This window comes from Tripterygium wilfordii, chromosome 2 (genome assembly GCF_013401445.1).
Source record: "Tripterygium wilfordii isolate XIE 37 chromosome 2, ASM1340144v1, whole genome shotgun sequence".
Taxonomy (NCBI): Eukaryota; Viridiplantae; Streptophyta; class Magnoliopsida; order Celastrales; family Celastraceae; genus Tripterygium; species Tripterygium wilfordii.
Window position 1 is genome coordinate 7,297,883 of NC_052233.1, and position 105,513 is coordinate 7,403,395.

At 36.6% G+C, this 105,513-nt stretch overlaps 13 protein-coding genes, 1 long non-coding RNA gene and 4 pseudogenes across 16 annotated transcripts; 10 read left to right on the forward strand and 8 right to left on the reverse strand.

Moving 5' to 3' along the window:
- Positions 1 to 6,123: 6,123 nt before the first annotated feature.
- On the reverse strand, positions 6,124 to 9,736 carry LOC120010708 (annotated as a pseudogene).
- A 1,712-nt stretch (positions 9,737 to 11,448) lies between these two features.
- LOC119981156 (metallothionein-like protein type 2) lies at positions 11,449 to 12,337 on the reverse strand. Its single transcript, XM_038824197.1, has 3 exons — positions 12,177 to 12,337; positions 11,933 to 12,013; positions 11,449 to 11,838 (listed from the first exon to the last, which is right to left on the reverse strand). Exons 1-3 carry the CDS (start codon positions 12,227 to 12,229, stop codon positions 11,748 to 11,750), a joined length of 225 nt encoding a protein of 74 aa, XP_038680125.1. The 5' UTR covers positions 12,230 to 12,337; the 3' UTR covers positions 11,449 to 11,747.
- Positions 12,338 to 13,301: 964 nt separating this feature from the next.
- On the reverse strand, positions 13,302 to 15,464 carry LOC120010715 (annotated as a pseudogene).
- Positions 15,465 to 21,166: 5,702 nt separating this feature from the next.
- Positions 21,167 to 22,748, forward strand: LOC120006205 (fasciclin-like arabinogalactan protein 4). Its single transcript, XM_038856154.1, has one exon. It carries the CDS (start codon positions 21,182 to 21,184, stop codon positions 22,577 to 22,579), a length of 1,398 nt encoding a protein of 465 aa, XP_038712082.1. The 5' UTR covers positions 21,167 to 21,181; the 3' UTR covers positions 22,580 to 22,748.
- A 7,222-nt stretch (positions 22,749 to 29,970) lies between these two features.
- On the forward strand, positions 29,971 to 33,483 carry LOC120014461 (probable protein phosphatase 2C 4). The gene is made up of 4 exons (XM_038866424.1): positions 29,971 to 31,786; positions 31,874 to 31,987; positions 32,733 to 32,997; positions 33,102 to 33,483. Exons 1-4 carry the CDS (start codon positions 30,164 to 30,166, stop codon positions 33,215 to 33,217), a joined length of 2,118 nt encoding a protein of 705 aa, XP_038722352.1. The 5' UTR covers positions 29,971 to 30,163; the 3' UTR covers positions 33,218 to 33,483.
- A 4,829-nt stretch (positions 33,484 to 38,312) lies between these two features.
- Positions 38,313 to 39,245, forward strand: LOC120004663 (glucose and ribitol dehydrogenase-like). Its single transcript, XM_038854012.1, has 2 exons — positions 38,313 to 38,615; positions 38,699 to 39,245. The coding sequence occupies exons 1-2, from the start codon at positions 38,493 to 38,495 to the stop codon at positions 38,873 to 38,875; spliced, it is 300 nt and encodes a 99-aa protein (XP_038709940.1). The 5' UTR covers positions 38,313 to 38,492; the 3' UTR covers positions 38,876 to 39,245.
- A 339-nt stretch (positions 39,246 to 39,584) lies between these two features.
- Positions 39,585 to 41,497, forward strand: LOC120015428 (clathrin interactor EPSIN 1). Its single transcript, XM_038867859.1, has 4 exons — positions 39,585 to 39,986; positions 40,100 to 40,222; positions 40,298 to 40,459; positions 40,536 to 41,497. The coding sequence occupies exons 1-4, from the start codon at positions 39,856 to 39,858 to the stop codon at positions 41,110 to 41,112; spliced, it is 993 nt and encodes a 330-aa protein (XP_038723787.1). The 5' UTR covers positions 39,585 to 39,855; the 3' UTR covers positions 41,113 to 41,497.
- A 99-nt stretch (positions 41,498 to 41,596) lies between these two features.
- On the reverse strand, positions 41,597 to 44,640 carry LOC120010723 (annotated as a pseudogene).
- A 1,864-nt stretch (positions 44,641 to 46,504) lies between these two features.
- LOC120010729 lies at positions 46,505 to 49,514 on the forward strand (annotated as a pseudogene).
- Positions 49,515 to 51,235: 1,721 nt separating this feature from the next.
- Positions 51,236 to 54,412, reverse strand: LOC119983308 (actin). Its single transcript, XM_038826976.1, has 5 exons — positions 54,258 to 54,412; positions 53,237 to 53,303; positions 52,702 to 53,095; positions 51,661 to 52,274; positions 51,236 to 51,444 (listed from the first exon to the last, which is right to left on the reverse strand). Exons 2-5 carry the CDS (start codon positions 53,294 to 53,296, stop codon positions 51,379 to 51,381), a joined length of 1,134 nt encoding a protein of 377 aa, XP_038682904.1. The 5' UTR covers positions 53,297 to 53,303; positions 54,258 to 54,412; the 3' UTR covers positions 51,236 to 51,378.
- A 286-nt stretch (positions 54,413 to 54,698) lies between these two features.
- On the forward strand, positions 54,699 to 55,269 carry LOC120008508. Its single transcript, XR_005470526.1, has 3 exons — positions 54,699 to 54,829; positions 54,937 to 55,048; positions 55,129 to 55,269. It is a non-coding gene; the product is annotated as an uncharacterized LOC120008508 (long non-coding RNA).
- A 4,232-nt stretch (positions 55,270 to 59,501) lies between these two features.
- On the forward strand, positions 59,502 to 60,469 carry LOC119981320 (cyclin-dependent protein kinase inhibitor SMR3-like). The gene is made up of 2 exons (XM_038824406.1): positions 59,502 to 59,713; positions 59,834 to 60,469. Exon 2 carries the CDS (start codon positions 59,836 to 59,838, stop codon positions 60,352 to 60,354), a length of 519 nt encoding a protein of 172 aa, XP_038680334.1. The 5' UTR covers positions 59,502 to 59,713; positions 59,834 to 59,835; the 3' UTR covers positions 60,355 to 60,469.
- Positions 60,470 to 64,242: 3,773 nt separating this feature from the next.
- Positions 64,243 to 66,605, reverse strand: LOC120010736 (probable terpene synthase 6). Its single transcript, XM_038861559.1, has 7 exons — positions 66,516 to 66,605; positions 66,143 to 66,422; positions 65,669 to 66,041; positions 65,371 to 65,589; positions 65,135 to 65,273; positions 64,793 to 65,041; positions 64,243 to 64,536 (listed from the first exon to the last, which is right to left on the reverse strand). Exons 1-7 carry the CDS (start codon positions 66,603 to 66,605, stop codon positions 64,243 to 64,245), a joined length of 1,644 nt encoding a protein of 547 aa, XP_038717487.1.
- Positions 66,606 to 73,036: 6,431 nt separating this feature from the next.
- On the forward strand, positions 73,037 to 75,369 carry LOC119980863 (uncharacterized protein At3g17950-like). Its single transcript, XM_038823681.1, has 3 exons — positions 73,037 to 73,497; positions 73,696 to 73,827; positions 74,617 to 75,369. The coding sequence occupies exons 1-3, from the start codon at positions 73,486 to 73,488 to the stop codon at positions 75,085 to 75,087; spliced, it is 615 nt and encodes a 204-aa protein (XP_038679609.1). The 5' UTR covers positions 73,037 to 73,485; the 3' UTR covers positions 75,088 to 75,369.
- A 1,836-nt stretch (positions 75,370 to 77,205) lies between these two features.
- On the reverse strand, positions 77,206 to 80,389 carry LOC119982615 (putative E3 ubiquitin-protein ligase XBAT31). Of its 2 annotated transcripts, XM_038826097.1 has the most exons (8): positions 79,968 to 80,388; positions 79,685 to 79,744; positions 79,506 to 79,577; positions 79,286 to 79,407; positions 79,025 to 79,165; positions 78,837 to 78,944; positions 78,118 to 78,376; positions 77,206 to 77,954 (listed from the first exon to the last, which is right to left on the reverse strand). In XM_038826097.1, the coding sequence occupies exons 1-8, from the start codon at positions 80,145 to 80,147 to the stop codon at positions 77,556 to 77,558; spliced, it is 1,341 nt and encodes a 446-aa protein (XP_038682025.1). In that variant the 5' UTR covers positions 80,148 to 80,388; the 3' UTR covers positions 77,206 to 77,555. The 2 variants fall into 2 exon arrangements, with proteins under 2 accessions (XP_038682025.1, XP_038682032.1); XM_038826104.1 differs by lacking the exon at positions 79,506 to 79,577 and having other exon boundaries at positions 79,968 to 80,389.
- A 1,685-nt stretch (positions 80,390 to 82,074) lies between these two features.
- LOC120015796 (17.4 kDa class I heat shock protein-like) lies at positions 82,075 to 82,851 on the forward strand. Its single transcript, XM_038868347.1, has one exon. The coding sequence runs from the start codon at positions 82,183 to 82,185 to the stop codon at positions 82,657 to 82,659; it is 477 nt and encodes a 158-aa protein (XP_038724275.1). The 5' UTR covers positions 82,075 to 82,182; the 3' UTR covers positions 82,660 to 82,851.
- Positions 82,852 to 90,341: 7,490 nt separating this feature from the next.
- On the forward strand, positions 90,342 to 96,047 carry LOC120013054 (U-box domain-containing protein 13-like). Its single transcript, XM_038864680.1, has 4 exons — positions 90,342 to 90,913; positions 93,132 to 93,248; positions 93,741 to 94,196; positions 94,643 to 96,047. Exons 1-4 carry the CDS (start codon positions 90,641 to 90,643, stop codon positions 95,789 to 95,791), a joined length of 1,995 nt encoding a protein of 664 aa, XP_038720608.1. The 5' UTR covers positions 90,342 to 90,640; the 3' UTR covers positions 95,792 to 96,047.
- Positions 96,048 to 98,703: 2,656 nt separating this feature from the next.
- LOC120011533 (dof zinc finger protein DOF3.6-like) lies at positions 98,704 to 100,753 on the reverse strand. Of its 2 annotated transcripts, none has more exons than XM_038862670.1 (3): positions 100,423 to 100,753; positions 99,591 to 100,218; positions 98,704 to 99,296 (listed from the first exon to the last, which is right to left on the reverse strand). In XM_038862670.1, exons 1-3 carry the CDS (start codon positions 100,471 to 100,473, stop codon positions 99,001 to 99,003), a joined length of 975 nt encoding a protein of 324 aa, XP_038718598.1. In that variant the 5' UTR covers positions 100,474 to 100,753; the 3' UTR covers positions 98,704 to 99,000. The 2 variants fall into 2 exon arrangements, with proteins under 2 accessions (XP_038718598.1, XP_038718606.1); XM_038862678.1 differs by having other exon boundaries at positions 98,704 to 99,293; positions 100,423 to 100,639.
- Positions 100,754 to 105,513: the final 4,760 nt, after the last annotated feature.

The window sequence follows — 105,513 nt, forward strand, 5'->3', positions numbered from 1 at the left end:
TCTATTACACAAAAAGTCAAGTCAAACACGTATTCTAATACAGCCACATCAGCAAAACACAAATTTCTATACACTTTTTCTTCCCACACACTTTCTCTTTCCACCCAACCCAACAACATTCCATTCCTCCATATTATCCACAACAAAACTACACCAAAACATTAAATATCAATACATCCACATCAGCAAAACACTTATCCCAATACAGCCACATAAGCAAAACACATTTTACAATACAGCCACATCAGCAAAAGACAACATCTTTGTTGGCCCAATACCATTTCACCATTACATTTGCCCTTAGCTTATGCAAAAACCAAACGGGGAAGAAATGTCCACAATCACAAGGAAACATACAAAAAAGTAAGAAGTACCACTAATTGAAGAGAGATGATGTGATGCAACATTTGACTTTTTCTGATGGAAATCATTGCTTGCCTTACTTTCTTTCCTTCACATCGTCAGCTTTTTTTTTTTTTTTTTTTAAAAATTACTGATTTGATTCATCAGAGATCAAATATTAGGGTTTTTGTTTTTGTTAGTCAACTTGCGCGTGAGGCTATATGATTAAGTCCATTAATCCAATACACAATTCTGTATAATTACCTAATGGACTATATATATGTTAGTGGTGCCACTTTATGATCAGAGCAGGTCAAGAGTCCGCTGTTTTGCTTACTTGCTTTTATGATTCAATAGGAAAGCAAGGGTCATTGGCGAGCACACTTTTGGTCTGGGAATTCAGTAATGAAATGATGTCTTCCTGCTGCTGCACTTTTTTTCTTTCGAAAAAGAGTGGTGTTCGAGCTCCAGTGTTGCTGCTTCACTCAGCAGTACAATCACTTTAATCAATGCTAGGTCTAGACTATCAGTTTGTGGATTACGAATCGTGGATGCTGTAGGCCGGTGTAGGGTCCTGAGACCGCATGCAAATTGCAAAGACTAGCTCCTTCATGTAGTGGGGCTACAATGGCCCTCGTCCCCTGATTGTGGAGTTTGCTTTGCGCATTATTCTCTCCAAATTTCAACTTTTGTTGACCTATAGATATGATATTTTATATGACATGTCTGTCAAGCTGATTACTTGTAATTACTATTAAAAAAAAAGAAAGATATAATTGTTAAACATGTATGAAGGATGGGCTAATCCCAAAATGATATTGCATTAGACCCCTTGAAAAACTTTTGATGTCCCCGGAAATTTTACTTAAAATGATATTATCAATGAACAACTCTCAAGTAAATATAATAATTTTAGTTATTAAATTAAATGTAACATCATGTCATAGATTTTCCGCTACAAATTATATATCCACTTGATCTGACCTACCAATTATTTCAGTTCATTTTATTAAGCAAAGGTTGCTTGATTAACTCCCTCCATGATGGTCACTCTCTAGCATGTACACTGCCATGCATGCATATGTAGTGCACACAATTCAAATGCGTCATATCCAGGTGCGAACGCCGGTTTTTATTTCAAGGTGGACAAAGACATGTGAGAGTTTGGCGCAACGCTCTCGAAATTTTTTTTGATTTATTTATTCATTTTTGTCTTCATAAGAAGCATATTTTGAACATCTTTGTTTTTTCTTTTCATATTTGATCTATTGTCATATCATTATCCTCTTATGTCACCAACATCAAAGTCAAGAATATTTAAAAGATCTTCGAGCACATTAAAAAACTATAGCCCTGATGTATGAGTATGATCTCCCTTTAAAAATTATATAAAAAATTCTTCTACTTTTATTGGTTTGACCAAAATTATATAGAGACATTTGTTCTTTATGACTTATCAGGAGTGCAATAAGGTATAACAAAAAAATATTTTTTTTCATTTTTATTATTCGTATAATTGTACTTTTAATCAAACTAAGATTATGATCAACTCATTTTGTATTTTTGGCCTGAGATAGGGGTAATGAGTTGATTTATTTGGAACTTGTTTGAACGTGTTCTTGCATGATTGGATTGAATTCTGCAAACATCTCAATAAAATTTAAAAAGTTTAGATTTCTCCCTTCATAAACTTCGCCCTATTACCATAGAATGCAATTTATTTCTTACAAGAGTTTTTACAAGGGTTATTATCCGCTCGAACACTTGTTTCTAATATTCTTTCTTTCTATCTATTTGTTCTTGCATGCTCTTATCAATTGTTTCAATTTTTTCCAACCTAATTTGCAATTCCATCCATTTTTTCATGCAAATTAGGTGTTCAATGCTCATTTCATAAGCTTTAAGTCGCTCACTAAGATGTTTCCAACCGTTATATCCATCCAATGTCAACCGGGAAGCATTTTGGTCTAGCTTGAAGAACTTACAACAAAAAAACAAAATACTTTATTCTTAGCAACATAATATACAAGTCATCTCCTATATCGTTTCTCTCCATTCAATAACACTTGTTCATAATGATTTTGGCCCCGTTTGGAGGAGTATTTTTTGTAGCATTTATACTACTTGCTAGTATAAATGCTACTGCCTTACCAAACGGGTTTTTTTGACACGTAATCCGAGACATTTTTACTCAGCATTTTATGTTACTTTTGACATGCTACTTGTATGAAGCATTTTAGTAGTATTTCACCGTCAAAAGTCAATGGGCCCGTTTGGATGAGCCTTTTTTGGAGCATTTATATGTCAACCAAACAACAATTTATGACACATATTTCGAGGCATTTTTTTGCAGCATTTCTACTACTTTGTGAAATGCTACATCAATGAACAATTTCACATTTTTTACCCAGCTTTTTCCAATCTTACCCCCAATATATTAGTGATTTACCAAATATACCCTTAGATGACCTAATAAAATTTAATTAACTTACCAAATAATGTATTAATTAAATTTAATTAACATGGTAATTTATTAATTATTTTATAATTTATTATTTTCTTCAATTAATTTAAATACATTTATTGATTTTATAAAATTTGTATGTTTGGATACAGGTATACAATTAAAATGTATAATACCCCTGCACGTAATTTATCCAATATGCTACACAACACAAATGTTAACAGTAAAAATTCAACCAAACACCTACCCAGCATTCAAGTAGCATATCTGCTACTAAAATTGTCCAACATTTCTGCTACCACAATTTCTGCTAGAATATCTGCTACTTTGCAAATGCTCTACCAAACTATCCCAATATTATCCCCATTAATTATTTTATTCCATTTATGCCCTCACTTCATGTGTTATTATAAATTAATTAATAAATAAATAAATTTATTGATATTATAAAATATTTATCATTTAATATATGCTACTCAACAAAAATGTTACCAGCAAAAGTTCAACCAAACACCGCACAACATTCGAGCAGCATTTCTGCTACTAAAATTCTCCAACATTTCTTCTACCACCATTTCTACTAGTATATCTGCTATTTTCAAAATGTCTTACCAAACTATGCCTAGATGAAAAATGTGTGCCAAGGTCATCAACACTAAAATCAATATCAAGAATTCTAATTGGGCCTTTTTTCTATTAGTAGGTCCCTGAAATTTTAATTAATTCTATCTCAATTTCCTATATCATAATTGTTTAATGGCCCAAATTCTTTATCACATATTGGTAAATTTTCTTCTTCCTTATCTTGATTACCCTCAATTATATGACTTATTGGTTGATTTGTTTCTTTATTTTTTTTCATTTTCAACTATATCACTCATCACCTGATGAATTTGTTTATTTTTCAATATTAGATGTTGAGTCCGGCCCCTCTTTGCTACTAAACAAAATCTATGAAGAGATCCTACCAAAGATCGAACAAATTCTTTTTTTTTCTTGTTCAAAGCCTGACTTATACTTTCTAGGACCATTGTGAAAAAAAATCTCAACGAAGAAACAAAAAAAAAAATACAACAAACATATGATACTATCACACATAGAGTAAATGTTATTTTTGTCCACTAACAGATAGCTCCTGGTACAACTCAGTTACTGACATTCCAAACATTTCACTTTGGCCACCCATTTTACAACAATGTTCCATGATCAGGTTTTTTATTAGTTCGATTAGTTGAAGTGCTGACATGACATTACAAATAAAATAAAAGTCATTTTTTAATTAACATTTACATATGTGGGAATTTTATTAAAATGTTTTTTTTTTTAAAAAAAATACACATAGCACATACACCCCCAATAACCTTGTGTGTCAAAGAATTTATTCTGTAAAACGCATCCATGCCGTTGCTGTTCAACAACAGAACCGCATGCGCAAATGGCTGCCCTCCCACACTCCTCAAATCCATGTACACCAGGTGAGATCCATATAGATCAGTATTCAGATTAATTGCAGAGATGTCCATCATGTACGGAGTGTATGCCTCATTTGGATACAATTTAATCCCGGCTGTGTTCTTGATGAAGTGGGCTTTTGTTTAGCAAGCCCATTTGGGAATGAAAATTGGCTGCAATTTGGTTTGGTTAGTACTCAAGGCCCAGGCCTAGGCCCATGAAGTTAGTAATCTCTTCCTTACAAGAATGGTAGTGGCTTACGGGAGAAGCAAATTTGGATATTTTGATTAAGGACAATGCTAGAGATCCCCAAAATATCACCTTAAAATTCCCTTAAATCTATGTGGCATTAAAAAAGTTATTGATTAAAAACACACTTGTAGGACTCACTTCACATCCAACACTCTACATTAAATAAGAGTTTTTGGGAGTCTCAAACATTATTCTTTGATTAAAGTTTAGGTTTTCTTATTCTCTTTCTTGTTTGGGTTCTTCAACCTTTTACACAGGTGTCAATCGAAGCTTGGGGTTTTGCCCCGTTGGTTTGTAATCCCCTTTACCTTGATTTTGGTATCTTCTTCTTTGTATATTTGAAGGTGTTAGTGGCCATGGATATATATATATTCGCTGGAGATTAGTTAGATTTTATATTGTGAACAAATATGTGGAAAGATCCTCTTAATGTTAGATTTTGTTATTGGCAAGTTATTGTCTTTCAAGTAATGGATATCAGTTTCTTTCATGAGTTGGTTGCCTCATTTGATTATCTTTGCTTCAGTTCGTGAAGAGCAGTACCAGTTCTCTCCCGGACCTTAAAGAGAAGCATCTTTTGGCAATTTGGTCGAAATCTCCAAGTACTGGTCCATACACACCAAATCATTAATATGGGTTAGATGGATGATAGCTTGAATCGAAGAGAACTTGCCCATCTAATTTTCTTTTCACTGCGAAGCTAAATGGGTCAGTATTATAGCTAAAGATGAAATCAGAGCGAGGGTACTCTGAAGCTGTAATTGGGTTCTTTGTGGATCTCGCTATCGTTTTCTTCAAAGCTGGAGGTGAGACATAGTGGTGCTATTGATTGACCTAAGTACCTAACTAACAAAAAAAATCTGGTCGTAGAACATTGTTGTAAAATGGTTGGTCAAAATGAAACATTTAAAACGTAGAACTGAGTTTTAATATGACATATATGTCAGTGGACGAAAGTAACATTTACCCCTCAAACACAACAACAAACAAAACACAATATATTATTGAGTTTAGTAATTGGAACTAAAGCAGCTGTACCTCACTGATCAAATCAAACAGAAGCAGGTGAACACAAGTAGGTAAGATTGGAGAGTCTCAGCCCGTGGACTCCTCCCCTGCATCTTGGGTCAAACTTAATTTTGACACGGTTTCTATGGCAAAATAGCAAATCGCTCGGCAATTGCAGCTATTGGTCGGGATTTGTGGTTGAAATCACATTCACAAAGTGTGTTCATGAACCCAGAAAAGAGAGTGACCGTGGTCTCTAGTCAATGGAAAGAGTGAGGTAACACGACAACAGCAAGGAGATTCATTAATCATATCGTCTGTTACAGTTCAAGCTTCCATGGACGTCCACAAAGCAGCGACGCATAATTTAAACAAGACACCCACTTTGATCATGAAGACAGCAACAAATCCTGGCTAAGGACTTGAAGAAAGCCATGACCTTCTTATTTACAGCAAACTTGACATAAAATACCAAACAAGAGGTGCATAAGTACTTTTTTGATCCCCTCATTTCCTTATAATTAATTATTCATAAGATCCATATCTGCTTTGTGGACACTCCGAGTCTTTCTTCATTTGCAGTTGCATGGGTCGCAGGTGCAGTCTGAGCCACATTTGCAACCATTCTCTGCACCAAGGCTCATCTCAGAGCTCTCAAAGTGTCTGCAACATAGACCAATCTCAATTAATTCCCACAAAACCATCAAAATTTTACAAATTTATTTCATTAAAAACATATATGTGATGTGATCCATACGTCTTCACTGGTGCAGCGCCAATGATTATGGCCTCAGTGCTGGCCTTCTCTGCGAAACCCAAGTCAGGGTACATGCCGCATCTGCAAAAATACCATCATCAAGGCCTTAGTCACAGATAATTGGGAAACATTACACGCTTGTCTGGGATTGGGACAATTTTGTATGATTACCAAACACAAGACGAAGAGGTCATACAGAAATTATATTTACAGAGTAAAGCGGAGCAATCTTCAAACTAATAAGAAAAGGGAAAAAAAAATATAGATACCCATTGCAGCCACCATCGCACTTGCAGTCAGAACCACAACCACAGGAAGACATGTTGTTTCAGAGAAGAAGACTAAGACTTGAAAAATCAAATTCTGCCTCTATCAGATACTCAAGGATGTTCTGTTTCTATTAAGAAGTGATGTGAGCACCTATTTATAATGTGATGGGGGTTTTGGTTTGATAGATATCCACCATACACATGTATGAATCCTAGGTAGATAACGTCTTCGATTGTGGTACAGGTGCTTTGTGCATTCCCCCAATAAGACCTGACAAATCATCATCTATAATTATATACCTCTCATTGTCCGCTAATTAAAGATATTAATTTGTCTACTTTCATGTCCCTAGCCATGAAATAATCGATGACAGGTAATATTAATAAATATGGATTTCACATCTCTATGTTAATTTGTTGGTAATCCCAATGATACGTTAGTTTTAATTTATGGTGTTATTTTCAGAAGTTAATATCAGGACAAACTCGTAAATATCAACTTTAACACTACCTGCTCAAACTATTGATGTTATCAAAGGGATATTAATATTCAGGAAGAAAAAAAAAATCAAAGGAATATTAATAGTCTTTTAGCTTATGCAAAAACTATATGGGGGAAAAAGTCCACAAGAAAACTTACAAAAAATGGCTTTAGGATCATCTTCTCCTTTCAAATAGGTTGTAACTTGTAAGCATCCCAGTAGCAAAATGGGCTTCTTGTGAGTGATTGCAGCAACACCATAGCTTCCAAGACCAAAGGTTCCCATGATCACACAAATGGCACAAATTATTGTCTTTTATATGCTTATGCCAAAATGCTAAGCACCAATTTGGTAATGCAGCTCCAACTACTCAAATCAGAAGTCAAAAGAGGTACTTCCCGTGGTCTGAATATATGGGTGATCGCTTCCAGCTCAAGTAGCCACAACTTTGGTTGCAGTCTGCTCAAACATATAAAACTTGTAACTTGTAGCCATGTTGCTCAAAATAACAATTCTAATGACTAGACAAGTCACTAGAAGATTTATCATCTTGCCCCCTATGGTTGACAATCCATCCTCTTAAGCAGGGTTTCTTGATTACATGATGTATCAGGTGGCAAACTAATAAAGGATAATGTTATCCAAATAGTCTTTGTGATTTCTCACCATTCACAAGCATCCTTAAACCAGTCTTTAGCTCAGGTACCCCCTCTTCTCACACCGCACACACCGTATAACTTGATACCTCTTGCACCCTCCTTTGTAATTCTTCACACACCTCTTCAGCCCCTGCCTCATCTATTTTATTTGCCATAACCAAAGAAGGCCGATCAGACAGGCCCTCTTGATGGTATTCGAGCTCTATGACTAGATCTCTCAGCTGTTCCCAAGGTGGAAGACATCTTTTACCATCTAATGCAGCAGCAAAGTCTACCATGTAAGTCAAAACCTTCATTCTTTCAATATGCCACAGGAAAGCATGCCATAGTCCACCATTCCCTTGGGCACCCTTTATAAGTCCAGGAATGTCAGCAACTGTGAGAGAGAAGTCCTCAAAATTCAATTTCGCTAAGTTTGGTCCAAGAGTTGTGAAGGCATAGTGGCCAACAGAAGGCTTAGCCCTAGATATAGTCCCCAGAAGAGTACGTTTACCAGCATTTGGCATCCCCACCAGGCCCACATCAGCAATGCTCTTGAGTTCTAAGACAAGAACAGCCTCAGATCCCAGTAAACTAATCTTACGAGAGGCTGGATCATCATTTAATATTTCATGAGCATTATCCATAGGGCCTCCAGACCTTGTAACCTTAGGTTTCTTTGAAGCATTTGGAGAACAAACATTACCAAAGCCACCATCCCCACCACAAGCTATGACTATACGTTGTGCTGTTCTGTTAATTCCATGACATTATATTGTATCCATTGCACATCTTTCAACTCAGACTGAGTGGACTGATTCATGCTCTGTGATTCCTCCAAAGTTCTTCCAGTACAATATGATGAGTCTCCATTAACATGCACTGGCTCAACTTCCTCTGCTGCACTTGGACAGCAAGAATTAGCTTGTAGATCAAGTTTAGATGGCTCAGAATCAAGAGTACCAGGAAGCTCCCAGGGATCCATTTCTGTTGAAGGGCGATTTTCAACCTCAGATGGAAGTTCACTGTTTACAATATGAATTACAGTCCCAAATGGTACTTGGACAATCTTGAAAAAATAGAAGAACGAGTGAGCAAGGAGAATTTCTCGATAAATCGCTGCCTTCTATAATGGCCGAACACAAAATTCGACATAAGTTCCAGGAAAGTTAGAGAGCCGTGACCTTATCTACCTCTCGAGTTCCTACTTCCTATCTGATTTTTTGAGGTTCCATTACTCCCTCTTGTGGCATTCTTCATGAAAACATTACATGATTGAATATATTTTTTATGTGGTACTTTCCAAACAATTGCAAAAAAAATGGGTACATACAATGTGATGATGCAAGCCACTGAAGTCCCAAACTGCATAGGAACCTTCAAGAATCACATCACCATCTCCTCCACCATTTCCACCTACATTAACCTACATTACATAGATAAGAGGAGTGTAAACTGCAAAATTTTCACAAAATTAGCAAATGTTGAATGACAAGAAATGTTAATGATTGAAAATGTTAAGCCATTTGAAATTTGATGGAGAGACATTTTTAAAGGATAAAAGAAATGTCGCGGAAAAGTCCATTGCTCTAGAAAGCCAAGATTGGTTAAATATATTAAAACACTGCCATGGATGCTCCGGATTGATCGACAAAAAACACCAAAGCATACATTAAAATGATGGCGACTTTATGCAGTCATAGAGCACCCACCATCAGGTCTACCGCAGCGATCATGACGGCTACGATGCATGCTGTAACAACCATTTCCACAATCACCTTTTCTAGCATATAGCGTAAATTTGTCTATCATTCTAGACTCCTGCAGAAAGTATCAGAAACCCAAAACTAAGAAACCAAAGAGGATTTGAAGAACACAGTGCATATATTTGTGATTTGTCTGACAGCAGGCACAAGGGAGAGCGGAAGCTTGGCCAACCTGTAAAGGATCAGCCTTTTCCTGTTGTCCACAGCATCCGAGTGAGAATTCAAAGACAATAAAATCCACGGAGACTAGGAGGATTTGCTCAAGGCTTCTAAGTGCCAAAGTGGCTTTGCATAGCTTAAACACATACTGCCCTATTCCTTTCTCTCTCAAGCACGCCTCAAATGGTTTTGATGCCAGTACTGGCAACAAATACATGGCAAGAATTTTCAGAAGTCATCTGCGAAGCAAAGCAAATGAATATCGCATACTAAATCCTTCCAGAATCACAGAGAGGGTTCTACAGGTCTTCAGAAGTAACACTCAAATTCCACATCAAAATCACAAAATAAAGGATTCCACAGTCCTCCAAAAGTAAGGAACTAATTGTTCATAATTTACTTATTCAGAATGGTTAATCAAGATGATAGTCAAAGTTGGCAACATTCATTCTTAGATTGGATATTTGGATGGTCTCACAAAGTAATCACTGTTATCAACATGTCCTAGAAAGAGACCTCAAGCACGCGTACAAGGAAATTAGCTTCTTTACTTCAAACGGTTGATGAACTGGAGCATGTTGCCCCTCTCAGCTTGTAATCCCTTGTCGTTCCTGCTCAGGGCCGCAGAGCCCACTTACCGTCTCAAGAGCCTCTATCATCAAAGAGAATCACTTGCGGCACTGTTTCTTCTAGCTTCTGTGAGTCCGAAATTTTCCCAAGAAATTTATTAGGTGTTGGATGGAAAGCTGATCGAATTTAGTGGACAGAAGTGTTCGACGTATTGCCTGAAAGAGACCAGGGTTGCCAGACCTTAGGCTGGTCACACATACTATTTAACCCCTTTCAGCCCATAATCAATTTAAGCCCTTGCCCAAATTCAAACTAAGCCCTTTATGTTTAATGGCCTAAATTCTTTATCAACTATCTGTCATATCAAATGTAAATACAATCATGTCTATGATCTTTTTTTTAAAAAAAAAACCTACTGATATTTTCTTCTTCCTTATCTTATCTCCCTCAATTATATGACTTATTGGTTGATTTGTTTCTTCTTTATCTTGTTCATTTTCATCTATATCACTCATTCCGATGGATTTGTTCTTCTTCAATATTAAATATTGAACCCTCTCTTTCTTTAAGAGGTAAAAATTTATCAAGAGATCCGGTAAGATCGAACTCGTTTTTTTTTTTTTTTTTCTTTCAAAACTTAACTTATACTTTCTAGGATCATTGTGACCAAAAATCCCAATTTACACGACAGACAAAAAATAAAATTCAACAATCAAATGATACTTTCGAACACAACACCAAAGAGACAGTATATGACTGGTTCATTAATCGGAACAAAATCATATGAAGAGCAGCAAAGAAATCCTAAACTGGAAGCATCCACAGATCAAACAAATTTTATTATGCAACGCAAACCATATAAACACGTCGCTGACGTTGAGGAAGGAGGATGAGAGAGAGATAGCGAGCCAAGAGAAGGGGAGAGAGTTTGTAGTGTCCGCTTGAGTATGAGATGAGAGAGAGGGAGGATTTCTTCTTCTGTTTTTTTCTTTGATTTTTAAGTTGAAATGAGCTGCGAGTTATTGGTCAATTTTATTTTTTTTAAATTGGGCTTAAATGAGTTTGAGCTACCATAGAACTGGAGTAGTATTTTTTTTAAACGTATGGAGGAGCCTTGATATTTGGGCGCCCTAGGTGGCAACTTAGGTCGCTCCCGTCTCCACCTACAATAAATATCCTCTAATGACTGGTCTAGTTTTGACCTCAAGCTCACAGATTGCCAAGAGTGCCAGTCAAGAATATGGTTTCCCTTTGGGGCTGGACATGTAGCGTTGGTCAAAGAGAAGGGGTCAAGAGAAGTAGTCTGTTACAGTTCAAGCTCCCATTAATCCAGAAAATACAAAGCAAACTCTTTTCACATCCACAAAGCAGCGACACATAATTTAAACAACACACCCATTTCGGTCGTGAACACATCAACAAATCCCGGCTAAGGACTCGAAGAAAGCCATGACCGTCTTATTTACAGCAAACTATACATAAAACACCAAACCAGAGGTCCATAAGTACTTTTTCAGATCCTCTCACTTCCTTATTATTAATTATTCATAAGATCCATATCTCCTTTGTGGACGCTCCGACTCTTTCTTCATTTGCAGTTGCATGGGTCGCAGGTGCAGTCTGAGCCACATTTGCAACCGTTCTCTGCACCAAAGCTCATCTCAGAGCTCTCAAAGTGTCTGCAGCAGAGACCAATTTCAATTAATTCCCACAAAACCATCAAAATTTTACAAATTTATTTCATTAAGAACATATATGTGATGTGATCCATACGTCTTCACTGGTGCAACCCCAATGATTATGGTCTCAGTGCTAGCCTTCTCTGCGAAACCCAAGTCAGGGTACATGCCGCATCTGCAAAAAGACCATCATCAAGGCCTTAGTCACAGATAATTGGGACAATTTTGTATGATTAGCAAAACATAAGACGAAGAGGTCATACAGAAATTATATATTTACAGAGTAAAGCAGAGCAATCTTCAAACTAACAAGGAAAAGAAAAAGAAAATATAGATACCCATTGCAGCCACCGTCGCACTTGCAGTCAGAACCACAACCACAGGAAGACATGTTGTTTCAGAGAAGAAGACTAAGTCTTGGAAAATCAAATTCAGCCTCGATCAGACACGCAAGAATGTTCTGTTTCTATTAAGAAGCAATATGAGCACCTATTTATAATGTGGTAGGGTTTTGGTTTGATAGGTATCCACCATACACGTGTATGAATCCTAGGTAGATTACGTATTCAATTGTGGTACAGGTGCTTTGTGAATTCCCCCAATAAGACCTGACAAATCATCATCTATCATCTATAATTATATACTTCTCATTGTCCGCTAATCTGATGAAAGTTAAAGTATTTCACATCTCTATGTTAATTTGTTGGTAATCCCAATGATACGTTAGTTTTAATTTATGGTGTTATTTTCAGACGTTACCCATGAATACAATCCTCTGCCGATTAAAGAAAAGAAAGGGAAAAAAAAAAACATTCCCATGCCGGCAGATTTTGATATAACAATTAATTATACAAAAAATAAGATAAATCTTTTCAAACTAATGTCACCATTACTCATAATTGTTTATCATCATTTCGCAAGTAAAGCAGCAGCTGATGTAAGACAAAACCATGAAACGAAGGAAACCATCCACTACTTTCAAATAAACTGTGCTTCGTATTTGATGTATCATTTAAAGTGTTCTCAATCTTTGAAGGGTCCGGAGGCAATGCCTCCTGAAATTTTTGTCAGTTTATTTGTCAATTATATCTTTAAAAATATAGAAAATAACATTACATATTAAAATATTATAGAATAGATATAAGTAATTTGATATATCCATATAAAATTAAAGTGGACACATATAGGATGGACTTTATTCATGGTATGCGGTTTGAACGTATATTACTGTTGATGATATAAATCTCTAAATTTGAACTCTTGCATTGGCTTTGCTGAAAAGGTAATGTCATTTGGGTCCCACAATTAGAAAAAGAATTTTTTGACTTAGTTCTTATCCTACATTGGAGAAAACAAAGAATAGGAAGAGAAGTTTTGCTATAAAGTTAATTGTTCAAGGCTGTAAACTGATATTAATGAGGCCTGTTACCTATGTAATGTGAAAATTCAGTACAATCTGTAAGAGAAAATCTTCTATATTTCCAGTGCTGATCTATAAGTAGAACTTCTTGCCACCCTACAAACAAACAAGTTCATCTAATAAAGTAAACAACTCACGTGAGCAAGAAGGATGTACGCAAAGTATACCCCACGTGTAACATGTGGGGTGGATGTTTCAGGGCCATTGTAACTCTTTCATTGAGCCACATGCTCGCCTGCACAAGTTCATCTAATAAATCATCAAGAATCATATCTTCTAGATCGAATGCTACACATTCTGCTCACACATTCTACTTCTGGTTGAAGGTTCATCCAACCAGCGTCCCTTGCCAGGTCTCCACCTACAATATCCTCCAATGACTGGTCCAGTTTTGACCTCAAGCTCACGTACCAGATAACTCTTGCCCAGACTGCCTCAAGAATATGGTGTCCCTTTGGGGCTGGACATGTACGGTTGGTGAAAGAGAATGGCCTAGAGAAGTAGGTAAACCTCACTGATCAAATCAAATAGAAGCAGGTGAACACAATTGCTGCCAACCTCCTCTGAAGAGCGTTCAGGATGCAAGCATGTCTCCAATTCCTTAAATTAGGAAAAGTCCAATGGTTGTTCTGGTAAGTTCCACCTTCCAAAGTGCTCATTTCTTATAAAACCCGAAAGCTCGAGGACGTCTTTAACATAATTTAACTCAGCCTCTGAAACTTTGTCAAATCCCAGGGGCAGTAAGTTGCCAACTCTAGGTTGTGCAATGTCGTTCTCGCGGATTATTGTTCCACTTGATAAAGATTCAGAGCTCAAACTGTCTTGAGCATTGACAGAACATTCTGGCTCGTCAAAAGAATCGCACTTAGTATTCAACTCTGAACCTGAGAGATAACACAAAACTGTTATAAGATAATATATATAAACAAATACCGCAAGGGTTTGTTAAAGTTATAAGATAATATATCATGTGGAAGTAATTTGGGGTTCTCGCTAAATAATATCAGTAATCAGTTGCCATATACTCATTAAGAAAGCTAATCATTTCCCAGCAAGGAAAAGGTAGTCACAGACAGCTTTGGAAAAGACATTGTCATGTTTATATATCTTACTTGTTAAACATATATAAACATAAGTAGTGTCACTTGCCATCAGATATTGGAAGCTCTACTCTGTTGGTTATGTTTTCCTGAAAAGAAGTTCCGACGACTGATACTGAACTTGGTTGAGCAGCATCTCCGCAAGGCTTCATTGTAAAACTGGTTTTCTGTTCTTCATGATGACTTCTTTGTTCTTCTCTGATTCAAAAATATCGTCACCTAGTTCGTCGTAATTTCTACTCCCTACAAACCCACCTTCATTTTCAAAGCTCATACTACTTTGACTTCCTGCAGGCTCAAATTTTTCTGTACCTATGGGAACATTTTTAGACTCCAAGACATCATGAGTAACATTATCACCTATTGAATCACAATCTAGAGTAGCCCTAGTTGGCATCCATGATAGAGGAGCACCAAGAGATACCTCATTTGCGAAAGATGGAAGTGAGCCAAGATCAAGATCCGACAGAGAGAGTCTCCTTCTGGAAGAATTTAGAGTATGATCACCTGATATATACTTATATTCAGCTGTCAAGCTTAAGCTCTTAGAATGTTTCAAATTAGTCTCTTGGCTGAAACTGTACTCAAACAATTTGGTGTATCTATCCATTGATCCGTGTATAGCGGATACTCTTTTGATGCCGCAGAGATAATTATTGGAACCACCAGTCACATCATTCTGTTGGTTGCCCATTTCATCTCAGCAAAGGACAGTCCCCTCCAATTTCTCCATTTTCCTTCTCGCTTCATTGATATAACTACCTCTAGAAGGGACTCTGTGACGCAGCGCATTCTTAACAGAATGCCACCTCTTCTTCTTCCTCTCCCAAAGGACATGCTTTATTTTCCACTTAACACCTTTGAAATGGTTCTTTAAAAACGGATGCCACCCATGATTATTTAACTCCCCTGATGGATCCATAGAAGGTCTTGTTGCAGTTCCCTCCATATCACCAGACTTCAATGGTAGATGGAGGCTTCCGTCCAACAGCAGAGTCTCTTTTGCTAAGGATAATGTTCAAATTCCCCCAATCCTTTCTTACTTCACCAAGATGGTTGTCTGAACATAATTTTGATGGTCCAGACATCTGCTTGTACATGAATTCTTTTACAAGTGGTTCCCTCGAACTTTTGTTCCCTGTATTAGATTCCGTTGTTCTTTGTTCAACCTGGCAATTTTAAAAATTAGGCTACGGTCAGCTTGATTTTGCCAAAAGTAAATGAAACAATCTTTGCATTTTGTGATTACAATGAGCCAGCTACTATAAATATTGCCGGTGTGCATAATTTAGCTTGTTAGTATGCAATTTAAATGGTTTCCAACTTCCAAGAACTATCATGTTCAACAAACACTTACAAAGAAGAGGACTGCTTCAGGATCCATGAACCCTTGCTTCTCAGCAGCGTCATGCGTCAAGGAAATGGTTCTTGGATTTTTACAGCCTTCAACAGACCAAAATGTAAAGAAGTTTATAAGAATTATAAGGTGAACCAGATCATATGTACGAGAAAAATAATCAGACTAAACAAAGATTATCTATATTATCTATCTTCGCCCAAGGAATGTTCATTTGAAAAAATGGAAGCAAATTAATGATGGGCACTAACCAACATGCTTAGGATTACCATGTCAGCTATTTTAACAAAAGGACCTAAATCATCTTAGGAAGTTTTTTTCTTCCTCATAGAGCACTTAAATTTTCTCATAGAAGTGATTTTCATCAAAGCTAATAATAGTAATGAGGAGAAGAAAATCAATGCCAATATCAAGAAAACAAGTGGATAGGCCAACTGAGGTTGCTTACATAAGACGTGCTTTCCTCTGTGATGCTTCCTGTGTGGAATCATCCTCCGTTTAACATTCTGCAGATGATGGGTGTCAAGAATATGAAATATGCCCCACATGCAGCCCGGATGATAGTCCTCAAACTCGATGTCAGAGTGTTCATGCCGGAAGTTGCTTCCCATTATTCTTCAACTTAATAGTCTCAATTCCAAATCCACTTGAGTCGGCAGTTGAATTAAACGAGAGAATCCTTCAGCTGGTGATCCTGATGACACATAAACCATCATATTAACCAATCCAGAAGGTGATTCTCAGACCAAAAGCATGAAGACAGTAACAAATTCCCATATTACATGAAACATATCCCTCAAAACGTTTTGGACTTTGTTGAGGATAAGATTAAATCCAAAGAGATCAGAGTTACACCAAGTATGTAGACCAGACGGATGACACATATCAATTACAATATTTCACAAAAATTTTGTCATGAAAGCCTTTTAAAACTCATCTCATTGAGACAAAACATCAAACACCATGTATACAATATAATAAACAGAGTCCCACCGTTAAGGTTTAACCTCCATTTAAGATGGGAATTTCTCTCAAGTTCATTGAATACCTTTAAAGGATAAAAGAAACAGTAGCAAAACAACAAATAAAGCTAACTGATAAAAAAAAAACCCACTAAAGTCAGCTTTAGAAGTTATTACAGCAGAACCCATAGCTCATCCAAAAAAAAAAAAAAGGAACCCATAACTTCTTTTACATTTACTATGGAAAATTCAGAGGAGGGAGCCCTTACAAACCTGGAACGAGAGCCAAAATCCACAAAGAATTTCACGCTGAAAGCACGAGAATTGGATGCTTGCAACGCAACAGAGGTGATCTCAAAACGATATGATTGATGGGTCTGAAGAAGAAGAAGCCTATTAACTATGACTACAAGCGTATCTTTAACGAACATCAGAGAAGAAGATGGTCATTGGTCTAATGGTCTTGTTCTTACAGAAAGAAAGACCAGAAAACGCCAACAGTTTCCAAGGGCGCGACGCAGTTTGCCCGCCAATTGCCGTTTTGTTACTTTTTATGTTTTTGTTATTTTTTATGTCGTTTAGTATGAAATGAATCAACGATGCCATGGCTGGACTTATTTAAAAAGGGGCAATGTTATGCTCCGTTTGTTTAGAGGAAAACTAATATCACATAGAAAATAGATAGAAAATAATTATCATGAAAAAACAATTAATTTTTAGTGTTTGGACAAATAAATTGCTAATATTTTTTATTGTTTGTTTGGTGAAAAACATAAATTTTAGGCCCAACATTATTATTTTCTATGATGTGTGTATACATATATTATCAATATGTCAATACATAGCAATTATAAGACGCAAATATTAAATTCTATTTTGAGACAATAATCCAACAAAATACAGAGTAATCCAACTTCTTTTATGCGTTTTATATACAAACATATCCAATATTACTTCATTTCACTGTATATGTGGATGTGTATATAACTATAAATGGTCGGTGTACACAAGTATATGCTCAATACATTCTCTAATAGAATATATTCACAATCATAGTAATATAACTTGTTAAAACTAACATTTTCTAATTGAGAATTTTCATATATATACATATAAGATGTATAATTTAATGTCTTATTATATATATGAGGTACAATTTTAATTGACCTAAAAGTTCCTCCGGGTCCCACATGACTTTGAGCAAAAAAAGTCTTAATTTAATGTCTATATTTATATATATACAGTATTATATATAAAAGATACATTTTTTTTAATTCATCTTAAAAAGCCTTCCATGTATATTTTTAACAAAAAAATTAGCTCAACAATCAGTTTATTGTTGTGGAGAAAACAACATCTCAATGATAATAAGGGAAGTTACTTTCCATCTTACAACTCTTTATTTTGAATTGACTTATTATAAATTTTGTTTGACTAATTAATTTGTTTTCTTATCTTCAAACACAACAAAGTTAACAAAACAATTTTAGGAGGTTGATTTTCCGTCAAACAAACAAAGTATTAGAGACCCTCAAAATTTGACCCCCAAAAGTCCCCCAAATCTATGTGACATTAAAATAATCATAGATTAAAAACACACATGTAGGGTTTACTTCACATCCAATACTCCATATTAAATGGGGATATTTTGGTGGTCAAATTTTGAAGGTCTCAAACATTATTCTTTAAAAAGTGGTAGTTATGATTCCACCCGAAATTTAAACCAAAATAACTTACCATTCACTGCTCCAATCCCAATATAATAGCTTTAAGGATTATTTTCCTATTTCTACTAAAACTTCTTGCAAACTAAATTTGTCGTTACACTGTAATTAAAGTAGTCATTTTACGGTTTCTCACCGATATACTCGTTCTTATAGTTGACATCAATTGTGGATGTAAAAATTTGGATGATCCACACGTCAACTGCTGAGAGGATGGGCCTCTGTGAAGTAAAACTCATGGAGTTCTAATAATGTTAAAGTGAATCAAAGAATGTGTTTTCCGTACATTGGCACAACCTCAACCTCAACCTCTTTCCTTTATATAGGAGTTGACATGGTGAGATGATAAAAACGTTTGATTTGGGGTATCATGGTAGGTAGATATTGAGTGTCATGGCAGATAGGATCACCTCCTGATCTATACCTGATCCCTGATCTTCTTCACGTCTGCATGGTAGCTTGAAATATTATTTCTAGAAGTGATAAAGATCATTTCCTAACCTCTTCCCTAGTACGATGTTTCTTGAAAACTGGACGTACATTTCTCTTTCTCCATATCACGTGTGATGCTGACCTAACATGACATGTGTCATTTTATTCATCCACGTCATTCAATCTCGATTAGTCCAAATCCTAATAAAACTACAAATTTGAGTGTAGATCTGCACGATTGAGCTAGGTAATATGAGCGATTAATTAGAGAAAAAGTTGTCAAAGAAATCGAGCATGACTTGTCCAATTGGGCTAATCGACCTTAGAACCGACTAGTACACTCTCTGGGCTTTTCATTATCGATGTAAACTAACCCCCTTTCGTTGACTTGGTAGGCCCAATTTGAAGGTGTCAAGGCTTAATTGCCTTGGTTTGACATGCACATTTCCCTATTTAATATTCTTGTTTAGTTTGTTAAATATTTGCCGGTTTGGAAAACGAATTGTTACGACTCAGTAGTCAGTACTCACGAGCTTTAAACTTCGAAGGATATGCATAACATGGGCCCAACGGCCCAGTCAATCCATCGATTATCTGCCGAGTCCACATCTAAGTTGGGCCTACAAGGGCCTGTCCGCTTGAAGCTAGGGGGCTGAATTGATTGGCCCATTTTATGCACAGGGAAGTACTTTTAGATGGATCGATCAATTTGGAGTCTTCCTTCACAAATTTAGTTAAGTGGGCCCATTATGAAGCTTCTAGGCAGAAAGACAATTTTTATTTTTGAAACTGGAAAGGGGGATTCGAATCCTAATTATCAAGGTGATATACACCATTATTATCACTCCAACTAATGACTCGAGTGTGACAAAAAGACAACTTAGACAGACATAATAGTCAACACTTCCTTCTATCCTCATGTAATAGGCCCGTTATTACGTCTAAGCTGGACATTATCCTCTTAAGATAACTTGATGGTCCGGACAAGCACAGCATTTTATACATATAAAATTCTTAAGATAAGGTACTGGTTTAGGGTTTCAATAGAAGTTTATTCTGTTCTTCTTATTCCACAGGAGGAATAATAATATTCCACCACAATATATTTGTGATGTTTCTAGAAGTAGCATGATGGCAAGATCTATAAAAGACCATACTGATCTGTAACATCTGTTCCCCTGTTTGTTTTCAAGCAGGTTACTGGATGCACGCTTTTGACGGTGTCTTTTGTCGTACCCACCGTCCATTCCCTAGACACCACCGCACTGGATGGGGCCCCCACCTCGCTGGCTAGCCAGTAGTGAGCCCTTCATTTACGGGTGATATATGTGTTCTTCTGATGATGTGGAACTTTGATATTAAACAAATCGCCCAATCCAACCTTAAATTTATCATAATTGTGTTGCATGCTAAATAAGTAAATGGCTAAATCAATTTTTATACCATTAAAGTTGCATGTTTTTGTTGTTTCTGTCCTTAAAATTTAAAATTTACTTCAAATATCCTTAAAATTTCAAAGAATTGATCATTTATGTTTCAAAAAAGTGTAAATTTGAGGTTACAAAAGTTGATTTAATCATAAATAAATAGTTGAAATTTGGTACGACAAAATTGAATAAACTAGTCCAGCTCCACCCATTAAGTTTCCCAATAAAAACCTCATTTACCATCGCCTCAATGAGTCTGTAAAAATTGCCAGACTCGTTAGTTAAAAGCCACTCAATAACAGTTACAATAACAGTAATAGGAGGATAATGTAGATCTACGAATACGTGTCTCATACATTTTAAAAAAGTCTGACCCATTAGTTGAAGGGGAAAGAATGTTGTATCATTTTGATAATTAGGGTTTGAATCTCGCTCTTCTATTTAAAAAAAAAAAAAACTAAGATTTTTAATTTGTCAAATCCAGATTAAATCAAATTTGGACATAAGTTATATGTCTAAAATCTAGATTCAAATAAAACAAAAATCTTTTGTCCAATTTAGTTATATGGTCCCTAACCCGAATTAGATTATGATTCAGTTTACTTATCCGGATTTAAATTAATCCGAGTTTGATCAATTAAGTACGTCTAAAATCCATTCCTAATTAAAATCTGAACATACAAATATTTCATAAATACGTAACGTTATCCCACCTGAAACCAAAAATTTTGTCACCCTTATACTTCTAACCAGCAACAAAGCTCTCGTCTACTTGCTGTTAGCGCGTGACGTCAGTCAAACCTCACACACGTGTGGGGAACAAAGTAAATAAATATCATGTCATAAAAAGATTTAAATGAAATATTATGTCAGTGCTTCACTAAATAAGTAAATACCGATCAGCAACAAAACTAATAATTAATGATTTATCATATCACCGAAATCCACATCATCGCTCATGCTGATGCCCTCACACTCTCACTAGGACGAGTGGACACCCCTTCTCCTTCTCCTCTCGTCTCTGCTACAAGCACCCACTCATCACCCTTGAAGAAGCAAGGATTAAAAATGGCCATATCTTCTCCCACTTCCCATTTTACGTTTACCCCTCTCGTTGTAGCTTTTTTACTTCTCTGCAACTCTACTCCCATTTTAGCAATCAACATCACAGCCCTGCTTTCCTCATTCCCCGAACTATCCTCCTTCGCCACCCTCATCTCCTCCGCACCCTCCGTCGCCTCCGATCTATCTCGCCGCACTTCTATCACCCTCCTCGCTGTCCCCAACTCTTACCTCGCCGCCTCTGCGGACCTCACGCGCCGCCTCTCTCCGTCATCTCTAGCTGACCTCCTCCGCTACCATGTTCTCCTTCAATTCCTCTCTTGGTCCGACCTCAGCCTGATCCCGCCGTCGGGAACTCTCGTCACAACTCTCTTCCAAACTACCGGCCGTGCCTCCTCCAATTTTGGTTCTGTCAACATTACCCGCAATCCCTCCACAAACGCCGTCACAGTCCGCTCCCCTGCACCCTACTCACCCTCAAATGCCACCGTTTTGTCCCTCGTCAAAACCCTTCCTTACAACATCACAATATTCTCCGTCAATTCCCTTCTCATCCCGTACGGCTTCGATCTAATGGCCTCCGAGACAAGACCCACTCCTGCCATCAACATCACCAAGGCCTTAATGGACGGTCATGACTTCAATGTTGCGGCGTCGATGCTGTTGGCCTCTGGCGTACTCTATGAATTTGAGGCGGACGAGGGTGGTGCCGGAATAACTATGTTCGTACCAACCGACGCTGCATTCGCAGATCTTCCAAGTTCAGTTAATTTACAGTCTCTGTCTGCTGAAAAGAAAGCAACTGTGTTGAGATTTCATGTATTGCATTCATATTATCCACTGGGTTCGCTTGAATCGATAGTGAACCCGCTCCAACCCACATTGGCTACAGAGGCCATGGGAGCTGGGAGTTACACGCTCAACATTTCAAGGGTAAATGGATCTGCGACAATCAATACAGGAATCGTTCAGGGATCAGTGACACAGACTGTTTTTGATCAAAAACCAGTTGCCATTTTTGGGGTCTCGCAAGTTCTGTTGCCTATAGAGATTTATAGGAAGGTGACGACGAAGCCGATTAATATCGCTCAGTCGCCGGAGATATCACCGTCTCCGGATAGTACCCCAGGACTGGATGGACCGTCATCCTCACCGCCTGGTGTTGGTGTAGAGATTCGATCTTGGGGAGCTCGGATTGACGGTATGCGGAACTTCATTCTTGCACAGTTTTGTATAGGATTGTATCTATTGGTATGAATTTCAATTATTTCGCTTCATTATATATTTGATTTTTTTTCTTCTTATTTTTACACGACGATGAATTGAATTTGGCTAAAAAGGGGCCATTTTTCCCCCCTTTCTTGTATAAATTGTTGATTCTGATCATGTTTCAATGATCTATAGAAGACACACCCATTATTGTTTCTGTCTCTGTTTCAATCTCTTTTGTTGTGAGGGAGTTGAAGAAGATTGTATTATACATTGTTCTACACAATCCTGAAGAAGAAAAAATTCACGGGTTTAACACAGAAAATACTGCAGATTTCTAGGGATTGAATTGAGAGATTGGAAATTGAGGGCCAAATTGATGTGCCTTTTGTGTCGTAAAGCCACAAAAATCTCCATTTTTTTTCCATAAATTCCCTGAATTGCCAGTGCTTTCCAGAATCACGCAATTGTTAATTACACTTTATTTGTTCCTCTTCCTTTTTATTTTCTTTGCTTGTCAAGTGGGACCCTGCAATTTTCTCTCGTTTTCTTTTCTTACCGGAAAAACTTTGGTAGCTTTTCATTTTCATGGTCTGCGTTTGACACCTAAGACCAGTAGTGAACCCTGAACAGGGGATTGTCGCAGTTAATTTGTGGAACTTGGGTGGGTGTTTTGGTAAAAGTGAGATAAGAAATGCAGAGAATCTATCCAGTTTGGATTGTTATGGCATTTTGGCCAGATTGTAAAATGACTTGGTGGGGGCAGTGGCTAAGTGGATGACAGCAAAGCCCAAGGGGGGTACGGACCTGATCACAGTGTCTGTCTGCATTCTTCGCATTTCTATGCCGTCTGATGTCGATGGGACTGGCAGTGTACGGCCAGATAAAGTTGTGCCCACTTGGTCATGGAAGTCTATGGTGGAGAGAGTGGTCAGTCATTGGATGGCCAGATGCCCTTGTGTTGCCATTTCTGAAACTGGGTCAGGGTTTGATTATTTCTTTCAGTGGGCCCCTTTTAAGAGAGCTTAAGGACACTCCCAGTTCTTGACACCTTGTGCAAAGGGAAAGATAAAGATCACTGCATTATTTCACTAAAAGCCTAATTATGGTGGTGAAGACCCATTGATATTAGGGAATGTGCCCATGTCTTTTATAGGCCCCACCCCGAGCAAGTATTTCATCTTCAAGTTCTTAATTTTGGACATATTGGATATGTTGTAAGGACCACCTGTATCTTACAAAAAGAAAAGGTTAAACCACATTATTACTCATCGCAGAAGATGCAGGGTTTAGGACAGAAGGGATAGGGATTCTCAAGAAATGGGATCACAATCATTCCAATCATTTCAGTGATTGACATGTCATCTTTTGATTCAATCATCAGGTTTTGTGGAACAAGATGAATTATTGAGATCTCTGTAAATTTTGCATATTTGGATTGTCACGCTCTTTTCAAATTCCTCAAGAAATACGAATGGTATATTTATTGATTTTATTCACCCAAATACGCTAGTCAGTCTTTTGACTCTTTTTCTAGTGAAGCTATCTTTGTTTGTGAGTGTCTTTGAGGAATGACGGCCTATCAATTTTCTCCCCAATTGACCATGATTTAGAGGGGAAAAAAAATGCAGATAACGTCCCAAGAAAAATGCAATAGTATTATAGTAGTTTCGGTTTATTTTATTCAGGCAATGAATTCATGTGTCGATTGGGCTATACTTGACCCTTTACGAAAATTGTCATGAAATGGGCTTTTGCAAGGCTTGAAAATTGTCATTTAAACTGGGGCCCATATCCAAGTTTTCTTTAAATGACACACGTCCGTACCTTTTCATTGGGCCGGAACTTTTTTTATTGGAGTAAGGCTTTTTGATATTTCAGCCCAAAACCTAAGTCCGGACAATCAAGCCTCTCCGTGATGAGGCCTTGAATTATTGTTTCCCTCTTGTCCCGAAAGGCGTTTTATTTTATTTTTTTTTATAATGAGAAATAATGGGTTTTTAACCCATGTAAATTATGGTTATTTGAATCGCCTCAGCCTCTTCAAGTATTTGATAAGTCGCAGAATGCTGATGCGCAGAGTTGAGTTGAACTTACATCTTCCAACTGAAATGATTCATCCCAACCAACTCGATCATAAACGCGTTTAGTTATAGTTGTGAAAGGGTCAAAAACCATGATTATAAAGCAACAAATGCCATAACACGGCAAATGAATCTCCTTTTGAAATCCGATTAGCACTCAGAACTAATCAAACTCTACATGATCATAGGTGGGTGTCTTCGAAGTCAAACTCAAATGTAGCCCGTGAAGAAAATTTTGCCAATCCAACTACTTATTCCAATTCCATATTCTTGCAGATCAAGTCTTGACTTGCGAAACATAAACATTCTCGTTTGCACTTTTCTTTCTTTCACTTTTTTTTTTCTTTTATGACAAGTAGTGTGTTCAATATTCTTTTAATACCAATTTGGAACCTAGATTTAGGTAAAAAGCCCAAAAGGGCCACACATTTTTATTCTTGTGTTGATAAACAAGAGTGTTTGGTATTGACACTAGTCCTGTCACTTTTTTTTTTTATATATATTTTTCACATATATGAATTGTTTAGAGGAAAAGGAGTAGTACGTTTATGAAGTGAATTATTAAGTGGGGTGAAATAGATATTGGCAGGCAACAAGGGAAGGTTTAAGCTGACGTAGACAGCATTACAAGCCAACAAACATACATATATATATATTTACATTCTCTAATGCGGGATCCATCTAACAGTATTCATTTTGATGTAAGTGTGGGTCCACATGTGATGGGATTCGAGCGTGAATGGTGTTAGATGGATCTCCCACTAGAACAGAGCTATATATGTATACACATACATATGTATGTATGTATGAATATGCATATGGTGCCAGCGAAGTCAATAAAAATGTCCATATTGGAATAACATCGCAAACGCCCACCAAACACCATGGAAGCATGAGAACCCACCCTTGGAACAGTATCTCATCAAGAAACACAATCAAATCAAATTGAGGATGTGAAGATCCAAACACATGATTTTCTTTCCATAATAAATTGGTGAGACATTGAATTAGGCCTCTTTATCTTCTAGACATGTTCAAAGTGAGGCCATAGGAGTTTTTTGGTCTTGTCGCCTGTGCATAGTATTTTAGTTTTTCTCAATTTATTTATTGTAGTATTAAATTATGATTATTGAAGATTGAGGAGGATCTATTTTTCGGTCAATGGACCATCCATTCTACCAAGACAAGCTTGAGGATAGTAAACTCTTGACATTCAATGAAACACATGCCATTCCTTATCAGATATGAGAGCTCATTCAAATCAATAAATATTATTCATTTTGGGGTTTATTATTTCACTATAGATACATCGTTACAACTCACTCAAATCAATAAATATTATTTATTTAATTTAGATTTATTAGTTCACTACGGATACATCGCACTTTATTATTCTAAATCTTTCTCATTTAAAGTTATTTGAACGCATAAAAAGACCTTTGTTGATTGAGAGAAGTTATCGTTTGTGGTCAATTGGAACCTCATTTCGAAATTGAATAAGGCAAATACTCTTTTTAAGTTGGAGTTCAACTTTATGTGATAAAACTATCTCGAGTATATACAGATAAAAAACAACATGCATGACGACATGATTGTATCAAAGTGAAAGACAAAAATGAGAGAGAGAGAGAGTGGGAGGGTCGATGATCAAATGGAGATGGTGGCTTGACAAGGTTTCTCCACTTGCAATATTGAATGATGATAGCTTTGAATTCTCCACTGTGATTTATTATTGTCAATGTGGTGGAGCATTGGTTTTTTTTTTCTTAAAAAAAATATTTTTAAATTTGTCACAATCTTAACTTACCTTTTGAACTTTCAAAATTAATTTGTTAAATGACATTCTACAACGGTTAAATCCACGTGGTAATTACCCTTTACTCCACGTGTCATGTCAAAGAAAAATATAACCAATAACATATCTTGGATTTAGGGGTTCCACAATTCCCTAGAATCTACAATTCACATCTAATGATAAGAAAAAAGTTAGATAAATTTAAAAAATGAAAAAAACAAAAATGTAGTGTGATGTGGCACCCCCAACCATTGGATTCAAATTGTACACTCTACAATTCTAAACGAATTGCGGAGTTCTCAAATCCGTATGTCTTGATGCTAGAAAACCTAATGACCGTGGATTAAACAAGACAAACGGGTGCCGGGGCTTTGCTGTAATAAAATTACAGCAGGCCCCGCTGTAATGACAATTTGAGATAAATTTTTTTTTATTTTATTTTGAAAAAATTATAGATGTGTAGTTTATGGTCTAACGAATCCAACGATATATTTTTTGTTCAAAACAAAAATCATATGCTACATGAAAAATGCTTAACAATTTTAGACTGTCGGATATAAACTCAAAACATTCGGTGTCTGGATCACGATGAATTTGATTTTTGTTTCGAACAAAAAATATACCGTTAGATTCGTTAGATCATAAACTACACATCTATAATTTTTTCAAAATAAAATAAAAAAAATTTGTGATTCAAATCACCTACAGCAGACCCCTGCCACCCAAGACAAACCTAATGACTATGAACAAAGTTATTATTTTTGTAAAAACTAAATGCCAATGTCAAATCTCGTAGTTATTATTATGATCCAATTCACTATTCTTAGGTCAATAAATTATTCCGCGTTAAAAGCAACTTCCTAAATGTAACTATAATTCCAAATCACTATTCATTCACTTTACCATTTGCATCAAACTTTTGACCTCTACTTCTATAAAAGTAAAATATTGGGCACGATGGTCAAATATGTGGTATATGATGGGATGGAAATGTGTATTAAATCCCAACTTCGCATAAAATACAAACTTAAGACACATAAAAATGGGTAAGGATGGTTGAAATATTTGTCCTTACTTCACATATTACAAACAAAGACCTAAAACTACTTGACATTTGACAATTAAGTGTTGTTTTTAGGTTTCATACGAAATTAAGAAAGTTAGAAAAATACAAAATTTCTCTGGTTGATTTTGCGTTGGGTGTTAATTATAGTTTATCTATTAAACCACCGAAAGATTATTAAGTAAAGCTATTTATAACACCAATTTACAATCATAACCCCACCATAAAGTTCCCAAAAGTGCTACGGACCTCAGCAACTGAGATCTCAATTATCCTAGTTAACAAGGTGTATGCGTATGATTTTATGTACATACACCTCAACAGTTGGGATAATGTAGATTTTAGTTGTCGACACCTTTATTGTTTTTGGTAAGGTTGCATTGTTTTTTGAATATTATTATATGAATCAACAAAAAATCAATTTTACCATAAAAGGTCAATAAATTCCAAGTCAACAAAAATACTTGCCTAAATAAAATCAATACAATAGCGTAAGCATAGTTGTAATATGCAACCACTCCACCAGACCAAACCTTAAATAGAGAAACCAATTTGCCAAGCAGCAATGAAAGCAAAAACAAATATTAGAAACAGAAAGTCAAGGGAAGCCGGCCCGGGAAACCTCCAGTTGACAAGAGTACAAAGAGTCAGGCAATCATGAACTGCCAAGTGTCAGTCAACTCTTGTTTTTATCAAAAGTTGAAAACCCCCGCTCCCCGTGATCCAACGGTGATTTATGGCACGCTTTTCCAGGCATGTGTAAGGGGTTCTCCCTCTTTGGGTCACTTTGACTTTGTTTTTTATTCTTCGACCCCCCAACCCTCTAGTGGAACACTTCCACCACGCGCTCCACATAGCATAATAAAACTCGTTTAATAATCGAGAAGTTAATTTGTCTTTTCAATATATGAATTATGATATATGCTTAAACTCGAACTCTCATGTCTATACGTATAAACATTTCTCACTTGATAACATGATAAGTTAGACCAAAACATAAGACTTTTTTGAGTCCATATGGTTTTGCATAATAAAACACACTTCAATGCCATAAATCTTTAATAGTACTAAAAAAATTCAATTGAAATCGATAGTAAATAAAATTTTCTTGTAAGAAAAAATAATTGTTTCTAATAAATTAAAAAACCAAGAGACGACATAGGCGTCCCTGGGGGGTGAGACCGGCTGTCACCTAGAGTCCCATATTTTTTTAAAAAATAATACACTATTAATATTATAGTAGTCATTATAAATACTAAATGAATTAGTTACATCATCTATTCAAAAGTGATTTGATTGAAAAAAATTATTACATCAATATAATTAATGATTTTGCATCTCAAATGTTAGAAAGTTTGTATTTTTCAGTAATATATACAACATTTAAATTTTTTTCCTCAAAAAACCCATCTTTTAAAATTCGTTCAGAATCTCCAAAACTTAGGGCCCGTTTGGGCAACAATTTTAACTAGCATTTGTACTACAACTAGCATTTATACTACTTTGTAGTATAAATGCTGGTTGTTTGCTAAACAACAATTTGTGGGCACATAATCCGAAAGTTTTTTCTGGAGCATTTTATACTACTTTGCCAATGCTACTCCTAACAAGCATTTGTGTACCGTTTGACTTTCATTCTCTTTTTTATCCTCATTAATGGCCTTTATTCCAATTTTACCCCTCATATTAAGGAATAGTATGATTAAAATATTTTTCATTTAATAAATAAATAAATTAATTTTTATTAAAAATAAAATTAATTAATTAATTTATAATTTATAATTTATTACTATCTTTAATTTATGTCAAATATACCCTTATTTGACCTAAGTTACAAACTCGACTCTCACCTCCAGTTACCGTCTTGCTCGTACTGAATAAATAAATTAAATTGGTATAGTTATCCTCTTGCTCGTCCTTCTCATTTAATAAATAAAAAATTAAATTAAATTAAATTAAATTGGTAATTGATTAATTATATTATTTAATTATTTGTACGTTTGGATACAACATATACAACTAAAATATATAATACTCCTGTACGTAATTTATCACAATATGTTACACAGCACAAATGTTAACTGTAAAAGTTCAACTAGACACTTATCCAACATTCAAGCAGCATATATGCTACTAAAATTATTCAGTATTTCTATTACTATCATTTCTACTGACATATCTATTATTTTACAAATGCTCTATCAAACTAGCCATTAGATCGGCGCACAGGAGAGGATTATCTCTGATGGTACGGTTGTGTGTGAGTCGGATTTCACGAGAGAAACTTTGATGTTAATGGAACTCTTGTTGGCGACTTGTAAAAAGAGACGGTGCATTACACGCGTTCTAGTGGACGCCGTTGAAACACTAATTTAATATGCAAAAATTTCGTCAACGAACCTCTACAGTCTCACACACAGCCTAATAAGCCTATAAACATTATTTTCACTATCGTTTTTAATATATATCTCATTAAAAAGAAGACAAAAAGTCATTTCCCTAATTTCAAAACCTGTCTCACTAAAAGTCAACTCCGTTCTCTCTCTCTCTCCCCACCTATTCTTCTTCCTCTTCTTCCCCTTCCCTTCCTTGTCTCTGTCTTTGTGTGTGGGATCATCTGCCATGAAAATTCGCTCATAGTGTTTCAATATCAAAACGCTGAAGGTCAATTATTTGTTAACTTTTCTCTGATGGGAAACGGAGTTGGTAAATTGACTGGGTGCTTCACCGGCTCACTGGAGTCTCGCCGGCGACAGGATGTATCGGTACTACTATCGGACCCACTTGACGAGGGGCTTGGTCACTCCTTCTGCTATGTCCGGCCTGACCCAAGTCGACTTTCGTCTTCAAAGGTGGACTTCGAGGAGGCTACTACGTTTCGTACAATATCCGGCGCATCCGTAAGCGCCAATACTTCGACTCCGCTATCTACATCTCTCGTTGATCCCTATGCGTGCAACACTTTTGATCGGGCGGCCACTTTTGAGAGCTCTAATTGCTTCGCTTCGATACCGTTACAGCCAATTCCCCGGAATCTGATCAATTCAGGTCCGATTTCTGCGAACTATGTGGGGATTCCGGGTTCGTGTCCGCTCGAGAGAGGGTTCATGTCGGGTCCAATTGAGAGGGGGTTCATGTCGGGCCCGTTGGATCGTGGATTTTCGGGTCCACTTGAGAAAAGCTTCTCTGGTCCGTTTCCGAGGAGCTTTTCTCATGGTGGTATGGCTTTCAGACCCAGATCAAGAAAACGGTCTCTGATTCGAGTTCTGCAGAGAGCGATTTCAAAGACGATTAATCGCGGGCATAACTCTATTGTGGCCCCTATAAAGGGCGGCGTAAAAGAGCCCAATTGGATCTTCAGTTCAGACAAACACAACGAGAACTTAACAATCAGCAGTAGCGAAGGTTGTTTGGAAGATGAAGATTCACTGGAGAGTCAAAATTTGCAATGGGCGCAAGGGAAAGCAGGGGAAGATCGCGTCCATGTCGTGGTTTCCGAGGAGCGCGGATGGGTTTTTGTTGGGATTTACGATGGCTTCAACGGCCCTGATGCGCCTGATTATCTACTATCGAATCTCTACTCTTCCGTCCGTAAAGAGCTAAAAGGATTGCTGTGGGACGATGATTCCTTTGAGGCCTCTGTAAGCTCAGCCTCTGCCCCACCTGAAAATACAACTAATTCAGCTTCAGCTATGGAAGGTGTTGATGAAGTCGATTCCGCTAGAAACTGTGAGTCTGATGCGTGTTCTCGGTGTCTAGAACAAGATAATCATCCGTGTGTGAGCGAAGATGCAAATTTTATTTCGAAATCGAGAAGGAAAGGAAGCAAGTATCAAGGGGCAGCAAAGAAATGGGAGGAGAATCAGAGGAGGTGGAAATGCGAATGGGATCGGGAGAGACTAGAGCTTGATAGGAGGTTAAAGGAACAGTTGAATAATCAATCTGGGTCCGATAAAAGAGCAATCAATCATGGTGATGTGTTAAAAGCGCTGTCTCAAGCATTGAAGAAAACAGAGGACTCTTATTTTGATATAGCTGATAGGATGGTAACTGAAAATCCAGAGCTTGCATTGATGGGTTCCTGCGTATTAGTGATGTTAATGAAAGGGGAAAATGTTTATGTCATGAATGTGGGTGATAGTCGAGCTGTTTTGGCACAAAAGGCGGTGCCCGATTATTGGAGCCAGGACTTGGGAAGAATCAACGAAGAAACCTTGCATGATCTTGATGTGTCTGTTTGCGAACAGTCTAATATAAACCCCAGTTTAACGACAATTCAGCTTAGTGTGGATCATAGCACCAGTATAGAAGAGGTAACCATTTGATCAATCTCATTTATTAAAGAGAAAAGAATGTTTTTGTGTTTGTACTAATGGGAGTTTTACATGGTTGAACTGCAGGAAGTTCAGAGAATAAAAAATGAGCACCGCGATGATGCTCTAGCTGTGTTGAACGACCGTGTAAAGGGATCATTGAAGGTCACTCGAGCTTTTGGTGCTGGTTTTCTCAAACTGGTATCTACTTATCAAGATGCCTAGCATCAATCCTCCGTATTGTTATTTTGGTTTCCCTTGGTTCTGTTGGCATATTAGGGTCATTACTTAGTGCTGGAGAAATATGCATTCAAGTTCTGGAGATGGTTCAGAAAAAACCCAAAATTGATTGCCTGTTAGGTTAATGCTTGGTAATTGCCAATGTAGCATTGATAATTTCTTCCTAGATTTTCAATCTTGGTGTGACGAGTATTGCAAACTGCAAGATTTGCACTTGAAGATTAGGACTTGGTTTGGTTGAAATGAGGAGATCAACTGTTGCATGAATACTTGGAAAACAATCATTGGCAAGAAGAAATATTGATCATGTATTAGAGAAATATTAAACTGCAACACGTTAAAGATACTGATTCTTTCTTTTAACCATTGAAACACTGAACTTAGGAAGCAGTTCCTTTAGGAATCTCAGAATATAGTTCTGCTAGTTGCCAAAACAATGAAAAGTCTCTACCCGTATATGCAAGTTTAAAAAACATGATTGAATCAAGTATCTATAGAATAATTTTGTAAGCCACAGTAACAGATTCTGCATTTTCCAATTAACCTGATTAAGATTTTCAGCACAGGATTATCGCTAGAGATGTAGTACTCGGTGGGTGCAAGATTTGCTTGTTATAGCTTAGCTTTTACTTTTCTGTGACTAGATTGTGAGATTTTATCTTCAGATCGAAATAGGGGTTTCTTACTCTCGATTTTACATCTGCAGCCTAAATGGAACAATGCACTTCTGGAGATGTTCAGAATAGACTACATTGGCAATTCTCCATACATCACCTGTATACCATCTCTCTACCACCATAGATTAGGCCCGAAAGACAGGTTTTTGATATTATCCTCTGACGGGCTTTATCAATACTTCACGAATGAAGAAGCTGTTTATGAAGTTGAACTATTCATTGCCTTGCAACCTGAAGGAGATCCGGCACAGCATCTTGTAGAGGAAGTCCTCTTCCGCGCAGCAAAGAAAGCTGGTATTTATCTACTATCTGAGACATAGTTTTTTGACACTTGTTTCCAGACATAAACATCTATGTTACAGCTACTGGAAACTAATTTGACTGTTTTTTGGTTGCAGGTATGGACTTCCATGAGTTGCTGGAAATACCACAAGGTGATCGGCGACGGTACCATGATGATGTTTCCATCATTGTTATTTCTTTAGAGGGACGGATATGGCGATCCTGTGTATAAATACAAAAAAAAAGAGGATAAAAATAAAAAAAATCATGCTCTATAAAGTCCCCGTCCACCCTTTTTTGATTGTTCTTTTCCTGGTCACCCTTTAAGCATAGCAATGAAGGCTCTCCAGTGAAGTGAGTGTCTGAGGAGCTTTAGTTCAATGTACAAGGTGATAAAAGGGTCTGTAAAGGTGGTTCAAATGTTGATTACAAACTCTGATAGAAAAGTCTAGTTTTCAATTAGTAAATGGAATTCCTTTTGAAAAGAGGCTTTGGCCATCACTTTCCACATTTATCTTTTTTCGCAACATGTGTTTGGCAAGACTAGTTATCTGAGCATCTGAATCTTTGCTCCCTTGTATAAAGAAAGTAACTTGCCTTTTCAGTTTGACAAAAAAATACCGGGGATTGTATAAAAATGCTAGACAGTTTGATAGTTCTGACAACTTTTGTTCATCAAGGTCTTTGGTTCTTTGTTGTTATTTCCCACGTATCAAAACTTGTGTGCTTTGTGTGACTCCTGGCTGAACCAAAATGGACATGAAAATAAAGAGTTTCTGTAATTTGTGATTGTTCTTTTGGTTTAAGCTTTAAAATGTGATAACAGAATGGAACAGAGGGTAGCAGAACTTTTTTTTGATTCAAAGGGAATTGGGAAGGGTAGGACTTGAACCCACACCCTAGTAGGTGGGTCGTCCCTTAAACCATTTGCCGTGCAACTACGGGCTGGTTTGCAGAGAGTGGCAGAACTTGGTCAAATTTTGTTTCATGATATCAAATGCATATTCATGAAAATTCACAGCAGGGTTATGAAAATCAACTGGACGTATTGTATGCGCCAAAGTAGTCAGTCAAGAATATTGGACAACCAGTTTCGTCACCTCTTGAAAATCAAAATGTCAAATTTAGTGCCAAAGTTTCTTGTTAACGGGTCTAAAATCTCCCACTGTGATTGTGAAGATACTGTCTCGGTGATTTATATATTCCCACGAAAATTGAAATCAAGCAGACATTATTACATCACAGTTGCAGAGTTGCTCCTTGACAATTTAAGACCCAGAAGAAAAACAAAGAAGAAAACCATTTATAGACGGGATAATAAGCATAGGTGTTATTTGGTTATGACACGCAGCGAAAGGAGAGCCATGGAAACTGTGATGCACAAACAATGACTCCGTCCTTGGCTGACCTGAACTGATCATAAATTTGCAACTGCTAACTACTTCTGAATTGATAGTTAATGCACTTTAGTGGGTCTGGAGAAGTGGGTATGAACCTCATCAGCAATTAAAAACCTGTCATTTTGTCATTAAATTTCCAGCCTATAGAAACCCAACCCTTTCCCTTCCCATATAGGTTATACGTTATCCAACTGAGATATTTCGCAGTCTCTGATCTGTTGACAATTCTAGAACTCGGATACTCCCAAGACAACCTTCGGGACTCTCTAACCACATACACCACCTGGCACTTACACGCTTGTGCTCTGATCTAGATCAATGATATTTAGACCAATGTTTTGAATATCGCTATCGAAATAGTATAATCGGTTTAAACAAGCGGAACGGCACAAAGATTTATATATATATATATATACACACATTGCGGAGGATAAAAGTAACAAAAAAATCATGGTGTTTTTGGTGGTTAAGAATTAAGCTCAGATTTCTCAAGCTCTGAGAGTGAGGAAGATTATGAGAACTTGCATGTATCTAGGGGTTCCTATTCTGTTTGAGAGGTCAAAACAGAGTTTATTTGAGTATCTCAAGAAAAGATTGTGGTAGAGAGTTCGCGGTTGGTCACTTAAAAATCTTTCTAGAGCCGGTAAAAGAGTGTTAATTAAGTCAGTCATCCTAGCGGCTCATATCCAATTGAATAATGCTTGAGTGTTGAGACCTCCAAATATAACCACCATTTACCCTCAATCAATGTGAAGTATTGAATATTAAGTGAGTCATATATATATATATAATCCATATAAATTTGGGGGTAAATTGATGCGGGAGAGTCATATTTTGGGGGTTTGTGATATTACTCTATCCAATTTTACTTGCACCAAGACTGAAACGACAAAGTTAGGCCCAGCTGCTAATATTACCTTCGCTGCCCCATGTCCAATTTTACTTGGACGGAGAGCAAAATTGACACAGTGTTAGGCCTAACAGCTAAGATTGAGTATGCTGGCTCAAATCCAATCTCACTTGGACCGACATCAAATCGACAGTGTTAGGCCCAGAACCTGGGCCGTCCATGGATTGATATTTTGGGCCCTTGCAGTGCCCTAAGTCCATGACAAGGGATACCAACTACCAAGCATAAATTTGCACCGGAACTATCACTAACACAGTAATAACACTATAGCCTAGTTTGGTAAGGCATTTACAAAGTAACAGATATGCCAGCATAAATGGTAGTAGAAGAAATGCTGAACAATTTTAGTAGCAGATATGCTGCTTGAATGCTGTGTAGTATTTGGTTGAACTTTTGTTGATAACATTTTATCTATGTAGCATATTGTGATAAATTATGTACAACGATATTATGCACAGGCCACACACACGCTAAGCCATGCCCGAGGGGCATGAAGGCCACCACAGTGGATGGAAAACTACCCAAATCCCAAACCCCCTGGTGAGCATAGAACCCTAGACCTCAAGGTCCTGGGCAGATAACCTGACCAACCAGACTATCTCCCATTCTCTATTATGCATTTTAGTTGTAATAAAGGCATATAAATGTATGTAAAAATAAAAACTAATTTATAAAATAATGATAATTAATTAAAATATTTATAAATAGTTACAAAAAATTGAATTAAATCAATATTAAATAAACACCCAATAGGAACAAAAGTTAATTCACCAAGTTGATAAACATTGACCAAATTAGTTGTCTCCAATCTCTATCCATAATCCCGATGACAACAAAGTGAGGTCGACCACAATTATAACAAATTCATTCACTGTGTAAGGCATGGATTCACGGTGCAAGTCAAAACAGAAAGTGCAAGGCAAGGCAGATCAATTCAATGTCTTGAGTCGTTGGTGGGGATGAGAAGCCGATGTCATGCCGAAGCTAGAGACACAAGGTATGTGGTGACACTAACGATGGGGAGATTGCCAGTGACGTTCTTACGGCTATGATTAAGAGGAAGAGGGGTGAAGAGAGAGAGAAGAAGAAGGAGGAGGATGAGATGTCGGGGATGAAGATGAAGAAGAAGAGAAGTGAGAGATAATGACTTTTTAGGAGTAAAATGGGGATGACATTGAAATATTGAGGACATAATAGGAATTACACAAAAATATTGGTAAAATGCTTTGATTTGGGAGTATTTGAAAAATGGGCAATAATGTTTTGAAAAGTGTCTCGGATTATGTGCACATAATGGTTATTTGGTTAGTAGTATAAATGCTTGTAAAAAAGCTATACCAAACGGGGCCTATGTTTGGTTTACCGATTCTGGTTGGAACGGAATGATGTATTCCCGTGGAGAAAGGAATTCATGTGTTTGGTTGTACAATATACAAGGGAATGGAATGATGTATTCCGATTAACTTGGGAATTTAGCTCCCCTGGACTTGGGAACCACCAATCCCAGGTAAATAGGAATTGTGTTTTAGTGGTGAAAAGGCAAAAAAGACCATTATATTTAATCATTTAAATATAAATGAGGGATTGTTTAGTCATTTAGTCATTATTCTTATTCTCATTCCATCTTAAATCATTACATTCCTTGGGGAATTCCTTGACTAACCAAACATAGAACTGCAAGGAATTTTTGTTCTCATTCTCGTTCCTGCTCTCATTCTCATTCCCATTCCCATTCCCATGTTGAACCAAACATAGTGTAATAAGGGTAAAATTGAGAAGATATGTCCAATAAAAATAATTCAAAAAATTTATTAACAAGGACACATCTCATTAAATTATTTATATATTCCGTTTCATTTAATAAAATTATGGAGTAGATCGGCACCTTTTCATTTTCTCCCATACATATTCTCCAACAAAAACGCATGATAATATGATATCATCAATTTTGATTTTTTTTCTCTTATTAAACGAAATTTCAAAATGATCTCTCTCAAAATATGTGACGAATTTTGAAGAAAAAAAAATTTACATCAACGTGGAAAACTCTTTCAAAAGAGATCTATTATCGATATATTCTGAGATAAAAAATCTCGCATATAAATTTATGTGCAGTGCAGATAAATTTCAATATATATTAACCATAACAAAACTAAAACAAATATGCACACTAACTAATGCAGATAAAATTTGGTGCAGATAAAATTCAATATATACTAATCATAACAAAATCACAACAAATAATACAGATAAATTTAGTATAGATAAATTGCTATATATACTATCCATAATAAAACTAGAGATGGTTGGATTATGTAAATTATAAATATGTATGCGCTGATAATGTAAATTATACGTAAATAATAATTAATAAATATAAATTATTTTGAATTAATGTTGCATTTTTGTTGAATAAAAAATATATTAATTACAGAAAATGCATAAATTTTTTTTGGAGTTGTTCTAAACCGTTGGATGAAGACGTGTAATATGTTGTTTTTTATTTTTTATTTTTAAGATTCAATAGTTAAATATATGATCTTACAGTCAAACAAATCTTACATATTTCCAATTTATTATTTTTGAAAATTCTTAAAAAATATTTTGTAGTTTCAAAAAAGAGGAAACATAGGAGGGGCTGGTATTTGTATACATTTACTATACATCTGCGTTTTTTTCCAAAATAGCATTCTGATATAAATTATTTCCCAATATAACACCCTCATGAAATTATTTTCCAATGTAACACTACACGCCACTTAATAACATTCTGATACAAATTATTTCCCAATATAACATTTTCATGAAAATATTTCCCAATGAAACACTACACGTCACTGAAATTGACGTGTCTTTTGTATTTTTTTTACGATCACATCATTTACAATAACGTGATCAATTTTTACATTAGTCACGCTATTCTTAATGGGGTGACTAATGTAAAAGATCAATCACTCCAACATTGTTGGTGTGATTGATCTTTTTGGGTCATTCACACCAACTATGTTGGGGTGAATGTTCTTTTGGCTCTCCATGCACCTTAACAGATACATGTTCTCCCACTTTTTATTGTTCACATCGATGCCAGAGCTTTATCAAGCAGACTCTGTTCTACGAATCCTCGCGAAACCTGCCGCCATCAAAACCTCCTTCCGGTGACAAGACAGAGACCCATTAAAACACCATTTGGAAGTTCAATGGCTTCACAAGGACAACAGTTCCCTCCTCAAAAACAGGCGGCACAGCCTGGGAAAGAACATCCCATAGAGCCCAGATCCCACTTCACCAAACCCGACTACAAGCCCTCCAATAAACTCCATGTCAGATCTTTAATTTTCATGATTGATTTTTGAAGTTTGGAAAGATTTCTAGATGATAATGATTTGAGTTTCAATTTTTGCAGGGCATGGTGGCTTTGACCACTGGTGGAGATTCTGGGATTGGGAGAGCCGTTTGTCACTCTTTTGCAATGGAGGGTGCGACCAAGACCAGTGATGCTAAGGATCCATTGGCCATACCCACGGATTCGGGGTTTGAAGAAAGTGGTGAATGTGTTCAGAATATATATATATTTTTTTAGGTCACGAAGCGGAAGCGGAAGCACTGAAGCACACACCTTTATGTCATGTATCCACACAAAAATGGTCCCTGCATATATTGTTTATATGTATGTGTGTGTGTGGAAATGTGAGGTTTTTAAGGTATAGTAATGATCAAATGCATGGCGGGGGATGGGGGTGCCTGCAATCTAGGTGCCCAGCAATCCCTAAAATATTAACATGTTCATACTATTCACGTCATTAAAAATGGTGTGATTGATGACGCCATTTTAAATGGCGTGATTGTACAAAAAATACAAAAGTCATGTCAATTTCAGTGACGTGTAGTGCTATATTGGGAAATATTTTAGTGTTATATTGGGAAATAATTTGTGTCAGACTGCTATTTTGGAAAAAAACTCCTATACATCTTGCATATTTCCTATTTATTTATTTTTTTGAGAATTTTTAAAAAATATTTTATAGCAGCCCACGCAATATATTTGAACATTTTAAAGTACTTCGAATCGTAAGATGGCACATTTTAGTTTTTTCGTCCTTTTGCCGTCATCCTCTAACTTTCGTAGCAGCAGAGCTCGAAAAACAACAAATGAATAAAATAGTTTTCAAGTTCAAACTAAAAAGAAAGAGTAGAAGACCCGCTGCAGCCTACTCTAGTTTCCTGTACAGATGTGGACTTCATGTCCAAACATTAATTAATTCCAAGGACCGCATATAGTAATGGGATCTCTTTGCCATAGACGACTTTTGTTCAATTTGAAAATTTCAAACTGCATCTCATCTGACCCACACCACACATTGATATCATCACCTATTCACCTTCTCCCTTATCTATCAATTGTTGACTAGCTTTCCATCTGATTACATATGCAAAGCTCCACACTGTTTGATAGATCTTTTGTGGTGTTTTGGTTGTATAAGTGGATTAGTTGAAACACTTTTGCTTCCCTCAGATTCTGACCTTTTCAGAACAACTGGATTTGGATTTAGTATCTGTGAGATGTCCCTCATTAGCAGAAGCAACATGGGTACACCTTCATTCCGTGAATTCAAGAAGCAAGCTTCTTTCTTTTTGAAGGAGAAGATTAAAACTGCTCGATTAGCTCTCACTGATGTTACACCTGCACAACTGTAAGTTGGGTCCTGTTTTATTGCAATCTGGTATTTCAATTTCTTCATACAACAAGGATGTATTAATCGTTGACTCTGTTACTTTCTTGGTGGATTGGATCAATGTTCTCAAGATTGACAGAAGAAGCTACAAATGGAAATCCACAGGTGCCAGATGCGCGTACCCTCAGATCTATTTCACGGGCTGCTTTTGAAGTCGATGACTTTTGGAGAATTGTGGAGATTCTGCACAACAGGTTTCTGGGTTTCTTTTATTTTTTCTACAAAACTTGGAACTGATTCCTAATTCAGGTGGATTGATTGTTTGTCAGATTGTCGAGTTTTGAAAAGAAGAACTGGAGGTTCTCCTACAATTCATTGATTGTGCTTGAGCACTTGCTGACTCATGGACCAGAAAGTGTAGCAGAAGAGTTTCAGTGTCACAAAGATGTCATCAGCGAGATCGAAAGCTTTCAATTCATAGATGAAAAAGGGTATGTGATTTTGTCTCTTACTATGCAGTCGTGTTATGGCTGTTCAGAGATGAAAAACTTGTATATTTATTTGCAGGTTCAATTGGGGGCTTGCTGTTAGGAAAAAATCTGAGAGGATACTGAAGCTGCTCGAGAAAGGACCTCTGCTCAAGGAAGAGAGAGATCGAGCTCGAAAGATAACAAGAGAGATTCAAGGGTTTGGGAGCTTCTCTCAGAGGTCTTCTTCAACACAAGGCATTCTGCAGGAATCGCGGCATGGAACATATGGAAGATCCCACTCTGATTTTAACAGAGATGAATGTAAGGAAAATCAGGTTATGCCCTCGAATGAAGACGACCCGATTGTAAAAAGCGAAAAATCACAGCAAGGACATGGAGTGGCAACCATGGAGTCGATCAAGGAAACAAAGGTCTTGAATCAGTCAGGTGGGTTAGATGATACCCAGATGCTTGGCAACCCCAGAACTCAAACAAGTTACAAAGAAAACATGGCTTGTGAAAGGGAAGTAATGCACAAGTGGGATTCAACAGACGAATCGAATTCAATTTTGGGAGACAAAAAAGATGAAGGCCAGGTTTCTATAGAAGAGGATCATCCCTTCAATGATACTGAGACTTACGCCACGGCTTCACTGCTTTCAGCAAGTGATTGAATGAATCTTGCAGGGAGTATAGAGATTTTGAAGATATCTAATGTGGTAGACAGTTTGTCTGCAAATCTGTTCCCTATAAATATAGCCAAACTGCCTACTTTTCGGTGTTCCTGTCATTGAGTGTATGCTATTATAGTATTCTGTCTTTCCAGGATTGATGGTTAAGACTTGTAGTCCCAATAGAAAATCCTACAGGAGTGAATGCTCTGTTGTACACAAGTATAAAAGAGCATATACACACTTATTTGGCTGTAACTAATTCCTGCCTTACATGGTCACAGTGCTAATCTCAGAGTAACTGCATCTTGTAGTCATTCTGGTAATAGCTATATGAATATATAATTTCCTAACCAGTCAAACTTATTGCTGGTCCAAGCTTTAACAACTCCACCGGGTTGTACTTATAACTACCTGTTATTTAGGTTTAGACCCCAGATGGGCGTTACTTCATCAAAGGGCCAGAAAATTGCAGGGTTATGCAAGACTATCCAATCAGAGTATCTCCATGAATAAAGTCTGAACTCCACCTTTTACTGTGCAACTTACCCCAATTAGGGTTGTATTCATTAACTTGCTGTAAATGTATGAACATTTTATTACAGGATATACAGTAGGGAAGTAGAGAAGGCCTAATATGATATCTCCACAAACATTTAGTACTGCATACATAAAAATTAATGGATTTTTGGAGCCAAGAGTACACGGTTACCTTGTTATTAAAAACAGGGTTTTCAAGATTTGCATAACCAATCTTGAACGGCCAGTCTAAGAGCATGGTTGGGCGTAAGATGCAAATGACATACTTTCACATTAGTCATTGGAGAGGTTTCACGGCCATTTTCCAACCATTCGCACAGGGCTTCACCTTCATATGTAAACCCATCTGCTGCCAGTTGAGGGTCATGCATTATTTCCTGAAACATGCATAAAGACAAATTCAGCCTTTGATGTTCCACAATGTCTTCATTACAAATTTACAAGTAACCCTTTGACCCAGATACTTGCACTAGGACAGGGAATTTATGCTCAATTAGAAACTAAAAATTTGAGAAACCTGAACAAATTTTATTGATTGAATCTCTCAGGCATGATTGGGGATAGAGTGTCCACTTTAACAAAAGGCAAATATTTTACAGAAGCAGTAAGTTCAAGATTCACAAGCATGTGGACTGTGGAGTTAGCTCAGGTCTGTCCCTACTGTTCAATTCACAGCACTTCAGCCCGCCACCAATCGCCTCGCCACAAATGAAGAGCATTCCCCAGCTGATGGATCCAACATTGATGATAGCCTTCCACATAACATTGCTCTAAGTACCTCACCTACCAAACTAACTGGAGTCTTTCCAGTACGTAGCCGAAGAATTGTAACCCCAAAAGAAATAAACATCAGAGTATGGTGTCAGGACCCCAATTCTGTGAAACTCAGGATCCATGTATGGAAAGGAACCCTTTGGCTCGGTACTCTGTCGGAAACTAGGGCAACAAAGTGTCTCCTTAGTTATCAGCCTACAAATCAGAAACTACATATCTTGCTACTGAGTTCTGATTTGAGAAGGATTTTTCAGGTTACAGATCACTGTGAACAATTCTTTAAGGCTTAGAAGAGTGCAAGAAGCAAAGGGCGCTTGAGATTTCAGCTAAAATCAGCGTGTCCGCATTTTCCATGATACTGGAACATTGTTACATTTTCGGAAAAGGTGATCTCGTGGGCTGCCATTGGGCAAGTACTCATATACAAGACACCAGGCTTCTGTGCATACGCCAGGCAAAGTCACCAGATGAGGATGCTGTAACCATGCTAAGAACTTGAACTTGCGTAAAGAGATAGGGTAGAGCTTTTCATATTGTCATGCATTGGGCAATTTAGGGGTCACATGTTCAATTCCTAGAAACAATCTCTCACATATTATATGGGGTAAGGTCAGCATACACACCACCTCTCCCCAACCCCGCCTACTATGGGAGCTGTATGCATGGGAGGGACGGATGTCGCAGTCCATGTAGCTTATGCCAACGCAGGCATATCTTCAACAAGCCCAATACCCCATTGTAGTTTGCAGCTCCACATTGCCCTTGACTTCTCCAACGTTCAAGCCAGCGCACAACTTCCATCTTTTGCCTTCTTATCCTTTGATTTTCCTGCAGCAGAGCAGCAATAGATGTCTGAATAAGTTTCAATTCTCCAGAAGCTTCATCGTGCCTGCAATTTGCTTCTTGAGCACGGCTATCTACAAGAACAATGTTTCTCATGGTCCTCTGTAGCTCTCTTGCAACTTCTTCTTTCTCTTCCAAGCGCTTTTCCTGTTTCTGTATCTTAGTTCTCAGTGCATCCTTTGCTTCTTTCCTAAAGAGTAACCACGCGAGCATGGGCAGATTCAAAGACTTACCTGAACAAAGTCAAACAACTGGAAGTGTTAAGAAAGAATATTATAATTATAAAATTAACCAACGACATGACAACTAATGCAGCATAGATTCCTATTATCAAATATTTTAAGAGAAACAAGGTAGATTCTGCAAATATTCTCATTCTCGAGACATATCCCAGGGGAAACACAAGGGCTAAACAAAAAAAATTTGCCGACAAGTAAAATTCATTCGGTTAATTCCTTCCTGATCTACAATGTCAATGTCACATATTGGAATGCCTACTCCGAGCTGTAACAAGGATTAACTTTGTGCAAAACTAAGCTCGAGGATAAGAAGCATGGGTATTAACCTCATAATTACCTTGCTGATGGATTGATGGAATCCAAATTTTTTATTGTTCACACAGGCCCATTTTATTTATTCTTGACAGTTCACACAGACATGAGACATCAGTACACCGTACACATCTGTGACAAACAACTAAGAATCTGCAAAAACATGCTCCGAGTATACAAACATGAGAAACTTCATCAGTACATCACATAGTTTTGAGTCACATGAGACTGAATAACTGTCAACTGAATAAGTAAGACCTTGAATCTACAAGTCTTACAAGTCAACAACAATGAAGCATAAAGAATAACTGAATAGGTAATTATACCCAAGAGTCTAACACTAACAGGGTAAAAGCAGTGACAAGCTTACAGCACATCTATAGTTACATAGGTGAATAAGAAACACAACCCAAAGATTTAAACTTAAAACCCACCATTCAATAATCTGAATTAAAATAGAAAGACCAAGAATGATACACTATCATTACTTTCAGACACGAAAATAGCAATTCCAAATTTGGAGTAATGAGTATAAAATAAAAGAAAAAAATTAAGTTACCCTAAAGAACTTGGACAAGTAGTAGTCACTGAAATAGAGATCGAAAAGGCCAGCCCCAGAACCCTGCAAGTGCAAATTGGCCACTATCATCACCTTCAGGTCATCTGAGCTTGCCTCCGCTTTGCCCCTAGAATATTCATCGGGACCCTTGCCGGGCAGGTTCTTTTAAGACGAAATGAAGCCCACACCTCGTAGAGTAACAGAGCCGATAAGCATGGGAGGGGCTATCGTGCATACCGAGGCGGCGAGGCCACTAGGCCAGGGTGTGGCACTGTGGGTGTGACTGACTTGAAGTGAAAATACTTATGCTTGGGCCAAGCCAGCCCACAGCCCGACTACAAACTTGAAATCCAAACAATGATCCGGCCTGAAGCCCGGTGCAGGATCAACTTGGGCATGAAGCACGAACAATGACCCAGGCCCGACCCGGACATGAAGCTCGAACAATGACCCATGCTCGATGTCCGGCCTAGGCGACCGGGATCGAAACACGGCATGAGACTTACTTGGGACAGAAACTCGGCCCATGCCTGACCCAGGACCGAAATCGTGCTCGGGATTGACCCGGGACCGAAAATCGGCCCAAGACCAACCCGAGATTGAATCTCAATTCAGGACTGAAAGCAAGCCCAAGATGGACTCGGGACTAATGCCTGGCCCGAGATTGACCAAGGATCGATGCTCAGCTTAGGACTAACCCAAGACCGATGCTTGTCCCGGGACTGACTCGGACCTTACTTGGGACTGAAACCCGGCCAAGACCGAAGCTAGTCTCATAAGCCCTATTTATGTTGGCCTAGGCCTGACTTGGGCGGCCATTTTTGTCCCAAGCCCGACCCAAACTCGGCTAGAAGCCCGAATGGTCAATCTGGATTTGGGCTCTAAATTTTTGGCTTGGCCCATTGTCAAGGCCTAAATATATGAGCCCTAGAATGAGAAAAGTGAGAGAAAATAGTCGGCATGCATGTCGTGCGAGAGAGGAAGAGGGTCGTCGTCTGTGGTGGTTTAGAAACTTTTGAAGACCTTTTTTTTTTTTCTATTTTTAAACATGTAAATTTTTATAAAAACCAAAATAAAAAAATACAAACAAACACTATTTTTTATTTTTATTTTCTATTTTTAAAAAACCAAAATATAAAACTAAAAACAATAGTGATGCCAAACACGACCTAAATTTCCTAACCAATCAACCTCTTCAATGTCGAATTTGCCAATGTGTGCAATTTAATCATATGTTACTCATGTTCTTATATACACAAATGAATATAAAAACAATGAATTCTTCTAGTTTTGTTTTCCTGATTTCACAAGAACTCACTTGTGATTATCTATGTTTTTGTTTCTAATGAATCATAGTTTTCTACCAGGGAATTTAATATACCAGACGGAGAGGCATTTTTTTAATTATTCACAGACTGTAATTTTTATTTACTCAACAAAACAAAATTACCAAAATTTAACCAAGCCAAAATATTTTGATTCATTTGAAATCGACATGTCTTACGTCTTCATTGACGTTATTTTTCGACTAGGAAGACCAAGAGCTAACTATCGAGACTTTGGGTCTTGTTGTTCAACTTAAATTTAGTTCATTTACATATTTTGTTTGCATGATATTAATCAGGCATTTTTATAATAATACATTCAAAATAACCATACATCTAATATAACACGTGATTGTTAATGAGTTTTAGATATTACATACATTATTAGCCGGTTCACAAAATTTTATTGAAAAATAAAGTGTTTGTTTGTTTACCGTCTTGGTGTGTGGAAATGATTTTGAAAAATATCATTGCTCTTGTACAATAATATTAATTGATAATTATACCCTTACAATTTTACTATTAGACCACATGGTCGCCTGTAAAAAATATTTAAAAAAAAAAAAAACTTTGGTGTACAAGGCATGGGACGGCCATACTTTGAGATTCGACCTTCATTGCTCATTTTAAACTTCGGTATTGCCAATTAACAAACACAACATCCTCTTGCTATGTACATCACAATGAAAAAACAATGAAGAAAAAACAAAGTATGGTTGGAGACAAATAAATTAGTACAAACACAAAATAATAAAAAATGAAATAAGCCTCCATTAAAAACTCAAAATTTCTTGCCAGCAACCATGAGTGGCAATATGTTGAGCATGATCCAATGTTCGGCCTGAAAATAAAAAAAAATAAAAAAAAAAAGAAGTGATTTTCGATTCAGTTTAGACATTTGAATGAAGTTTAATGTGTTTGTGAGCAAATGCTTTTAAGGCATTGTCATCATCAATGGGAGGAGCTCTACAAATACGAACACATTCTTCATATAGAGAAGCAATAATGACTTCAATTTTCATTTTCATTTTCATTTCTTTTTTTCTTTTCAATCCCTTTTTTACTTCATCATTCGTCTTTGCAAGATCACAAATTGTTGTTTCACCTAAACAAAAATCAAAAATGCTTGTAAGATCGCCTAACTTGTTTCTTAAAGATGATAGTTATCTCATTAACGATAGCTCATCTATCGTTGATACTCCACGACTTGTTGAGAAGAGATTCAAATTTCCTTTTCTTTCTGTTTCTGGGCCAAATGTTAAAGAGCTTGCTCATTATGCTGGTTACTATCAGCTTCCAAATACGATAGGGGCAAGGTATTTAGTGATTAATCTCATATCGTTGTTTCTCCAACATATGTCATATTCCTTCATGGTAATGTATAATTTTATTTGATAAAGAATGTATAATATTAATATAAAAATTAATTGTTCCTTACTTTTTTTGCAGGATGTTTTATTTTTTCTTTGAATCGCGAAATGACAAGAAAAATGACCCAATTGTGATATGGTTGAGTGGAGGACCCGGAGGCAGTGGTAGTGTTGCATTATTTTACAAAAATGGTCCATTTCATATCACATAAGATCTCTCTCAAATGGACTGATTATGGTTGGGACAAGGTATCATCTCTCCATATTCAATCATTATCTAATACTCCATAGAAGAACTAGACTATCATTTGTTCTTTGAACACTGATGTAGGTCAAAAGAAAGAATCAATTTAATGATTTTGATATTTTAAATTATGGTTCATTTGGAAGTTTAGGTCTTCAGATCTTCATTTTACTGTTATTTTTGTGGTTTTACTTTGCTTTAGGCAATTTTTACGGCGTTATCATTTTATTTCCTTTTGAGTCGTCTTCTAGCTGACTAGGGTTTTGTTTCATTCTTTCTAGTTAAGGTTGTAGTCCCTTGGAGGAAGGCAGTTTTTGAAGTTGAATAAAATTATAGAGGTGAGTCACCTTTTGTTACCAACGATTTTGGTATTCTTTTAGAATCAATAAAGTGTTGAAGCCTTGAATTTGACATTTGCGAATTGAATAAACAGGTTTGAGGAGCCTTTAAACTTGAATTCACAAGCCGAATCAACCAATTTACATAGAACGTTTCTTTCATCTCGTTGTTCTGCATCAGTTGGTATCGGAGCCTTACTTAATTTAAACAAATAAAGGAACAAGCCACTAACCAAAACCACCTTGAACTTCCAATTTCAATTATGGAGGAGACTAAATAACTCTCTACTTTGTTAAACCATATTGTTTCAACTTTCAATCCTTTTGTTTTTCTCTCTTAAATAAAACATATAATAATTTAATTTTTTTAAATGTAGGTATCAAATATTATATATATTGATCAGCCGACCGGAACAGGTTTTAGTTATACAACTGATGATAATGATATAAGAGACAATACAATCGATGCCAGCAATGATTTGTATAACTTTTTACAGGTCAATTTCTTCTCCATCCTATTTATTCCTTTTATTTGAACTAAATTTAGTGCTTGAAATCATCTATTGTTCTCTACAATTATAGGAATTTTTTCATAAACATCCCGAGTTCACTGAAAATAAATTTTTCATAACCGGACAATCTTATGCTGGCCATTATGCTCCTGCTCTAGCTTCTCGAATCCTTCAAGGAAATAAAGAAAACGATAAAATTTATATAAAAATCAAGGCACGTGGTTGCCTAACTCTCTTCACAATTTTCATTATTGTTTCTGTTGCATTATTGGATTTACTTAACTTCATGATTTTATAGGGTTTCGCTATTGGTAATGGACTTACGAATACCAGAATTCAATATCCAACAATCCCAAGATATACTTGGCACCATAAAGTAATTACAGAATTGAATTACTTATATATAAAAGAAAATCTTGTCCAAAATGTGAATCATCTATAGAGAATTACGGTTCGTACTATTTTTCACTTCCTAAACATGTATTCTTTTTTTAATCTTGCTTTGTTGAGTGTGTGTGAAATTTACTTGGTTAGTGGTTGACTCTGTTTAGTTTCTTATCAGAGAATACGGGCGAAACACTTGCTTGTATCCTTGCGCATTGTGATTGTGTTCAGATAAATATGGCGATTCGTAAATTTGCAGGAAATATAAATGTATGGAATCACACATACATACATACATACATATATAAACGCATATATATTTCTAAGAAAAATTATAAAAATCTAACTTTGACATCTTTGTAATATATATAGTTTTATGATATTAGAAAGCAACGCATAGGAGTGGACAAACCATTTGTTTACATGAATCAGACAATATTCAATGTAATGGCGGGAGACTGCATAAAGAATCTTGACTTGGGAATACCTGATCTACTTAAGAATGACATCAAAGTGCTTATCTATGTAGGAGATCAAGATCTGATATGCAATTGGGTTGGTAAGCCTCATAGTCTATCTATATTAATGAAGTAGCTTAATTATGCTTAGACTTTGTACATACATATTCTTAGGATGAATTTGTTTGTACAGGAAACCTGAAGTGGCTTTTGAAAATGGAATGGGATGGAAAGATGAAGTTTAAAGATGCTCCATTTGTCCCATTTAATGTTGATGGTGTAAAAGAAGGATGGATGTCAAGCTATGGACCTCTCACTTTCGTTAAGGTTTTTGGTCGTTAATTGTTGTATTTTATGTTTGAATATTTAGTCATAATATTGTTCGCCCACCTTGGTAACTCTTACCATATATGTTAGATTAATCAAGCTGGTCACATGGTTCCGATGGATCAATCAAAAGTTGCTTTTCACATGATACGAAACTGGATGAAAGGAGAACTCAAGTGATAGCACATATTTATTAAATTATACTTATAAGCATGTGACTACGTTCCTTCGCTTTTATGTTTCAATATGGCGTATTGTATTAGTTTTCACTTATTTTCAGTTTAAATATAAAAGAAATAAGTGTATTAGCCATGTTGATTGAAAAGGTCGGAATAAGTAGTGTGAGCATCCATAAATGACGTAGGCGGAAACAATGAACAAGATCATACCAACATTTAATAAAGAAGATAAACTCTGAAATCCACCATATTTGAGATTTTTTCAAAATCAAAAGTTATGACCCCTAGGACTGGCTATAACCCTAAAATAGAGGAAAACACAAAAACACAAAATTTCAAAAATATCCATAAAACATTAAGACCTATTTGAGGCCCTAAGGCCTACATAGGGGAATTTTCCAAAAATAGGGTGGGGTTAGTGGCATAGCGACTAGTCTTGATCATTACGTTGAAACGAGTCTCCCAATCAAATTTTACGTAATTCTAACAACATGACATTTCAATCCTAGGAGTCGATTTTCTAGGTAATTATGTACCACCAGTCCTACATCAGTCCTTTTCACTTCAAATAGAGCTCATCCACAAGTGAACATCATGACAAAACAACATCACTTAGATGGTACGCATATAGATCATACACCTTGAAAGTATTAGATATTCCCATGTGTGCGGGCAGGTCCACCACATAGGCATTGTCAATGATTTTCGTCAAATCTTGAAAGGTCCATACTTCTTAGGCTTTCAATTTGTTATAGATGCCAACTGGGAAGTGCTCATTGCATAAAAACACCATAATCATATCACTCTTCTCAAACAACTTCACCCGCTTGCGCTTGTCAACATCATCTTTATACTTACCATTAGTCCCCTCCAGCTTCTTCCTTGAATTATTCAACTTCTCTCTAAAAAATGCAATGGGTCTCCCAACTTGAGAGGACAACACCAATATCCGTACCACACTTATCACACTCCACCTCAAACGACTTCTCAAAGTTTGGCAAAGCTAGGATTGGTGCGGTTAACCTCTCTTTAATAAGTGCAAAGGCCTTCTCAGCTTTCACGTCCCCAATATATGTCATATTTCTTCATGGTAATGTATAATATTATGTAAACTTTAGTTGTTCATTATATTTTTGCAAGAAGTTTTACTTTTTCTTTGAATCACGGATTGACAAGAGAAATTATCCAACTGTGATATGGTTGAATAGAGAGCTTGGAGGTAGCGTTGCATTATTTTACAAAAATAGTCCATTTCATATCACAAAAGACCTCTCTCACATATGGACGGACTATGGTTGGGACAAGGTACCATGTCTCGATATTTGTTTCAGCCTTTTAATTTTTTAACCTAAAATAAAACATATAGTAAATGAAAAGAGGAGCGGCCCAAGCCCGCCACAAAAGTAAATGAAAAGAGGAGCTAAATTTATTACTTTTAAATGCTGCTCAGGCAACTAGCCGCCATGGATTGAACTAGCTCATGATTTATCCATTAACATAACAGGCAAAAAAAGGAAGAACAAAACTGTCGTATCAAACAAATCAAATACATATAGCAAGAATAACCCAACAAGTCCGTCCATTTTTAAGTATGATACAAACATAGCATTATATGATTAACGTCAGAGCTCAAGAAACAATGTCATGTTAACTACTTATTTCAAAGTGATCAAGAAAAGTCTATTACTAAAAACTGCATCAGACATTGAACAAACTGTTCAACAACTGCTGACTGAAAATCATGATAAATAACACAAAAAGGAGGGGTGAAAAAAGAAGAGAAATAAAGGTAGAGAGAAAAACTTACGAGCTGCAATTGCTTTGCCAACATAAAGTACTCTTCCGCCTCTTCCACACTAATAAAATTAGAAGCACTTCCTGTGCACAATGGATGGGCCAGATTCATCATACTCTGCCTTCGCAATCCACATCTGCATTTCAAAGATGGAAAAGGCACTCCCATCAATCAGTACACCTACAAAGTCCATCCAGTCTCTATACACATGCACTAGCAAGCATTTAAACTGATTAGTATTATGCAACCAAAGTGCCTCCCCAGATACACCAATAGCTACCATCACTAATTGTTTAATTTAATCCCATAACAAACTACATTCGCAAAATGTGTTATGAATGTTAAAAGTTACCTGCTGGAAAGTACTGAGAGATGCTAGGATGGAGCCTCCAATCCAGACACTATACTTTCTCTCAGGAGGAGCCACCACCTTAATTTTCATGCTACTTGGTGCCAGAGCAGTGATTTCTTTACTCATTCGGTCAGCAATGCCTGGAAACATGGTAGATCCACCACTGAGGACAATGTTTCCATACAAATCCTTCCTAATATCAACATCGCACTTCATGATGGAGTTGTATGTGGTTTCATGAATGCCTGCAGATTCCATCCCAATCATGGATGGCTGGAAAAGGACTTCCGGACAACGGAAACGCTCAGCACCAATGGTGATCACCTGTCCGTCAGGCAACTCATAGCTCTTCTCAACAGAAGAACTAGTCTTAGCAGTCTCTAGCTCTTGCTCATAATCAAGAGCAATATATGCTAACTTCTCCTTCATATCTCTCACAATTTCACGCTCTGCCGTGGTGGTGAAGGAGTAGCCACGTTCGGTCAGTATTTTCATGAGGGCATCAGTAAGGTCGCGACCTGCTAGGTCTAGACGGAGGATAGCATGTGGGAGTGCATACCCCTCATAAATTGGGACAGTGTGGCTTACACCATCTCCAGAGTCGAGAACAATACCTACACAGTAAAAGTTAGTATACAGCTACCTCTGATAGAAAAACTGGACATGCTTGATTGTAAAGCCATAACTAAAACAATTGTTGTTAGATCAAATGAGATTAAGAAGGAAGTCCATTTTCAACACAACTAACATAAACAGAAATTTATTTTAACACTGAAAAGTGCCCTTGCATCCTTTTGTACTAGTAACTGAATGTAGCTTTATCTATCAATTTCTTCAAGATTGTCAGTCCAATTAATTACAGGTATGACAATATTAAATTTTAATGCCAAATAAAAAAAATGGCATTGTCCGCTACAGAAGTCAGTCAAGTCAATCCACACACTCGATGTCGTTGCACATCAACATTTTGAATCCACACAAAGTAACTTTTTTAAATGCCTATCAAGCAATAGAGAGACTTGTAAAAAGTTTTATGCTTACCAGTTGTACGGCCACTAGCATAGAGGGAAAGAACTGCCTGAATGGCAACATACATAGCAGGGGCATTGAAGGTCTCAAACATGATTTGGGTCATTTTCTCACGATTAGCCTTTGGGTTGAGAGGTGCTTCTGTTAGCAGAACTGGGTGTTCTTCTGGGGCCACACGAAGTTCATTGTAGAAAGTGTGATGCCAGATCTTCTCCATGTCATCCCAGTTGCTCACAATACCATGCTCAATAGGGTACTTTAGAGTTAAAATACCACGTTTAGACTGAGCTTCATCACCAACATACGCATCCTTTTGGCCCATGCCAACCATCACACCTGTGTGACGTGGGCGACCAACAATGCTAGGAAACACAGCCCTTGGAGCATCATCTCCAGCAAATCCAGCCTAAAGTCAACAATCAATAAGAAGAATCAACATCATGTTAATCAAAATGCAAGCATTATCATGCCCATCAGCCTCAAGAAAATCAGAATTGGAAGAACACTTTGCTACGAATACTAATACTAAAGCATCCTGATGAACTACCTTAACCATTCCAGTCCCATTATCGCAAACAAGTGGTTGAATATCCTCAGCATCAGCCATCTTTCACCTGCCGGTAGAAGTCAACAGCAAAAATTACAACAGCCATAAGAAGTAAAAAAGAGAAGAGGCAAAAGGGCACAATAACTTGGTATTCTATTAAATCATCCCCTAAGAATTCCGAGAAAATAGTGCACAAGATAAACAAATCCTGAATTATATGTTTTCTTCAATTCATATTTTCACAGCTCACCCCATGTCAAATTAAAGGAAGAAATCAAGAAAGTAATGCAGAATCTTGGATTTCAAGAATTGTTTGGATTCTGCACAATTTTCTTGGAATTGCAACATTGCAATTGAACAATGAAAAATGCCATGTTTTTGCACCTTTTCCATGACCTGGCATCACCATGATTTGAATAAAAAATGCGAGGTCATGATTTTCAATGTTCAAATTATAGTTGTCGAACATTGTAATCACTCCCTATGATTGGTTGAATTCACTTCCTTGTTGCTTTGAACATTGTCATCTAATCAAAACATCTTTGTGGAACCAGAAACTTCCTAAATTCAAATATTCAATACTAATTTCGATGACTTGATAACAGAAACAATAATAACAACACAAATTCGTATAGATCCAATTATAAACAACAAATCCCATTCCGATTTAAAAAATCATTAATATAAAAATGAAGAAATTAAGCGTGGAGTTTTAAACAAAATTGTCATGATCTAGCAACGTCACCGATCCATAACAAATAATTCAGAAGCATCACCACCAGATCCAATCCATCATAATCACAATACAAATATACATCATCTGATCAGCGATCACAGATTCGACATCGAACTGTGAAAACAAATCCACTGCCATAACGGTTCAGATTAACCATATTACGCATGGAAGAACAAAAAGAACGTAGAATAAACCGAGTTTCAATTTATGCCTCTGTTTCCAACGTTTTCTCAGCAACCAAACGGAATATAAGAGAGAATTGAGATAATGCGGAAGAGAAGTCACCTGAGAAACCCTAGATTTGGCGTCCACGACTGGCTGCCCGCCCTTCGGTTCAAAAATTACGAAATGAAAATGAAACCACGCTCAAATGAAACTCCAATACAAATGAAATTCGCTTGTTATATATCAATTTTCCAGTTTATCCGGAATGTCTAAAGGGGATCTTGACCGTGTGATTCAGCGACCTAGATTTCAGATGGTGGAGACGTGTGGCCCAATTTAGTATTTTAGCTTTGGTCAAATGAATATCAAAGTACAAATATACCCTTGCACGTAACGGTTGAAAAGCACAAGAAGTTCAAAATGTTGCATTATTGACAAATGGAGTCAAGTAGATTTCCAATTTTGACTAAGATTGTTAGGGACAACAATGCCCGTTTTTAGTGTGGCTTCCGAATGTGCATATAACTTGGGGTCAAGGGTTGCTGATCCTTTTAGGAGTCTTTTAACTCCTAAGACGGTAGAGGCATTGGTATGCACAAGTGATTGGCTCAAGGCGGATGAGTTTAATTATTACAAAGATCCAACACAAGGGGAATTGGAGCTTTATTCAACCTTAGAGGAAATTGAACAAGGTGATCTTTAGTCTTTATTACTTTTTTGAATTTTTGTGATTAAATTGTTTATGGCTGCGTCAAGAATTTTTAATTTTATTGTTTTGGGGTGGTGTATGACTTTGCAGAGGTTATTTCAACTCAAAATCTTCAAGGAGTGCCTCTACCAAGTGCTTCAACCACTACCCAAGCTTCCACAAGGACCACCGCCACCATTTATCTTTGAATTTTTTGTTCTTTGTAAGACTTTATACTGTTTAAACTTTAAATTTTATTTGATGTTATGAAATATTGATTATCTGTTATGCTAATTTTTTCAGGTCTTTGGTTGAACTTGAACGTGTTGAAGATGGCTTACTGGCTGCTTAGTTACTTGCTTTCTGGTTGCTTAGTTATTTAGTTATTTTAGTCATTTGCTGAATATGTGACTCTATCATCAAAGGTGGAATGTGATATGTGGTCATGTGGGACGTAAGGATGTTGCAGCCTAAAGGTTTTAGTTTTGTATGCAGCAGGTTTTAGACTTTGTTATGTAAGTTTTACTTTTTAGACTTTTTTATGCAGTTTTTATCATTTATCCAGGTTTTTATATGCACTTATGCAAGTTTTTTTTATACTTTTATATGCAGATTTTATGTTCAGTTTTTATACTTTTATATGCAGATTTTAGTGTTTGTGTTCCTGTATTTTTTTTTTCAATTGTAGTAATTTTTTAATTAATTTTTTGAGGCAGATTAGGGGAAAAAACACATAACAAAGTCGGTATACCTGCAACCGACCCAGAAATCTACCCATACCCGAACCAAAAACCATTTATGAGTATACCCGCAACTAACCCGAAAAGGTCGGTTGCCAACCGACACCCGACCCATAAAGGTCGGGCCGATAATAGTTTTGACATTTGGGCAACTTCGGTTGGTCGGGTTGGTTGCATTATCGGTCGATAATCAATCGACCTGACGCAATCCCTGCCTTAGTTGAATCCTTCTAAAGGAGACCCATTGAACTCGACCCAATATTAATGAAATAAGGCCCAATGGAAGCCTATTCTAAATATAGATCAGCCCATAAAACAAATGGGCTTTGTCTTGCTCTTCTTTTTGTCAACTACCCCTAATAGTTGAAATGAAACCACTTATTATGCAACAAAGATTGTGATCAATTTTTTTTTATAAAAAAGATTGTAATTAATTTGGACTTCCGGTTTGGATGATATAATCATGATAGCCCAATAACTCTGCTTATTACACATGACGATCTATAATAATCAAGCAATTTCTAGGATCCCTTTTGCACTATATATGGAGAACACTCGAGCTACTAGTTGAAGTGGTAAGAATGGTGTGTATCACACTGGTGATCATGATTCGAATTCTCCCTCTCCCATTTCAAAAATATTTACATAAATATATATATATATAGAGAAGAGTTCTCACATAAAGGTCTAATGTAAGGGTGTAAAATAAGAGTATATGTTTACACCAGATTTGAAACATGTGAGATCCAAAATAATGGACCCCACTTGTCATCTCACTCATCTATACCATTAAAACGTAACGCTTATTTTTCACCCTTACATTAAACTCTTATGTGAGAAATCCTATATATATATAGAGGAATTATCACATAAGGGTATAAAGTAAGGGTGTCAAATAAGGGTATATATTTACACCTTTGATTTAAAACACGTGAGACCCAAAGTACGTAGTAGACCCCACTTATCATCTCATTCATCCACATCATTAAACCTACACCCTTATTTGACACCCTTATGTGAGAATTCCTCTGTGTGTGTGGAGAAATATAAAGAGGGATCAGATGGTATTGGTAGGGTCCAAATTAATACAGCAATTTATGAGTACATATCCCTAATTGGGCAGCAAGAGAAATGGCGGGAAAAATAAAGAAGTAATGCATAGGAAAAGCTAAGGAGGAAGAAGGGATTGAGATGGGAAGCAAAATGATTAAGCATGAACATGACAAGTAATGATGTGCCATGAGAGTGTGTGTTGTGTTCACTTTTATACATATCTATACATACCTCACATTATCATATCATTCTATATATATATATATATATATATATATATATATATATATATATATATATACCCAGTACACATTTGCGTATTAATTAATCATCCAAACAGAAAAGTTTTGTTGTAGAATTGAAGGAACATATTAAAGTAATTAAAATAGAAGATTATTATTTGCACTCCATTTTTTTATTAAATACATCCCATTAACTTTTTAAAAACACACTAGAGTGGGGTGTACTTAGTAAAAAATGGGATGTAAATGTTCATATTAAAGTATTGCGGAAATATACTTGGTAAAAAATACAATTAGTGCAAGTTTTTGGGGGATTGAGAATCTAGTTTCTCAATTTAAGCCATTAAAGTGGGAAAATCTTCTTGAATTTGCGAACAATATCATGCCTAGTTGTCTACAATGTGGTGAAATCCAGGCAATCAATTGGGTCCCCTACTACTAGCCATTCAAAAGCAAATCCATTTCATAGTTTTGAGATGATATACGTGACTTTCTCATCTAGCTAGATCGAAACACAATCACGACTATTATTGTCATCAAATTTGTTGAAATTCTCACCACAAACACATTGAATTAAAGATGGTACAGTGGTGCTGGAAATAAGAAGAATGTTACAGTTATTCTCGAGTTGGAAGGTTGTCCATGTTAGACAGACGGTTAATATGCTGCTCATGGGCTAAATATGTTTTCCTAATACAAGATATGCGAGTATGGATTGAAGAAGCTCTAGGTTCGGTCTTGGTTATCATTCAGGCCGAAAAACTTTCTTGGGATTTAGTACGAAGGGGCCTAATTAATTAGATGTTGTTTACTTCTATTTTTGACATCGATGTGTTAAGTCTCTAACGTTTATATGTTTTACCCAATTTTCTTTTGTTACTGGTTGTATTCCATCATTTTGGTGACCCGAGTGTCACTTATGGCATTCATTTATTTTACTCAATTGGGCCGTTGTCATTGATTTTTAGGTTTAAAAAAAGGTATCTATAATGTGAAAAGAGCCTAATTTTACTTATAAACCATATAGCTTAGTTATGTCAGACCAATGCAAATTCTAATTGCAAATGCTACCACTAATCTCAAATATATGCTACCACTCCTCCGCACCAACCGCGGGAATCCTTAGTAGAGGGAAAAAAAACACATGCATTGTAAGAACCTGGCCTGCAATGGATCCCACTCCCACACGACGTGAAGGGAAGGCCTGCATTATGGGACCCAGGTGAGTGCAACCTCGCGATGCAAATTATGAATCTCTAATGCTGGTGCTTACACTGATTATTATATGCATGATATGTGTACTGGGATCTGGGCAAGGCGTGGCCGGATGGATATTGGCTCCTTTAATATTCTATAATCTATATATATATATATATAGATGAATTAAGCAAAACATTTGACTTGATTACGTACAATATTACTTGCTCATTTGTCCCAACTAATTTGTCCAACACAGAATTCAAACCACCCTGAAGCTTTAAGTGCCATAATTCTTTGTATTGTGCTTAATATTATCTGTTCTCACCATAAATGGTGTCTAATTTAATTAGACAAAGTAGACGACAACAATTGAAAGACAAGTGAATTAGGACAATAATGTTGTCTCTCAGAAGGATTTTGCAAAGATTGTGTTCAAGCATTGTGAGATTGTCAATTGACAATTCGACATTAGGCATCACGGATTGCTAAAAAGTGCTACAAGCATTAATTTCATGCTTGACAATGATCATGTACCCAAAATTAAGGTAATTGATTAAAAAAGTCATACCCATCCAAATTTTTAATAATTCAATGATATATTGCAAGCGAAAAAATGTTAAGGATCCCATTGTTTTTTCTTAACTATTCTTAGAGTGTGTTTGGATTGAGCGATTTGGGAGAAGTGAAGAGAATGAAAAATGAGTTTCCTTTCAATTTCTTTGTTTGGATAGTTTATAAAAAAAAAAATCAAGGAGAGAGATCTGAAGGGAATTGGAGGAAATATTTCATTAAATTTTTGCTAAACTTCTTCCTAAAATGGAGTAATTTGGAAGGAACTGATGACTAATTAAGTTATTTATATATTAAAAATCTATTTTACCCTTGTAACATAACACTTTAATATAAAAATAAGGATAAATTAGTAAATTAAATTAATTTTCTTTTCTTATTTTTTTATTTATCCAAACATGGGAGACGAAAAAATATTACTCCTTCCATTCTCTTCTCTCCTCTCCCCTTCTCTCCTCTTCGCTTCCCTTCCTCTTCCCTCAAATCCCTCAATCCAAACACACTCTTAATATTGAGATGGATGCACATAATCCATACGAAATCGCGTGTAACTATCTCAATATTTGGGATAGGTTAGATAAAAAATATTAGAATTTGTAAGACTGATGTATTGCAAGGAGGAGATAGTGATGTTAAACAATTAAAAGAAAACAAGCACGTTACCATCAGGTGGTTACTCTGTAAGCAAACCACGTGCATAGATGCATCAAAGTTCGTAGACATCATAAAAAAAGGAAAATTAAAAGTTGTTTTTTTTTTCTTCCAATATATAGTTTGTTAAATGGCTGACCCGGCCAATTGAGTGAAAGAGACTTCATCTTCTTTTAACTTTTTAGAGGGACTTTTTAGAGAAACAGATGATAAAAGAGAGAATATGTGTGTGAGTGAGTGCATATATGCTTGCATTGGATCCTTCGCCGAAGTGGGTCTCAAACTTTCTCTCTTTCTTTTTAAGAACATCTCCGTAGCTAACCTCCAAAACAAGGTTAAGAAAAACACACAAAATGAGGCGGTGAATTTGATGAATTCTGTTGCTTTTCTTCCTATTTGTATGTCAACAACCATTGTTGTTCCTCAATTAAGGTTCTGGGTCTCTACAATCTAGCTTTGGTCTTGCTTCTTTTATCTCCATTTTATTTCACAATCTCTTGTGTTGACCCAGTCTTTGGCTTTCTTTATCTTTGTTATTGATCATCGTTTCAGCTATGGGCGTTTCTGATCCAGATCAATTGTTTCTCTCTGAGAAAGACTTGACAACCATGGATTTAAACTTCTTGGTAAAACCCATGTTGGAGTTTCATCAGAAAGAGTGCCAAATTCCACCCTTGAACGAAGATTGTAATGATCATGATCATCATGAGCTGCTTCATCAGAAACAACAAGAAGAAGAAGGAGGAGGAGGAGGAGGAGGTGGAAAGAAGTACGAGTTCATGGTTTCTTCTTTAAACCTGAAATTACAACCTCCACGGGAATTCGGGTGTGACGATATTGATGATCAGAACGATGGGTTCAGGACTCCAACATCTTCGGATCACAAAATCCCAGTTGTCCTTCAATGCCCCCCTGCACCAAGAAAGCCTAGATCACTCCCATCAAAGCGAAAATCGTCTTGCCAAAGAGTACTAGTACTGGATCTGTCAAAGGAGATTGAGTCTTTGTTCCCTCCAAACCTTGTTGGTAACAAGATCAAGAAAGTCAGACAAGAAAGCCAAGACAACAAATGAGTCCAGTCCATATATGTTTGATAGTATATATGTATGATTGGTAGTATAAATTCCTTTGTAATTTGACCTTATGTTTTTTCTCGATCATCAATCGTATATTAATCATTTTCTCCTTAATGTTTATTCTTGATCAATCATATTCTTCTTCAATGTTATTTTCTGGGATATGAGGAGAATCTTGTAGTTAGAGGCAGGTAATTGTAATGGCAAAAAATAGCACAGGCCCAACAACGGTAGAGGCCCAGTTCAGATTCGACCACGGCAACTCTGTCGAAGACACGTGTCTTCCACGGTCAAAGACCTGAAAGAATATCAAAACCTAGAAAGGAGTTCCCTTCTTTTCGACCCGAGGTTATTATAGTATCACTCTATAATTCTCTCACTTTGTGCTGTATAAACTCACATTTATGTACTTGGAGTATGGCAGGAAGCAATCTGAGTGATTTGACTTTGATACAAGAAGATATCTTCTACCTACCCATTGACACAACAGGTCTAGCTTCTGACACCTAGAGTCACCCCGTGTCCCATCATAGAGTAGTGTTAGAAGGGTCAGAGAGTAGGGGTAGAGAAGGTTGGGCAAAGGAAAAAACGGTAACCTAGCAAGAACAGGGAGATATAAAGAAGCAGAGGGGAGCAAGAGAAAGGGGATCGGAATTCTGACTAAGTCTCAACCTTATTTCCTGAAGAGCGTCCATTTCTTAGAAGGGATTCTACTTGGAATACCATCCGAATCATCATCTCGAAACGGCACTCTAACCTCTTTATATATTCATTGCGTTAAAATTTGAGCATTGTTGACAAAGGGCTTTTGATAATCACTCTAATTTGAGCGTCGGAGTGTCTTTGACAGGTACCACACTGGTGCATCATTCTCATCTTGTTTCCTCTGTCCAGAATATAGGTTGCTGGTGGCTCAACGATATAAACCTTTGATTGTACATTCTGTCCTCTACAGTAACTAGATCTGGAAATCCCAGTTAAGAAGGAGGAAAAGACCAATAACAAACAAAAGTGCATGGAGGCAAAATATTATATGGATTCATATACTTAGGATCCTACTTTATTGGGACCCCATCAGCGATGGTAATTGAGTAGTGATTGATGATAATGGGAGTTTGTCAAAATAAAATATCTGTTGATTGCGTTGACATTTCACCTAGAGGAGAGAAACAAACATCCTTGCTTTGCTTGATGGGTTTTTCTTTTTACCATAGAAGGTGATGAAATCCAAGAATTAAGGGGATATTCCTTCGCCCATGCATGTGACAGTAATTAGTAGAATTATGTGGTTATTTCTCTCACTTCGAGATTTGTTTCCATCTTTTCCATTGTATTTGGTATAGATATAGAATATAGTTACAGGTCACAAGTTATTTGAAACAGACTATTCACATATTATATGTGATAAGGTTTGGGTACATTTTGTTTGTTCCGACTCCAACCACTATTAGGGTCTTGTACGCAGTGGTTTTTTGCACGGGTAGTGTATTGTAGTGTGAGTATAATCAGTCATAACATGTAATTAGACAAAGTAATAACGAAAGTAAATGTAATTAGACAATGGCTCAATGTAATTAGACAATTTATTAATGAAAGTCAATGTAATTAAATAACGTAATAACGTAATTCAATGTAATTAGATAACATAACACTGTTATGGCCAGTTATGGAAGAAATTGTTAAGGATATATATAATTTTTTAACAATATGTATTTATGTCAGACTATTTCCTAATTCCATGCAATGATGCAACTAACTTTCTTGTTTCCCACAAAATCTGGCTGGATGCGCGCTCCTGAAGCTTTGGTGGGCAGTTATATATATATATATATATATATATATATATATATATATATATAGAGAGAGAGAGAGAGAGAGAGAGAGAGAGAGAGAGAGAGAGAGAGAGAGAGAGAGAGAGAGAGAGATATTATGTGTCTCCCGAATATTAGGTTCTTCTTTCAATGACAATATTTGGGTTCTTCACTACTTCTTGCCTCACAAAAGAAAAAACAAAAACAAAACTGATACGCCCGTGAATCACAGAAAAGAAAAGGGCGCTCTCCAACAATGGGCTTGATCACAGATGCTGCCCACCGGTCCACAAACCACTCCTTGTAAATGGCCAAATGGGCTTCGCTTAAGGTCCGAATTCAAGATGCGCCCCCTACAAATTACAATTGGGTTTAGGTAATGGTACAAGCCCAACGGATCTGGGGGGCATTTGGTTGGTATTTAGAGGAGGGAATCATGTGGGTGAGATTAACATATTCTATTGTTTGACTGATTTTTGTAGTGTGAAATCTCAAACTCATTCCACCCTCCATTCTCCCTTGTGAGGAATAGTCAAGCTCATCAAAATTGTGAGAATGATTGTTTTCCGCAAGGGAAAATGAATTTTAATGTGTAAAAAACTATTTTATCCTTATTATAAAATATTATTTTTTATTTACTAAAAAGAAAAAAAATGGTAATATGGAAATTGTACTATATTAAAATTTTTACACTCATGCTTACTCTTTATTTTATATCAAACATGACCATGCTCTATAGACATAAAAAAATTGCAGCCCAATTAAATAAAATAGTGGGCTTTAAATGGGTTCTAAATTAAAATAATTTATGAAGCCCAAATCAAATTAAATTAGTTAAATAGATAAAATCTAAGATAAATTCAAATAAAATCAAATTCAAATAAAATAAAAATAAAATCAAAGAGATAATCTTTGATTAAGTGATTTCTCTACAATACCCTTAATGTCAAGGGTTAAGGCCTAGGGTACATCAAGTAAATTCCACTTCTCAGCTCATTTGGGAGAAGAGAGAGAGAAAAAAGGAGAGAGAAATTATTTAAAGATTCTTTCAAATTTCCTTCAAGTTCAAGTTCTCTAAATCCGGAATTCTTAGAATTTCTTCAAGTCTTACGTCTAAGTCAAGTCCTGGAAGTGAAAAGTTCAAGTTCTCTAAATCCGGAATTCTTAGAATTCCTTCAAGTCTCAAGTCCAAGTCAAATCTCAAATTCAAGTCCAGCAATCAAATCCCAAATTCAAATCCAACTGGATTTTATCACAAATTCGTAGAATTTGTTTGAAGTGTTCAACTAAAAATCAGAGGATTCCGTATTCGGGTGGAATACGTCAAAGAAGAGATTAAATCCACTTTGATTTAAATATTTGTAATTTGTATCAACTTCTAAGTGTATTTAATTTACACAGAGAAATTTGTTGTGTACATGCTCACCTCACACTTATCTCATGCTGCAATTGAAGTACATATTAGTTATTTGATGCGAATGCGATCACTGAATTTTGTTTAATTACGTTTGTCAATGTGACTTTTGCAAAATCTAAATCGATTACACAAACAATCCCAACAAAAAATTCAGGGACGTTACCCCTAAACCTCTATATCATTTTTTTTCCCCAGTTCTTCTAATTTTTGGGTCCGCCACCGGTGATGACTATAAGTTGGTATGGTATTTTATGATGATCATTATAGAAATATCTGTGTGGGGAAGATGGCAGTTTAAAAAATTAAAGTTATATAATAAATTTCTAAAGGACTATAAGTTGGTATGGTATTTTATGATGATCATTATAGAAATATCTGTGTGGGGAAGATGGCAGTTTAAAAAATTAAAGTTATATAATAAATTTCTAAAGGTAATTTGAAAAACTCAATGTTGTGTTAAAAAAAAAAAAAAGTTGTGTTAAGTAAATGTGTCCGTTATAATTTTAAAACCTAATTTTTTTTATTATAAACAAACATAAAGCAAAGCTGGTCATGAAAGCAGCTATAACACAATTCAAAGATACATGGTACAACTCTCTTCTTCTATGACATCATTAAGTAATTAAACATTTATTGAGATTCAGACAATACATTTTCTCACATGGGAACTGGTTCAAGGAACAACATTTCGACGAAACCTCTGAGTCTCCCTGGATTTATGCTATAAGCATCTTGAAACTTGTAAAGAACATCCATTACTCGTGCGAGGTTAAGAACTGGCATCTGGATAGGAATTGGAACTTCGGTTGGTTTGATCCATGATTCATTCACATCCTTCCATGACTCAGTGATGTTTTTCTTGAAGATTTTGATCACCTCTTCCTCCAAAACATTGTATTGCTTCATGTAGCACTCTATCCCCGTCGCAACGTGTTCCCGCTGCTTCTCTTGCTGCAAATTTCGATCACCCAAAGGCACATAATTAACTCGTTACAAAAAGAAAATATATAAACTGTGCCTAGGCTCACAAATCTCTTTCCCTTTCTCTTCCATTCCCCACAAATCTCTCAATCCAAACACACTCTAAGTCAGGATTCTGACTTGGTGTATGTGGCCCACGGCATTGCTAGGAAAAAAAGGCACGGCCGTGACTTTTATAGGATCATTATCCTATAAAATGGCCATATATTTGGGATTTTATACATACCTCGGAGGATACTATGTCATCCATGAGACGACAAATCATCATGGATGCTCGGTTGATTTTTGGAACCCTAGCAATCCACTCGAACGCCTTTGTCCCAGCGATTTCTTCCATTCCTAATAGAGATGCTGTTGCCATTGCATTGTAACAGGTTGAGATCAATGCGTTCTCAAAGTACTCCTCAAATGGTGGGATGTGACCTTTATTGAACCACTCAGCCTCAATTTGGTAACTCATAATCCCTCTTTTTATCTAACAAGAAAAGCAAATTGAAAGTTCAGTTCAATTAACTAGATTGATCGATAATATATGATTAATTATATGATAAATGATTAATTATATTACCGCGTCCTTAACATAAGAGACACAATGTGATCTTCCTTCATTTCTCAACTCATCCTCAAGCCCATTATAAAGATCTAAGTAAGTCTTATAGAGAAATTTCATGTTATCTGGTACTTGATCAATAGCACTAATATCCCACCTAAAAAATCAATGGAGAAACACATTTATTGAATAAGAACATATATGTGTGCATGTGTGTGTGTATATATATTCAAGGAACAACATAAATTCAAAACCTCTGCATTGCCTCGGTGAATGGCCGAAGTTCTTCAATTGTACCATATGCATCATATGTGTCATCTGTGAATGACAATAAGGTTGTAATTTTGGTGAGAAAACTCCGAGCACGTGCATAATGTGGCTCAAAGTAGACCGAAACGCTCCACATATATGTTTCTACGAGTCTGTCTCTCGCGTAAAAGAAATTTTTCTTGACGTTTAAGCCCTTGTACCACCTGCAATATATATAAGTAAGATTCACCGCTCTTATTTATCAGCTTGAACATTTTCAGGTTATTCCAAATTGAACTTTACCTTGCAACATCACTCAACTCTTGTCGATGGAGCAACTGCAATCGATGGAAATCGTTCTTTGCAAACTTGAGTAACATTTCGTCGTGGGACTCGTCTTTTTCGTAGAAAGAAATATATTTCCTTGCTTCTATTCTTGGTATACCCTTATGAAAGGATTGTTCCAAGGCATTAGCTATGTGCTTTTGAAGATGAGGGCTACATTGGCTTGCCATGGACATTAGATTAGTCCTTGCATAAGCAATTGCTTCGTCTAAAAATTCTTCTCCATGCATACTCAAATGGGCCCCTTCGAGCAAGCTTAGCATACTCTTGACATCGATCGATAAACTCGACTTGAAGTTGCCATTATTATCCTTGAATTTGTCGAAAACGTCTGATTCACAATAAATTTTTACATATTAAACTATAAACCAGATTGCAAAAGTTTAGTAGGAGTGCTAAACACCCTTTTAAGAGCCATGCATGCATACTTACCGCTAGACATTTTGTAACCATGTTGTCTAAATACGCGAAATAGAAGCGCAACAATGGATAGGTCGTAATCATTGTCGCCAAAAGCTTTGGAATTGACGAGACAAAAACTTTGATTCATTTGCTCTTCAATCTCAATCTCAAAATGATACGATACACCAAGGCGGCATAGGGTGTCGATCAATTTCACTTTCTCAGCTGGATCATTTGTGAAAGAAGCCATCAACATGTCTTTTACTTGCACTTTCAGCTCTTCCACTTGTTTCGTGTAGGATTCGAGCCCCTACAAAGTAACAATGTTCAACAAGAATTTTTGTAAGCACAAATAAACACATTCAAGAGCTCGATCAAATGACAAGAGACCGATGATTATTACCGAGGCATTTGAAGATAGAGAAGCCATAGCATCGTAGTCCCATAGTGCTGGAGGAAAATTCGCCAACGGACGCGAAACCTCGACTGCCATAGTTGACGAGAAATGACGGAGAAAATATATAAAGCACAAGAGCTACTATGGAGAGAACAAATTTGTGGAGCTATAATGTGCTGCACAACTTGGCAATTTATAAACACCTCAGGATAGCCATTACCTATAGGGGTGGCAAAAAATCCATTCCAAGTCGGACAACGGTATGTGTTTACAAAATATTTACACGTTCGGATCTTAACCCAGATTGGATTTTGGACGTACTTAATTGAACAAACCAAGATTGATTTAAATCCGGACAATAACCTAATCCGGGTTAAGGTACTCCGGAGAAGTTAATCGAACAAAGTTTCTGTATTTGGACATAAACCAAACCCGGTTTTAAACCAAACAAAAAATTTGTGTTTGGATCCGGATATCGAACATATAACTTATGTCTAAACTTGATTTAATTCAAATTGAATAAATTCGATCATTTGGGTTGAATAAAATTTTGCCACCCCTAATTACCCCATGTGAGTGATGGAGGCAGTCCTCAACCAAGACTTTGTGCGAGTGACGTGGAAGGTGGTAAACCTAGGCTTGCTACTAGTGACATGGAAAGGGTACACCTGATAAACGTGAATGATATAGATGACTGCAACCATTATTGCAGGCAAAGACGATTCCCAAATAATCACGTGATACATGAAGACCTCTCCTCTTGTTTTGTTGGAAAAATCTGGAATCCGAGAAACAAAAAATGCAGCATAACATCACAATCACTACACAATAATTTACATGAAAAACTTCAATAATTAAAGAAAAATCTGATTATTGTTAAAGACAATCAGATAAAATTCACGATGTCTCAGTAATTTTGGGGCATTAATCCCATTGTTGGAGACAAAAGGGAATGATGACTGCAACTATTATTGGAGACAAAGACCAGGACAATTCCCAGATAATCACGTGATACATGAAGCACTCTCCTCTTGTTTTGTAGGGTAAATCCGGAATCATAAGACAAACAAAAATGAAGTATGACATAACAACTACAACACAACAATTTATGTGGAAACTTCAATAAGCGAAATGGTATTCTCATCCCCTTAAATAAGTAATCTCACCTCCCAATAATTGAATTTTATTTTTTAATGTTAATTTATAGAAGATTTGATATTTGATTCTTTCGATTTGTGTGTGATTTAACATTTGATTCTTATTTCAAAAATTAGTTTTTCCACCCCTATCAATTAATCAAAGTAAATTTATTACATCACATTAATGTAGATTGGCAGATACATTTAGTCCTTTCCCGCTAATAATGCAACCTTATATTTTATGCGTGACAGATTTAAAAGCATTTGAAAATTGCGGATTTAGGGTTATTGTTGATTTGTTGGGTTATTAGGGTTCAATAATAATGCATGGGCTAATGTTCAGCAAGATTTGATTGGCGAGTTGAGAACATTTTAGAGTGAGAATGTTGACCTATTTGGTGGTTATGAGTGTGCATCGTCTATCCATAACTCATTGACATTTTTTGAAATAGATAGACCAACATAAATTTGGTGGTTATGGTTATCCGATACATTCTATTATGATTTAGTAGTTTAGATACAACCATGATTCTTCAAACGAATGGGTCACTCCATACAGATAACAACTTGCTACGTACATTAAATGTTTCCGGTAATCTGCATTGATGTGATGTAATGAGTTTACTTTATTAATTGATGGGAGTGAAAAAACTAAATTTTGGGATGTGAATCAAATGTCAATCACACGCAAATCAAAAGAATCAAACATCAAATCATATGTAAATTAATGTTAAAAAAATAAAATTTAATTATTGGAGGGTGGGATTACTAATTTGAGGGTGCGATTACCGTTTATGCTTCAATAATTGGACAAAAATCATATATACATATATATATATATATCTATGTATCTATAATATATATATATATATATATGTGTGTATATATATATTATTGCAATGTATGTATATATATACATAATACGTGTATATTTCACCCTCTATGAAATATTATTTAATTATATAAAAATTAAAGTACAATTATAGCATTAATCAATTATAAATAATATGTATTTTTTTTAAAAAAAGTAAAAAAAAGTCAAGGCCCGGGCCCGAGCCCGAGCCCGAGCCCGGCCCAGGCCGATACCGAGCCCTACTTCAAATAACGACAAAACGTTTTGTGTCGAATTTTGCACCATCTACATATACTCCTTCAACATGTTTAATTTGGATCATGAACATTTTCTTCAAAAAGAATTTAATACTTGCGCAATTGCACTTGTCGACACTTCTATCTTTGGCAAAAAATTTAACATTAAATTTGACATTTGTAGCCATGCATTAAAGCATGTCAAAAAAACAGTTTTAAGTCATCACACGCAAATGAATGTTTTTCCCCCCTTTTCTTTTTTTTATCAATACTATCATGTTTTTGTTGCCTTAAAGGATTCATCTCATACGTATTTCTTTCTTTTATTTTATGATACTTGTGTTTTTAGCCGTTACCTTTACTTTTATACCTCAGGATCCGTTGGAATTTGACATTGAAGCTGCAATCATCCGTGAAAAAAATTGTATGATCTAGTCACTGGAGACAACACCGTCATAAACCACCATCACGAGAGTGTAATCCAGACTTAGGCGAACCATCCCCATCCATTGGCTGGCCGGAATAACCAGCGGAGAAGGAAGATCCGATTTGGGTATTAAATTGGAGAAAATGAAGGTATTTCTATCAATAAAATAAATATTTCTAATTTTTTTTTCTTTATAAAATATTATTTTAATCTTTATGGACTTTATGTAACAAAATTTATTTGAGTGTCTTATTGGAACAAAACTTTTAATTGAGCGACTTATATCAACTATGTGTACAAATAATAGCTCCCAATTAACAATAGTACACTTCTAGAGCCATGGAGGAGATGATCTCATCCCAAGGCTCAACACAAATAGCAAAAGTAGTTTAGACAAAAAAAACCTTCGTTGTTCCCCCATTAACCATAGAGGCATAGATAGTTTCTTGTTAGAGGATCTTGGGCCAGACGAAGGAGACCAAGGTGAAATCACCAGGTGATTAGGTTCCTACAGGCATGTTATACGGGTTGTAGACTATTGTGCCGGTCCATAGTTTTATCTAAGATTAACGCGGTGCGGAAGTACAAATCGATTGACTAGTTCACGACTAAGCCAATATAATTTGAAATCCACCAAGAAAATTGAGAAATCTCAAAAATATAATTAATTCATCAATCTCTACTTTTTGTCGAAACGACTACAACCTTATAAATACTAAAAATAAGGAAACCTAATAAAAGTAAAAGACTAATTTAAGTAGAATTCCTATTAACTACTAAAACTCCTAATAATTCTAATAGAAATAGACTTCTAAATATTATCATACATCAGTCTCCTCCACTTGAAAATAACTCGCCCTCGAGTTATGGTTCGGATGAAAATAATTGTCGCCAAAGAGAAACTTATGTAGATCCAATCCTTCGAAGTCTTCAAAACATATGGATCAACATGTTGGTTTCGTGCAACATCACGAACACCATACCCGTTGATCGGTTGATTCCAGTTGACATTGAGTTGATTAAGAAACCTTGAATCTTCTCCAACACCTCTCGAAAATCATAAACCCCTCGTCCAACAATTATGGAGTTTCTTCTTCTTCGTTGTTGGACATCTTGAGAGGCGAAATCCTGCTCTGATACCAACTGACGAGGTGCGGAAGTACAGATCAATTTACTAGTTCACGACTAAGCCAACATAACTTAGAATCCACCAAGAAAATTAAGAAACCTCAAAAATATAATTAATTCATCAATCTCTCCTTTTTGCCGAAACGGCTACAACCCTATAAATACTAAAAATAAGGAAACCTAATAAAATTAAAAGACGAATTTAAGTAGAAGTCATATTAACTACTAAAACTCCTAATAATTCTAATAGAAATAGACTTCTAAATATTTACAACCCTATAAACTCCTAATAATCGACATTCTTCTTCTTCTTTTTCCTTGAGACTAAGATCAGGATCGGGGCTCTTTGTTTTTCTTTCACTTTCAACAGAGATAGATTTTCAAAGCAGAGTTTTGATATAGAGAGAGAAAATAGAGAATGAACATGAAAAGGTTTTTTCTATCTTTAATAGATGATATTATATCTATTTTGTATATGTTAATATTATATATGTTTTGTATCTGACAATATTCTTCTGAAATTGAATATGAATCTTGCAGATATTATATCTATTTTGGATTTGTTCTAATATGTTATCGGTTTTGATCCTTTTGGAACTTCAAATAGATAACATTTCATTAAGGACAAATAACATGTTAACGAGACAAATAACATTTAGCAAGACAGATAATATTATGACAGATATCAAATTAATCGAAACAGATAACATATCACTCGTAGTCTATAGATCTCAAATCAGAACCAAAAAATCACAAAAATTATCACAGAAAATGCCAAAAATAATGATGTGATAACAGATCGAAGGAGAACAACAAGATCTACTAGTCCCGTGGTGAGTATGAGTAGATCTAGTTCGAATACAATAAAAATCGGGATGAAAAATCACTGAAAATGTCATAGAATTGTCGAATAAGCCATGGGGGGCGAAGACGAAAGCTTCCGGTGGCAGAGACAAAGATTCTGACGGAGATTAGAGATGAATCACGGCGTGTGCCATGCTTGAGGATGAAGATTATGGAATTTTAGACAATAAAATAATATATTTTAACTTTTTATCCTTATGAAATAGTATTTTCAACGTTATGAACTTTATAAGATAAAATTTTTAAGTGTGTTTTTGTTGGAATAACACTTTTAAAAGATGGACTTATCACCAATTTTCCCTACTGTTAAATGAGGGACTTATCTCTAGTTCGCCAAAATTTTTTTTTGAGATGTGTTAAGTGCGTACAATGAATTTAACTAGGCGTGTGCAATTAACGACTCCTAATTGTTAAATAGCAACCCAAGGCCCAACCCAAATAGTAAAAGCAGTTTAGACAAACAGAGCCCACGAGAACTACAGCTTTCACTTGTTTGGGCCGTGGGGTATCCTGAACTCGTGTCTTGTTCCCATTAACGTAAAAATAGGAGGACAAAATTAAGGCTTAAGGACATCTAATGAGAATATTTTAATTTTCGGGGATTAAAACTAATGGCTTTGATTGGTACTTATGCAATCTTTGTGGTTCCCATGTTAACGATAGATGTTGATGAACACTATTTACACTCTGTTTTTAACAAAGTACATCACCCTCTAAATAAACTCTAATTAAAAAAATAACAATTATAAGTACATCCTAATTTATGTTCTTTTATTTTTTTCAAATTTTACAAACTACACCCCATAATTTCAACCGTTCGATCTCACCATGGTTGAATTAAAGAAAATTAAAAAACAAAAAAATAAATTATGGTCTTCTTCATTAAACCCTAGCCTGAATGTATTTTGGATCTTGTCCCTCCTTATTTGATCCTCTCTCCTGCCAATCCTCCTCCTCCGCTTACTCTTTAGCGCCAATCCGCCTCTAAACATTGACTCTGATGATAACCCTTCATTCTCCTCCAAAAGAGTCGTCACCTTGTACCTTTACGCTACATTATCATTTTGTGATACCATCCTCTCAGATTCTAACAACTCAAGCAATTTTTTTAATAGGTCGATATTCCTCGATGTCTCATGACTTACTTTAATGAAGTGTACTTAGTAAAACGAGGGGTACAAATAGTGGTCATGATTATTTGTTAGAGGATCTTGGGCCAGACGAAGGTGAAAGCACCAAGTGATTAGGTTTCTCCAGGCCTGTATTACGTGGCCGCAGATAGTAAAAAGTTGGGCTGAGTGATGAAAAGTTATGCTGTTGGAAAGTAAAGGTCAAAAGTAAAGAGGTAAAACATAATCAATGAGAGAAAAGACTTCTTCAATTCTTATTATTGACCATACATCAATGCAATATATGCCTCCTTTGGCTACAAAATGACTATATTCTCCTTTTGAACACAATAATATATAATTTTGTAAGAGTGTGTTTGGATTTAGGGATTTGGGGGGAAGGGAAGAGAATGAAGGGAAGGAAGAGAAGGGAAGAGAATGGAAGGGAAAATACATTTTCTTCTCTCATGTTTGAATAGATAAAAAAAAGAAAGGAAAGAAAAGTAATTTAATTTACTAATTTATCATTATTGTTTATGTTTAAGTATTATGTCCAAGGGTAAAATATGTTTTAAACTTATAAGTAATTTAATTAGTAATCTCTTCCCTCCAAATAAATCCATTTTGGGAGGAAAGAATTTTGACAAAAATTTAATGAAATCTTCCTCCCAAATCCCATCAAATCCCTCCCCTCAATTTTTTATAATCTATCCAAATAATGGAATTGGAAGGAAACTCCCTTTCCCTCCCCTCCCCTCCAAATCCCTCAATCCAAACACACTCTTGAATGTGCATAACAATTATTCAACAGGAGGGTAATTATGTAATTTCAAGTGACAGCTTCCGAAACCTCTCTTGCACCTGAACCTTATTGATTGTGTTTTTTTTTCCCCTGCTTTTCGAGTCAACTGAACAAAGGAAGGAAGAGCCAAGAAAAAGTGCACGCCATGGTCCATGACAAGACTTCTCTACTCATTTTATTACTCCTTTTGACCCTCTTCTTCTTGTTTTTACCCTCTTCCTCTCACTAATGAATGACATTGTTCTTTAGCTTCTGCATATTTAATGGATTTCTATGTAGTTTGCACCACCCACTAGCCTCCTCGTCTACAAATATGACCTTTCATTTCTAGCTGAGTGACAACTGAGAAGTGACTTCATTTGACTTGTCTTGCCAAGATCAATCAAACACCACCATACTGTACTACTTCTTGGCAGATATGGCTCAACAGGTATTGCTTGTCTTTCTGTGCTTTTGGATTTACCTTTAACCTGGGTGTCCCGCAGATTCAATTTTTCTATAAGGTTCCAAATGTGGGTCTTTTCTAGTCTAATTTTCCTTTGTCGCAATGCGTTTGTTTCTCATTGATTTGTTGGGTCTGTGATGTTAAAGGGTTCTGAACGATGTACTGATTTGATTTGGACTGTAGGAAGAGGGTTGGCCTCTGGGTCTGCAGCCCCTGAATGTGAGGGTTGCGTCATATGGATCAATTTCATTCCACACTTTACTCACTGGTTCTCCCACTTCCTCTTCAGATTTCTCGTCAGATTTAGACTCCAAGGTCAGTAAAAATTGACAATTGCTTATTCTTTTGGTACCTCTTATGTCTATTACTTTTACATTTTTTTATTAACATATATTGATTACCACTGTTTCTGTTTCTTACTATTTGTATTTCAGTCGTTGGCAATACTGAATTTTACTGAAAAATTTACTCCGTGTGAAAACTCACGAGTGAATCAATGAAAACCAAAACCCATGGCCAAGGACTTATGCAGGTTATGTGTTTGATGTAATGTCTTTTAATCTGTTTGACAATAACCTTGGATTCCATCTCCATTGCCGGTGCATCGTGCCCCACTTATTCTGTTCCTATTCTCTTAAAACTTGTTTTGACGTTTCAGGCAATTTGGTGCCTCATTCTGAAGTAGAGATTTAACTGGTACCTGCACTTGATAATCAACAATTGTGCTTTGGCATGCCTCATTTATGCTGATGAGAGTGCCACAAATAATTACTTGAACATTTTTCTATAAATTGATGTTAAAAGGTGGAAGGCCATATGCTTCCGCAAATTTCCTGCAATGCCCCATAATGATAATGGAATGAGAATCCAAGTAGATATAGAAATGCAGTATGTTACAGATGAATATTCTGTACTCTGGTTAATTAAAATGTACAGGACTCCCATAGACATCAAGATATGTTTGATTGCAGACTAACCCTGCACATCTAGTGAGGACCTTGTTGTGAAATTAATGGACACCATACATTGTTCTGATTTATTCTTTACTCTCACAAATTCTTTTGATATGTCTTGATCCCTCACTCTACTATTTTGTGGTTTCAGTCAACCGGATCATTCTTCCATGACAACAGCATTACACTTGGGAGTCTTATAGGTATTTCTAGCATATTAGAGCTCTCTAGGAAATCAATTAGGGGAAGAAAGGCAGAGGACTTAAAAGAAAAGAAGAGTTGCAAATCCAAAACTTGGTTTTTCTCTTTATGTTCAAGAGACAGTACTGATGCTGAAAGTCCCAACAATCCACTATCTCTAGGCCACTTGCTCGCAGTGGAAAGAAGAGCTGCTAATGAAAACAGGAGGAACCAAAGCCCTTGCATTTATGCACCTGATGAGCTTGCCCTGGCTCCTCCTGTTCCAGAACCAAACTCGCTATTTGTCAATGGCCATGTTGCACCCCCTCAGACAAGTCCATGGTATGGTTCAAGTGGAAGATCAGAGCATGGGAGTGGGAGTGGGAGTGGGTATGGATTTCCTTCACTATTTCCATGCATGTGTGGTCAATCCTCCCAGTGAGTAACCAGGTCTTCATTCTTTGTGTCTTGATATTTCTTATTGAATTTGATCAAGTGCTGGTTGGAGATATAGAAATAGAGTTTTGCTACCCCTTTTTCTTTTCTTCATTCCCTATCTATTGATTGAAGTATTAGTGGTGAGTGTTTGTCTCTTGGGTGAAGGTGATTGCATTGCAATTGCAATCTTGTTTGTAATTGTTGGTATTGCTGGTCTCCTCCCACAAGCTCACGCCATTTGACCCAAAAAAAAAAAACAAAAGAAAAGTTGTCCCAATTGAAATAATACTCATATTTCTGGTGCCTGGACTTGAATCAATGACTCCTACTACAGATCCCTGTTCCTGAAGTTCAAATTAAATTGGTAGTGACTTCTGTATGGGCAACGACTGCAAAGTAAGAGAAACCCAGTAAAATATATAAGTCCAATATGAATTTTGCTGGAAGGGTTAGTGGCCAACGTTGAATATTTTACTCTTAGATTCGATGTATTATATGCGTATCAAGTGACCTTTTATTAAGTGAATGGAACGTCACAACTAATCAATGTGGGATTCTTAACAAATATCAGAATGACGCTATCTTGAATAGCGAGAGAGATAAATTTGTCTTTTTCATTGTGGTTAATGGCAACAGAGCTATGAATTGACTGCTACACATGTAATACATGAAACGTTTTCCAGATTCATTTGAATATGCAAGTCTATGAATTGACTGATACCCATATAATGCATATGATGATATGACTTTCAATCAAGATCCCAAGAGACTTGTCTCCGTTCACTTAATTTGTATTCTTTTTCCCAACTTCATTGGTATAAAATATAAAATTAATAGGAAAGGTCGACGGAGAGGAGCTTGCTTTTGACTCATACAGATACAGAAGTATTCATATAATTCTTCATTGGCGTAAAAGATCAATTCCTCGTCCAAATTAATCATTTTTCACATGCATGTAATTCACGGCGACTTTGCTTTTTGATTGTTCAAACAAGGAAACAACAGCAGCCGACGCCATTTTTGAGCAACTTCGCTGACCAACTTTATCACCTGCTTTACGCAATATTTTCACTCTATTTATTTATGGCATTGATAATGGATGTCCTAAGAACACATGTTTAAGATTGATCATAGTTTATCATGTGATAAATACTCTATCAACTTAAAAATACATATCTTTTTCAGATTGCAATGCACTTTTTTAATCATTATCTAGTGTCTTAGAATACGCATTATCATTTTCCTTTATTTATTCGTGGTATGTTCTTTTTGTGTAAAGGTATGTTCTATTGTTTCATAAGGAGCTTATCTTGTACGCGTATTTGAAACTATACGTTAAAACCAGCCTAAAGAACAAAAGGAGAGGGAAAAAAATACGTGAGTGTATAATGAATAGGTTTTGTTCATTCTACATAAACTTGTTTTATGGTTATTCCGTTATTGTCCAAAAATTAATGTTCAACACATTCTAAATTAGTCACTCAAAATTCAAATGTTTTAAACTAGTCATTAATGTTTGAAATCTAGTATATAAAAAATATTTAAAATCGATTCAATTTAGTCCTTTGCATTGAGGTTTAATTATCCCATTCAACTATTAATTAACAAGTTTAATCACAAACCCATCATAATCAAAGTAGACAAATGAGAGTAGTGAAAGGGGGAATTCCCCCTTCCTCATGCCCTCCTTTATCCCCCTTAATCCTCTCCCTCCGGTCCAATCTGGGTAAGATTTTTACCACCTCTTTAACCCTCTCTACTTTAACTATCAAAAAATTTAATCCAAACAGGGCCTTAGAAAACCGAATTGAAACGTGTAAAAATCTCCCCTATAGCAAAAGTTATATTAACTCGATAAGGAGACATATTCACATTGGACCATACCCCATGCAACGTCATTATAGAGAGTTAACAAATCTGGGCCCCCACAAGGTGTGACTGCGTTTTCCTTTCTCCCGGACACATCTCCCATTCCACGTGTCAAGACATGTCAGATCCTGTCAGTTCAGGACCCACAAAGATATATATTGTCAGTCTAATAATGATTATAATATTACTAAAATTATTTAACCAACGGAGACATGATCACAATGACAACCAATACCCCAACAGACATACATCCTTTTATTCGTAAAAATATATAATCGAATGAATAAATATATAAATATTACATGAGTAGCAGCTTCATTGAAGAATACTGGTTTTCCATTATCATTGAAGAGAAATCATTTTTGTCTTACCAATTTAGGTAACCTAACAAAAACAGAACTTTAAAATGACCAATGCTCTCCTTCAATCTCAAGCGAAGGAAGATTGCAACAAATATATTATGACACCTATAGCTATTAGCTAACTACGTATGGCAACTTGGTCCAGCACCGACATTGATTTATCAAGACATTTCCTCCCACCTTTCGAAAGGGAATCATCGATGACCCATTGGAATCTCTGTTCTACACACATGAAAGAGATTCAAGGTTTGTCAATCCATTCATTTTCAGCTGCAATCCTTCCTGAGCCACGACCTCCCATCTTTCCAAATGAACCTAATGTCGATAAGCCCTTGAAACTGCTGCTTTCTTCGCTGCTGATGTTCCAAGACTTCCTTGTCTTCTTTAATTTAGATGAACTCAAGTCCACAGCCACGGGATCGGGATCATTGTGCTTCTTGATTTTAGCAACCACCAGATGAGCTATGGTGCTTCGACAAAATGGGCAAACTGGTGGAGTGAGGCATGAGGTTGGGGGTTTCGGTTTGTTGTGGCAGCAGAGGGTTAGAGTGCACTGAGCACACATTTGGTGGCCACAGTCTTGAACTTCAATATTACAAACCTGCTCAAAGCAAATGCAGCAAAGCTCGCTATCGCTAGCCTGCAATACATAATTCCAATGGTCTGTTAATATTCTTTGAATCACAAAGCCACAGAATATAAGCAGAAGAAGCATTGAGCCACAAGACTAAGAATGATGACGGTGAATTGAATATTAGGTAGTTAAGTAGTCTTACACAAAGTACAAATTGTTTCAGAAATACCTCAGAAATATTGTCATCTACTGCAACATCAGAATGTGATGGAGATGGAAGCAAATAAGAAGATCCCTTCAAGATGTTCTTCTCCCTCTCCCTGTTTGCCTCCACCAAGGCATGTTCCAGCAGAGCTTTTGCCTCTTGATTAAGCTCACTGATGAACTTTAGAGCCGAGGGCCAAACAAGAGGCTCTGCCGACAAGGGATTGAGCAGGGCAGCACATGCCCTATGCTTGTGCTTTAGAGCAACGACATAGGGCATTCTCCTGCATAAAGAGGATCATGACAGCTGCAGATCATTAGAAAATTGAACCTAGAAGAAATGGCAAGTGTTGAATTCCTTAGTAATACAACATAATCCCGATATGAAGGATTGTCAAATAACGAAAGAACTAGTTGTATCTACATTTGCTTGTTTGGAAATCAAACAGAATAATTTTGAAAACCAATAGCATTTGATTGTAGAAAGTGATTGAAATGCATGAATGATACGACAATAGCTCTCGGAGAAGATGATATTGATCAATTAAAAGATTTACTGGAGTGCTGCCATTTACAAATTCCACAATCGATATAGATGTCTGCAAATCAGTAGCATAATACAATTTGGCTATTCATTCTCCATTGGATGTTCTCAAGGCCCTGAGTCTTCTGTGTCGGGAACCAATATACTGTGGAATTAGGTATGGTTCTATTTCTTAAAATTAGGAAAGAATAAAATTATACCCTGAAGCATCTCTTTGGAGACGATCTGCGCCCCAAGCTAGCAACTCTCTAATGCAATCAAGAGATCCCCCTCTGGCTGCCAAATGAAGAGGCGTGCTTCCCGGAAAGCTATATAGAGTAATATATCAGTAGAAAGAAATCAACACTGCAGATCAAATAAAAGAATAGATCATGGTAGCCTTTATTACCCATATCCACCAGTTGAAGCACAGGTAAGGGCACCGTTGTCTAAAAGGATATGTACACATTCAGACCGACTTTGACGAGCAGCTAAATGCAATGGTGTTGCTCCCTTTCCATCTCTAATATTAACAAACCGTGCATATCCCCTGCAATTCAAACCAAAGGACACAATCGTCATCAGCTTAACTGAAAGATTAAACAATTATGAGATCTTGGAGACGAAACAAAAATCAAAGAAACGAGTCAATCTTGAAATAGAAAGTCACCAAGAAACAGCAACAGGGCTAGATTGGGCAGCAGAGAGAATGGCTTGAAGGCAATCTGAGTGACCGTAATACGAGGCATAATGCAAGCAAGTTCTTCCATGGAGTGAATCGAACTTCAATATCTGAAAATCCATTCAGATTCATACATATCAAGATTTTGATACATTCTTCATCCCCCAACAATCCTGTAAAACGTAACAAAAACTAGAATTTCACTCACGTTCGCACCCACTTCAAGGAGTTTCTTAACGCAAGAGATCTTCCCATGCATTGCAGCCAACATAAGTGGAGTCTGCGCCATTTCACGATTAAGAATCGTTGGTGAGGTGATTAGATAGCAAGATCAAATGATTCAGCGAAAAAGAGAAATCGCATTCACACCGAAACGCAATGAGCTACCTGTTTGTGACGATTCACCATATCTGCATCCACAGATCGCTCCAAAAGCATAGATAAAATCTGCAGTTCCCCAAGAAGAGACGCCCAAATCCATCAACAATCAAGCAACATCAATATAACCCACCAAGCGTCATTAATCGAAATGTCGAAGCAGAGCAGGGAAAAATTGACTACTTTAGAACTCAAAAGAGGAACCAATTAACAAACACCGAGGAAAGCAACCATAAAGAAACACCAAATTGGGAATTTGGGATACAGAACAAGCAAAAATCACAAAACCCACCTCGATCCGACCATTGGCAGCAGCAATATGAAGTGCAGATTGTCGATCGCAGACAGTTGATTCGTGCAAGAGAGATGGGTCCACCTCCAACAAAGCCTTTACAGTTTCCAAGTCTCCTAACTGCACTGCACTGAAGAGCCCATGCTCCTGGTAAGCTCCACAACTGAGCCCCTGACCCATCTACCTCTCTTTTTCTCTCTTTCTACGGGGCGCACAATTCGCACCTCGCTTTCGTTAGAGGTGGTCCTTCTCTATCCAGCGCCACCTTCACTGAGAAGGAGAGGTGGTGTTGGCGGTCTCAGTTTTCCGCTCAAAGCGAAAAGTTGCATTCATTCAAGATTTCAGGTAGTAAACAGAATGAAATAATAAGAAAAGATGTCGAGAGAGATGGTCTTTGTGTTGGAGTTTCGAGCTGCCCGGAACTGACTTCGGGCAGTAGTCAGATATTTGTAGATTAGATACCGTACGGCACGGCACGACACGACACAATTGGACCAAATGGATGTCCGTAACTGTTACACGTCTCGTCCTCACTAAAGTGCAAGCAATCCTGACCCTCGCATTATGTATGATAAGCCGTAGGATTTTGAAGAAAAGGAATGGTGATGGATGTAACTGCTGTTAATGAGGTTCAATTTGGTGCGTTGAGTTGACGCGTGGGGGGCGGATTAAAGCGATCCGCTGCTGTTGTTGTTGGCAGTTGCTTTTATTAAATTGCCCTGACCCATTATTGATATTTCGCTTCGATTTTTAAGTCAGTTTTTGAAAATACATTAATTACGAAATTACAAAAATATATTTTTTTTATTACAAAAATATATATATATAGATAAAGTTTGGTGTGGATCAACGTTTGAGGTTTTTTTTTTTTTTTTTTTTACTCTTTCCCACCGAAATGCAAAAGCTAGCCGAAGAAAATATGTCTACAAAAGGTAATTTCACTGTTTTTGAATTTAATATGAAAGTGTGTTGAGGAAGAGCATGAAAAGTCGTATAATAATATCAAATTCAAAAGTAGCTATATGTGGACATTATATTAGGCTAAAGTATCATTTATATCCTTGAACTATTCATATTTTTTCGATTCTATCCTTAAACTATGAACTCAGCTATTTATATCCTTAAACTTTCAATCTTTTTTCCGTTTCTGTCCTGAGTCATACTTCCGATGAGAATCCCGCCGGACTTTGTTGATGTGGCAGTCAAACTCTGTCAAATTGTACATGTGGCTTGATGATAAGTAAAAAAAAATATTTTTTATTATCTTTAATCAACTTTTTACACGTGAAATGAAATTAAAAAAACCTCCAATTTTTTTAAACAGTTTTATTTTATTTTTGAATTTGTTTTCAAGTAAATTTGATTTTTATGACACATCATCATGTCCATACGTACAATTTCTCGGAGTTTGAAGCCACATCAGCAAAATCCGGTGAAAATCTCACCGGAAGTGTGCCGCAGGATAGAAATGGAAAAAGATTGAAAGTTCGAGGATAGAAATAACTGAGTTCAAAGTTTAAGGATAGAATCGAGAAAACATGAATGGTTCGAGGACATAAATGATAGTTTAGCCCATTATATTATGTACCAAAAATAAAATACCAAATCAAACCAAAGGAGGAAAAAAAAAAAGTTAAAAAATTTATTTTATAATTTGAAAGTTCCAAAAATTCTTTACGAATGATTCCCCATAAGGAACTTTCGATCCTATTTACCTTAGCTAATTAATATAACATCATCAATTAGCATTTTGTGATAATTGTTTTTAATATTGGCCAATATGAATTCTGAAGTCATTTTTTTTTTATGACGAGCAATCATGGTGTATGTAAATCCTGGATACCCTCCTCAAGCATATAATATGTAGTGCTTTATTGGGCTCGGCCCGATTTGTAGGCAAACAAAAGCCGAAGGCCCAGGAATGGTCCACTTATTATTAAGAAGTAAGAACGAAGGTCGTAGAAGATTACAGAAAAGAGAGGGTCAAACATGGCCCATCAAAGGTCCCAGAAATTTCTTCATTATTCGCGTCGCTTCTCCAATGGATGAAGGTGATCGACAATGGGAAACTAGAATTCTCTTCTGAAAACTATAAATACGTCCCCTCTCCTTCTTCATTCTCAAGTCTCAACTGTAAAGAAGACCTTGAGCAATCTTAAAGTTGAATCCAACGCTCTTCCAAACAATCTCTCGAAGCTCTCAAAATTAGTCAAGAATGTCGCTCATTCCAAGCTTCTTCGGCGGCAGGCGCACCAACGTCTTCGACCCATTCTCTCTAGACATTTGGGATCCAATGGAGGGATTCTTCAACTCCACACTCACCAATGTACCCTCCTCGGCCCGCGACACCACTCAATTCGCTAATGCAAGAATTGATTGGAAGGAGACCCCTGAAGCCCACATTTTCAAGGCGGACCTTCCAGGGCTAAAGAAGGAGGAAGTCAAGGTTGAGGTTGAAGAAGGCAGGATTCTTCAAATTAGTGGGGAGAGGAGCAAAGAACTGGAAGAGAAGAATGACCAGTGGCATCGAGTGGAGAGGAGCAGCGGTAAATTCATGAGGAGGTTCAGGCTGCCTGAGAATGCTAAGATGGATCATGTGAAGGCGAGCATGGAGAATGGAGTGCTTACTGTTACTGTGCCCAAAGAAGAGGAGAAGAAGCCCGAAGTGAAGCCAATTGAGATATCAGGTTAAGCGATGTCGCATCTGTCTTAGAGTTTGTGTTGAGGAAATTATGGTGTGTTTGTGTTGTGTGATTTAAAGTTGCCTTACTGTACGTGTCCATGGAAGTGTGAGCCTGTCTTTTGTAAGTTTGGAGTTATAAATAAATTGTGCTTGCTTTTGTTTTCTAATAAATCAGAGATCCAAATCTGTCTTTCCCTTTTATATGTACGTAATGCCCAATAATTGAGCATTGATATTGAGGTACAAATGTAAAATCTTATAACAAATAGGACCATGAAACTGATGAAAGAACCACAAGTCTCCTCTGAAGCTCATATCTTAAAGGCTGATGTTCCTGGACTAAATAAAGAAGTAAAAGTGAAGGATGGGCCATGTCTACCCCTCCCAAATCCCAGATTTTCACTCTTTAGCAAAATCCTGTGTGAAAGCCATGCGAGGGCTATCATTCATAGTCCCAAGAACAATTATAAGCATACTATTATCCTTTCAATGTTAAAAACTCCACCACAATTTACAGAATGCCCTTATCATAAGGATTCTTAAGCATCATCTTCGTAAAGCTCTCCCCTGGGATAGACAAATATATTGAACCATGTGTTGGACTGTTATAAGAACAAACAAACAAGCCACCATGAAGTAAATTTACCTGTCAGGGACTCAATGATTTGAAACTCCAGATATTTCGTCCAGTTTATCCGAACAAAAAAGAGGGAACTGTGTATTATCTACACTGAAAATTGAGCAAGACTGGCATATTTACAACAATATTATGTTTTCTCAACTCTTTTGATCCATGTATCAGTCATGATATGAACAGAAAGTTTGTGCCCATTGTATGGTTATCAGCTTATGTAACAGAAAACCAAGTTCACTTTCTTGCACAGACGAACAAACATGTATACGAATAACAATTGAACAACATGAGAGGATTTCCATAACAGAAGGCCCCCACTGAGACCAATACAATCCACAGTGAAGCCATTAGAAAATAAGACTAGCACGAGTACGCATAGCATCAGCATAAGAGAGCTTAGTTTCAGAAAGGAAAACCAAATCAGGATCTTGATGTCGGAGGAGCCGACGCAAAACATGAAGTGTACGTTGGTTCCCAAGCCCACAACAGTTCCACAATAAGATTTTCATGGCTGTCGAGGCGTGGCTGGTACTTCAATTCACCGCCGATAGTAAGGTAGAGTCATGACTAACTCTAGTGAGTGACACAATGTCTTTTGTTACCATCATTTTCTTCCATAGCCATCATTTCTTCGACTTCAAACTGTTCAGAGGCCTCCCCAGAAGCCTTACGTTTCACCCTAAGCCTGCAACATTTGAAGATTTAATTTGCCTAGCTTTTGCTGTGAGTTTTTTCCTTACTCAAAGAACCACGGGATTTGATCTGTTAACATAGGAGCAGACAGAGCTTGAATGTTATTACTTAGAGATTGACTAGACAAATCTTGAAAGGTGTTGCCCCTTTCCAGAGGCCCAGTTTGACGAGCTATAATTTCTCTTTGAACAGACTTTCCTTTTGAATTGTAAGGGTCTTTTGCATCTGTACTGCTTGGCCCAGCCGGTGTCGTTGAATCTGCGGACTCCCCTCCACCCCCTGAACTCTTACCCCCGCCGAGATTCTGAAGTAGTTCTAGACTTACGGACCCGCGAACGATCCGCTATCAGCCATAGCCCATATTGTCCAGAAGATAGATTATCCTTTTTCAGATCATCAAATTTCTTTTCACACTTGCCTTCATTGTGGCCGATATAATCACAGTAATAGCAGAAATTTAGCAGTCTTTCATACTTCAAGTTTACCCATACGCATTCCCCATTCGGGGTCTTCACACGGCATCCCCGCCGGATCGGTTTGTTGAGAGGAATGCTAGCTCGAAACCGCAAGTAGGAATGGAAGAGATTTGCATCCGGGCGATTATCCACTAAGATAAAGGACCCAATACTATTGCCGATTAGGGATGCAATAGATCTGGTATGGCATACAAATGGCAACCCCATACTTGGACCCAGAGTGAGACAGTATCGAAGCTTACGTTGTTAGCAGTCATACCTTCCCCCAGCGTTTCAGCACCAGCATGTGATTATCAAAGGACCAGGGTCCCCCATCAAGAATACGGGACATGGAGAAATCACTGAGGAACATAAATTGATAAACATTGGGCCCGATATTCACGATTCGACCTCTTCCCCCACTCTCCAGACTCTGCGAATGGTAGATTGGAATGCTCTGCTATTTGTTATTTTGGGGCCCAAGATCTTCCCCACTAAGGAATTGGGAAAAGTTATAGGTTCTCCTCTATTTTAGAGGCTTCGATTTCCACCAGGCTATCTTCTTCCGCCTTCAGTGAAAATTTTTCCATGGATTTGAGGACTGAACCCATCTTGCAGCGGCCATCACCAGCACCCAAGATACCTTCGGAGGATAACTCACCTATCCGTGAGAGAAAACCCACCACACGTGGGAACTTTGGCTTGACAGTTGACAGGCTTCTTTTTCTTATTTATTGCTCAATACGCAATGCATGCGGTCCCTTATTACGGGTTACTGGTCTGTCAAATGAAGCCCATTTACAAGGCCCATCAATCCTGTAGGAGGTTGCCATTCAGGACTGGTCGTTTGGATTAACTAAAGCCCAAAAAAGAAACTGCAAACTTGACTTTCGGTCAACTGAAAATGATTAGAATGCAATTCAAGAAGGTTGGGGTTTCAATCAATCTGAAAAATGAAATACAAACTCAACAAGCAAATGATTTCTAAAGAATACTGGTGTTCACGTGTACAAACAGTTTTGTTCAATCCAATAAAAGAACTTACAAGGAAAAATGGGTAACTTCACTTCCTCGCCTGCTATGTAATTAGGAGTGGCAAAAAAAAATCGGTTTTGGGTTGATTTCATAATGGACAATATCATGTGTTTATGAAATATTTATATGTCCACCCTAATTCGAATTGGATTTCGGACGTTGATCAAACCCGGATTGATTTAAATTCGGACAAATAAATCGAATAATAATCTAATCCATATTAAGGTCCGAACAAATAAATCAGACAATATTTATGTATTTGGACTTAGACCCGGTTTTAAACCAAACAAAATATGGGGTTTTATCCATAAGGACAAAAACTAAAAGTTGTATTCAAATAAGGACAACCTAAAAAAACTTCAGAAAAAAGGACAAAACCTACCAACTTACAAAAATATCTTCCCTCCTTCTCTCTTCTTCTTCCTCCTCCTTTCTTTGCACCACCATATCGGAAGTTGACCGTCCGTCCATCATTTTTAACAAGCCAACTACAGAAATAAAGCTCTAAGTCAGCCCGATCAAAGCCCAACCATCACCCATAGTCGATTATCACTTGAGTCGTCGAAAAAGCTTCGTGAAATCACATCCACCGTTTGAAAAAGAGCTAGATCTTACCAATATGGCCAACGCCAACGACTATCAACGCCCCTAATCAACTCTACGGATCAAGGCGCATCACCTATGAGGTTTTATTGCTTTTTCGAACTCTTTTTTTCTTCTGAAATTAGATCTGAATTTGCAGATATAATATCTGTTTCGAATCTGTTCTTATATGTTATCTGTTCGAAACTTCAAACAGATAACATTTCATTAAAGACAAATAACATTTTAATAAGACAGATAACATTTAGCAAGACAGATAACATTCTGACAGATATCAAATTAATCGAAACATATAACATATCACCTGCAGTCCGCAGATCCCAAAAAACCATGAAAATACCAAAAAAATGTCGAAAATAATTGTGTGATGACAAATCGAAGGAAAACAACAAGATCTATAGGTCCCGTGGTGAGTATGAGTAGATCTTGTTCGAATACAACAAAAATCGGGATGAAAAATCACTAAAAAATGACATAGAACTCTCGAATAAGCCATGAGGGGCGGATAAGAAGCTTCCGTCTGTGGAGACGAAGCTTCCGGTAGAGTTCAAAGATGAATAATGTGCAGGGAGGCATGTGTCATGTTTGAGGATGAAGATGAGGGTATTTTAGACAATAAAACCATATATTTTAACTTTTTTGCCTTTTTAGAATATTAGTTCAAACTATATGGATTTTATGGAATAAAATTTTTAAGAATGTTCTTCTTGTAACAAAACTCTTCAATAAGGGACTAATCTTTAATTTTCCCAATAAAATATTTGTATTTAAACTCAGATTTTAGACATATAACTTATCTTCAAATTCGATTTAATCCAGATCGTTCAAATTTGATCATTTAGATAGGACAGAGTTTTGTTTATGTAATGCTAACGTTGCACTCCCATACAAAGGATCAAATGAAGGCCGTTGCGCTACGACAACAAAAACTTCGTTAGAGGAATGTGAGCTGTCCTTGCGGCGGGTCACATGGCCTTGCGTCTCCCGCTGCAATTGTGGTGGGCCACTGACGGTAGATTTACAAGGATTTATTTTCTAGTACTATTATCAGGAGGATACCTTAGTATATTCAGGAAGATACATTAAATTACATTATTTTTAATGTGTTCTCTTTAATTGCTATCAGGGAAAAAAAACACGGGAAGATGGAAGTTAAATCCACGTATTAAATGAGAAAGTTTTAGGGGTGAGCATCGGCTGGGCTTAGAGAGCCGAGCTAATCATGATCCGAAATGAATGTCATTATCTCTAAACCCACCACGATCCACTCTGCGCATGTGGGCCACGTGTATCCACGACTCTCTTATTGGTCAGGCTGGCCAAGTGAATCACGTCTCTCAGTCTTCCAAGTGTAGGACAAATCAACTCAATTTCGAGGTGTGAAAATGCGAAGCCATTTCATATTAAAGTTTTGACTTTTCAATTTTGGATTTCAGACTTTTCAGTTAATCAATGGGCCACACCTTGGGTCCCACAAAGTAACGTCGAGTTCCTTGCCTCATTGTCGTGTATTTTACATTTTGATTAGTTGTTGTCATCAGTGACAACTAAGCATAATTATATTGTTTAGATTATCAAACTAAAAATAATTAATTTCTTGTCAAAACGACCATAATTTTATATTTTGTTGCCAGGTTTGTGGTGCCCTGCTTTTCAAGTTATTAGTATTATTTAGTTGATAATTACGAGCCAAAGTTGACACGCATAAGCGTCAACTTTCATACCATCTTTTGCATAATTGAGACCTTAATACTTGTTTACCAAATTAAAAGGCAAGAACCAATAGCCTTTCACCAGAGGCATTCTAGAGGGTGGGCGAGACGGGCAGTCACCCAGGACCCCTAAATTCCCAACGCCTTATATTTTTCAAAAAACTCTAGACTATTAATATTATAATATTTCAAAATAAATATTAAATGAGTTAATTATATTGTCTATTGAAAGTTTTTAACCGAAAAACTTGATTACACCAACATAATTAATGATTTTACATTTCTAAATGTTACAAGATTCATATTTTTAAGTAATATACGACATTAAATTTTTTTTCTTGAAAATATCCATTTTTTAAAATTCGTTCAGGACATCCAAAGACTCAGGTACGCCACTGACACCTTTCATGAGACTTTTATTTATATAGCTGTCTGAAAGCATGATGTCCAAATGGTTATGGGGTCAATGTTTGTTCAAAAAAGGCTGTAATACCTATATATAATATCATCGATGGACCCTCATATGACTCGTTCGACATACATTCATTAATTTATACTGTATTAATTTTGTTTGAAGTGCACTAACATCATATCATCATTTCACATGCATGTGTTTGTACTATCTTGTACACGCATTCCACCTGTAGTAAACAATGTATATATTGTTTCTTATGCATTTAATTGTATCATTATTATAAGCATGTTAATGTTGTCCCTTTGACTCTATATCATACATACAGCAATATCCAACACTGTTAGAGATGTAGTAAATAAATGTTACGTTGATCCCAAGTTGAGGAATCACTTACTGTTTTGCCATAACTATTAGATGTTTTTAATTAGCCATTATGTTGTTCGTAACTTTTCTCTAATGAAGCATTCTCATGATGAGAGCATGTCCATGCATGTTTTTCTCTAGCATTTTTGAGTGCCATGAGGTTGCATAATTGGTCTGTGATCCCCAAAAGGTTGAATTAAGTCTAGTCAAATGTTAATCAACTTAAGTGATGAGTTTTTGTTTCTTCAATCGGGGTTATATTTATTTTTGACATGCGTGTATTTGAGGTTGAGTTCAAATTCACGATTCCCTTTTTACTATTTCGATTCTTTTGATTGAAATATTATATTTACAGCTTCAACTAAAAATCATATCCGGTGAGAACGATCTCCAGCTTAGTTGATAATACATTTACATACTTAGACGTTAGCTAGGTTTAGGGTTCGATCCCCTCCCCATCCAATGTATCAAAAATCCATATCCGGTTATATATTTGTGGTCTTCTTTTCACATGTTCCTTTGATTTGTGATGATTTTAGATGTTTTTCCCCATCAGTGAACAGGAGATTGTTGTGGATAAACTGTCCTACTGGTGATTCCATCATATTTTTGTAGATATGGTTCTAATAATTGATAAGAAAATAAAGCATACTTGACATTAAAAGTCAATCCATGTTCATATTCAGAGAATCCGATTTTAAGCAAATTTGTTTGGGCGATTTTAAACGTCAATTTAAGCTACAGTAGACATCACCGAGATAAGAAGGTGATGGACTGAAGAGCATTTCCAACCATGTCCTCAAAATGGGCGTATAATTTCCTCTATTTTTTTTTTAAAAAAAAAACCTATTTTAGGACATACTATTTTGACACAACAACTCTCATTTTAACATTACAATTTTTAATATTTTCTAACATGATTTATGAGAGAAAGAAAGAGAGGGGGAGAGCTCCGAGAGAATAAAATATTTTTCTTAGTTTTGAGGTACGGTGCAAGACTGCAAGTTACCACATCCCATAATTTTGGATACCCTTTGGTGTATCCGCTCAAGTAGAGCATTGGTTATTGGTGTCTTGTTTGCTTGCTTGTTGGCATTTTGGATTGGTTGGGTTGTCCTATTCTTATTTGGTGGAGTTTGTTTGGAGTACCGAAGACTTTTGTTTGCTTGGTATTCGTCAAGGTAAAGATTTGTGGAATTATTGACTCATACTTGTCATATATTGTTGTAGGAGTAAGATAGTATCTAAAGTGGCATTGTTCTACTTGTATTGGGTAAGCTCTATTGGTTTGTAACTTTTTCATATAGTGAAATTGATTCTCTACTGTCCGTGGATGTAGGCTTCTGTGTGTCGAACCACGTATATTGTTGTGTTTTGTGTCTTTACCGCTTTGATTTGCTTGAATATTGTTTATTGGTTGATTCTCTACTTAGCTTCAGTTGGATTATTGGTTGAATGACAATCGCGTTACATGTAAAGGATCGATCCATGGGCGTGAGTTCGAGTCCCGCCCCCTCCAAAACCCTTGATTTAAAAAAAAACAACCTCTTAATGTGGTTAAAAATTTAAATCTAAGCACACGTGTCAGAAGATCTTTAAATACGGAGCATATAATTGCTTTGAAGCCACAGCCCCGATTTGTTTCTTGTCCTTGCTAGTTTACACGAAGTAGCTGACCCTTAAGTTCTTAACCCCGCCGCTGAGCCGATCAACTAAGCCAAGCTGACAGCTTAAGATACGTTCCTCTAAAAATACTAATCCAAGATAAAAAGAAATCCACGAACAAACCCAATACTTAAACAGTTAACCCAACCCCGGTTTAGCTTACCCAGCCGCGCCACGAAAACGCTCTTCGCGCGTGCGTCCTTCTCTTGCATTTATTTCTTTCTGAGCAACTCTGTAGTCTCTCATGGCGTCGAGTATGGCTTGCTTTCCGTTTCACTACCACCAGTATCAGCTATAGCAGCAAGTTCGTTAGAAACAGAGGAGCCTCAGCTATCAAATACACAAGTGTATAGTAACTATTTCATTCAACGGTGCCGTCTTGAAGGAGATCTGGATTTCGGTTTTGGTTCTAGCTATGGAAGAGGAGAATAAGTTAGAGCTAGTACAGAGCCTGATCGATACAGTTAACGAGATGCCGTCGACGTCCGATTACAGGTCTACTGTTAAGAAGCAGTACTGCAATATGGCGAGGAGATTGAAGCTGTTAACCCCAATGTTCGAGGAGATTAGGGAAAGCAAGGAAGCGATTCCAGAAGAGACCGTTAGCGCTCTGCTCTCTTTAAAGGAAGCCTTGGATTCTGCAAAGGAGCTTCTCAGATTTGGCAGCGAAGGCAGCAAGATTTATCTGGTGTGTATGTTTGTTTTACTTCAAGCAACTAGTGTGCGCCTTTTCTTCGGTTTTTTGGATCCGTTTGGTTGACCAGAAATTGGAGGAAAATAGAAGAAAATATGAAGTGTTTTCCTATCACTCGAGCTGTTTTTAGTTGTTTCTAGGGTAGTATGAAGCCTCTCATAGGTCAAGCAGAACCTGTAAATATTGGAAACAACAAAAATATTTCTGGCAATAACATGTTCATAATCTTGATTTCGGCCACTTAGATATCAAAACTAACCTGTCAGTACAAACTTTTTTAGGCCGTACTAAAAGTTTTGAGCTCATTTGGTACTTCCTCTGTTTCATTGAAATATGATCATCAAAATTGAGGCTGATTTCGCTCTTCCTGTCGTTGCAACGTATAGGATCTTTATATGCTTGGTATGTTTCTTATGGAGCTGAAAATGGAGAATTCATGTTATTGCTGGAATTTCGAGACTGAATGAATCAGCAGTTGACTCAAATCATTAAAAGCAGAGAGAAATAAATTAAGATAATATGCGTATGTGGTTTTAGGATTTTTCATCAAACTACTTATAATATGTGCTTTGCTTTTTTGGTTTTGCAACTGTTGTCTTGACTCAAACCATTAAAAGCAGAGAGAAATAAATTAAGATAATATGCGTATGTGGTTTTAGGATTTTTTTTCCATCAAGCTACGTATAATATGTGCTTTGGTTTTTGGTTTTTCAACTGTTGTCTTGTGCTAATTTTTTTTTTCTTTCCATCAACCTTTTTTTTTTTCTCAGTAAGATCCTTTTATGCTGTCTGAGGGAGATTCCATATTTAGCAGTCTAAATTGATTTTTTCTCTTATGAGAGTGAACGTATTGACCTTGAATAGGAGTAGTGTCTCTTTCACTCATAGATTGTTCTATATGAATCTCATTGTTATCGGTTCTTTAAATCAATTTTTATCTCCATTGGTGCTTCTCATTTCGAGAATTCCAAGATACATTACTTGGATACAGCTTTGTCTCTTGTGATGTTTTATCCACTCGCCACTGTCGTTATAGCTGTTCTGATGGTTTAGGAACAGCAAAATAAATTATCATATTACTTAATATTAATAAGAGTTTCGGGTATAGAATTGATACAATATCTTCTAGAAGTTTGAAACCATAAACAACAATCTTTCCGCTCCCCCCCTCCCCCACCTTTCGGCCAACACACACACGGCCTCTCACCTAGAAATAGATCGAAAATCTACGAAATATTGGAATTAATATCCTAGGTTGTTTCACAGTGGCCTGAGTAATTGGGACAAGTTTCTCTTGTGGTGGCACCTACGTCTTTACTATCAGCACTTGGTTTTAGTATAGAAGTTCATCTTTTTTCGGTTTTTGTTTCTTCAGGTTGTTTTTTTATCATGATACTTACTGATAATGTGCCTGTTCGTAAGTAAATGTCCAGCTTAGTAGAGAGAGAGAGAGAGAGAGAGATGTGTGTCCTGGCTTCGTATTTTATGGCCAGGGAGTCTTTAGAAATTCATACATGAACCTTGGCAGGGAGGGATGAAATGCTACGTGCAACTTTCCTCACCTGCTCCAGCACCACAATAGGTAAACGAGATAGATGAGATTTTTGGTGGATTCCAATGTTATCAGCTATGATTTGATTAGGAAAGATATGCTAATGTGTGGATGGAAATGTTATACATCATTGTAACAGGTAGAATGTTTTTTATAACTGTTTCGCTTGGATACCAGATGCACTTGAGCTACTTGTTCGCATTCTTTCTATCATCTGTATTTATTCAATCCCATGTTTGGACCTGTTGATCTGAAGCAATAATGTTTAGTTCATAATCAACATGAAAATGCCGTTTTGTAGTTTTTTTCAGACTGATGCAAAAGCGCATACTTGTTTGTCTGGGTTTTGGGGAAGCTTTTCTTTTGCCTTCAATCAGCTCATTGGTTATATATGGCCTATGCCCGCAATTTGCTGCCAGTTTTGGTTTATGAATACATTTAGCTGCAGTTGAGTGATTGTGAATTACTGAATCCATATATGTTCTAAATGTACTCTTTTAGTTTTTGTGCAAAAGTCGTTGGAGGTTTTTTTTTTTTTTTTTTTGAATGAGGAACAAAGTATTAAAGCATTTTCCAAAATGCTAATATGAACGTGTAATCTCTATGGTTTTGGGGGATAACTTCTCTTAATTTAAACTGGCATCTGTTTACTTTTTTCAGGTCCTGGAGAGGGAGCAAATAATGAATAAATTCCATGATGTGATTAATAAGTTGGAACAAGCTTTAAGTGGAATTTCCTATGAAAACCTTGATATATCAGACGAAGTTAAGGAACAGGTAGATGATTGCCATTGAACTTTCTTTTGTCATTATTTGGAGGTGTAATATCGAAAGAACTCAGCCTTGAATTTTCCTTTCTTATTATATTAGATAAGCCTTTATGGCACATTAAATTGACATGGTAACTTCTTTTTTCCTCACTTATTTTCCATTTTTCTCATGTTTGTTTATGTGCCTTTGGGACTGTGGTGAAGTGTTGAATACCTTGAAGTGATTAATTGAGAAATTTTTTAACATGGGTTTGTACCATGGTAACCTCAATTAGGTGACTAATTTTCTATCTAAAATTCAAGTTTTTGAAGATCCTAGAATATGTTGGTTCTCAATTCTTACATTGAGGAAAACCCCCTTTTTGGCATATAGTTCATTGTTGAACATTAAGGGTCCCAAAGATAGAAATCCTCCGTGTTAATCCATTCTCTCATTTTTCACATTTACATACACAAATATTTTGGCTGGGACAATGATTTAAACACTTTAAATGTTTAGGTTGAGCTTGTTCTTACTCAGTTCAGAAGAGCCAAAGGAAGGGCCGACTCTCCAAATGTTGGGCTGTATGAGGATCTGTTATCCCTTTCCAACAAAACCAACGATGCAGCAACAGATCCAGCTGTGCTGAGGAGATTGTCTGAGATATTGCAATTGACAGGGATAGCTGATCTCACACAAGAGTCACTAGCTCTTCATGAGATGGTTGCTGCCAGTGGTGGAGACCCCGGTGAGAGTATTGAGAAGATGTCAATGCTATTGAAGAAAATAAAGGATTTTGTGCAGACTGAAAACCCCAACTTGGATGGTCCTGGAAGAGAAAAGAATCTTCCTCCAAGTGGCAGTGGACAACTTCCTTCCGAAGGGAACGTCGGGGTTCCAGTTATACCAGATGATTTTCGATGTCCAATATCCCTGGAGTTGATGAAGGATCCTGTTATTGTTAAAACTGGGCAGGTATATGCACTTTGCATCTCCGGCCATAACATAGTCAACCCTCTCTCACATTATTTCTGTTGTCACAATTCTTTCATCTTATCCTCAGTGACACACTTAGAGTTCTGGCCCCTGCAACCTTCTGGTCCCTTTTGCTGTTAAATTTAAACAGAAGGGAGAATGGTCCCTGATGAGTGCCTAAGTGAGACCATCCAAGCTAAGGCTGATGGGATGGTCATTTCCTTCCATGAATTCTTCATTATAGGTTGCTTGCAAAAAAGCACAAATTTGTGAAAAAAATCAAGGAGTTTCCTTGAAGATTCCATGATTGTCGTCAATATGATTGGTTTGACCTTTTCTTTTTTTTTTCACGAGAATATGCACTCCAAGCATAGAAAATACTGAGACTGGCCTACAAACATTATTCTATGTATATAATTAACAGGTTTCAATTTTCCTTCTTGTAGACCTATGAGCGTTCCTGCATTGAGAAGTGGCTGGATGCGGGACATGGCACATGCCCAAAGACGCAGCAGACTCTCACCAATACTGTTCTTACACCCAACTATGTGCTTCGTAGCCTCATCGCCCAGTGGTGTGAGGCCAATGGCGTCGAACCACCAAAACGACCTAGCAGTTCTCGACCCAGTAAAACCACATCCTCGTGCTCTCCTGCTGAACGTACTAAGATTGAAATTCTCCTCTGCAAGCTCACATCTGGTAACCCTGAGGACCAGCGGTCTGCTGCAGGTGAGATCCGCCTTCTTGCCAAACGAAATGCGGATAATCGTGTTGCCATTGCTGAAGCTGGTGCAATCCGACCTCTTGTTGAACTCCTTTCAACATCTGATTCCCGCACCCAAGAGCATGCTGTTACAGCACTTCTTAACCTTTCCATATGTGAAGATAACAAAGGAAGTATTATAACCTCGGGGGCTGTACCAGGAATTGTTCATGTGCTTAAGAAGGGAAGCATGGAAGCTAGGGAAAATGCTGCTGCCACCCTTTTTAGCCTCTCTGTTGTGGACGACAATAAGGTTACAATTGGTGCCTCAGGCGCCATACCCCCACTAGTGACGCTGCTGAGTGAAGGTACCCAAAGAGGGAAAAAGGATGCTGCAACAGCACTCTTCAATTTGTGCATTTACCAAGGAAACAAAGGAAAGGCGGTAAGGGCTGGAGTTGTGCCCATATTAATGCGGCTACTGACGGAACCTGGAGGTGGAATGGTGGATGAGGCGTTGGCCATACTAGCAGTACTGGCCAGCCATCCTGAAGGGAAGGCAGCCATTGGAGCTGCTGATGCAGTGCCAGTTTTGGTTGATGTTATTGGAAATGGGTCACCGAGAAACAGAGAGAATGCGGCTGCAGTCCTGGTGTACCTTTTTTCTGCAGATCAAAAGTATTTGGTAGAGGCTCAGGAGCTTGGAGTCATGGGTTCACTGTTGGATTTGGCACAAAATGGTACGGACCGGGGAAAGCGAAAAGCTTTACAGTTGCTGGAGCGATTGAGCAGGTTTGTTGGCCAGCAGAAGGAGGCCCACGCACAAGCCGAGGCTCAATCTCAAGCACAACAGCCACGGCCATCCTCCACTGCGAATACTGTGGATAGCTGAGGTTTTCCCCCCATTTTAATTTTGTTTACCTTGTTACTTCATTTTGTTTCCCTTTTTTGTATTGAAAGAAGCTGATTTGCTTCGGAGGGAAAGGTGGAAGATCACCTGCCCCATTCTGTAAGTGATATCATTTGTTCGTGTGGGACAAGATTTACAATTGCAAGATATATACATGCAAATCCAATGGGGACCAGGAAGAAAAATTGGATAGGTTTTGAGTAACTGACGTACGTGTATGAATTGTATCACTGTGCCATGTATCATCGTTCATCATTCTCAGTTTTTATCGAGAAAATTCAAACTACTAGTGGAAATGAAGTTCTCCAGCACGTTGATGATAGAAATTAAGCGTCAAAGGGGTTTGATGCGGGACGTCATGCGGAAATGTTCGAGGAGTAGTTGGATCTATGCAAGATGAAGAGGAAAATTAGTGATAAATATTAAGTAGTGTTCTTTTTTGTTGAATAGTATTTAAGGGGTATTTTTGTATTTTCTGTTGAAAACTCTTTTTCCTGGAATAAACTCTCCAGTTTCCTAGAGTAAACTCTCTAACTTCTTGGATTAAACTCTAATTCATTCCCTAGACTTAGAGACGTTTAAATAAGTCTGATTTTTCTTGAAGCCTTTTTATGTTTTAGACATTCATCAATTAAATATTGAGAATTCTTTCAGTTTTATGGTGGATTTTAGATCTTGTTATTTTCAGGGTTCATGGTCGTAAATCCTCTATACTTTCGTTCCGTCAGGGTTTTTTTTTTTTTTTTTTTTTTTTGCAAATTAATAGCCAGATTCTTTGTGATGTCAGTACCCTTCCCTTTCTTTGCAGGGAAGGCTTTTAATTACAAGACAAAATTGCCCCACAGAGTTCTTGTAGTTGAAGAAGCTGGATTTTGATGATGTCATGACTGAACACTGGCCATATCAAGCCCATAATAAAGCAGTAATATTGGGCATGTATAGTTTTTGTCAGTAAGACAAAACCCATGGGAAATGTAGGACCAATTTGCTTTAAATTATTTGTTTTCACTATTGCGTCTCAAAGACGGCATATATTAATAGGTTGGCATGATCCTGTCGAAACTATATAATTACGACGTTTAAACATTTTATATGAGTCTAAACTCATAACTTCAAATCTACACTTATAACAACGTATGTTAAATACTTAAAGATGAAAAGTTAAAGCTGGCCGTGGAAAAAAGAAAAGGAAACAACATAACAGTGCGAGAAACTTCACGTCTATCGAAGTGGTCATAATCATGAAGACAACATTCTCAGCCTCGGAGTCGCATACAAATTTCCGAGCCCTCTCTTACTTTTGATTTGGTGTTGGTGGTACTGGAATAGAAGCTACGTACCCCACCAACAATAGCAACCACTCCTCTTTTTTCTTCTTTCTCTTGCATCCACATTTTTGGTATATGCATGTTGATCCGTATATACAGTTCTCACTATCCCAACTCTCTTCCTTTTTTGAATCCATCCACTTTGATTGCTTTGCTTTATTCGTCTATGCAAATACAGTCTTGGTCCTCGCAAAAGCATATCCTTATTTGGTCCACATCAAAACCTTATATTATATTATATTATATATATATATATATTTATATAATTTTGCTTATGTAATAATAATTCTTGGGTATTCTTATAGAGTATTTTTTGAATGGATATGAGAGGAGAGAGAGAGTCCAAAATGACCTAAAGCAAAATGCTCAAAAGTTGCCAATTATATTCTTTTTGACCGAAATATACTTGTGAACATTCAATGTTTTTTTTTTTTTGTGTAACATTCAATGTTGTTTCTAAACGAAATTCTAGTCTGCAACGTCCCAACTATTGGTTTGATTGAAAAACCGAATTTGCATGGTTTTGAGTGGGGGGTTTTGGCGTTTTGTTGGATGTTTTGTCTTTTTCTTTTTTTCTTTCACTTTCCCTCTCAAACAACGAATTAAATGAGTACGTCGAATCCTATGATATTTCTTATTATTACAAAATCATTCCAAACAGTAGTTGTGTACATGGAAATGATACTGGTGATGATGATCTTTTCTCTTTTCTCTTTCTCCTTTTTTTTTTAACGTACATAAATAAGTAAAGAGTTCCTATTTTGCATGCGGAGTCCTGATCGAGTGAAGAATAAAAACAACAAACCTCTCCGTGTCTTAGATTTAAATCTCCTAAAAATGAGGGGAATTCAAATGTCGCTACTTAAAGAAGAGGATATTGAAGGGGACAAGGAGAGCATTTCAAGCTAAGCAATGGCGTTTAAGGATACCCAATCGCATACACTTTTTTTTTTATAATCAATAAATCATCTAAATCAATAGTATGTCCTACGGACAGTTGGGCGAGTGTAAATCTCGAGCTATCAGAATAGCCCACACTACACTGATGATACATGTATGACTTTGTCAAATCCCATGTGAGTAGAGCCCGGTCCGCCCAGAAGTGGGACACCAGCAAATATCCCTACTGGTTGGTTTTAACTCCCGACCTCGTACGTCTTTCGTCTAAGTATTAAGAGATAACTTATTAGCCTATCGTCAAGTGATTGTCAATCACATACTCACACACACGTATAAATCGATTGATACTTAAGTCGAGATTTCATAAATAAAGTCACCAGCACCTACACATAACAAAATGAAGCAGTAACCAACTTACCAACATATATATGCAACCCCCTCATACTGAAGTGGGTTGAAACATACATCTTAGACACTAATACACATCACATGGATTCGTAGGGTTGCTTCTCTTATTCTGTTTGATGATTTTTACCCTAACTAGATGCCAATCCACAAATCAAAACATGTTAAAAGAAAAAGAGTGCGAACCCATGATATATATATAACTAGCATAGCACATGATGATGTGCTAACTAGTGAAAATGCTAATGTATAACAAATGAATTAAAGGAAAACAAGTTGTCATTGATAACTAGGATTAATCATAAATATGAGTTCATCATCTCTTGAAACAACAAACACCAATGGCCTCACACACATTCCACGTATAGAAATACAATAACAACACAACTTCAATATTCTTCAACCAAAAGCAACAAATTATTAATTAGGATATATATAAAACCCGAGCTCTACCTTCGATCCTATCGGATCATCGTCGTGAAGAGATTAATCCGATTCCACCATCTTCATTAGACAATTCTGGGGGTTAGAGAGTTGCCAATCCAGAAATGATCCATTTTATAGCAGATGAGTAGTGGAGGAAGAGCCAAGACCTGATAAATCCGTCCAAGTATTTCCACCACTCCAATTATACTGATTATTGTTCTCCAAATTAGCCAAAAGTTGCCTTGATATCAGCCCGTGGTTTTCTTCCATCTTCACCGGAGCTGGCTGAGAAACCCTAGAGCTTGAACTAGTCATTGCCCGAAGCTGCAGGCTATCTCCAACCATGAAAGATCCTGCTTCCCCTCCATCACTTTGAAATGAAAACAAGCCTGACTGTGCCTCAAAGAAAGGAAATTTCTGCACTCCTACTTATCAAGAACAAGAGAAAACAATACTACTATGTAAGTGCCTATTTAAAAGAATTGAAAATGATAAATATGTCATCACTTTGGTATCCTGGTTATCCCAGATGTTGAGTTGAACGCACAAGATTCAAGTGAATTTATGGGCTCCACATGATGCACAAGAAATTCTGTGCGTACAACTAAGCAGTTAAGATAACTGGGATACCAACAACTGGGATCCCTATCATTACTGTAAATGAATACATATCTATGATCTTTTAATTATATGAAAACTAGCCCTATTCAAGTAAATCACACCTGAATTGCTTGGTATCTGAAATCCCACATCAATTTGGCCGCCGACACCGCCGCTAGTGGCTTCAATGCTTCCCTGAATTCCACTAAAATTCAAGCCAGGATTTCCAACACTATACTGACTAATATTGGGCAAATATCCCAAGAAAGGAAACTGATGAGAAGCTTGTTGATGATGAGGCAAGTGACCGATCATCTCTGAAGGAATTGCACTTGTGGAGCTTGAACCACCTACTAATTGCCTCTCACTCGATGAAGCTGGAGATGACTTGGAGCTACTGCCACTGTTTTTACTCTTCTTGTTCCTCCGGCAACCACCTCCCACCGGAACATTTCTCAGGGCACCACCTCTAGTCCAGTACCGCCGGCAAGTCTTGCAGAAATGGCGCGGTTGAGAGAGGCTATAGTTATTGAAATAGCAAAATTTAGTGTTGGTGGAATCACACCTAGGGCAGTTGAGGGCTGCTTCTGGCTGCGGTATCTTGGCTAGTCTGGCTCGATCAGCCAACGACCCTGGTCGGATTGAGCCTGCACCCGCCGCCACAAGAGGAGGTTGTGGAGGAAGAGGTGGAAGCTGTGGCGTTTGATGATCATGAGGAGCACTAATTATTCCTTCTTGTTGATTTGATTGCTGCAGCGCTCAAAGTTAGAAAAAATTTGCATGAATTAATTGTACGCAAAGCAATAAAAGAAACGAATTAAATCTAGGATATTCAAATATAGATCACAAAGGGATAGGAGTATATCTATATATCTCTTTTTCCCCCCTCATATATATATGCTGTAAATATTCTTGCTTTTGTGAATGGAATTAAATTGAAGAAAATATTCATACCTGGTGCCAATTAGGAGGATCTAAATAGACTGGAATTGAGGAGAAAACCATTTTTTTTAAAAATGATTTTCGTTTGCTTTTTATAAAGGTTGATGGAGCTTTAGCAAAAATGGTGGTGGAGAATCACAGAATAAGAGAGAGTACCAGCAGAGCGAAGAAAGAAAGGGAAAAGAGAATTAAAGGAGAAGGAGGAAAGAAAGATAGGGAGGGGCTTTTGTATTTGTTTAGTTTTATTATATTATTTCATTCTCTCATCTCTTTTTGTTTTTTTATATATTTAGGGTTTTGAATCTTTTGATGAGTGGAGGAAAGAAGTTTCTTAGCAATGAAGCCTTTCTTTCTAAGGCTATATTGACTGCAACTTAGTGCTCACTAAAGAGAGCTGTGACTCGTCATGCATGGAAGATATATATATATATATATATATAGAGAGAGAGAGAGAGAGAGAGAGAGGATCCAATGGTGTAGTGCCTGTTCTTTTTGTGATGGGATCTCCACAAGTAATCACACTCCAAGTTAACTATGTGTGCGTTTGGAAAATAATTTGAGAATTAACACATATGCTGATTTTCAAATGCTAGGATATATGTTATGACAGTTTCGTTCAATTTTTGCTGGTAGCAAGAGCGGAGCCAAGAAATGACATTGAGATGGACTAATATTAAAATAATATCACTTTGATTCGTACGCATTTTTTTGGTGGGGTTCGAGGATAACGCCCCTGAAATTTTTTTAGGGCTATTTATTATTGTATACCTCCTTGAAAATGATATTATCGATGAACATTTATCTTGATATGCGACGATACTTATAGAGGCATTGATTTCATCTTTGATATATTCTTATGTTCAAATAGTAATCTTGTGACACTTAAAAGTCAAAACCCCAAAAAGATTTGTGTCCTTTTGTTCATTTTCTTCGGCTTAGTTTGTCCCTTCAAAGAATTTTTACTTCTATCAAATAGATTTTGGCAAAAAAAAAAAAGAGATGAAAAATTATTATTGTGTCTGGGGTTGGATAATATAAAGTTCATAAAATTTCTTATAAGTGAAGTAAATATAGCAAGTCATTGATAATAATGAGGCTCTCCTCAAAGTTTTTGAAGAACAACAATGAGAATCTTCAAAGTGTATTTTTCCTTACAAAAAACAAATGTATTTTTCTCTGTCTCTGTCATTAGCTGGTAGCATATATGATGTTTCAAATGTTGTGGTAAATTATATATTGTGGTATTATATATGCAATTCATTATAAAACAGACTCAAAATGGCTTCCCAAAGTGGGCTCTATGCTGAATTTGGTAATAATGTATGGTGTATTCAAGCTAATATAAATACAAAATATTTATGATTTTTTTTTAAAGTTTTCCAAGTTTTGTGTTCATCATCTTAATCACTATTGATTTTCACTTATGTTTCCAAAGTAAAAGTCTGAATATTTTATTTTCAAAGTAATCTTGTTAGATTACAAATATTAAGGGGAACATCCTTAACTTCTTTCACATAGAGAATGGTATAATTTTTTTTATATGACCACCATAGAGTACTCACCTTGTTTTATTGCAAATCAAATGTAAACCTACAAAATTATCAATATATTATTTTGATTTGCTTTGTATACTTTGCATATCATGGCGCACTATAAGTGGACATTATAGGAATAAGATGCGGTCAAATTAAGATAGTGACAGTAATGCATAATTAGCCATCTTTATCAACTTTTTAGATTCAAAGAAGGTAGAAAAAAATTGAAGAAAAATCTTCAGCGGTCTTTCAACTTTATTGCTTATATAAATAGCATTAATTATTTGTATATATATATATATATATATTTATAAAGGTTTTAAACCCATCACTTCATTCTATAGTAACAAATGTTCCACCTAGCGTCACATTAGTGGTCTAAAATTTACAAATACTAGTAGAGGAACTACATAATCGAAGAACAAACATCAAACTAATACTGGACTAACACCAGGCAACACCGAGATGTACCCGAATAACATTGTCCCAAGCTAAATCCATACAGACTAAACAAAAATAGAAAGTAAAACAAAAAACATGGATTGGATCAAGATTATTGGCTTTCCCTTCATAAAAAAAAACCATCTCCACCAGATTTAGGAGCTCCGTCACTGTGTACCAAATATGTGTCACTAGAGCACACCAGTAGAACCGATGTTGTGAAAAATCCACGACAGCTGGATGAGAAAAATTAGATTTCATCTCCATATAATAGGAGACGGTATGGTGAAAAAACCTTACGTATATTCCTTGTTGAACTGAACAAAGAATGTAGATTAGATCTACGAACCACAACAAAACTTAAAAGGTATATGGAGGAGCATATGGTGGTCTCCTCCTCCTCATATCTGTACCATGAGATGTGTGTGTATATATATATATAACACGAGAACAGTACCAATTTGCAATTTGTCTTTCTTATTCTTTTATAATTGCTTTACTTTTTAGTGTTAAAGCATCTTTTGGGGGATTAAGACCGCAAATTAAGTAGGTGGCAGAGAGAATTATATGGTCTGATTGGGGAGAGTGAAAAAATATTGAAACCTTGCATTATCTTCTTCAATAAGGAAGCTGCAGGAGCTGCTTTACAAAGTGTCAATTAATATGGAAAGATATTGCCAATTTCGTTTTGAACAACTTAACATGCATCATGCATGGATGGAATTGACACATAAAAAGCATGCATGATTGCTACTATATCCTAATCCAGTTCCTTCCTGCGAACCATACCTAATAAAAATCATTAAAATACGTTTTTTTAATCAGATATTCTGATATTCATATATACTTGGATTGCAATAGGATTACATGCATTAATAAAGTAAGGAAAATGATAAAATACAACAATGTCACCACACCTAATAAACGAATATCACACACCGCTGAAATACTTTTGGGATGGATGTTGTTAGGATGTGTAACAATGTTGGTAAGTAGATATATATCCATATATATATGGGTGCCCGTATGTGCGCGCTGTTATTGTTTATATAGCAGCCATACAGTAATAAAAATGGGACAGTTAAAATTTTTCTTTTAAAGAAATAGAATTATAAATGTATTTTGATTGGATTTATAAGATTAATGGTATTTTTTTGTCTCAAAGAAAAATTAAATTCATTGTAAGAGAGAAAAAAAAATATTTTAAGTTTATAATCAACGGTTGAAAATTTTTATATCCTTTTAGGTTTAATTTAATTTTTGTTTGTAACGAAAAATATATCGTTTACTCGTAAATCCAATTAAATGACTTTACAGCCACTACAGTGCAACCTTCTGTAAAAAATATATATAACCAAAGAAAGGAGGGCTGGTGGTGGCCATCTAAAGCCGTGTGATCCTGAACCAATGTAACGACAAAGCAGGCAGTCAACATCAATCTTTATCCATCAGATGCTGATGGTCGGAAAATCTTGTGCCACGTCAACCACTGGGGGTCCCACTGTTGCATGAAACAGATGCGAGGGAATATATACGAATACGGGGGATTCTGGGCTTTGGACGGTGGAAAAGCACAACTCCACCAGCCAGTCAGCCACCACCAACTATCCTGCACTCTCATTAGCTCTCCTTATCCATATATGCATATACTTATATATATAAATATAAATAAATAAATAAATATATATATATATTCAATTATTTACGTTGTTCGTCAAATTAGAGATCCATTTGATCATGTTAACTAGCTATTACCATTTAAAACCAAAATCGAAGAGTGAAACTTATTAATTTGGTACAATCAATCCATCAACTTTGTGATAGCTACGTGAACACCGTACGATTCACTTCTTATCCCACCTTGATTTGTCAATGTCGCATTGATTCTCTTAAGATGGTAATCCTGATGGCAAAAAACTGATGCAATTGGCACAACTGGTGCGCCAATCAAGAATCTATCAATTCGACTCCTGTAGAGTATAATATCTTTGTAGTCACTCAATAAATTTTGGCTCAATTTACCCTGTCGTCAAGTGAAAAATTTATATATACGTGGGTTTGATAGTTTGAGTTTAAACTCATCGGATGTCCAAAATATAAACTTGTATGGTGTCATTATCGGTTATTAAAAAAGTCTATCAATTAAGTTTGAGTTTGATATAACCTATTTCTACTAGTTATATTTATCTACTTTTTTATAAAAAAAGATTTCCAAATATGTATAACAGCATTTAAAAATATGTACGTAAATGGTTTCCTAAACAATATTCAAGAATCTCACAACTTTCCAAGCTATTTTTTCAAGGCAAGGGGAGGAGGATGGCGACAAGCCTCTTGCCTTTCCTCTTCCTCCTCCGACTTAGATCTACCCTTCTCTTGTACAGATATGTTGTTTTTGTGTTGAATAAGGAATGTTTTAGGGTTTCTTCACCACATCGTCCCTCATGGAGGTGAAATCTGGATCTTCTCATTCATCTGTGGTGGATTCTTTACCATATTGGTTCTTCTGGCGTGTTTCAGTGATACATATCTTATGCACAGTGATAGAGTTCCTAGATCTGGCGAAGATCGATCTTTTTTGATGGAGTAGTAAAGAACCTAAATCCAGTCCATGTGTGTTGTGTATGTTTTATCATTTATGTTTATCGTTTAGTCTGTTCGGATTCATCCCGGGACAATATTTTCATCCCGATGTTATCCAGTGATTTTTTTTACTGTTCTTGAGTCTTAGTGACTACTTTCCTTAACTTCGATTTGTAATTTTCTAAACTGTTATTGTAGCGCTAGGTGAATAAATTATTGGGGCTTATACCGTTAAAAAAAAATATTCTAGAATCAGATCAAGCCAGTACATAGCATGTTCATGAAGCACATGACGAGGACTTGAAAAATCTAGAAAATCCATTTCACTGATTTGCATGCATCGTTTGTGGAATGATATGCATATATTTATAGTAGTTAAAGATATACAGCCAGCAAAAAACAGAAGTTAATGGAGGAAGAATCTAATTCCCTACCAAGAATTGACAGAGCGTACGGCCTTTCCCTTACTTTCATGCCAAAAGCTACCCCTTCTTCATATATACACATACATATATATGTATATATATACACACACACAGATATA

Bases quoted from the DNA above. Each gene is read 5' to 3' on its own strand.
- LOC119981156 (XM_038824197.1), bottom strand. From the start codon at position 12,229: ATGTCTTCCTGTGGTTGTGGTTCTGACTGCAAGTGCGACGGTGGCTGC. The intron at 12,014-12,176 runs GTATCTATATTT...GTCTTTTTGCAG, and splicing joins TGCGACGGTGGCTGCAATGG to ATGCGGCATGTACCCTGACT. The intron at 11,839-11,932 runs GTATGGATCACA...TCTCTGCTGCAG, and splicing joins GGGGTTGCACCAGTGAAGAC to ACACTTTGAGAGCTCTGAGA.
- LOC120006205 (XM_038856154.1), top strand. From the start codon at position 21,182: ATGATTTATCATATCACCGAAATCCACATCATCGCTCATGCTGATGCC.
- LOC120014461 (XM_038866424.1), top strand. From the start codon at position 30,164: ATGGGAAACGGAGTTGGTAAATTGACTGGGTGCTTCACCGGCTCACTG. The intron at 31,787-31,873 runs GTAACCATTTGA...GTTGAACTGCAG, and splicing joins ATAGCACCAGTATAGAAGAG to GAAGTTCAGAGAATAAAAAA. The intron at 31,988-32,732 runs GTATCTACTTAT...TTACATCTGCAG, and splicing joins GTGCTGGTTTTCTCAAACTG to CCTAAATGGAACAATGCACT.
- LOC120004663 (XM_038854012.1), top strand. From the start codon at position 38,493: ATGGCTTCACAAGGACAACAGTTCCCTCCTCAAAAACAGGCGGCACAG. The intron at 38,616-38,698 runs GTCAGATCTTTA...CAATTTTTGCAG, and splicing joins AGCCCTCCAATAAACTCCAT to GGCATGGTGGCTTTGACCAC.
- LOC120015428 (XM_038867859.1), top strand. From the start codon at position 39,856: ATGTCCCTCATTAGCAGAAGCAACATGGGTACACCTTCATTCCGTGAA. The intron at 39,987-40,099 runs GTAAGTTGGGTC...AATGTTCTCAAG, and splicing joins GATGTTACACCTGCACAACT to ATTGACAGAAGAAGCTACAA. The intron at 40,223-40,297 runs GTTTCTGGGTTT...ATTGTTTGTCAG, and splicing joins GTGGAGATTCTGCACAACAG to ATTGTCGAGTTTTGAAAAGA.
- LOC119983308 (XM_038826976.1), bottom strand. From the start codon at position 53,296: ATGGCTGATGCTGAGGATATTCAACCACTTGTTTGCGATAATGGGACT. The intron at 52,275-52,701 runs GTAAGCATAAAA...TTTACTGTGTAG, and splicing joins TGCTAGTGGCCGTACAACTG to GTATTGTTCTCGACTCTGGA. The intron at 51,445-51,660 runs GTAACTTTTAAC...TTTGAAATGCAG, and splicing joins CTCTCAGTACTTTCCAGCAG to ATGTGGATTGCGAAGGCAGA.
- LOC119981320 (XM_038824406.1), top strand. From the start codon at position 59,836: ATGGGCGTTTCTGATCCAGATCAATTGTTTCTCTCTGAGAAAGACTTG.
- LOC120010736 (XM_038861559.1), bottom strand. From the start codon at position 66,605: ATGGCAGTCGAGGTTTCGCGTCCGTTGGCGAATTTTCCTCCAGCACTA. The intron at 65,590-65,668 runs GTAAAGTTCAAT...TATATATTGCAG, and splicing joins GAGTTGAGTGATGTTGCAAG to GTGGTACAAGGGCTTAAACG. The intron at 65,042-65,134 runs GTAATATAATTA...TTTTCTTGTTAG, and splicing joins TCTCTTATGTTAAGGACGCG to ATAAAAAGAGGGATTATGAG.
- LOC119980863 (XM_038823681.1), top strand. The intron at 73,828-74,616 runs GTCAGTAAAAAT...TTGTGGTTTCAG, and splicing joins CGTCAGATTTAGACTCCAAG to TCAACCGGATCATTCTTCCA.
- LOC119982615 (XM_038826097.1), bottom strand. From the start codon at position 80,147: ATGGGTCAGGGGCTCAGTTGTGGAGCTTACCAGGAGCATGGGCTCTTC. The intron at 78,377-78,836 runs GTATAATTTTAT...CTCTTTATGCAG, and splicing joins CTCCAAAGAGATGCTTCAGG to GAGAATGCCCTATGTCGTTG. The intron at 77,955-78,117 runs GTATTTCTGAAA...TATGTATTGCAG, and splicing joins TAGATGACAATATTTCTGAG to GCTAGCGATAGCGAGCTTTG.
- LOC120015796 (XM_038868347.1), top strand. From the start codon at position 82,183: ATGTCGCTCATTCCAAGCTTCTTCGGCGGCAGGCGCACCAACGTCTTC.
- LOC120013054 (XM_038864680.1), top strand. From the start codon at position 90,641: ATGGAAGAGGAGAATAAGTTAGAGCTAGTACAGAGCCTGATCGATACA. The intron at 90,914-93,131 runs GTGTGTATGTTT...TACTTTTTTCAG, and splicing joins AAGGCAGCAAGATTTATCTG to GTCCTGGAGAGGGAGCAAAT. The intron at 94,197-94,642 runs GTATATGCACTT...TCCTTCTTGTAG, and splicing joins TTATTGTTAAAACTGGGCAG to ACCTATGAGCGTTCCTGCAT.
- LOC120011533 (XM_038862670.1), bottom strand. From the start codon at position 100,473: ATGGTTTTCTCCTCAATTCCAGTCTATTTAGATCCTCCTAATTGGCAC. The intron at 100,219-100,422 runs GTATGAATATTT...TGAGCGCTGCAG, and splicing joins ATCCTCCTAATTGGCACCAG to CAATCAAATCAACAAGAAGG. The intron at 99,297-99,590 runs GTGTGATTTACT...GTTCTTGATAAG, and splicing joins TCAGATACCAAGCAATTCAG to TAGGAGTGCAGAAATTTCCT.